This window comes from Rhinolophus sinicus, chromosome 15 (genome assembly GCF_057876585.1).
Source record: "Rhinolophus sinicus isolate RSI-liver-muscle chromosome 15, RSI-T2T, whole genome shotgun sequence".
NCBI lineage: Eukaryota > Metazoa > Chordata > Mammalia > Chiroptera > Rhinolophidae > Rhinolophus > Rhinolophus sinicus.
In genome coordinates, this window is record NC_142515.1 from 96,088,433 (window position 1) to 96,214,277 (window position 125,845).

At 40.3% G+C, this 125,845-nt stretch overlaps 5 protein-coding genes and 2 pseudogenes across 8 annotated transcripts; 4 read left to right on the forward strand and 3 right to left on the reverse strand.

The window, feature by feature from the left end:
- The first annotated feature begins 11,253 nt into the window (after nt 1–11,253).
- On the forward strand, nt 11,254–34,231 carry LOC109454374 (uncharacterized). The gene is made up of 4 exons (XM_019744961.3): nt 11,254–11,438; nt 29,561–29,687; nt 29,899–29,968; nt 30,376–34,231. Exons 1-4 carry the CDS (start codon nt 11,436–11,438, stop codon nt 32,123–32,125), a joined length of 1,950 nt encoding a protein of 649 aa, XP_019600520.3. The 5' UTR covers nt 11,254–11,435; the 3' UTR covers nt 32,126–34,231.
- Nucleotides 34,232–46,569: 12,338 nt separating this feature from the next.
- LOC148755272 (endogenous retrovirus group K member 10 Gag polyprotein-like) lies at nt 46,570–52,943 on the reverse strand. The gene has a single exon (XM_088792532.1). It carries the CDS (start codon nt 52,265–52,267, stop codon nt 50,669–50,671), a length of 1,599 nt encoding a protein of 532 aa, XP_088648658.1. The 5' UTR covers nt 52,268–52,943; the 3' UTR covers nt 46,570–50,668.
- A 1,066-nt stretch (nt 52,944–54,009) lies between these two features.
- LOC109454373 (uncharacterized) lies at nt 54,010–68,393 on the forward strand. The gene is made up of 4 exons (XM_019744960.3): nt 54,010–54,146; nt 64,190–64,316; nt 64,519–64,579; nt 64,958–68,393. Exons 1-4 carry the CDS (start codon nt 54,144–54,146, stop codon nt 66,669–66,671), a joined length of 1,905 nt encoding a protein of 634 aa, XP_019600519.3. The 5' UTR covers nt 54,010–54,143; the 3' UTR covers nt 66,672–68,393.
- Nucleotides 54,038–108,924, forward strand: LOC109454375 (uncharacterized). Of its 4 annotated transcripts, none has more exons than XM_088792534.1 (4): nt 54,038–54,146; nt 106,218–106,344; nt 106,561–106,621; nt 107,021–108,911. In XM_088792534.1, the coding sequence occupies exons 1-4, from the start codon at nt 54,144–54,146 to the stop codon at nt 108,762–108,764; spliced, it is 1,935 nt and encodes a 644-aa protein (XP_088648660.1). In that variant the 5' UTR covers nt 54,038–54,143; the 3' UTR covers nt 108,765–108,911. The 4 variants fall into 4 exon arrangements, with proteins under 4 accessions (XP_088648660.1, XP_088648659.1, XP_088648661.1 ...); XM_088792533.1 differs by lacking the exon at nt 54,038–54,146 and adding an exon at nt 88,163–88,350 and having other exon boundaries at nt 107,021–108,924; XM_088792535.1 differs by lacking the exon at nt 54,038–54,146 and adding an exon at nt 88,451–88,595.
- LOC109454318 (FACT complex subunit SSRP1 pseudogene) lies at nt 71,898–73,982 on the forward strand (annotated as a pseudogene).
- On the reverse strand, nt 91,830–92,123 carry LOC141572814 (HIG1 domain family member 1C). Its single transcript, XM_074338684.2, is given in 1 exon segment — nt 91,830–92,123. A coding segment is annotated over 1 exon segment (294 nt).
- Nucleotides 94,810–95,806, reverse strand: LOC109454377 (transcription factor BTF3 homolog 4 pseudogene; annotated as a pseudogene).
- Nucleotides 108,925–125,845: the final 16,921 nt, after the last annotated feature.

Sequence of the window (125,845 nt, forward strand, 5' to 3'; positions counted from 1 at the left end):
TATATGCAGATGACATGATACTATATTTAGAGAACACCAAAAACTCCACCAAAAACCTGTTAGAACTGATAAGCCAATTTAGTAAAGTAGCAGAATACAAAATTAATATTTAGAAATCAGTTGCATTTGTACACACCAATAATAAATTATCAGAAGAAGAAATCAAGAGATCAATCCCCTTTACAATTGCTTCAAAAACAATAAAATATTTAGAAATAAACTTAACCAAAAAAGTAAAAGACCTGTACTCAGAAAATTATAAGACACTGAAGAGAGAAATCAAAGAAGATACAAATAAATGGAAACACATACCATGTTCATGGATAGGAAGAATTAATATAGTTAAAATGTCAATACTACCAAGGCAATATATAGATTCAACACAATTCCTATCAAATTACCAATGACATTTTTCTCAGAAATAGAACATGTAATCCTAAAATGTATATGGAAGCATCAAAGACCCTGAATAGCCAGGGCAATCTTGAGAAATGAGAACAAAGTGGGAGGTATGATGCTACCTGATATCAAATCATACTACAAGGCTATAGTAATCAAAACAGTATGGTACTGGCATAAACACAGACACATAGATCAATGGAACAGAATAGAGAGCCCAGAAATTAATCCATTCACATATGGTCATTTAATCTATGACCATTCCATCTATGACAATGGAAACAAGAATTTACATTGGGGTAAAGACAGTCTATTTAATAAATGGTGCTGGGAAAATTGGACTGACACATGCAAAAAAATGAAACTGGACCACCTCTTTATGCCATATAAGAGAACAAATCAAAATGGATTAAAGACTTAAATGTAAGACCAAAAACCGTAGAACTCCTAGAAGAAAATATAGGGAGTAAATTTGCAGAAATTACCCTGAGTAATATTTTTACTGATATATTAGGCAAGAGAAGTAAAAGAAAAAATAAACATATGGGATTACATCAAACTTAAAAGTTTTTTCACAGCAAAGGAAGCCATTCATAAAACAAAAAGGCAGCCTACTGAATGGGAGAAGATATTTGTCAATGATACATCTGACAAGGGGTTAATACCCAAAATTTATAAAACACTCATTCAGCTCAACACTAAAAAAAAAAAAAAAACAAGCCACCCAATTAAAAAATGGGCAGAGGACATGAAGAGACATTTCTCTAAAGAGGACATACAGATGGCCAACAGACATATGAGAAAATACTCAACCTCACTAATCATTAGAGAAACGCAAACAAAAACCACAATGAGATACCACCTCACTCCGGTCAGAATGGCTATCATCAATAAATCAACAAACAAGTGCTAGCGAGGCTGAGGAGAAAAGGGAACCCTGGTGCACTGTTGGTGGGATTGCAGATTGGTGCAACCACTATGGAAATCAGTATGGAGGTATCTCAAAAAACTGGAAATGGAACTACCTTATGATCCAGGAATTCCACTCCTAGGTATCTATCCAGAGAAATCCAACATACTAATTAGAAAAAAAATATACTCACCCTATGTTTATTGCAGCACTGTTTACAATAGCCAAAACTTGGAAACAACTGAAATGCCCATTGGTAGACAACTGGAGTGAGAAACTGGTACATTTACACAATGGAGTATTACTCGGCTATAAAGAAGAATGAAATCTTACCATTTGCAACAATATGGATGGACCTAGAGAATACTATGCTAAGTGAAATAAGTCAGTCAGAGAAAGACAAATGCTGTATGATTTCACTTATATGTGGAATCTAAAGAACAGAATAAATGAGCAAAGTAAACAGAAATAGTCTCAGAGATATAAAGGAAAAACTGATGGCTGCTAGAAGGGAGGAGAGTGGGGATGAGGGAGAAGAAGAAGGGATTAGACAGAATAAATTGGTAACTACAATATTGCCATGGGGATATGAAAGACAGTTTGAGGAATATAATCAATAATGTAAAGATTTTGTAGAGTGTCAGAAGGACACATGTCTTATTATGGAGACCACTTCATGAACGGTGTAGATGCTTCACCACTGCACTGCACATCTGAAGCTGAAGCTGAATAATATTGTATGTCAATTATAATTTTATATATATATATATATATATATATATATATATATATATATATATATATATATTAGTCACGGGATATGGAGTATAACATAGGGAATGGAGTCAATGGAATTGTAATAGACATATACGATGTCAGAGGGGCAACAGATTGGAGAAGGGGGGTTACCACTTTGTGAGGGGTGAAATGTCTAACTATTGCATTGTTTTGTACACCTGAAACTAATAAAAAAAAAGGGTAGGACTAACATTTCTTGATTTCAAAATTATGTAATATGCAATGGTAATCATAAGACTGGGGTACTGACACAAAGACAGACCTATAGTTCTATGGAATAGATTGAGACTTGAAAAATAAACCCATACATCTACGGTCAACTGATTTTTGAAAAAAGTTCCAAGAATGTTGCAGGCATATTCTTTTCATAAATTTGTGTTGGCCCAACTGGATAGCCAATGCAAAAGCAAGAGGTTATATTTTTCATGATACCACATACAATAATTTACCAGAAAAGATAAAGACTAAATATAAGTGAACTATTACACACTTAGATAAAACATAGGAAAAAAAAAATTCCTGAACTTGGATTTGGCAAAGAATTGTTAGATAAAACACCAAAAGCAAAAACAGGAAAAATAATAGATAATTTGGATTTCATCAGATTAATGTCTGTCGTGCTTCAAAGTAATATAGGGAAGGGGCATAAGGACTATTTTTACAGAAGAAGGAACTAGGAGGTTGGATTCCAAGCCTGCTGCCTATGTGTTTCAAGACACAGAACTCAGGCAGACGTTAATCAATCACACAGAACAAGACCATCCGAAGCCTACTGGGCAAAGGGATTCCATTATGGCCATTCCCATAATTAAAACTATTACAAACTACCCACAAGCTCTATCTTACAAAAGTTAGTGGTAAACCTGACCTTATTCTTCTTGTACCTTGCCGAAGTTCCCTGTACCAAGAAATTTTCCATGGAAACAAGAAACACATATAAACCCTAGCCTGGCGGATAGAGGGTGTCTCTCTTGCACTAGAGATTAGAGACTGCCTCTCTGTAGGGTGGCCTTACTTCTCTTACTTACTGCTAAATAAACTTACTTTCCCTTGAAACTTTATATTGCCTCATGTTTGAATTCTTTCCTATGTGAAGCCAAGAATCTTCTTAGCCTAGGGCTTGAGGCTCCACTTTGGGGGATTCACCTTGCTGGCATCAAAAGGACACAATCAAGACAGTGAAAATAGCTTTCATGAAGATAGCACTGGGGGAAAGCCTGCCCCTGCCAAAGCCGAAACCAAAGCAAAGGCTTTTGAAAGCAAAGAAAGCAGTGCTGCAGGCGTCTATAGCCACGAAAAGAAAAAAAGAAAAAGAAAAGAAAAGATCTGCACGTCACCCACCCTTCCCATGGCCTGAGACACTATAGCTCCGAAGGCAGCCCAAATACCCTCAAGAGGAAAGCTTCTGGGAAACAAGCTTGACCACTCTGCCATTAGCAAAGTCCCCTGACTACTGAGTCAACCATGAAAAAGATAGAAGACACCAATACACTTGTGTTCATTGTGGATGTCAAGGCCAACAAGCACCAGATCAAACAAGCTGGGAAGAAGCTCTACGACATTGACGTGATCAAGGTCAACATCCTGATCAGTCCTGACAGAGAGAAGAAGGCATATAAGGTCTGACAATTAAGTTTGCGAACTCATCCTAGAAAAAGTGCTCCATACCTCATTGCTGAATATCAATCACTACGGTCACCTTCGAAGTACTCCCCTTGGGAAGCTATGCACTAACTGCAGCACCTAGTCCACCCTTCAAAGTAATTTTGGAATTGTTTTCCTGGAATGGCCATCAGAGCTCTCGCTGTATTACCTTGATGTCCTGAATGTCATCAAAATGTCTTCCTTTCAATATTTCCTTTATCTTTGGGTAAAGAAAGAAGTCATTGGGGGCCAGATCAGGTGAGTAGGGAGGGTGTTCCAATAGTTATTTGTTTACTTGCTAAAAAGTCCCTCACAGACAGTGCTGTGTGAGCTGGTGCATTGTCGTGATGCAAGAGCCATGAATTGTTGGCAAAAAGTTCAGGTCGTCTAACTTTTTCATGCAGCCTTTTCAGCACTTCCAAATAGTAAACTTGGTTAACTGTTTGTCCACTTGGTACAAACTCATAATGAATAATCCTTCTGATATCAAAAAAGATTAGCAACATTGTCTTGACTCTTGATTTGGACTGACGAACTATTTTGGTCGTGGCGAATTGGTTGACTTCCCTTGTGCACTTTGATGCTGTCATGCAGGGTCTCCGGTCCCGCTCCCCACACAAGAATGCAGGATATGGCGAGGCCAAAAAGGAACACCAACAGAGCCATGGATAGGGGAGTCATACCACTATATTCTCACTGGCGGCTGGGTTGGAGACACAGGAAGCAGGAGCCACACGATCTGCAATCTGCCATCCGCTTCTCTGCCACCCAACCAATCCACTTGCTAGCTGCAATCCAGGCTTGCTAGCTTAGCCACGGCAGTTATACTAGTGGCTAATGGCTATCTGGTTACAGCTGATGGCCAACTAGTCACAGCTGATGGCCATCTACTACCCGATCCAGCACCTTTCCATGTGAGGTCGAAAGCCTGGAAACTGCTCTCTGGGACTCTGTCCTCACAGACGCTTTGTTTTGAGGTTATATTGGTACACCCATGGTTCATCACCAGTGATAATATGGCCCAAAACATCATCTTGCCTCTCCAAAAGGTCTTGGCAAACTTTGACTCTCCTTTGTTTTTGTTCATTGGTGAGCTCCTTCCAGACCATTTTTGTACACACCTTTCTCATGCCAAGATTTTCAGTTAAGATTATCTTAACTGTTTCTCTATCGATGTGTACTTGGTCTTCTACGCTTCTCACACAATTCGACGAATTTTTGCAATGTTTTCATCAGTCCTGTTCGTTACTGGCCACCCTGACCTCTCTTCATCTGTGACACGGTCTCAAAAAAACATTTAACCCATTTGTACATTGCCGTTTTCTTCATGGCATTTGTGGGGACAGAGTCCCAGAGAGCAGTTTCCAGGCTCTCAGCCTCATGTGGAAAGGTAGTAGATGGCCATCAGCTGTGACTAGTTGGCCATTAGCTGTTACCAGTTAGCCATTAGCCACTGATATAACTGCTGTGGCTAAACTAGCAAGCGCGGATTGCAGTTAGTACAGCGGACTGCAGTTACCACGGCGGATTGCAGTTTGCAAGGGGTGGGTTGGTGGGCAGAGAAGCAGTTAGCAAGTCAGGTTGGTTGGCAGAGAAGTGGACAGCAGATTGCGGATCGTGTGACTCCTGCTTCCTGTGTCTCCAACCTAGCCGCCAGCGAGAGTATAGTGGTATGACTCCCCCTATCTATGGTTCCGTGGTTGTTCCTTTTTGGCCTCACCATATCCTGTGTTTTTATGTGGGGAGTGGGACCAGAGACCCCACGTGACATCACACGTGACAGCATTATCCCCATAAACTTGGACTAACATGTCCTTGATTTCACTTCCATTCTTGCCAACTTTAACAAGAAATTTAATGGTTTTCTCATTTCTAATTCAAGCTCAGACATTCTCACGACGGCACACAAAAGCACGCAACAACAATAATAAACACCACTCAGCAAGACACTGCCACACGTCGACACAAACACAGCTGTGAGACACCGATTTACCAAGGTTATGAAACCTTACCGAGCTGTTTGTACAGTGCTGCCAATGTAAGCACATGGGGACAAGTTTGCGAACTTAATTGTCAGAACTTGTATTTATTCAGTTTTAAAAAGAAAGTAAATTCTGACAGGTGCTATGGATGAATCTTAAATACATTATTTAAATGAAATCAGCCTGTCAAAAAACACCAAACACTGTATGATTCCATTTGTATGAGGTTCATAGCATAAGTAGTCAAATTCATAGAGACATGGAATGGTTATTGCTAGGAGCTGGGCTGAGGGGAAAATGAGGAGTTGTGTCTAATGGGCATAGAGTTTCAGATTTGCAAGAGGAAATTGTTCTGGGGGTTGGTTTCACAATGTCAATTTACTTCACACTATTGAACTATACAATTAAAAGTGTTGAAAATGAAAATTTTATGGCATGTGCTTATTACCGCAATTAAAAATAAAAATTTAAAACAAGAGAATGAAAATACAACCCACAGAATGGAGGAACATTTTGCAAATTATATATCTGATAAAGATTTTGGGTAGAAAATATCTAAAGACCTCATAACTTAATTATAAAAGTCAAATAAGTCAATTTTAAAATGGCAAAGGTTTGATTTTTTCCAAGGAATATATACAGTTGTCCAAAAGCACATGAAAAGATGCCAGACATCATTAGTCATCAAGGAAATGGAATTCAAAACCCCAACCAGATACCATTTCACAACCACTAGGATTGCTAGAAACAAAAAGTGAGATAATAACCATGAAAACTGACATAAGTGGAGCCATTTTTGTAAATGAAGCCAGAGTAGCCATTTCAGAGGAACTGCCTTGCACATCTTGTTCCTTGAACTTTTAGACTGGGCCAAACTGCACTGTTTTGAGAAGTCAGCCATAAACAAATATCCTGATCATAAGGGCTCATGATTATGGACTTTTATCTAGAGAGAGAAACAGTAAGCAATCATGTATAGACAAGACTAGTTTAAGCTTGTCAGCTCTAGTAGAGATTTTTCATAAACCCTAGTATGCTTTCTCTTTTTTTCTCACAAAAGTCCCTTGCTTTTACTCTGGAATCAGGACACATTTGGGGTTTCTACCTAAATCTGTGTGTCCTAAGTAGCAATTCTCTGCTATTCCCAAGTAAATGCATTTTGGTTTGCTTGCTAACCTTGCTGTTCTTTTGTTAAAAGTTAACATATGTCGTGTCAGAGACCTGGAATCTGAAGGAGATAAGCCCTGATGGTTACTTGTTGTCCCAACTGGATGAGGTACCCACACGAACCTCTTGCACTTGGCACTTGTCAGTGACTTACAGCTGTTTTCCTTCCTTCCTTCCTTCCTTCCTTCCTTCCTTCCTTCCTTCCTTCCTTCCTTCCTTCCTTCCTTCCTTCCTTCTTTCTTTTCTTAGTTTCAGGTGGCCTTACAGCTGTTTTCAACTGGTATGTCTCCTCTTGGATTCCAGCTTCACGTCCCCTTTGCGTTGAACTCTGCCTTTGTTCATGATTTGTTCTATTTTATACAGCCAATACACAGGATTTTCCCTCTGGTGAGTACTCTTCTTCTCTTTTATTATGGGATCCAGAATTTTACAAATTCTTCAGGGTGCTCCCCTTCTGGCACTCCTGCTGGTTATATGCACAAACATTTTGGTCCTTCCTCTTGTGCCTTTTTAATAAGATGAACTGGGATAACCAAAGATAATTTAGAATTATCATGGTCATATTGGGAGTACTTTGACGTCCCAAAACTTATTTGTTTGCAGGCAAAATCGGAAGACTGTGGACCTAAAATTAAGCAAACTGAATGGGACGCTTGTTTTAATTGGTATTTAGAAGCCTCTTGGAGACATCAAGATTCTAAAATTGTGTCCCTCCTCTATGTTGTACACCTGAAACTAATATAATATTGAATGTCAACTGTAATTGAAACGTTTAAAAAATGTGGGAAAAGGTGAAGGGGAATAAGAGGTTCACATTTCCACATATAAAACAAGTAAGTCATGGGGATGTAATGTACAGCATAGGGAATATAGTCAATAATATTATGATAGCATGGTAGGGTGTCAGATGGTTGCTGGACTTATGGTGATCACTTCTTTAGGTATAAAAATGTTGAATAACTATGGTGTACACCTGAAACTAATATAGTATTGTACATTTGCTATATTTTAATAAAAATCTATAAAAACATAAAATAAAATTGTATGCCTCCAGAATACTTTAACAAAATTGACTGAGGCCAATGAACAATTAAAGAAAGATAAAGCTTCTAAGATCTCACACCTTTTTGTCCTCCTCCTTGTGCTCCCCCATTCTCTATGTATGCTCCTCTTCCTATCTCTGACTGTCTCTCTAAACTTTCTTTCACGTGGCCACCAACTCCACCACTTGACCCTTTGACTCTAACTTGCCCTTTTAAAGTCAGACCAAATAAGGCCAGTATTTATTTATTTATTATTTTAAATTTTTTTTTTTTTTAAGTGAGCCCAGCCCCAAAGTCATAGCTGGACTCCTGGTCACATCCCTGGAACCCTGTCCCCACTCTATCCTTGGAGTTTTCTTCAGGGTGTTAGCTACAGTTTTTCTCACAACACAAAGAATGGCAAGTCACTGACTTGGTACAGAATTGAAATGAACACAACTTTGAGTAAGAGCAATACTAAAAGCTGCAAAAATAGGAAGGACTTTCAGAGTAACTTTGGGGCATAATAGCCTGGGTATATTGTTGCCCTTCCCAGGTAGAGGCAAACAGGTACTGACTTCCTGTTTCCACAAGTATACTAAAGAAAGCACTGCATAAATCAATAACAGTAAAATATTTACTTCCAGTTGGTATGGATGTAAGTAAAATGTGAGGATTTGGAACCATTGGATGGTAGGGAATTACTATATTGTTTATTGCTTGTAGGTCCTGGACAAATTTCTGGCCTCAACTATTGGGTTTCCTCACAGGAAACATGGAGGTATTGTAGGGACTGGTGCAGGGGATCATTAGGTCTCTTTTTCTATATTCTTCTATAATAGGTTTTATGCTTTGTAGTGCCTCCTTGTATAAGGAGTATTGATTTATTCTTGTAAAGGTTTGGATGGATCTACTTGCATCTTAATGGATGGTACAATATGAATTCTGCCAGTTGAAATATTTTGCCTGTAAGGAGATTGGTAGCTGATCTAACAAGGATAATTGATCAGCTTAAATGTTGTCAGCTTCAGTATTGTCAAAAATAAGGCAAAAAATGAGTGCTGAGGAATCATTTGAGTCATTTATTTGAGTTCTTTGAATGTCACTGCTACTGTCAAATTCTGAAATGATTTCCCCCTTTTGAGAGTGCCCCACCCTGCTTTTCTGAAGTTGGAACTGTTTCAAGGCTTCTTAAAGCTCTGCTCTTAGGATATAGTCCTCAAGCAAGGCCCTAAATAAAAATCTTCCTAATATTTTCAAAGATTCAGCTTCTTTTCATTGACAAAAGCCACAAAAAGGGAAATCTATACATAACAGAAAGTAAATTAGGGGTTGCCTAAGGCTGGGTGTTGGAGGAGGAAGATGGGAAGATTGGGAGTGATAGCTAAAGAGGAGAGAGGGTTTCTTTTTGAGGTGATGAAAATATTCAAAAATTGATTGCATGTATCTGCAAATATGCTGAGAATCATTGAATTGTACACCACTGTACATGGTCCAGTGTATAGTATGTGCATTATATTTCAATAAAGCTGTTGAAGTAAATAAATGCATTGAGAACTTTGCAATGCAAAAGAGTTTTGCAATCCAGTCTCTTAGACATATTAGAGTTTCATGTTAGTTAACACATCCATCGTTTCACATAGCTACTTTGTGTGTGTGTATGGTGAGAATGCTTAATCCACTGTTTTAGCAAATTTCAAGTATACAATATAGTGTACATACCGTGTTTCCCCGAAAAGAAGACCAGGTCTTACATTAATTTTTTTGCTCCATTAGGGCTTATTTTCAGGGAATATCTATTTTTTTCATGTATAACAACCTACATTTATTCAATTACAGTTATGTCATCTTCTTCTGGAACATCATCATAATGTACTAAATGCGTCCATCTGGCTGAGATCTTAACTGGGGCTTATTTTTGGGGTAGGTCTTATTTTTGGGGAACCATGGTATATTAAGTCATCATGTTATAATCTTTAAATATGGACAATTTTATAAATTATACCTGTTAAAGAGAAAACCAGAGGCCCAAAGGCCTTCACTTGTGGTAAAGCCCATGAACCAAACCTAGATTTTTTTTTTTTTCAAACCTAGATTTAATACCTGACCTAACTGCTGTTTCAGTCTCTCCTAGAAACATAATCTTAATCAACCAGTCTGAAATTTTCTAGTTAACACCAATGAGATAATCTGTCACATAGGCCCTCTCCATCCACAGCCCCCACATAGAAAGAAGAGGCAATTTGAATGAAAAACTCTTGCCAATCCCTTCCCCCCAAAACAAGATGTCCTGGTTTTAAAAATAATCCTCACTTTTCTTTTGTTAATAGCTCCCTTGCCTCACCCTTCCTCCTATAAAACCTTCCCTTTTGCACAAGCCCTGGAGCACCCTTCCAGTTGTTACAGTAGATGGGATACTGCCTGATTCGTTAATTGCTTACTAACGCCAATTAGATCTTCAAATTTGCTCATTTGAATTTTGTTTTTAACATACCTAAAGCTGGGGGAAAAGAAAGTTTCCGGATGTATTGTAAGTTTACATAATGATTTATTGTTTTTTTTATATCAGTCAAAATAGGAATCAATTGTCTTAAGGATATTATAGTCATTTACATTTCAAAGTTCTCTAAGGACACAGCAGACACTGATCTAAAATAAATTTCTTTACAGTGTAAAATGTACATCTGAGAATGTAGTGAACACATCTCACACCTGTGTGGAGAGACTGAGAAGAATCGCTGAGTCCAGGCAGGCTAGGGCTGCGGTTTCCAACTTCCCACCAGGGCCAAGGGGTCTGGGATTTTTTTCTCTTAAGGACCGAATGAGTGGGGTTGGGGCAGTCACTGGTGGAAGGTTCAAGGCTGGGAAGCATCAAAGAATGAAATGGAGCCAGACTCATTATTACAGATGCTGAGGTCACATTTCAGTGTCTGTGTTTCTAAACAAGAGTCACAATTTCATGAGTGTACTCCCAGCCTCACGCCCAGACCTTGACCCCTAGAAAACTTAAAACCCTCTGTTCCAGTGTAGCCTGGCGGGGGTCACCCTCATGTTCTGCACTTACTTGCTTCACTTGCAAACTCAGTCAGGACTTCCTGTGCACGCCTGTGTCCAAATGTTCACAAAAAGCTGGGCAAATACTTCAGAGTCGCCCCAGGCCAGGAAAAGGTTCTATTTGAATGCAAATGTGCTAGGCCTGGTAAGGTTTCTCCCTACAGCTCAGGCTGGTTTGGATGAGCCTAGCTTCATCCCGCTTGCTGTCACTCAGGCACTGGAGAGAGGGGCTTAGGAAACTGTCCAATCAAGGGCGCCGCTGGGGCAGGTGGGTGGGGTGACGCACCCAAGCGGCGTCTACGTTTCTTCTCGCTCTAGCGGTGTGAGGGTTCGCTGGTGCGCTGGCGTTAACCGTCTCTGGTGGTCCCGCCTCAGCCTTTGTCGCGCTGTGGTCTGCATTGTGATCTGTACTGGTCGTGGGAGTCATAGGAAGGACTCAAGGAGACCCAGGAAACAGAAATGGTGAGTGTGCGGGCCCGGTCAGGAGACCAGGAGGAAGGGCCGACCGTGGGTCGACCTGGGTCTTCCCACGGTCAAGTCCGGAGTCTGCGGACCCCAGTCCGCTCCGGCCGCCGCTAGGACCTCTGTCCCCTCCAACACACAGCGTGGGGGCAGGGCGGACAGGCTGGACCCGGGGCGTCCTGTCCCGTCACTACGCGCGGCGACTTCGGCCCCGCCCCAGGAGCCTCTTTGGGCAGCTTTGCGCTCGTAGCCTCGAGTCTTGCCTGATGCGGTGACTACGGGGGAAGGGGGAAGTGTCAAAGAGGGACAGTCGTGAGTTGGTCTCCGGGGGTTCGTACGTAGGAGCAGCTGTGGTCTGTGGGGTCCCCAGACCCTCCTTTCTCTTTAGGAGCGGGCCATTTTCTCCTGAGTTTTCCAAATGTTTGAGAGGCAAGGTCTGAAATACACAACCCTGTTGTCGCCCCAACCTAGCTTCTCCTGGGACTGGCAATCTCCGAGTTTGAAATCCCTCCCTCATTCCCAAATGCCGACTCTCCTCACCAATTCACAGCATCATTATCAACTATTTGCCCTCCTGGGTATATTTTTAAAAGACCCGATATTTAACTATCATTTATTCCCAGAGCCATGGATGGCTCATTTTTAAAGATTATATTTGTCTATGTGTATTTTACATGAGAGAAATCAGAAAATACCCACCTGGAACTACTTTGCATGAAATCCTTGTGCCTGACCTTCTAGGACCTTCCCTGGGTACAGACGTCCTATGGGAAGTTCTTTGGGTGGAGGCTCCTCTTGGGAAGCTTTCCTGGTGTTCTCTCCTGTCAGCACTGACCCGCTGTGGGTTTGTCACTTGGAAAGATTTATTTACTCATTTAAGTCTCTGTTTTCAGTAAGGGTGAAATGTATTTGGTTGATAGAGCTTCACAGACAGTTTAAAGTATGTCCAAACAGGCAAGAAAGATGTGAATTTAAGAAAATGTAAAATATTCCTGTATTACATTTTATTTATTAAGACTTCTGGTTTTCACTCTTTCACTCCCTGAGCTGTTGTGGTAAGACTCTGAGGTCTGTTCTTGCCATGGAAATAATAAACAGACATCTTTTTTTAGTTGTTTTTGTTTTTCGTGGTTTTTTTTCTTCATTTTTTTTTTTTTTTTTTTCCTGAAAGGAATAGATATATACAGTTCTCTGGTGGAACTAGTAAAAGTGCTTTATAATTTTCTTTCCTCCTTTGCACATAAATGTTGGGTTTATGTGATTTGCTGAATTGTTTAAAAAAACTGAATTTTTGTCATTTATAGTATTAATGATGTTCTAGAGCAAAGGGACTGGGATTAGAGGCCTGTGGTCAGTGACCCAGGCTAAGGCCCCTTTGAGCTGCAAAGGGAAGTACTTGAAGGCCCAGTGGTTCTTCCTGGGGAGCTTCCCCTGCAGGTGTCCTACCTGCTCACACCCACTGTGAAGGGGCCTTCACACTGAGAGAAACTGCATCCCTGGAGGGCTAGGGGTGCAGGTGCACATGGTATTAGGGGTTGGGGGAGGAGGAGTGGATACCCTTTCTGAGGTTGTGGTTTCTTAGGCCTAGACATTTTTAGATGTTATGGTTGAGTTTTGCATCCACAGCGTAGGTGCTCTCAGAGTGTAATCTGTGCACAGTGAGAAAGTCTGTGAAGATCAGGGGTTCTGTCTCGTGGACAAAGGGTTTATGATTTGAGAATTCATTTGGGTCAGAGGTTAAACTGAATCAGGCTGAGAGTTTCCTCACTTGAGAGAATGGAAGCCTGAGACTGACCCACTGTAGGGATTCTGTCTCAACTGGGAATATGTTCAACATTCTGAATGTGGGTTTGCTTCTGAACTGTAGGGTAGCAGGCTTCATATTTGTTTTGATTCCAATATTTATATTTCTTTTCTTGGATTCCTGTCTCAGTTTAATATTGCAATTTGATTCTAGTTTTCCATGAGCACTTGGGGGGTTTAAAATGTAAGTTCATTCTTGTCTACATGCATCGTCTGAAATGCCCCATCTTGGCTTTAACTAGATTTAATGACTCACATGTTTCAGAAAACTTGCACTATGGGCCCCAGGTCTAAAACCCATCCCCTGTTACACACATGCATAGGAGAGCTCTTTTCCACTCCACTCTTCCTAGAGCTCTAATGTGTACCACCCATCTCAGCTTCACCTCTCCAAGCCATAGGACTCTGCTCTGCCATAGAGTTTTCACCCAGAAAGATAGAGTGGCCCTGTCCCACCACCATCTTGTTTAAACCTTTGGTGAGTATTGGTCCCTATTGCTTCTGTAGAGGCCATTGTACCTCTGAATTCTAAAGAGACTTACTTAAAAAAAAAAAAAAAAAAGTACCGTTGACTGAGAGATACAATATAAAGCAAGATGATTGTGTAACCAAATAGAATCTTTGTTTCATTAGGCAGGAGAACCTCAAGATGTGAGATGGGTGTATTTAAGTTCTCAGGTGCTGTTTCCATTTTTAGGTCATGATTGTTTGTGCCTCTCCCTAGCCTACTGTGACATTTAAAAGTCTATATTATTCCTAATTTATTTTAACGGATGTGAAGAAAAAGCAGTTGAATTTCTATTTTTATTGAGGAAAACAATTCAAAGCTTATGTAAATCTGTGTAATTCTTAGTCCTTTTCAGGGGTTAATTGCAAACCCCTAATTATAATATGCTATTTATTTCTGAAAGTTTCCCCAGTGAAATATATAGTGGACAAACTATATGCCCTTTGTCCTTTTAGTTAGAAGGAGATTTGTAAATATTTTATGGTCTCTGGTTTTATATCCATTAGTGTTTAAAGGATTAAATCTTGGAATGGATTCCTATGTAGGAAAATTAAAATTAAATTAATTTTAAAAAGCAAAAGTGAATCAAAAATAATGATTAAGCATAGGAAAATAGGGTGAATGTAAATTTCTCTCCTTATTTTAAGTAAGCAATCTGGGAGAGGTTAAAAAAAAAATCCCTAAGATAGGAAACTAACTTCAGAAGACTACCTGCGGGCATATCCTGCTCCACTCCTGTGCTCTTATAACCCTCACCCCTCAGTTTTGTCTTTATATAAAAACAAGTCATGCACATGCGTATTTTTCTTACCCATCCATGTTTGTTCTTGTAATGAGTGTTCAGGCTTCACATATTTGATGTTTGACTCCTGAAACCTTAAACCCTACCCCTCCTTTTCTCCCTCTTCTTACCTGTCAGGCTGATGAGAAGCCTGGAGGCTCCTGCACTGGGAGCTGCTGCTCGCTGGGGAGCCCTCCTGTGAGTTGTGATGCCCTGCACTGTATCATAGACCGACCCAGCCTGGGGTCTATATACAGAGGACTCTGAATTTGACATTTTAGATAATTTCTATTCCTTTGAGAGCTCCAGGAGTATGGGAATGGGACCCTCCTTACAGTGGGTTGACTGGAACCCTATTATGTGTTCATAGTGAAGGAGTGACTGACTCTGGGATCCTGCCAACTTTAGAGGGCATCTTAGGGGAATACGAGGATGATTGTACCCTGTGAATGAGGTGAACCCATCAGATGCTCACTCCTTAAAGAGCAATTTTTTCAGAGTGGGCTGAGTACGCCCTGCCTCATACCAGAGGGTTCACTGGGACCCTTAAGTAACTGCTACTGCTGCTCCTGTCTCTATTGCAACAAAGAGCCTGACCCTCTGAGTGATGGGGGACAGCACCCATAACCTCACAGCAAAGGGATTAGTTTAAACCACTTTAAGCCCAGTATATTTAAACTCAATTATTAAGCAACTGGTGTTCATGGAGGAGGCTTGTTACCCTCATGGCAGTGATGTGAGGCTGTATAGAGGAATACATTTTATGAATACCAAGGTAGACAGGAACTTCTCCCAGCAAAAGCATACCCAGGGACCTAAGATGCAAAATAGGAAGGACAGGAGGGAGAGAAGAGAAAAAAGGTACTAAAACATAGGTCCACAATTTGACCCAATTGCAAATCCAAAATATACTAAAAGAATTTACATAACAAAAAAGAAGAAAGGTCTCTGCTTGGCCTTTGAGCCTCTACAACATAGGTTTGAATTAATATTATTGTCGCTCATGCACTAATTCACAAAACTTCACGTAATTAATCAAACTAGGTATCAACTTATGGGTATACCTGGAGATCTCATTAAATTTAAGCAATTTACCTCCTCATATTAGGGGAATTTCTGAATCTAACACAGAGGATAAACAGGTATGTTTCACTTTAACCAGCAGAATTATCGTCTTGCCTAAATTACTTATTGTCATATCATCTATTGTCCTAAAATATCCCTTGGTGAACCAGAAAGCTCTGAACTCACAATTCATAAATTAAAATAAGACTTTAGTACTTGCCTTGACCAAATGAGACCCCATAGACCTTACCCTTTAATTAAATTAGTTAATGTAGCCCAGTGTAAATTAAACAGGACTTTGAATTATTGAAAACTATTGTAAGAAACCTATTTAGGAAGAAGTGATTATCCTCAGTGCTTCTCCTTTTAGCAGCCTTGTTTGATCTGTTCTTGAATCTGGAAAGAATGAATGACACCACACAGTGGATTACTGAACTTTGAGGTTGTGGTCACAGAAAGTAAAACCTTATACCCAGCCCCCAACATTATGGAAATTACTGACTCCATCCACTTAACAGCTGTTAAATTTCCTGCTATCTCGGATTTGGCTAAGTCTGTTCTGCTCAATGCCTATTTTAATAGCCTCTCAGCTGCAGTTGGCGTTCACCTATGAAGGGACATGACACACCTTTACCTGGTTCCCATCAGGGAATCTCAGTAGCCTTGCCATCCCAGGGTGTCTGCAGGCAGGGTCTGAACTGCATCCACTTTGCTCCAGGAGCCCAGGTATGACATGACACTAATGACCTCTTCTGAAGACATTTGTTTCACATGCATTCAGAACATATAAATAGTGAAAAAAGCAGCTCACAAAAAGTGCTTGGTCCATTTGACCCACACATAATGTAAGGCGCTAATACCTTGGTTAAGTTGTTGAAAATTATTTGGTAATCAGAGGGCTGCTCCTCCCTGACCCTGAAGGAATTGCACAGTCCCTCTCAGCAACCACATCTCCTAGAATTTTTTGATGTTGGGGAGGAAACATAGTCCTTGTTTATGAATTTTACTTGAACCCAATTACACTGTTACTGGCAAATAGGCCTACCTTGATGGCACCTGTACCACATCACAATTACAACTAAATTATACAAGAACCACCCTTGAGAACCACCTGAAGACTAGCTGAACAGAACTCATAACTAAGGATATAAAGAAACCACGTTGAGATGGGTAGGAGGGGTGGAAATGCAAAACGGACTGGTCCCCCACCCACGTGTGGCAGTTAATTGGGAGGGATATCTCAGCTGCGCAGGACCCCCAGAGGAGTGAAGGGTCCCAGCCCCACACTGGGATCCCCAGCCCAGACCACCAATGCTGGGAAGAGGAGTTCTCATACCTAGCTATGAAAATCAGTGGGGATTCCTACCCAGTGAGATAGAGGGCACTCCCAGGCACTCCTCTTAAAGGGCCTGTGAACGGACTTACTCAATGAGAGACCCATTAGATTTGAGCTCCAGTGCTGCGTAGCAACTCGAAAAGTGCCTGGGATATATGGATAGGAACTGAAATGTCTGGCTGCAGGACAAGGGCTGGAGGGGCTCGTCTCTCTGCCATTTTATTCCTTTGTTGAATCCGAACCCCACAGAGCTGTGAGGTGAGTGGCATTGTTCCTTTACTGCAGGTGCAGACAGGTACCCAATTTCAGTCTCCATCAAACTCCCCCCGCCCTGGTCCAGCTCCTGCACAGACCCAACCTCTTTTAGCAGCTGATACAAGGAGCTGGCCTCAGCCGGCACTGCACATTTCCCTAAAACCTCTGCAAGGTCCACAAGCCCCAAACAAGCAGCAGCTGGCCTTGGATGCCCTGTACCTCTTGCTAAGTGGCCCCCAGTCCGGCACTATTGGGAGCCTACCTCAGTTTGCAGAATAGCCTCTCCCAGATGCCTCCAAGCCCAGCACAGGCACCTACCAACCATAGATCACTTTGTAGTGCCTACAAGGTGGCCCCAGGCTTGGGTACAGGCAGTGGCTGACCTAGGCGTGCACTGGAGCCCCTCCAAAGAGGCCCCAGAACCAACATACCTGATCACTGAATACATTAGATGGGATCAACAGCAGATTAGATGAAACAGAGGCTTAAATCAGCAATTTGGAAGACAAGGTAGCAGAAAACACCCAACCGAAACAGCGAAAAGAAAAAAGAAGTTTTAAAAAATGAGGTGTTTAAAGGATTTCTGGGACATAATCAAGCATGCCAATGTTTGCATCGTAGGGGAGCAGGAGGAGGAGAGACCAAGAAATTGAATACCTATTTGAAGCAATAATGACTGAAAACTTCCCTATCCTGACAAAGGAGACAGACATATAAGTCCAGGAAGCACCAAGAGTCCCAAACAAGACGAACCCAAAGAGGCCCACATCAAGACACATCATAATTAAAATACTAAAGTTTAAATACAAAGAATCTTAAAAGCAACAATAGAAAAGCAGTTACCTACCTATAAGGGAGCTCCCATAAGACTGTCTGCTGATTTGTCAACAGAAACTTTGCCAGAAGAGATTGGCAGGAAATACTGAAAGTGATGAAAGCAAGGACCTACAACCAAGACTACTTTACCCAGCAAGGCTATCATTTAGAATCGAAGAAGAGATAAAGAGCTTCCCAGACAAGAGAAAGCTAAAGGAGTTCATTATCACCAAACCAGTATTACAAGAAATGTTACAGAGACTTCTGTAGGAAGAAGAAGAAAAATAAAGATAAAAAATATGAATAATAAAATGGCAGTAACTACATACCTATAAAAAATTACTTTAAATATAAATGGATTAAATGCTCCAAACAAAAGCCATAGGGTGGCTGAATGGATAAGAAAACAAGACCCAAGTGCCCATTGATAGACAATTGGATAAAGATGTGGTACATATATACAATGGAATATTACTACTCAGCCATAAAAAAGAATGAAATTTTACCATTTGTGACAACATGGATGGACCTAGAGGGTATTATGCTAAGTGAAATAAGTCAGAGAAAAACAAATACCATATAATTTCACTTATATATGGAATCTATAAAACCAAATAAACAAAAGAGAAACAAGCTCATAGATACAGAGCAAACTGATTGATAGTTACCAGGCAGGAGTGGGTTTGGGGGGCTGGGTGAAAAGGTAAAGAGATTAAGAAATGTGAATTGGCAGTTACAAAATAGTCAAGGGGATGTAAAATACAGCATAGGAAATTTAGTGAATAATATTGTTATATCTATGTATGATGTCAGGGGGTACTAGACTTATTGGGGGGATCATTTGGTGAGTTATGTAAATGTCTAACCTCTGCTGTACACCTAAAACTAATATTGAATGTTAACTGTAATTTAAAAATACATACTTTTAAAAGAGTGAAGAGTTTATATTGGCATTGACTTTTGTGTTATATGATCCATAGGTTTGGGCAGATGTTTAATGACATGTATCCTTCATTTCTGTGCCATGTAGTTTCACTTCCCTAAAAATCCCTTATGCCCACCTATTGTCTTATCCTTCCATCCAACCTCAAATCCTTCACAGAGATCTTTTTATTGTCTCATAGTTTTGTCTTTTCCAGAATGTCCTATACTTAGAATCATACAGTGCATAGCCTTGTTAGGTTTAGATTGGCTTTCATTTAGCAAAGTATTTTTAACATTCATTCATGTGTTTTCATGGCTGATACCTCATTTCTTGCTATCACTGAATAGTATTTCATCATACAGATTTACCACTGATTGTTCATCCACTTGGCTCTTGAAGGACATCTTGCTTAATTCTTAACTCTTGCCAATTAGGAATAAAGCACCTACAAACTTATTCATATGTATGTTTTTCTGTAAACATAAGGTTTCAACTCATTTAGGTCAATATCAAGGAGTGTGATTGCTGGATCTTAACTATATGTAGTAAGAGTATATTTAATTTTGACAGAAAATTCCTGTCTCCATTGTAGTCATACCCAATTCCATTCCCACCAGCAATGAAGGAGTGTTACCCATAGCTTCACATCTGCACCAGTATTTGTTGTTCTGAGTGTTTTCAATTTTCAACATTTGATAAGTATATAGTGGTCTCTCTTTGTTTTATTTGTAATACCCCATGATATGTTGAGTGTGATTTCATGTTGCTTATTTGTCATCTGTATTTTTCTTTGGTAAGTTGACTATTGTATATTTTGCTTATTTTTATTTAGGTTGTTTGTCTTCGTATTCTTGGGCTTTAAGAGCTATATATATATATATAGATGTGTGTATATATATATATATACACATATATATGTACATATATATATATTTGGATACCAAATATATAGTTAAGATATATATATACGTACATACATGTATACATACATACATATATATATACACACACACACACACATATATATATATATATACATATATATGTGTGTGTGTGTGTGTGTGTGTGTAATTTGGATACCATTTATCAGATAAGTGTTTTACAGAAGATATTCTCCTAGCCTGTGACTTGTCTTTTCATTCTCTTTTTTTTTTTTTTTTTTTTAATTAAATTTATTGGGGTGACAATTGTTAGTAAAATTACATAGATTTCAGGTGTACAATTCTGTATTACATCATCTATAAATCCCATTGTATGTTCATCACCCAGAGTCAGTTCTTCCATCACCATATATTCGATCCCCCTTACCCTCACCTCCCCCCCCACCCCCCCCCCTTACCCTCTGGCAACCACTAAACTATTGTCCGTGTCTATGAGTTTCTGTTTCTCATTTGTTTGTCTTGTTCTTTTGTTGTTTTTGGTTTATATACCACATATCAGTGAAATCACATGGTTCTCTGCTTTTTCTGTCTGACTTGTTTCGCTCAGCATTACTCTCTCAAGATCCATCCATGTTGTCACAAATGTTCCTATATCATCTTTTCTCACTGCCGAATAGTATTCCATTGTGTATATGTACCACAACTTCTTTATCCATTCATCTATCGAAGGACATTTTGGTTGTTTCCATGTCTTGGCCACCGTAAACAAAGCTGCAATGAACATTGGAGCACACGTGTCTTTATCTCTAAATGTTTTCAGATTTTTTGGGTAGATACCCAGGAGAGGGATTGCTGGGTCATACGGCAATTCTATTCATAATTCTTTGAGGAACCTCCACACTGCCTTCCATAACGGCTGCACCAGTCTGCATTCCCACCAACAGTGTATGAGGGTTCCTTTTTCTCCACAACCTCTCCAACATTTGTTACTATTTGTCTTGTTGATGATAGCCATTCTGACTGGGGTGAGGTGATATCTCATTGTGGTTTTGATTTGCATTTCTCTGATGATTAGTGATGTTGAGCATTTTTTCATATGTTTATTTGCCATTTGTATGTCCTCTTTGGAGAAATGTCTCTTCAAGTCCTCTGCCCATTTTTCAATTGGGTTGTTTGTTTTTTTGTTGTTGAGTTGCATGAGTTCCTTGTATATTCTGGATACTAGCCCCTTATCGGAGGCACTGTTAGCAAAAATCTTCTCCCATTCAGTTGGTGGCCTCTTTATTTTGTCAATGGTTTCTTTTGCTGTGCAGAAGCTTTTAAGTTTCATATAGTCCCATTCGTTTATTTTAGCTTTTACTTCCATTGCCTTTGGAGTCAAGTTCATAAAATGCTCTTTGAACCCAAGGTCCATAAGTTTAGTACCTATGTTTTCTTCTATGCAGTTTATTGTGTCAGGTCTTATGCTTAAGTCTTTGATCCATTTTGAATTGACTTTGGTACATGGTGACAAATAGCAGTCCAGTTTCATTCTTTTGCACGTGGCTATCCAATTCTCCCAGCACCATTTATTGAAGAGGCTGTCTTTGCTCCATTGTATGTTTTTAGCTTCTTTGTCAAAAATTATCTGTCCATATTTATGTGGTTTTATTTCTGGGTTCTCAATTCTATTCCATTGGTCTATGTGTCTGTTTTTCTGCCAATACCATGCTGTTTTGATTATTGTGGCCCTGTAGTACAGGCCAAAGTCAGGAAGTGTGATACCTCCATTATAGTTCTTTTTTCTTAAGATTGCTTTGGCTATTCGGGGTCTTTTGTGGTTCCAAACAAATCTGATGATTTTTTGTTCTATTTCTTTAAAATATGCCATTGGGATTTTGATGGGGATTGCATTGAATCTGTATATTGCTTTGGGTAATATGGCCATTTTAACTATGTTGATTCTTCCAATCCATGAGCATGGAATGTCTTTCCATTTCTTTGTGTCTTCTTCAATTTCTTTCAAAAATGTCTTATAGTTTTCAGCATATAGGTCTTTCACATCCTTGGTTAAGTTTATTCCTAGGTATTTTATTCTTTTTGCTGCAATTGCAAAAGGAATTGTTTTTTGTATTTCATTTTCTGAGATTTCATTGTTAGTATATAGGAAGGCAATGGACTTTTGTGCGTTGATTTTGTAGCCGGCAACTTTACTGTATTCGTTGATTGTTTCTAGTAGCTTTTTGGTGGAGTCTTTAGGGTTTTCTATATATAGCATCATGTCATCTGCAAAGAGTGATAATTTAACTTCTTCATTCCCAATTTGGATGCCTTTTATTTCTTTCTCTTGCCTGATTGCTCTGGCAAGGACTTCCAACACTATGTTGAAAAGCAGAGGTGATAGGGGACATCCCTGTCGTGTTCCTGAACGTAGAGCAAAGGGCTTCAGCTTTTCTCCATTAATTATGAGATTAGCAGAGGGCTTGTCATATATGGCCTTTATTATGTTAAGGTATTTTCCTTCTATACCCATTTTATTAAGTGTTTTAATCATAAATGGATGTTGTATCTTGTCAAATGCTTTTTCTGCATCAATTGATATAATCATATGATTTTTGTCCTTTATTTTGTTTATGTGATGTATCACATTGATGGATTTGCGGATGTTGAACCATCCTTGTGCCCCGGGGATGAACCCCACTTGGTCGTGATGAATAATCTTTTTAATGCATTGTTGTATTCGATTTGCTAGAATTTTATTTAGGATTTTTGCATCGGTATTCATTAGAGATATTGGTCTGTAGTTTTCTTTTTTTGTGCTGTCCTTACCAGGTTTTGGTATCAGAGTAATGTTGGCCTCATAAAATGAGTTAGGGAGTACTGTCTCTTCTTCAATTTTTTGGAAGAGTTTGTGCAGAATTGGTATTAGATCCTCTTTGAAGGTTTGGTAGAATTCACTAGTGAAGCCATCTGGTCCCGGACTTTTGCTTTTGGGAAGGTTTTGGATGACTGATTCAATTTCGTTACTGGTGATCGGTCTGTTTAGATTTTCCAGTTCTTCATGGTTCAGCCTTGGAAGGCTATATGTTTCTAAGAACTTGTCCATTTCTTCTAGGTTGTTGAATTTGGTGGCATATAGTCCTTCATAGTATTCTTGGATGATCCTTTGTATTTCTGTGGTGTCCGTGATAACTTCCCCTTTTACGTTTCTGATTTTGTTAATCAGTGTCTTCTCTCTTTTTATCTTAGTAAGTCTAGCCAAGGGTTTGTCAATTTTGTTAATCTTCTCAAAGAACCAGCTCTTTGTCACATTAATTTTTTCTATTGTTTTTCTGTTCTCTATTTCATTTATTTCTGCTCTAATTTTTGTTATTTCCTTTCTTCTGCTGACCTTGGGTTTTACTTGTTCTTCTTTTTCTAGTTCTTTAAGGTGCAACATGAGGTTATTTATTTGGGAGTTTTCTTGTTTCTTGAGATAGGCCTGTAATGAGATAAATTTCCCTCTTAAAACTGCTTTCGCTGCATCCCAGAAATTTTGGTAGGATGTATTTTCATTGTCATTTGTTTCTATGTATCTTTTGATCTCTCCTCTAATTTCTTCTTTGACCCAGTCCTTCTTTAAAAGTATGTTGTTTAATCTCCATGTATTTGTGTTTTTTCCCGCTTTCTTTTTACAGTTGATATCCAATTTCAAAGCCTTGTGATCAGAGAATATGCATGGTATGATTTCAATCTTCTTAAATTTGTTGAGACTGATTTTATGTCCCAATATATGGTCTATCCTTGAGAATGTTCCGTGTACACCAGAAAAGAATGTATAGTCTGATGTTTTAGGATGAAGTGCTCTATAAATGTCAATTATGTCCATTTCATCTAATGTGTCATTTAGGGCTACTATTTCGTTATTTATTTTCTGTTTGGATGATCTATCCATAGCTGTCAATGATGTATTTAAGTCCCCTAGTATAATTGTGTTTTGGTCAATTTCTCCCTTTAGTTCTGTTAGTAGTTGCTTGGTGTATTTCGGTGCTCCCTGATTGGGGGCATAAATATTGATGACTGTTATGTCTTCTTGTTGTACAGTCCCCTTCACCATTATGAAATGTCCATCTTTATCTCTTGTTATCTTTTTCACCTTGAAGTCTGTTTCATCTGATATCATTATGGCTACACCTGATTTTCTCTGGGTACCATTTGCTTGGAGTGTCAATTTCCACCCTTTCACTTTGAGTCTGTGCTTGTCCTTGTAGCTGAGATGTGTCTCTTGGAGACAGCATATGGTTGGGTTTAGTTTTTTGATCCAATCTGCTACTCTGTGCCTTTTTATTGGTGAGTTCAGTCCATTTACATTTAGGGTGATTATTGATATGTGAGGATTTCCTGTCATTCTATCTTTAGTTTTCTGGTAAGGCTGTGTCTCCATTGTTTCTTTGCCTTTTTGTTGTTGTCTGTTATTTCTGTGTGGTGGTATTCTATGATGTTTCCCTCTGTTTCTTCTCTTATTTCAGTATATATTTCAGTTCTGGATTTTTTTTGAGTGGTTACCCTTAAGTTTATGTAAAAGAAAGTTTGATATTTAGAGTATTCCATTATCTTCAGCACGCTTACTCTCTCCATTCCCATATTCCGGTTCAGGCCTTTACTCTCCCCCTTTTTGAGTTTTGGTTGCCACAAATTGTCCCTGTTGATGGTGGTCGAATAGCCTCCTTTAGTATTTCTTGTAGTGCAGGTCGTGTATTAGAAAATTCCCTCAGCTTCTGTATGTCTGGAAAGGTCTTTATTCCTCCTTCATATCTAAAGGATATCTTTGCTGGATATATTATTCTTGGCTCATGATTTCTCTCTTTCAATAGTTTGAATATTTGGTTCCACTCCCTCCTGGCTTGTAGAGTTTCTGCTGAAAAATCTGATGATAATCTAATGGGCTTTCCTTTGTAAGTTACCGTCTTCTTTTCCCTGGCTGCCTTGAGGATTCTTTCTTTGTCGTTGATTTTTGACAGCTTCAATACAATGTGCCTTGGAGAGGGTCTGTTGGGATTGAGGTAACTAGGTGTTCTATTTGCTTCTTGGATTCGAGGGTCCAGTTCTGTCCACAAATTTGGGAAGTTCTCATCGACAATTTGTTTGAATATATTCTCTGTTGCCTTCTCTCTTTCTTCTCCTTCTGGTATGCCCATTATTCTTATATTGCTCTTTCTGATGGAGTCAGAAAGTTCTTGTAGAGTTCTTTCATTTCTTTTAAGTCTCAAGTCTCTTTCTTCTTCTCTCTGTGTCATTTCCAGGTTTCTATCTTCGATGTCACTGACTCTTTCCTCCATCTGGTCAACTCTACTACCTAAGCTGGTTATTTCATTCTTAATTTCTTCTATTGAGTTCTTAATCTCCAGAAATTCTATTTGGTTCTTTTTTAAGATTTCAATCTCTTTCGTAAAATGCTCATGCTGTTCTTTGATTGAGTTTCTGAGTTCCTTTAACTGCCTATCTGTGTTTTCTTGTATCTCGTTGAGTTTTTTCAGAACTGCAATTTTGAATTCTCTGTCATTTAAGTCACATATTTCTGTATCTTTAAGTGCCTTCTCTGGAGATTTTTCACTTTCTTTCTGAGTTATCTTGTTGCCTTGGTTATTCATGGCGATTACTGGTTTACTATTTCTCTTCCTAGACATCTACAGGAGTGGCTTCTGCAACAGGTTGATAGAAAGCGGTCTTTCTTTTGTTTGCCAGTACTTGTTGGTAGAATGTTTTATTATTTCTCCAACTGCAACTTATTTTCCTTCTCCCACACAGTAGTGCTATGTTTTCTCTGCACTATTCCAACTTCTCACACAATGGGGGGATTCCCTGGGAGACGGGCTTCTCCTCTGTTAATAGTTCGTCTAGGTCACAGGGCGCAGTGTCCCGGTGGGTATGCGGAGAGCTTTTGATGTTCCAAAGCTCTTCCAGCTGCTGATTCAGAGCCCGTATATTTCAGCAGTTCTGTTTACTCCTGCAGGGATCCGCCCAGATAGGTGGGGTCAGAGGCGGGGTGAGTTGTGAGAGGTGGCCCAGAGCAATGGCGGCAACCACCACCACAGCCCGTCCTGCTTCCACAGCTCTCTCCCCTTTGCTGGAACTAGTTGGGCTGTGAAATTGTGTTTGCAGTCCACAGTTCTCAAAACAGCAAATTTTCTGTTGTTTTGATCTGACACTGCTACTGTTTCGCTTTTAGCACCGAGCAGGTGGGGGCGGGGCGAGCTCTGGGAGGGGAGGGAGGGGGCGGCTAGTCTCAGTGCCTAAGGCTCCGTTCTCTGCTCGGCAGTGCGGGCTTAAACCACCGTTTTCAGCCTTTTTCCCTCAGTCTTTTCTCCGAGGTCTCTGCCGTGAGCGTTGGGTTCAGCCGTGTTATATGCTGTCCCCTCAGCCCTGTGGAGCCCTGGCGGAGCCCTAGCAGTCCGAGTTCTTCCCTCTCCCGCAGCTGCGGTAGTTCCGGGAAGCAGCGAGCTCGGCGCACTGAGCTAGGTCTGCGTCTCCGCCCGCGCGTCTCCGTCTCCGCGCACTTCTCCCTTTCCTCCTCCCTCCACTCGCACGAATCTCCCACCTGTAGGTGATTTCAGTCGGTAGTGGGCCTCTTCGTGTTGCCTGTGTGCCGTGCAGGGAGTCCTTTGTGGAGTTTTTGTTGTTCGATTCGTTGTAAATTCCAGGGGAGCTTTACAGAGGCTCACCTCACGCCGCCATTTTTCCGGAAGTCTCTTTTCATTCTCTTAACACTTTCCCAGAGCAGGTGTTTTTCATTTTAATGAAATAAAACATCATTTTTTTTCTGTAATGGATTATTTTTGGGTGTGGTCTCTAAAAACGAAAATCATCTCTGAAGACAAGGTCACATAGATGTTCTCTTGTGTTATCTTTTAAGAGTTCTTTTAAACTTTTGCATATCGCATTTAGATATATGACCTATTTTGAGTTAATTTTTTGTAAAAGTTAAAAAAGTCTAAGGTCTATATCTACCGTGTGTGTGTGTGTGTGTGTGTGTCTGTGAGATTTGTCAATATCCATTTTATCCAGCACTATTTGTTTAAATGACTTTCATTTTTCCATTGACTATCAGTTCACTATATCATTTGACTATTTTTGTGGGGGTCTATAGGACTCCCTCAACCTGGCGATACTCTTATTAACTCCAGGCATCATCTCTGTTGTGGGTTCTTTCAGAATATTTACATAGACAGTCATGTCTGTGTAGATCGACATGGAACAAAATTTTATGTCTTGCTTCCCAATTTGTGTACCGTTTATTTCCTATCCTTATTGCATGGCTAGGGATTCTACTGCAATGTTGAATGTTACTGGTGACAGGAAACCTCCTTGCCTTGTTCCTAATCTTACCAGAAAAGCATCTAGTTTCTCACCATGAAGTATAATGTTAGCTACAGGTGTTGTGTATTCTTTCTCAAGAATAGGCAGATCTCCTTTATTACTGCTTTGTTATTATAAATGGATGTTAGGTGGTATTAAATCCTTTTTCATGTTCCTTTTCCCCTCCTATTCTGATATTAGTAATTTCCGTCTCCCCTCTTTTCTTAGGTATCTTGATTAGATGTTAATCAGTTTTATTAACTTAATTTTTTTCAAAGGACCAGCTTTTGGTTTTGGAAACAAGGATAATTATTTTTTCTTTTAAAACTTTAACTATTTTACTCTGTTCTCTTCTTGCTTTCATGTTTCTGGAAAAAGAGTATGATTTAATTCTAACATTTTTTCTATAACTAATATTTGCTTCCCCCTCTGCCTTTTTTTCCAATACATTTACTTTGTCTTTCATTTTTCTCTAGTTTGATATGATATACTTGGTGTGCATTTTAGCTGTTTTTCGTGTTCTCTGAGCTTCTTGGATCTGCAATTTGCCATCTATAATTAATTTTCAGAAAATCTCAGTGATTATTATTATTTAAGTTATATTTTCTGTTTCTTTTCTTTCTTTTCCTTCAGGTATTCCCATTATGTGTATTCAACCTTCTGTCATTGCTCTACAGTCTATGGAGATTATGTTAGTTCTTTTTGTCCTTGCATTAGCCTCTGGTGAAATATTGTTTTCTAGTACAGATCTTGTTAAGGACATAAAATTTGGGACATATTTTAAAATGCCATTTTTATATTTTGTTTCTTAGTTTTGTAGAGAGTGGTTTGTTTGTGGTCTCAATGCTCTGATGGATATAAGAAAAGTTGTTCATTTCAAGTTTTTTTTTTTCTTTTTTCTGAGGTTGAGAATGATGGCTTTCATGTCCCTTAAATACCAGACTAGAAACTGGAATTCTCTCCCTCAGTTGTTGATGATTGACAGCTGACATTTTACACTCTCATCTCTCCTCATTCCTCTTTGACCTACATCCATACAAAGTGATAAGAGCACCTTGGTGCTCCTTCCAGTGCAGTGGCAAGAGATTCAGTCCTTTTAAAATCTTGTTCTTGCCTTTGAGCTCTCACACTAACCCACCTCTAACCTCAATTTAAAAAAACAGTCCCCGCATATTTCCTTGCTCTCTCAAGCCATTTCATGTCTGCTGGAGAGGCCTGCCGTGCTTTCCCCACAGACCTCAATTATGAATTAATAATCCTTCATGCACTCTTGGCCATGTGTGGTGTCATCAGCTAAGGGATCCGTATCCTTAGGGCTTGAGGTATCACGCTCCATTACTCCACGGGGGAGTTTGGGAATTAGAGAAGTTGGGAGTGCAGCCTCAAGGTGGCTGGTGGGGAAACAATTTCTCCTGCAACTTGAAGGTGGAGGTTTTATGGTGGAAGGAAGGTTTCTTGGAGGAAGGCACTGCTGAGTCCTTCATGTGTGTTGTACTCAAGGGCAAATGCACCATCAAACTATTATGATTTTCATGAATGAAATCCAGTCGGCAACTCCCAGCCTCTTCCCTCAGGGTCAGCAAGGTGCAGGGTAGTGTCCCGTTACTGCCATAAAGAGCTCTTCTGGCATATTTGTCACTGTGTCTGCCTATGTATACTAAAATTTGGCTCCAAGCACCCCTGAGACACTTGAGTATAGGGATTTTGTAGTCTAAGTTTTCATGTGATTTTTTTGTTTTGTTTTGTTTTATCATCTGAAGTCTATGTTTCAGTTAACTTTCTAGCTTATCAAATCATACAGAGAGGCAGGAAAATATTAATGTGATATTAATGTGATAAGTATTAAGTTAAAAGCAATAGTTTTCGATAAAAATATTTTCAATCCACCAGCGGCTTCTGACTACTTCTGAAGGCCTGGAGTACTTTAGGGACAATATAGCCATATGGACCTTATTAAAAGTTGGATTTCCGCAGCTTTCCTGGACTCTTGTGTGATGATGGGAATGGGGAAAAAAAATTCTTTTAGTTCTTCACTCTGTTTTTTATTGATTAAACATTATATAGATTTGACACTCTGCCTTATGGAAGGCTGTTTATGGTGGGTAATAAGGAAGGAGATGAAAGTTTTTCTCACAACCTGTTGATGATCTGAAGTGATACTTGTTTCATTTGTGTAGCATGTCTGTCATTTCCCAACATGCTATTGACCCTGCCATGAGAGAGAAATAAGATGTAATGTGATCACAGTAAAAGTATGTAAATTATTTCTGTACATTCATGATGCTGTTAAATTTATGAGTAAGTGTGGACAGGGATTAAGTTTATGATGATCAGTCATAGAATAAATATTTGGAGATGACAGAATTATGACGTTCATATAAATGCAGTGTAGATAGCCAGTGCTGTCAATCTCATACATCCTTCTGTGCACATATTAGGACTCAGTGGCCATTGAGGATGTGGCTGTAACCTTCACCCTGGAGGAGTGGGCCTTACTGGATCCTTCACAGAAGAAACTCTACAGAGATGTGATGAGGGAAACCTTCAGGAACCTGGCCTCAGTAGGTAAGGATGACAAGTTACATCCACTTCGTCAATTAGAGAACAAGTGTTTCTTACTTATTGACATTTTTCCAAGATTTGGATTGTGGAAAGGTAGGCCATTGGTAAATAAACTAAGCATGATCACAGAATCCTATAATAATTGATGTAGAATCTTCATAATTTTTCTGTAATTTCTAATATTTTGGAATATTTTTGGGGGTTTGCATTTTAGGAAAAAAATGGGAAATTCATGGAATTGAAGATTTGTATAAAAACCAAGGGAGAAAACTAAGAAAATTAAGGTAAGTGATATTCGCAGTAGAAAGTAGTGATTTGAGAATCCTGTTATGTTAGGAAATTTAAAAAGAAGGAAACAAAACAAATACCCCTGCTTCAAATTTAGTTATTAGAAATTTTTCACCAAAAATACTTTCTTTATACCTGTATGGCATAAAATGTTCAGTGTTTGCAAAATAACTCACTTCAAAATAGTATTATTAAATTTTATATATGAATATTACTGTTTTGATAATATTTTGATGAAGTCCTCTTATAGACCATGTCTTATATTCAACTTTAAACAATTCAGACAAAACTGAAAATCTGCACTTTTGATATAAATCGTAAAAATGTGTTTCAAATGCCCTACTAATAAATAAAAACCTGTTAATAAAGAAGTTATTAATACTGTACTTCTCATTTTTTACAGAAGTCATATGGTAGAGAAACTTTGTGAAAGTAAAGAGGGTAGTGAATGTGGAGAAAACTTTAGCCTTATTCCAAATATGAACAAGAAAACCACTGGAGTAAAACCACATGAGTGCAGTACATGTGGAAAAGTCTTTATGCATCATTCATTCCTTAATATGCACATCAAATGTCACACTGAACATAAACCATATGAGTATCAGAAATATGGAGAGAAGCCATATAAATTTAAGAAATGTGATAAAGCTTATAATTATCTCCAATTTTTTGATAAACAGGAAAAAAGTAATAATGGAGAGAAAAAATATAAATGTAAGGAATGTGGGAAAACATTTTGTGTTCGTACATCCCTTCAAATACATAAAAGGATTCACACAGGAGAAAAACCGTACAAATGTAAGGAATGTGGGAAAGCCTTCATGTGGCATACAGCATTTCAAAGACACATGATAATGCATACTAGAGATTCTCCTTATAAATGTAAGGAATGTGGGAAAGCCTTTAATTGTTCCACTTCATTGCAAATACATGAAAGAACTCACACTGGCGAGAAACCCTATCAATGTAAACAGTGTGGAAAAGTTTTTAGATATCAAAATACTTTTCAAATACACAAAAGGACTCACACAGGAGAGAAACCATATGATTGTAAGCAATGTGGTAAAGCGTTCAGTTGTCCCAGTTCTCGTCGAAAACATCAAAGAACTCACACCGGAGAGAAACCTTATGAATGTAAGGAGTGTGGAAAAGCCTTTGGTGAACTCTCAGGCCTTCGAGTACACATGATCACTCATACTGGAGAAGGACCTTATAAGTGTAAAGAATGTGAGAAAGCATTCCTTTCTCCCAGTTCATTTCGAATACATGAAAGGATTCATACTGGAGAGAAACCCTATGAATGTAAAGAATGTGGTAAAGCCTTCAGTTATTACTCTTCCTTTCAATCTCATGAAAGAATTCATACTGGAGAGAAACCCTATGAATGCAAGGAATGTGGGAAAGCCTTCTCTCGTCATCAAACTTTAAAAATACACATGAGAGTGCACACTGGAGAGAAACCCTATAAATGTAAAGAATGTGAGAAAGCCTACAGATGTTACCTTTCCTTCCAAATACATAAAAGAAGTCATACTGAAGAGAAACCCTATGAATGCAAACAATGTGGTAAAGCGTACAAACATTGCAGTTCCTTAGAAGCACACAAAAGAATTCATACTGGAGAGAAACCCTATGAATGCAAGGAATGTGGGAAAGCCTTCTTCCATAACCAAACCTTAAAAATACACATGAGACTGCATACTGGAGAGAAGCCCTATGAATGTAAACAATGTGGTAAAGCCTTCAGGTATTACTTTCCCTTCCAAAAACATGAAAGAAGTCATTTTGTAGAGAAATCCTATGAATGTAAGCAATGTGGTAAAGCCTACAGAGATTACAGTTCCTTACGAACACACAAAAGAACTCATACTGTAGAGAAACCCTATGAATGTAAACAATGTGGTAAAGCCTTTACATATTCCTTTTCCTTCCAGAGACATGAAAGAAGTCATACTGGAGGGAAACCTCATGAATGTAAGGAATGTGGAAAAGCCTTCTCTCGTCACTATACCTTAAAAATACACATGAGACTACACACTGGAGAGAAGCCCTATGAATGTAAACAATGTGGTAAAGCCTTTAGATATTCCTCTTCCTTCAGAATTCATGAAAGAAGTCATGAAAGAAATCCTGTGAATGTAAGCAGAACGTAAGCTCTACAGAGCTTACGGTTCCTTAGAAACACAAATGCATTTTTATACGAGAGAAGCTTTATGAATGTGAGAAAGTTGGAAAAGCCTCAGGTGTTATCAAAGTTTTTGATGACATGAAAGAAATCACACAGGAGAGAAACCCTATAAATGTAAATAATGTGGTAAAGCCTACAGATATTAGATTTCCTTACAAACACACGAAAAGACACACACAGGAGAGAAACACTGAATGTAAGCAATGTGTTAGAGCTTTCATTTCTCCTCTAAATTCGTTTCTAAATACATGAACTCACGCTAAAGAGAAATTCTATGAATGTAAATGTGGTAAGGACACAGCTATTTGAAGATATGTGAGAGTGCACATTTGAGAGACATCATATAAATGTAAAGAATGTGGAAAGACTTTAATAATCTCAGTTTTTACCAAAGGCATGAAAGGACTCACTGGGTAAAACTTCTTGAATGTAAGCTGTGGGAAGCACTTCCATTGGCCCACAGCCTTACATGTGGAAAATCCCACCAAACAGAAATAAAAAACATAACATGAGAAATTGATGGAAATTAATCCATGTGTAGTGTTCTAGAAAACTTTAAACATGAAAGAGTTAATAATAAGTTGTAAATATATTGTGTTTTTCAAACCTCTCAATGTGAATCACTGAAATGTGGGTTTCTAGTAATTGTTTTCAGAAATGGATGTTGAAGAGAGAGAATTCTGTGAGTCATCTTCAGTAATAGTACGTAAAATTAATAGGTAGTGCTTTTGTCTTAAATCAGTTAATATTTTCTTTTGAAGCCTGTTGGGTTGATGGGTGAGTTGAAGTGTATTTCTAATATATAATTAGTTTTAATTTTTTATAATGTTTTATTTGTTTTGTGGTAACAGGCCATTGAAATTTGACAGGGTGGTATTTTGGGGGAATTTTCATACTGGCCTTGTGGCAGTTGCTGTAAATCCTCAGTTTATCATACCGTTTCCCCGAAAACTGATTGTCCCTAGCTGAGCTGATTGTTTCCCCTAACTGATTCTCCAGCTAGGTCTTATATAAGACCAGGTCTTATTTTACTATAAGACCTTATAAAAAATAAGACCTTATAAAAAAATACTTATTTTACTATATTAATTTTTGCTCCAAAAGACACATAAGAGCTGATTGTCTAGCTAGGTCTTATTTTTGGGGAAACATGGTATATATTCTACCTTTCTTACTGACAAAGTTTCTTTTTTGGATGACAAGTATAAGAGCCTTTCTCCATTTTCCATACCTATAAACTGTTGGAATAATTGTTTTGTATGGAAGTTTAAGAAATAATGTAGTTTCATGTAAATTATTATTTTCATATTTGGACTTGTGCATTTTGCCCTTCTTTCTGACTATTTGCTGAATAGACTTTGATTTAAGAAGAGAAACCTGTGATAGGACAAAAATCTAGAGCTGGAGATATTCCCCTGTGGGTAATATTACTAACAAGGTTGGTTTTCCAGAATCTATTCTCTGTATGGTTCCACCTTAGAATTCACCAATAACCTCACTGACATGAGATTTTGGAGCCACCATTCAGGAAGAGAGAGAGATACATAGGAATTTCAAAGACACCATTCTAGCCCATTTTCTGGATTTTTTGTACTTCTAATTAAGGGTATCTTCAACGATCACCAGCTGTTTCACATCAATTTTCTAAGAGGCATAGATTTCCACTCATACTTTCAGAAGATCCACATCAAAGATCCATCAGAGTTTGGAGTTTTCTGTAAGCTTTCTTGTATCCACCAGGAAACTGATTCAGACTTTTGTGCTTGGGAATATTGTCTGATTCCCCTTTTCTCTAGATTATAGTGTCTATAATTTGTATAGGACACAACTTAAGTTGTTAACAGTGTTACTGAGTATGTTTTATTGATTCACCATGACATCTACAATGGTGCCATCGAAAAGAACAACATGGGAGTTTGTTTCTCTACTGCACTGTACACTGGCTGCCTTGACCCACTCCTTCCATGTGAGAAGAAGCACCTTTCTCCTATGTGGAAGACCTTGGGTGTTTGTTACTTGGAGCTGAATATATTCTTTCAATATGTTTACAATTACATTTGATGATACATGATTAGAAGTATGTGTAGTTTTTTCTCAAAGGAATGCTTCTCTTGTGGTTCCATTCCAGAAATATTTTATTACTGTTTTCTAAGTTGTCAAATGCTAACAAATATGACAGAGATGCACCACTTAACAATGGGGATACATTCTGAGAACAGCATTGTCAGGTGATTTCATCATTGAGCAAACATCATAAAGTGGTTACACAAACCTAGATGGTAGCCTACTGCACACATAAACCCATATGGTACAGCCTATTGCTCCTAGGCTATAAGTCTATACAGCATGTTACTATAGTGAATACTGGAGGCAATTATCACACAATGGAATTTGTGTATATAAACATATCTAAACATGGAAAAGGCATACTAAAAATGTGGTATAAAGAATAAAAAGTGGTACAGCTGTATAGGGCACTTACCAGGAATGGAGCTTGCAGGACTGGAAGTTGCTCTGGGTGAGTTGGTGAGTGAGTGAGTGGTGAGTGACTGTGAAGGCCTAGAACATACTGTACACAGCTGTAGACTATAAACACTGGACACTTAGGCTCCACTAAATTTATAAAAAATATTTTTCTTCAACAATAAGTTAACCTTGGTTTACTGTAACTTCTACTTTATAAACTTAAATTTCTAAATGTTCAACTTTTGTAATAACACTTAGTTTAAAACAAACACATTGTACAGCTGTACAAAAATATATTCTTTATATTTTCATTCTGTAAGTTTGTTAAAAACTAAGACATACCCACATTAGCCTAGGCCCACACAAGGTCAAGATCATCCATATCATTGTCTTTTACCTTCACATCCTGTCCCACTAGAAGGTCCTAAGGGACAATGACACTGATAGAGCTGTCATCTCCTATGATAATGCCTTCTGGAACACCTCCTGAAGGACCTCCCTGAGGCTCTTTTTTGAGGAGGTGCCACTTTTTTTTCAGACATATGTCCACGGTGGTTTGCTTTTTCATCACAGATTTGCTTGTAAGCAGATAATGAACCATGAACATTTAATGAAAATCTTTCAGTGTTGGGGTCCATGTTTTCCAACTTTAAGGAGCATGTTGAAGTTTGTAAAAGCTGATTTTTCTTGGGGGTTCTTTATCTTCAGTTTCCTCTTGCCTCTTTCATCTGTGTGTTCCTGTTCTAATTACAACAACCCCTCATAGTTCCTCAGGAACCCCTCTCGGAGCCCCTCAGTGTCACCACCATCGACACTCAACGTTAAAGTTATTTGCCATCTCAGCCACAGCCTTGTGGATTTTTACAGCCTCATCCTTGGCAAATCCTTTGAAGTCATGGACAAACCTCTTGAGTGTCTTCTTCCAGATGCCATTTATACACTCCTTGGTGACATCACCCCAAGCCCAAGCAAGGCTCTTGATGCAGTCATAGGTGCGGTAATCCTCCCAGAATTGCATCAGTGTCTTCTCAGTGTCTTCCTCGGTTGCAGCAATGGCCTGGGCAGAGGTCCTCAGGTAGTAGTCCGTCCAAGCTGCTATAACTTCTCAATCCATTGTTTGGATCACAGAGATGGTGTTTGGTGGGAGAAACACCACTTTGCTAATGGGAAGAAGGTCTCCATTAAAAGGAATATGTCCAGGAGCATTATCAACAATAAGTAAACTCTTGAAAGGTATGTTATCCTCCAAACAGAACTTCTCCATTTTGCTGCCATAGTAATTCAGGAGGGCATCTTGGGAGGGGAGCTGGGTCATCCATGACGTCTTATTCCTGGGGTTTACGGGCACTGTGTGCCTACTGATATGCTTGAAGGCCCTGGGCTTCTCACTGCCAGCTTCCAAAGGGTTTCAATTGGTAGCCGGCAACATTGCCCCAGGTTAGATCAATACCCTGTCCTTAAAAGCTTTGAAACCTGGCATTGACATGGCCTCCTTAGGAATGGAAGTCCTTTCAGGCATCCATTTCCAGAATAGGGAGGTTTCATCCATACGGACTATTTGCTCTGGCAAGTAATTTTACTGTAAAACGTACTAGAGTTTCCAAATAATTCTTCAGCTGCCTTAGCATCAGCACTCACAGACTCACCACTCCCTTCCATTTCATGTAATGAACACTAATTCTTGAATTGTTTCAAGCATCCAGAGCTAACAATAAGTATAACATTGCAAATAAACTTTGTGTTCTGGCTATAATCATCACTGTGCAGAGAGGGCTAATGCTTCTGTGTCTGGTCTTCAGGTCATTAGAAGTTCCTCCAGGTCTGATACAGGTCCTTCTCAAATTTTTGTTACTTGCTGCCTTCAATGAAAAGACCAAAGTTGGAGGCACCACAATTCCTAATCTCAAAACTTACTACAAAGCTACCATAATTAAAACTATGGTACTGGCATGGCATATATACCAGTGGAACAAAATTTTGAGCCCAGGAACAAACCCTCACATACGTGATCAAGTGATTTTCAAGAATGGGGAAAGTGGAAAACTGAAGGTAATGTTGGAGTATTTCCTTCCATGTGTGTAGAGGCCAAGGCAGAGTCCTTGAGAGGGCACCATTCCCCGGGGTGGTCAGCGCTGGGTGGCAGGGCTAATTTGGACTAATCTGGCCATAGAAAAGCAGTGTTTTGTTCCCTCTGAAATAAATATTTACTCTGGACACAGATTTGCCTTCCCTGCATGCAGTGCTTCTGTGAAAACTGCCCCGCATGGACTCAAAGATGTCTCATGCACTGTCATGGTGTTCCCCACCGCATTGCTTCTGATGAAGGAACTCACTGACAGGCAATGAAGTGTGACAATGAGCAAACACTCACTCCTCCTTTCATGTTCCCACCGTCCTGAAGCAGCTGCCTGGCAGCAGTAGAAGGGGCTTTGGAAGACAGTCTGTCCACGGGGTGGTAATACCATGCAGGACAGGGGCCATGCTCTCCAGGAGACTGTGTGTGCTCTAAATCAGCATCCATTACATGGCACTGATTTTCCCATAGCCAGAGTTCACGGGTCCAGGAATGGAGGGTGGAAATGGGAGTGACACCACTTGTATTACCACTATTACTCCTAGTGACCCACCATCAGAATTGTGGCTGCATGTCCCTGTGACTTTATGCTCTGCTGGTCCAGAGTTTTTCATTCCTAAGGGAGTTGGGCTTCGACCAGGAGACATTTTGATTCCAATGAACTGGAAGTTAAGAGTGCCCCCGGTTTATTTGGTCCCCTCAGGCCTCTGCACCAACAGGCAAAGAATAGACTGTGTGTGCTGGCTGGGGTGACTGGTCCTGTTACCAAGTGGAATTGGTCTGCTTCTCCACAATGGAGGGAGGGAAGCCCGTGTCTGCAATTCAGAAGATTCCTTAGGGTACATCTTGATATTGCCACTATGCCCTGTGATGAATGTCAATGGCAAACTACAAGAAACCAATCCAGGCAGGACGACTAATGGCCCAGACCCTTCTGATTTTGGAAGTTAGGGTTTTGAAGGTTAGCATCATTCAACTAGGCAAAGAACCACGACCAGCTGAGGTGCTTGCTGAGGACAAGGGTGAATATGAAATGGCTAATGGAAGAAGGTAGTTATAAATACCAACTATGAAAAGGGACCAGATGCAAACACGTGGATTTGTTATGAGCATTCTGTTTCGTATAAGTTTGAGGGCAATACATAAAATGTACATCAATGTGGAAAAAAAGATGGGTGACTATAGGCACTTGCTGCAAATGTGGGTCTCTTCTTGCTGATGATCAGTGCACTCTTTCTGTCAGAAGACCAAAGTTGCAACACATCGTCCCTCCTTTGCCATAGTTGTACCCACAAGACATTAAATGTTGCTACATGCTGAGTCTGCTCTCGGAGTCCTCACAGTCCTGCAGGAGGAACGCTTCAGACACCAGGGCCTTCCTCCCTGCCCTGGACGAGCCGTGGGACCTGGCACTGTCTTTCTCTTTGGAGGGAAAGTGCAGCCTTACCTGTCTATCCTTTAGCAACTCACTTTCCTGGAGAGCTATGCCCTGTCCAAAAGGGTCTTGCTACCAGGAACCAGGAACTGACTATACTGAAAAGGTCTCCCTGGCAGAGCCCAGCCTGCTGTGTGTGTGGGTGATGTGCAGCTGTCAGGAGGGAGATAACCCAGAATGCCAAGCAACTCATCTGGCCCTTGCTTTTACAGGGTGTTTCCAGGGGTGAGGTTCCACATGCCAGGTGGTAACCCTTTAGCTCCTGATCATGGGGTGGGGACTCAGGGTGAGCTCAGAGCAGTGACTGTTTACCAACCAGATGGGAAGCATTTCAGTATTTTGGTAAGCCTGTGTTCATGAATGCCTGTGACTCATCAGTTTAGTGGCACTCCCCTGCTGGACCCCTGCCCTTCTCATGCCTTATCTTTCAAAGTTCCCAGTGCACCCGAAAGTCCCAGCTGTGTCCCCGCACCTGATGCAAGGGCCCCATTTGAGCTGGTCTCAGGAATGTCATCTGCCACAGGAAGTGCTCATTACCATCACCTTCACCCAGGAGGAAACCGAGCCCTGAAAGGTGAGGTCAGTGACCTCATCACAGGCCTGCTTGGTAGTGGAGCTGGGATCCCAGCACCGGCTCTCCAACTCCCCAGGCCCACGCCCAGCCCAAAGCTCTGCTGAACCCCTGGATCCAGCCAATGCTGGCCACTCACTCAGCCATAGTCCTGATGATGGCCAGGCCTTCTTGGCCTTGAAAAGCATTCTCATCTTGCTGGCCCAATGGTTTGGGGGCTCCAGCTGGCAGGACAGGTGGTAGCTATGGGATCGGGGGGCACCTGTGAGATCCCAGGAGGGGATCACCTCAGGCATCCCTGCCAGCACCTGCTGGAGTCCCGGTGCTCCAGGGGTCACCATACAACAAGGTCTGGGACTGACCAGGAAGCCACGTCTGCAGGTTCTCTGGAGCTGCCCATCAGAGTGAGTGGGTTCTGCCTTCACCTGGCTCCTCACACCTTACCTCCATCCTCACTGAGCAGCTCCTTGGCCTGGAACCAGGCTCCAAATTGTACCAGGCTCCAGGTTGTATTGATGTGGACATCTCCCTAATTACTTTGGTTTTCTGAAACAGGGAAGGACAGGAAGGCCTGGGTTGGGGACACCTCGGGATTTGAGAGTAAGGAGTGGGCCAGGGGGCCGGTTCTGGGACTTTGCTCACATGGGAAACTTCCTTCCCTCCAATTCCATCCAGGCCCTGTCTGTTCTAACAGCTGGGTGTAAATAACGCCTCGTCCAGGAAGTTCCTCACCCATCCATTCCATGGGTTTCCCCGCTCTGTGTATCAATATCGCCCATTAAATGTAAGACCTAAGGGATAGGGCCAGAGAGGTCCTACCCAGGGGGGCTCTCTTATTTCCAAACCCTCCCCTCCAGTAAGGAGGCCATAGCTGCTCACATCACTCCTTTTCTGGAAGGCTGACAGCCAAAGTTAATCAGAAACAGCCCCCTTCCCCAATCACTAGCCCCCATTTCTTCTTCTCATATTGCACTACCGCCAGGGCCCACCAGGGGGCAGGCGCTCCCAGTAACAGGACTTGGACGTGGGCGGGCTCTGGGTTCCACAGAAGTGGGGACAAACGTCTCTGATGACAGACGGGCAGACTGAAGCTGAGGTGTGCCCAGTATTGAGAGTTCAGCGCTCAGTGTGGGGCTCTCTCCTCCCAAATCTCAGGATCCTGCTCCTTCTTCCAAACTCCAGGTTCACTCACCTCCAGATGATTCTCCGTCAGTGCCCAGCAGCTGCAGGTAAGTGAGGAAAGTTCTGAGGAAGGGGATGACATCCAGTGTCGTCAGGGTGAGGGTGGTGATGAGTTCGACTCTCAAGTACCTCCATAGCCCCTCTCCCCCGCCCCCCCCGCCCTGAAGCCTCTCAACCTCAGCGTCCTGCCCCACCCCCAACTCCACCCCAGGGCTCTCACATGGAGTCCCTAGGACCCTTAGCAGCCTCCCCTCTCTTCCAAGACACCAGAGCCCCTCCAGTCACCCCCCCCAGAGCTGGCTTTGGGCAAATCCTAGGTTAAGTGGTCCCTGTCCCTCCCCCCTCAAAACCATCCTTCTCCCAGCTTTTCCAGGCCACCACCTGGTCATGTCCAATGGAGGCATTCCAGGCTGTGTGACACCAGGAGCAGGGCTTGAGGAGGAAAACCCCATCTCTGGTGGAGGCCTCCAGCTGGGAGGGAAGAGCCCCCTCTCCTCTGACTCCTGGGCCCCTCCCCCACAGGCACCATCACCTGCTGCTACCTCTCCTGGGCTCTGTGGGGGTCCATCTCCAGGGTGGTCAAAGTGGAGGTCACCTCCTGCAGGATCAAGGACAAATCAGTGAGGCCATACTCCCACATGTCTCCCCAGGAGAGACGTCAAATCCTGGACATCTCGTCCTAGTCACCTGGTAGCTGAGTAGTTCCCAAGTCCAGCATGCTCTGATTCCAGGTTAATCCCAGCTCTACCACTCACTGGTGTGTGTGACCTTGGCCTCCCTGAGCCTCTTTTTTTCATCTGGAAAGTGTGAGAACTCCCCTGCCTGCCAGGGTCTCCTGAGAACACTGTCATCTGACTGTCATTACTGCTCTCCCCTCACCCTGCGGGAGGAGCCGGCCCAAAGCTCAGCACGTGCCTCTCCTCACTTGAACCTCATCACCTCGCAAGAACTGAGCTCAGAATCATCTCCCTCCACTTCTCGGGTGAGGAGACCGAGGCCCAGAGGGGCAGGGAGTGGCCCAGGGGCCACAGAGGAGGGGCCGCCCTCCCTCCCAGCCAGAGTCCCTGTCCCCACTGCCGTCACCCACCCCCAGCCCCACCACTGACCAGGGTCATGTCCTCTGGGCTCTTGGTGGGTATCCAGCATGCTGAACCATGGAGGGAGAGGGACAGGGTGACTCAGGGGGCCTGGCCAAGTGGCTCCCGCCTGACCCAGCCCCAGTGAGTCTCTTCCCCAGGCTGGGCCCAGGGCCATGGCAGAGACTGCATCTCCCTGGAACTCTCAGAGGTCCCCCTGCACACAGCTCTTCCTTCATTCACTCAGGAAGGGGACCCTCTGAGTGTCATCTCTGACTGACAGGTAGGGCACTAGGTGGTAACATCTGCTTCCTCTTTTATGTGTAAACTTCAGTCAGGAAGGATCTATTAGACATCCCGCAGGTCCCCAGAAACTTCTCATCACCATCAGGGCCTTATGTCATTGTCCACTGGGAACCGAGTGCGAATCCCACCGGGACTGATTAGCAGTGACCGCAATAGGGCCAGAGTGGGGAGTCACAGAGAGCACAGTTCTCTGTCCCAGGCTCACATTTTGGATCCCTGGCGGGGCAGCCCTTGTGTCCCCCTGGCCAGTGGGATCCCGCAGTGCCCATCTCTGGAGCAGGCAGGGTGCCTTCCCCTGGGAGGTGCAGTGAAGACACAAGGAGCAGTGGGGACCTGGCGTCCTGAGGGCAGACTCGGCGGGTTTAGGAAGAAAGGACGCCCACCCACCCCACCCACCACCAGCCTGGAGGAACCTGAGCGCCAGCTGATGGACCAGCACGGAACAGAGACCTGCTGATTCTCCAGCTCCTCAGCGTCCTGGGACAGTCCCGCCATCACCACTGTATCCCATGACCGGGTTTCCTGTCCCCAGACTGCCACCACCTGCCCACACACCACCCACATCCCTCTTGCTCTCAATCAGGACAAGGCAGACAGATTTTTCAGAGACCTCTAAGTGATAAACCAACTGAACAACGTCCTGCCTGTCCCGTCTCACCTCTCCCCTGTCCCTCCTTCCAGCTCTCCAGCCTCCACGTTACTTCCATGAGCACATTACAGCTCATCCATACACAGAGAATTATACACCGTGACCCAATTGGGATTTATTCCAGGGTTAACATTTCAAAATCCATTAATATAATAAATGAGATCAGTAAAGAGCAAAAATGGCAAGATCCTCTCAACAGACTCAAAGAAACAAATTCACAAAATCCAATACCTTTTCATGATTAAAACACTCAGCATCCCCAGAATAGGAGGAAATTTCCAAACCTTATTGTGAGCATCTGTGGAAAAGCCACAGCTAATATTATGTTTAATCTTGAAAGACGAAATACTTTTCCCTGAAGACAAAGAATAAAGGACATCTACTCTTGTCACTATATTCAACAGTTTACTGGAGATTTTAGCTAGAACCATTAGGCAAGAAAAGAAATAAAATGCATGCAGATTGGATAGGAAGATGCAAAATTATCTTTACTTCCAGATGAGGTATCTTGTATATAGAAAAGACTTAAAAAAAAGAAAAAAGAAAATAAAACTTTTGGAGACAATAATTGAATTCAGCAAGGTTGTAGGATTCAAGATTAATATAAAAGTCAAGCGTATTTCTATACACTTGCAATGAACAATCTGATAATGAAATTAAGAAAAGAAATGCATTTACAATATAATCAAAAGGAATAAATACTTAAGTAAATTTAACAAAAAAGGTACAAAACCAATATTCTGAAAACTGCAAAACATGGTCAAAAGAAATTAATAGGGCCAGCCTGGTGGCTCAGGGGTTAGAGCTCTATGCTCCTAACTCCAAAGGCTGCCGGTTTGATTCCCACATGGGCCAGTGGGCTCTCAACCACAAGGTTGCCAGTTCAATTCCTCGAGTCCTGCCAGGGATGGTGGGCAGCGTCCCCTGCAACAAAGATTGAACACAGCACCTTGAGCTGAGCTGCCGTTGAACTTCCGGATGGTTCAGTTGGTTGGAGTGCGTCCTCTCAACCACAGGGTTGCTGGTTCGATTTCCGCAAGGGATGGTGGGCTGTGCCCCCTGCAACTAGAAATGGCAACTGGACCTGGAGCTGAGCTGCGCCCTCCACAAGTAAGACTGAAAGGACAACAACTTGAAGCTGAACGGCACCCTCCACAACTAAGATTGAAAGGACAGCAACTTGACTTGGAAAAAAGGCCTGGAAGTACACACTGTTCCCCAATAAAGTCCTGTTAAAAAAAAAAAAAGAAATTAATAAATGTACAAATAAATGGGGAAAAATCCCAGTATCATGGATCAGAAGACTTAACATTGTTGAAATGGCATGACTGTATGAAATGTTCTAGACATTGAGCACAATACCTATCATGATCCCAGCTGTAATCTTTATAGAAATTGGCAAGCTGTTTCATAAATGTATATGGAATTACAAATGAACCAGAATTATCAAACTGTTGTTGAAAAAGAAAACAGAACAGTAGGACTAACATTCATCGATTCCAAACATTGTACAAACCCAAGGAAATCAAGATCGTGTGGAACTGATACACGAATAGACAGATCTATGGAAGATATTCAGATTTGAGAAATAACCCCCTATAGCTACAGTCCACTGATATTTGAAAAAGGTACGAAGAATGGGAAAAGAATAAATTGGTTGTGGGTCAGCTGAATAATCACATGCAAAAATAACAGGCTGTACTGTTACTTGACACCACATACTATAATTTACCAAAAAGAATCACAGAACTAAAATTAAGACTAAACTACAACAAAGTTAGATAAAATATAGAAAAAAATTCCTGACCTTGGATTTGGCAAAATATTGTTAGATATGACACAAAAAGTAATAATGGACAAAACAGGTAATTTAGACTTCATCAAAATAATGACTTTTGTGCTTCGAAAGACACCATCCAGAAAGTGAATACACCCATTAAAACCCTCATGTGCTATTGCTGAGAATATAAAATTGTGTTGCTGGTATGGAAAACAGCATGGTGATTCATCAAAATAGTAAGAATTGAGTTACCATCTGATCTAGCAATTCTCTTTCTGGGTAAATACCCAAAAGAATTGAAAACCAGGACCCAAATAGATATATGTCTACTCCTGTTCATATCACCATTATTTACAATAGCCAAAAGGTGGAAGTAACCCAAGTGTTCATCAACAGATGAGTGGATCAAAAAGAATTGGCATGTCCACACAACAGAATATCATTCAGCTTTAAAAAGAAAGCAAATCCTAACATATGGAAGAATTTTAAGGACATTGTGTTAAGTGAAATCAGCCTGTCAAAAAGGCCAAACACTGTATAATTTCATTTGTATGGGGGAGTGAAATTCATAGAGACAAAATGTAGAGTTTCTGTTGCCAAGAGATGGGAAGAAGGGCGAATGAGGAATTGGTGTCTAATAGGTTCAGAGTTTCAGATTGGCAGGATGAAAGTAGTTCTGGAGATTGGTTTTATAATGTCAATGTCCTTTTCTGGACTGAAGGACACACTTTAAAAATGCTGAAAATGTAAATTTTATGGTATACACATATTACCACAATTTAAAGTAAAAATTTTAAAGCAAGAGAGTAGAAAAACAACCCACAAATGTACGAATTTTGAAATACGAGGTGTGATCAAACAATACAGTGCATGTTTAAGTAAAAAAAAAATTATTACAGGGGGAAAGTGTTATCACTTTGTGAGGGGTGAAATGTCTATTACATTGTTTTGTACACCTGAAATTGATAAAAATTAATTTAAAAATGTATTACAATAAAAGACGTATTGCCATTAATCTCCCTCAAAATACTCCCCCTGGCTTTGAACACACTTATCCCATTGTTCTTGCCACTCTCTGAAGCAGTTCTGGAAGTCCTCTTTCAGAGTGTCTTTAGTTGTGCTGTCATAACTGCCTCGATGTCCTGAAACATTTTGACTTTGGGGAAGAGACTGAAGTCTCACGGTACCAGATCCAGTGAATAAAGTAGATGAGGACACACTGTAATGTGTATATTGGACAGAAACTGATGTACCAGAAGTGATGTGTAACACAGAGCATTGTCATGATGGAGGATGATTTACAACACATTTTAAAACACACCTTCTCTCAACTGTAGCTCACACCTGACTGACTGCACCGAACAAGTTGAAACTTGTCACACACTGTTACTAAAGTTCCACGCACCGCTTCCCATATTGAAGATCCCTGCCTTTCCATTGGATGGCACTCGGCAGCAGCATTCACTGTATTTTATGATGGCAATGGAAAGATTCCATGTCACATATCACTTCTGGTACAGCAATTTCTGTCAAATAAAAACATTACACTGTATCCTCATCCACCTTATTCACTGGATCTGGCACTGTGAGACTTCTGGCTCTTCCCCAAAGTCAAAATGACCCTGAAAGGTAAATGTTTTGAATTGATTTAGGACATCCGAGGCCACGACAGTGCAATTAAAGACACTCACAAAATAAGACTTCCAGAACTGCTTCAGAAAGTGGCAAGAACGATGGGATAAGTGTGTTTGAAGTGAGGGTGAATATTTTGAGGGGGATTAATGGCAATGTGTCTTTTACTGTAATAACTTTTTTAAAATTTAAATATTCACCGAATTGTTTGATCACACCTCATATTATATATCTGATAAGGAACTTGTATTGAAAATATCTGAAGACCTCTTATAACTTAATTATAGAAAATCAAACAACTCAATTTAAAAATGGCAAAGTATTAAATACACCTTCTAAAAGGAAGATACACAAATGGTCAAGAGCATGTGAAGAAATTCTGGACATTATTACCCACAAAATGCTAAAATGAACACTAAAGTGAAATGCATCATTAATCAAAACCCCAATGAGATGCCACTTCACAACAACGAGGATGGCTAGAATCAAAAAGTGAGACAGTATCGAATGTTGTCAAGGACATGTGGAGATATTTGAACTGTCATACATGGGTGGTGTGATATAAAATGGTGCAGCCACTATGGAACACATCTGGAATTTTCTCAAAAGTTAAACTTAGAAATATCATATGATTCCTCAATTCCTCTCACAGTTATATGCCCAAGAAAAATGAAAACACATCTTTAAACAAAAACTTGTACATGAAGTTTATAGCAATGTTATTTATAGTAGTCAAAAAGTGGAAATTAACCAAATGTACATTAACAGATGAATAAATAACTTGTGCTTTATCCATCCCATGGAGTATTATTTGGCCATAAAAGCAAATGAAGTATTGGTCCAGCTATAACATGGATGACTTTGAAAAAAATTATGCTGTGTCAATGAAGTCAATCTCAAAGACCATAGATAATAGCATTTCTGTCCTATGAAAGCCCCAAATAGGGAAATCTCTAGAGACAGGAAGTAAATAAGAGGTTGCCGAGGCCTGGGAATTGGAAGAGGAAGATGGGAAGATTGGGGGTTACAGCGAAAGGGTAGAGGGGTTTTAAAAAATTTGTTTTTGAGGTGATGATAATATTTAAAAATAGACAGTTGTGATTAATGCACATAAGCATATATGAATATACTGAAAAACTTTGAATTGTACACTTCAATGAGGTGCAGTGCATAGTATGTGGATTATATCTCAGTAAAAGTTGTTCATATAAATAAACAAATAAACAAACAAACTGTGACGGGCCAGCCGTCACGAGTCGGTGGGTTCCCGAATGGGGGAGTGGGAATGAATAAAAGACACTCTCACATATGATGGCGATCGCGGAACTTCAGTGATCCTGAAGACTCTAAGTTTATTTTACTGCTCCCATATAAGCAGTTTGAGCACGTGCAAGTATGTATTAACATAACAAATGTAAATTCTTTAGCTTTCACATAGAGGATACAAAATTCACCGAAACTCACAAGTAATTATTCTATCAATTGCCCTGATAGGCATCAGCCTTCTGTGTCCCGGAACTGGCCGCTCCCACCAAATTCCTCAGCAGCTTACAAGCTCAAGATCCCCTCAGGTGCAGGCAGAGACAATTGCCTCAGCGGGAGGAAACAGGTAGCATAAACCGAGCCATTCTGCAAAGCTCAGAGTTTCCTGTAACCATGGCTCCCCACATCTCCCCCTTTTTTATTTTATATGAACAAAATCCATCCAGTCAGGATGGTGAGGTGACGGCGCCTGTCTTAGGCATCCCAGGACGCCTGCCTCAACTTACCCGTCATTGGTACTCATATTTTATTAATACAAGCCCTGTCTTAGGTGTTGAAGCGGCTCCCAAGTATTTGCCCGTCATTGACTAACCCGTCCCTCATAAATGTACAGGGGTGAGAGTCTTAAGACTTGCCTTAAGCTCAAGCTGATGGATGTCAGCTCGTAAGTCTAACATCCTGCTGATGAAACATCTAATGAGGATGGGGAGTAGGCACAGAACCAAACAGACACAGAAGCCCAATAAACCGCTTTGGCCTACTCAAAGCATACTCAATTTCTTTAAAAACCTGCAAACTTCTTTCAGCATACCAAGGTCCAGAAATATTAACAGGAAGCATAACAAAAGATGGTTGTTTAAGTATCATAACATGAGTTCCTAATGGTACCCAAGAAATACAATTTGCTAAAGAACAATTACTACAGGATATACTAAATTGATTTCCTATAAAGTGTACATTAACATTTCCAATCAACAGTGCATAAGGAGAAGGAACACAAGCAGATATATTAACAGTCTTAGCAACAGTAGTCCAATCTCTAGTCCCATCTTTCAAGACACTCACATGACTGCAGGGAGTGCCTGATTTACAGAACTCAACTATTTGAACAACTTCACCTATTACTCCCATAAGTCTCCATAATGAATTTTGCTGATACTGTGTATCAGAATTCCAAAGTCCAGAAGTCAGTTCTCGGGCCCATCCTGACTGGTTACTTCTTGACCAGTTAATGATGTATCTGCCTGTTCCAGGAATGTCATAACGAACAGGATCATTGCCAGGATAGTCTCTCCATGGGACAGTCTCAATATTTAATTTTAATCTTTTATTGCAAGATGGATGTGATGGAGGGATGGGCAGATTTATTCTGCGTCCTCCTGACCAATCACCTAGCATATTAAGACGAACAGTCCATCCAACTAAAGAGTCATTAATGTGCATAGTGACAGGAGAACTACGCAAGCACCAAGATGTTGACCTATTATTTGCAATACAAATAGGCAAACCTGTTCCTGTACCATTATAAGTAAAATTCTTTTCTAGTTGTTGTTTTATGTGTCCATCAGAGGGCAATCCTAAACGCCTGAGTATCATTAACATAGACTGGAATCTCAGGACCGTCCCACACAGCGGGGTGGAGGATTGGTGGATCAGGTACATAGGCCCAATACGTCTGGTCAGGTTCCGCTTGGCAAAGCATCAGTAGCATCATCAATGGGCTGAGGGTCCACATGTCGCACCAATCTTTCTGGCAGCCACCGAGGGCCTTCTGCATCCTGTGGAAAAACACATACATGTCCTCGTCCCCATATGAGGACTGGATCTGGGCCTTGCCAAGAGCCCGTAAGTGGGTCTTTCCATTTGACCAAAGCCTGTGGGGCAGTAGAAGGATGCCAAAAGCGCTCTGCAGCACTCTTGCCATGGGCATCCAAGGTCAAAATATTTTGAATAAAGAGAGAATGAGACAAATAATTATGAGGCGTCAGGGGATATAACTCCCCCTTTTTTATTTTTTGTAAATTAACTTTTAATGTACCATGAGTACGCTCAACAATCCCTTGTCCTTGGGGATTGTAAGGAATGCCAGTAACATGATTGATCGAAAATTGCTGGCAAAATAGAGCAAATTTTTTGCTGGTATAACCTGAGCCATTATCTGTTTTAAGTTTTTTAGGAGTTCCAATCATGGCAAATGCAGCAAGACAATGTCTAATTACGTGTGACGTTGCTTCTCCTGTCTGAACAGAAGCCACAACGAATCCGGAGAATGTATCGATGGAGACATGAACATATTTTAATTTTCCAAATTCAGGTATATGAGTCACATCCATTTGCCATAAGTCATTAGGACGTAAGCCTCGGGGGTTGACTCCATAATGAGGCACAGGCAGAAGATGTGAACAGTCCGGACATTGTTTTACTATCTGACGTGCTGCTTCTCTGGTTATATTATACTGCAATCTCAAGCTCTGGCTATTTTGATGGTGGAGGCTATGAGCCTTTTGTGCCTTTTCTATTTGAGTCAAGGCAACGAGCTGAGTGGCAGAGTCTGCAATTTGATTTTCTGAGGCCAAAGGGCCTGGAAGATTAGAATGAGCTCTAATATGGCCAATATAAAATTTTTCACAGCGCAGCTGAATGGCCCGCTGTATCTGAAGAAACAGATCCTGAATAACAGGATTGCTGGTACTAATAAAAGGTACTGTTTTTAAACTTTGGATAGCACGAACTACATAATGGCTATCAGAAAATAAATTAAAAGACTGGGAAGCAAAATCAAGCAAAACCATATGAACTGCTCGAAGCTCAACTATTTGAGCTGAGGCTGGAGGTGTCTGCACTCTTTTAATGACCTTATCATTGAGTGCATAGACAGCTGCACCATTACTAGATCCATCAGTAAATATATTAAGTACAGCAGGAAGAGGAGCGTGTGACACAACTGAAGGAAAAATAGGAGCATGATGCTGAAAAAATTGAAGCAATTTATGCTTAGGATAATGATTATCTAAAGTTCCCACAAAATGAGCCAATGCAACAGGAAAACTGTTAGTAAACTGCATCAGGCCTTGAATCTGTGCTTTTGTAAAAGGAATAACAATAGAATCTGGCTCCTTTCCATAAAATTTTCGAGCTTCTAAGCGGCTCTCCTGAATTAAACTGGCCACAAATTTATAATAAGGTGTAAGATTTTTTTGTGCAGCCACATGGAGGTGTATCCATCTAAGTGGCCCTTCTTGTCACAACACTGCTGTGGGTGTATGCTTGGTGTCTAAAACATACACATATAGAGGTTTAGAATAATCTAAAAAAGAAACATGTTGTTGCTGAATGGCTTCCTCAACCTTAGAAAGAGCCTTCCGTGCAGGCTCAGTAAGAGACCTGGGCGAGGTTGGATCAGAATCTCCTTTTAAAATTTCAAACAGTGGTTTAAGATCTCCAGTAGTTAGTCCCAAAGAAGGGCGCAGCCAATTAATATCTCCCAACAGTTTCTGAAAATCATTAAGAGATTTAAGATGATCTTTTCTAAGCTCTATTTTTTGTGGAGTGAAATACTGAGCCAACAACTGAAATCCCAAGTAAGAATAAGGCTCACTTTTCTGTACTTTCTCAGGTGCAATAATAAGACCTGAGGCTAGAAGGTTCTTTTTTATATCTGCAAAGCAAGCTAACAACATTCTTCTTTCTTACAAGCCAATAAGATGTCATCCATATAATGAATGATATACACAGATGGAAACTGTTTTCTGGTGTTATCAATTGCTTCACTAACAAACTTCTGACATAAAGTGGGGCTGTTTGCCATACCTTGGGGGAGGACTCGCCATTGATATCTTTTTATAGGTTCCTGGAAATTTGGACTAGGAATACTAAAGGCAAATCTCTTACAATCTTGCGGATGAAGGGGAATAGTATAAAAACAATCCTTCAAATCCAAGACTATTTTATAAGTGTCTTTTGGTATGGCAGAGGGATGAGGTAATCCTGGTTGCAAAGCCCCCATAACTTCCATAGTTTCATTCACTTTTCTCAAATCCTGTAACAATCTCCATTTCCCTGATTTTTTCTTAATTACAAAAATGGGTGAATTCCAGGGCGACTCCCTGAATTGAGTCTTGCCTGTTGATACAATACTTCTTTCATAGGCTTTCCCTGTATAGCTGCCGCTATGGCTATGCCTTGAGTAAAAGAGGGGCCCACATCAGTACACAGGCGAAGGTATTCAGATAAATCTCCTTTCTTCCTAATTGGCCTGATAACGGCTTGACATGCCGAATTGGCATTTTCATAGGCAAGCTGCGTTATAAAGGACTGGGTAGCCATTGACGCCCCAAAAATCCGTCCAGCCGCAGTGGTAAGGCGGGACACAAAATCTTGGAACGGCTCATCCGCTCCCTGTCTTATCTGAGATACATGTTCCTCTTTGCGGGAAGTTTCTGGTAGCATACGCCAGGCTTCCTTTGCAGCGGCAGAAGTCTGAGCATAAGCTCCTGCCGCAAAGCCCATTTGGTTTCTTATTTCAGCATAAATGCCTTCACCGGCCAACATCTCAAAAGTAATGGGAACTCGCCTCAAATTGTTCTGATTAGCTTTCTTTTTGCAGTTTTCATAAAACTCAGATCTCCATAAGAGATGATCGCCTCCCGAAAGGCAAGCATGAGCAATAAGCTTCCAATCCTCTGGAGGGGTGGCTTCAGTAGACAGAATATCCAAAATTGCCAGGGTAAAAGGGGCAATAGGCCCATACTGCACACAAGCCTCTTTCAATTCTTTTATCTGCTTCCACTGGAAAGGCCTCCAATCCCTAACCCTACGTCCTGCCTGATCATATCTTTCAAAAATAGGATATACGCCAAACTGCTCTGTAGATTCCCCTTGCTTGTGAGCCTCTTCACAAGCTATTTGAAGAGGGGATAGTACAACAGAGTCCGATCCTGGCTTAACATAACTTGGCGAAGGCTCTGCAGGCATGTCCCAAACCGGGGACTGCGGCGGAGGTCTCCACCTACAGGACTCCTCAGGAGGTGGTGCAGAGGGATCAACTATGGGGGGATCTTTACTCCGAGGACAATTTCCTCCGTCTACAGCAACTTTAAGTTCTATCAACTGTCCCTGAATCTTTTTTATTTGATCTGCAAGAGAAAGTGCAGTATCTGCAAGTTGCTCGTCCTCCCGAGCCACAGCCACTAAAGGAGGGTTTTTGTCCCTATCATATTTGACTCCCTCATCTTCTAATTTTTCCTGATCCTGAGGTTTTAAATCTTCCCGGTGCTCGACCGGAGTTTTCTGATAAACAGGCTCTTTATTAACCTTAAGAACTCCCTCTAACAACTTTGCGCTCTCTCCCTCCTCATCACCGGCTTGTTTCACTTTCTCTAATTTGCATTTCTCATGTTTAAGGTTCAAACAGTCTCGGATCAAAGTCCACAGTCCAAATGTTTCAATCGGAACCTGCTGAGGTCCGTGGTCAGTGTAAAAATCCTTTAATTGTTTTCCCACTTTCTGCCAGGTTCCCAGACTGACCGTTCCTTCTTCAGGAAACCACGGACAAACTTCTTTTACAAATTCTAAAAACTTATCTAACTGTTCTCTGCTCACCCGACTGCCATGGGCGGCAAGCAATTTCTTAAGTCCTCTAACATACAGGTCCTTGCTGCTAGCGTGACCCATTCTTTTCCCTAACTCGGTCCTTCTTTCAAACAAAGAAACAATCAGGTGCCCTTCTGGATTGGGGCCCAATCAAGCTCCGTGACAAAAAGTCGTGGAACTATCAATCATTCACACATTCATTCGACCGAGGGGATCGTGTCTCACTCACCGTGCATCCATTGATTCAGCTCTTATAAGCCGGGGCCCTTTCCACGCGGTGTTCCTCACTGTTACCCCCGTATTCGAGCCCCACGTTGGGCGCCAAGTGTGACGGGCCAGCCGTCACGAGTCGGTGGGTTCCCGAATGGGGGAGTGGGAATGAATAAAAGACACTCTCACATATGATGGCGATCGCGGAACTTCAGTGATCCTGAAGACTCTAAGTTTATTTTACTGCTCCCATATAAGCAGTTTGAGCACGTGCAAGTATGTATTAACATAACAAATGTAAATTCTTTAGCTTTCACATAGAGGATACAAAATTCACCGAAACTCACAAGTAATTATTCTATCAATTGCCCTGATAGGCATCAGCCTTCTGTGTCCCGGAACTGGCCGCTCCCACCAAATTCCTCAGCAGCTTACAAGCTCAAGATCCCCTCAGGTGCAGGCAGAGACAATTGCCTCAGCGGGAGGAAACAGGTAGCATAAACCGAGCCATTCTGCAAAGCTCAGAGTTTCCTGTAACCATGGCTCCCCACAACAAACAAACAAATAAATGCATTAAGAGTTTTGCAATGCAAAAGTTCCACAATCCAATCTCTCGGGAACAGTAGTTTATGTAAATTAACCCCTCCATCACCTCACATAGTTGTTTTGCATGTGTGGTGAGATCACTTAATTCACTCTCTTAGGAAATTTCAAGTATATTGTACAGTATACATATATCAAATCATCATGTTATAATCTTTAAATGTAGATGATTTTATTAGTCAATTATACCTCAGTAAAGCTGGGGGGAAGTTTCCAGGTACATCCCACATTTATATAACCATTTATTGTTTTTCTTACATTACTAAAAGTAGGAATCAATTGTCTTAAGGATATTTCAGTCATTTGTATTTCAAAGTTCCCTAGGGACTGATGCAAAAAGTGAACTAATTAAACTTCCTTCCAGTGTCAAATGTACACCTGAGAATGTAATGAATACATCTCACACCCTATAATTAGACAGAAGAATCTCTGAGCCCAGGCTAGGGCTGCCAGGATTCCAACTTCCCACCAGAGCCAAGTGCTCTGGAATTCTTTCTCTTAGGACCAAATGAGTTGGGGTGGGGATGGGATCATGGAGCCAGAATCTATTAAAGATGGTGTGGTCACATTGCAATGTCTGTGTTTGTAAACAAGGGTCACAGCTCTATGAGTTGACTCAGCCTTACAGCCCAACCCTGGTCCCTAGAGACCGTAAGACACTCCTATTCCAATGTGGCCTGAGCTACCTTCTTGTCTGTACTTACTTGCTCCATCTGGAAACTAAATCAGGAATTCCCAGTGCACACCTGTGCCCTGGCTTTCACAAAGAGCTGGGGGAAAACACAGACAGTCCCAGGACTACAAAAAATTCTGTTTATGCAAATATACCAGGCTAGGTCTGGTACCGTTCATAGGCGGAAACGGTTTCAGCAGAGCCAGAGTTCTCCCACCAGCTGTCACTCAGGTACGAGGGGGCGAGGCCTTAGGAACTATCCAATCAAGAGCGCCGCTGGGCAAGGTGGGTGAGGCTATGTCCCGCACAGGCGTGGACCTTTCAACTCCCTCGGGTCCCTCACAGGATCCAGTGTCTCGGGCCCTTAACGGTCCCTGCTGACTTTGTCACAACCTCTGTCGCTCTGTGATCTACACTGGTGGGAATCGTAGCAGGGACTCAGGGAGACCCAGGAAACCTAGAAACCTAGAAATGGTGAGTGTTCTGCTCTAGGGTGAGGAGACTGGGACGAGAGGCTGGTTAGAATCGGCCATGGCGGAACTCGGCCTCCCCGCTGTCAAGTCGGAGTCCGCCACCCGATTGCGCCTCCGCCGGGGGTGCCGCTGGGACCTCAGTCCCCTCCGGCTCGCAGCGTGGGGCCTGGACCGGCAGCCGGACCCCGGGCGTCCTGTCCCGTCACTGCGCGCGGCGATTTGGGCCCCGGAGCCTCTCTGGGCAGCTCTGCCCGAACCCCCGCCTCTTCCCAGATGGTGCGGTGACCACGGGGAGGATTATTGGGGAACAGTCGTGACTGGGGCTCGGGGGTTCATGCGTGGGAGGAGCTGTAGTCCGTGGGGTCCCCAGTCTCTTCTTTCTCCCCAGACGGGACCCGGTTTCTCCTGAGTTTTCCAAACGTTTGAGAAGCAGGGTCTCTAATCCACGAGCCTCTCCTGCCCCACCCCCCACCTGTCTCCACATGGGGCTGGCAGTAAGTCCCTAAATTTCCAGTTTCCTGCCGGCATTCCCTAAGCCGACTTCCCTTCCCCGATTCATAGCAAATGTTCGTTCTCGTGGTTTATTTCAGCGTTCCAATACGTATTTTAATTCTTTATCTTTTCCCCCCAGCGTTTTGCAATGCTCTTTTTTAAAGATTTATATTTGTCTATGGATATTTTGAGTGAGAAGAAAGACGACGATAACCACCTGGAAGACGTTTTATAAAATCCCCGTTCCTCTCCCCCAAGACGTTCCCTGGGCACAGACGTCCTATGGGAAGTCCTTTGGGTGGAGGCTCCTCTTTGGAAACTTTCCTGGGTGAGCTGTCCTGTCAGCACTGCTCCTCCCTGGGTTTGTGACTTGAAAACGTTTATTGACGTATTTAAATCTCATTTTTTCAATAGGGTTAAAATGTATTTAATCAGTAGAGCTTGAAAGACAATATAAAACACTTCTAAACAGTCACAAAAGAGGTGAATTTAGAAAAAAAGTATTGCAGTACTACATTGCATTTGTATAGAATTCTTTCAGTCTTTCTTCCTGAGCATGTTTCTGAGGTTTGTTTTATTTGGGGTGTTTTAAAATACAATTCCTGGGCTTAGCCTTGCAGAGCAAAATTGTTCAAGAAGATTAATTATTTACAAATTACTTTCTTTCCCTGAAAATATAGTTAACTGATCTTTTTTTTTTTTAAGTAGATATTTAGGGTTTTCTAATTGAGCTAGTAAAAGATTTTTACAATATTCTTTGTTTCCACATAAATACTGGATTTAAGTGATTTGGGTGGATTCTTCAAACACTGGGTTTGTATCATTTAAAGTATCAACGATGTGGCAAAGCAGCTCTAGTGGGAAGCAGAGGCCTGTGGTCAGTGATTCAAGCCAGGGCTCCTTTGAGCCTATAAAGTGCTAACCTAGGAAACGAAACAACAACAAAACCCTTTCCAAGTGAGAGGCAACAAGCATCTATTGGAGATCACTAAGAATAGCTGTTTGGGAAGGGTTGATTCAGGCAGAAGCCCAAATAATGTTTCAAGTAGGAGATAAAATCAAGAGGTATTATGAGAAAACGGGAGCAATTATATCAGTGGAAGGAAAGCATTTTTACTGATGCAGGTGACATAGCATAGTGATGCTAATTCTTTTTTTTTTTTTTTTTTTTTTTTAGTGATGCTAATTCTAAGCAATGTTTTTAATTTGCACTTTGTCATCAGTCCTGTGGAGATAATAACTGCTTTATTGTTGTCCTTGCAAATAGTTCTTTGGAACAGTGTTGCTTTAGGCCTGGTCCAAATGTTTTTTTGCCCTGTTTTCATTTTCCAAGGTTTGAGTCGTAACTCCGTACAAGGCAGTTTTTCTGAGATGGCAGCTCTGGCTCCATTTTAATGTGGCTCCATTTATTATTTTTTTACAAAAGGGAAGTACTTGAAGGTCTAGTGGTTCTTCCTGGGGAGCCTCCCCTGCAGGTATCCTACCTGTTCACACCCTCCATGGAGGGGCCTTTACACTGAGAGAAACTGCAGCCATGGAGAGCTGGGGTGCAGGTGCATGTGTGTGAGGGGTGGTGACGTCCTTTCTGAGGTTGTGGTTTCTTAGGCCTTGACATTTTGTTTGAGTTTTGCATCCATGGTGTAGGTGCACTCAGAGTGTAAGCTGTGCACATTGAGAAAACCTGTGGTCAGGTGTTCCGTCTCATGGACAAAGGCTTTATGAATTGGGGAGTTCATTTCGGTCAGAACTTAAATTCAATCAGGTTGAGAGTTTCCTCACTGTAAGAATGGAAGCCGGGGGGAGGGAGCGCTTCCATATTTACAAAAGTGGGGGGACTGTGTGTGGAGCTCCCAGAGTCCATTCCTAGGGCTGCTCGGGTGTCCCTCACTCCTTTCCCAGGGACTGATGCACTCCAGGGGATCTGTCTCAAGCTGGGGTGTCTAAGCCCTAAACTTGGGAATGTGTTTAACTTTCTGAATGTGGGTTTTTCTTAGCCTATGGCTAAGCAGTTTGCTTATCTGTTTTGATTCCAATGTTTGTATTTCTTTTCATTGGATTCCTTTAACCACTGTCTGTTGCAGCCCTTTCCTTCTTGTTTCATTATTACCTAGGCTTTTAATATATAACTTGATTGAGGGAAATGATGTGAATAAGGGAAGAGTGATTGTGGAAATAAACATAATTTTGGTCCATTCAGGCAAGACAACCTGAAGATGTGAGGTGGGTGTTTTTAAGTTCTCAGGTGCATTTTCCATTTTTAGCTCAGTTTTGTATGTGCCCTTCCCTAGAGAACTTTTTGACATGTAAAAGGCTATACTATTCCTAAGGTAAGTGAACTATTTTAATAGAAGTGAGGAAAAAGCACAATTGAATATTTATGTTAAATGGTAAGAGGAAACACATTAAAACTTGTGTAAGTATTTGAAATTCCTAATCCATTTCAGAGCTTAATTGCAAACCTCTAATGCATTGTATCTTATTCATTCCTGAAACTATCCTTATTGTGAAATACAGTAGAGAGAAAACTGTCATAATGCTTTTTGTCCTTTTAGTTAGAGAGAGATTTATAAATTTGTTATGGTCTCCATTTTTATATCATTTAGTGTTTAAAGGATTAAATTGTGGAGTGGTTTCTTATGTAGAAAAGGTAAGTTATTTTTAAAAAGCAAAAGTTAATTGAAAATAACGATAGCAAATTTATTAATGATAGGAAATTGTGGTATATATATAAATACCGCTTTTTATTTGAACTAAACCTGCATGGGAAGGTTAACATTTTTTCTAAGGTAAGAGGCTAACTTCAGACTCCCTGCCCGCATATCCTCCCTCCTGTGCTCTTACTCCATCCACCCTCAAATAAGCAGGTTTGATCACCTCCGGATCATCCTGTTAGTGTGTCTCTATGTAAAAACAAGCCAGTGCCCATGCCTGTTTTTCTTACCCGTGTATGCTGTTGTCTTGAGTAGTCGGGGGTCCACACTTTTGATGTTTGACTCTTGACACCTTAAGCCCCGCACCTCTCTTGCCCCCTCCTGCTTCTTACCTGTCAGGCTGATGAGAAGCCTGGAGGCTCCTGCACTGGGAGCTGCTGGGAGCTGGGGAGCCCTCCTGTGAGCTGTGCTGCCCTGCGCTGTATTGTGCACCCACCCAGCCTGGGGTCTGTATACAGAGGACTCTGAGTGGGTAGTTTTGGTAATTCCTTTTCCTTTGAGAGCATGAATATGGGAATAGAGCCCTCCTTACTGTGGACCCAGGTTCATATCTTGGCTGGAACCCTACTGTGTATTTAGCTTGAAGGTGTGACTTAGGCTGGGTTTGCTTAGACATTAGGGGCAGATCTTGGGGTACAAGGATTATTATGCCCTGTGAATGAGGTGAGCCTATCGCATGGTCACTCTTTCAGGAGCAGTTATTTCACACAGAGAAGAGACGGGTACAGATGGTAGGGAGGGAAATTCCAGAGGGCCCAGCAGGACCCCTAAGTAACGCTGCTGCTGCTGCTGCTGCCGCTGCCGCTGCCGCTGCCGCTGCCGCCGCCGCCGCCGCCGCTGCCACCTCTGCACCTGTTGCAACAAAGACCCCGACCCCCTGGGTTACAGCAGCCAGCACCATAGTTTCAGTTTGGCGCAGCAAAGGGATTAGTTCAAACCCTACTTAAGCCCAAGGTATTTGGACTCCATACGGCAACCGGTTGTCGTGGAGGAGGCCTCTAACCCTGTTGGCCGCGATGGGAGCCTCCTGGAGGAGGACCTTGAGTTGTCCATAGGCTTCTGATTAAGGGCCTGTCCTGGGCCCCACACTGTGTGCCATCAGGGCTGCAGTTACCACCAAGTACTGGGCCCTCTTGAAGATAGAGGCTCCATAAGCACTGAGCATGGGACCCTCTACCAAGGTGCCGGTTATGCCTTTGGCCCTGGAAACAGCTCACACCTGCACCTGCTGCTGACACCTGCTTGTGATACGATGGAGCCATCCTTTTCCCTCAGGCTCATGCCCTGCAGAAGGGATGACCTCCTAACTCCCATGCCTTGAAAGAAGCCGTGGTGCTGGAGGAGGTCACCCGTCTGCCACACTCCTTGGTTCCCTGGGCTGTTCCCTGGGATTCACTGAATGCACAGCGTGGGCAGCGCAGGCTTTCGGGAGGACAGTGTACATTCGTACATGATGGAGCTCCATGGAGAGTTGCTGCTCTTCATCCCTGAATTGGGACGTTTCTGATGAAAGCCCAAGCCCAAGGGCCACACAGCTCACCCAGCATCAGGCAGTCATCGTGCTGCCGGCCCACAGTTGTCCCCGCCTGCATATGTTCACAGGCTCTTAGACTGTTGTCTAAGAGTTGCCGCTTTGTGGTAAAAGAACTCTGGGAATCTCTTGACTCAGATCCTCAGAATATAAATGTAGGTGACACTTGTCTGTCCATTACTAAGTCTACATATCAGGACTCACCAGGACATACCTCATCCACTTGGAGTTCCAGACACTGACAGTGACCATGACACTTCTCAGAATATAGATGGCATGCTCTCCAACTTGGCGTTCCATGGAAGTTTCTCCTCCTTCCTGCTCTCAGGCTCCTAGAGCACCAGGCTGGCTTATTGACGGAAGGTCAGATCGGGTGAATGACACATGGCCTGTTTCACCCATCAGTCAGTCATCGGGGTGAATTGTGTGAGTCTGCCTTCATCTTTTTTGGTTTTTGGTAGACTTCAGTTTTTTAAAAGCTGTTTTAGGTTTACAGAAAAAACTGGGTTTCAGAGAGTACAGAGTTCCCACATAACCCCTGTGCAGCCACACAGTTTGCACTATTTTTTACATCTTGTATGACTGTGGTACATTTATTACAATTGCTGAGCCAATATTGCTGCATTAAAGTGCACAGTTTACATTAGCGTTGGCTTTGTGTCAGAGGATCTGTGGGTTTGGGCAAATGTATGATAATGTGTATCCATCATTTTTTATAAGTCGTACTGTGGTTTTACTTCTCAGAGGTCTTCTGTGCTCCACCTATTCATTCATTTCTCCCTCCAACCCCTAAATCCTTCAAACCCCAAGTTCTTTTTATTGGCTCATGGTTTTGTCTGTTGCAAGTGGTCATTACTTGGAATCATACAGTGCGTAGCCTTGTCAGATTGGCTTCTTTCTCTTAGCAATGTACTTATGTGTTCCTCCGTGTGTTTTCATGACTTAATCCCTCATGTCTTTTTATCACTGCACAGTATTTTGCCCCAATGGATTTACCGATTGTTGTTTGGATTTACCACTGTTTGTCTGTTTGCCTCTTGAAGAACATCTTGCTTAACTGTAATTCTTGCCAATTATGAATAAAGTGCCTAAAAACGTTCATGTACAGGTTTTTGTGTGAACATAAGGTTTCAGTTCATTAGGTCTATACCAAGGAGTGTGGTTGCTGGATCCTACTATATGTAGTAAGAGTATGTTTTGTGTTGAAATAAAGTTCTGGTCTCCAGTGTGGGCGTGCCCGATTCCATTCCCACAGCAATGAATGAGGATTTCCTGCAGCTTCACATCTGCACCAGTATTTAGTGTTTGAGTGTTCTGAGTTTTATCCATTTAATATGTGCGTAGTGATGCCTTGTTTCATTTGCATCTAAATTTCCTGGTATGTTATCTTGGAGGAGTTGATTCATTTTGCATTTTACTTGTAGATCTATGATGTGTTTTGAGTTAAATTTTGCGAAAGGTGTAAGACCTTGCCAGTCATTTTGTGTGTGTATGCATATATTTGCATGTGGATATTTATTATTTGGAGTACTATTTGTTTAAAAGACTTCCTTTTTGTACGGAATTGCCTTTCCTCCTTTTCAAAAATCAGTTGAGTATATTTGTGGGGGTCTGTGGGAAAGCAATTGACTTTTGTATCCTTGATCGTTGCTTTGCTTTCTTATTGATTCCAGGAGTTATCTCTGTTGTGGGTTTTCTGGTGTTTCACAGACATTCATGTCATGAGGAACAAATGTGATGAATTTAGTTACAGGTTTTGTGAAGATGTTCTTTTGCTAGAAGTGGTAGTTCCACTCTATTACTTCTTTGTTATCATAAGCGGATATTCAATTTTATCAAATCCTGTTTTTCATTCCCCCCGCTTTTTCCTTTCAGATAGTAGTAATTTCTCTCTCTTTTCTTAGTTATCTTGTCTAGATGTTTACCGGTTTTATTAATCTTGTCAAGGAAGCAGCTTTAAAATTTTTTTCTCCATTGGTTTTCCATAATAATATTGACATATTTTCTAACTTTTATTATTTCTTTTATTCTGCTTACTTTCAGTTTAATATGTTCTTTTTAAATTGTTTCTGAAGATAGTTGCTTACATTATTGAGTATAGTTTTTTTTAAATGTATTTGTTCACTGTCAAATTTCCCTTTGCATTTGCTGCATCCCACAAACTTTGATATGTTGTGTGTTCATTTTATTCAAAATAATTTGTCATTTGAGACATCTTTGATTCCATGTGTTTTTAAATCTCCACGTATTTGGGGGGGTGTTTCCAACTATCTTCCTGTTCCTGATTTCTAGATCAATTTCTGTGTGGTCAAAGAGCATATTTTGTATGATTTTTGTTCTTTTAAATTTTTTAGGTATATTTTATGTCTCAGAATAGTTCTGTCTTGATGAATATTCTATGTGAACATATTGAGAAGAATGTGTATTCTGTTGTTGTGTGAAGTATGTCACAGATTACAGTTAAATCCAGTTATTTCATAGTGCTGTTCAGTTTTATCGGAATTTATATTTCATGATAAGGGGGTGTTGAATTCTCCAGCCACAGTAGTGGATTCATCCCTTTCTCCTTGCAGTCTATCAGTTCTTAACTTATATATTTTGCCCCTGTGTTGCTATGCACATACACCGGAAGGATTGCTAGGTCTTTTTGGAGGATGGACCGCTTTATCATTCTGCCACACCCTTGTTTATCTCTGAGTTTTCCTTGGTTTAAAATCTTCATAAGTCATACACCTATGCCAGCTTTCCTTTGATTACTGTTGGCGTGGTACCTTTTCCTCCATACCTTTACTTTTCCTCTCTCTATGTCTTTAAAGTGGGTTTCTTCTAGACAACATATAAAAGTGTGATTTTTTAAAAAACCTGATACTATTGTATCTCTTAGTTGTATTGATGATTAAAGTGGTTATTGATACTGATAGATTAATACTTACCAAACCTTTCTACTATTTTCAATTTTTTGCCCTTGTTGTTACTTTTTGTCTTAAACCTTTTTTTTCTGCCTTTTTGGCTTTAGTTCAGCATTTCACTTGATTTTTTATTTCTCTCTTAGCATATCAGTCATACATTTTAATAAAGAACTTTTTTATTTGTTGCCCTTGAGTTTGAGTGTACATTTACAACTAACCCACATCCTCTGACAAATAGCACTATATCACTTCACTGATTGTGCAAGTGCCTTATGCCACACTATTCTCAATCTCCCCCCACTGTCCTTGTCACATTGCTGTCATTTATTTGAATTACCCGTAAGCATTCTTGCTAATATTACTATTACATCATTGCTAATATTATTTTAAACAAAGTGTCATGTGTTTTATAAGAAGTACAAAAGATGTTTTACCTTTATTGCTTTTCTGATTCTCTACTTTTATCATTTATATTCTTTCTAATGAATTTTTGAACATTTCAAAGTCGGTGTTCTAGTGACAAATTGCCTCTATTTTTGTCTCAGAAAGTCCTTATTTTGCCTTTATTTTTAAAGGATAATTTTTTCTGGCACAATTCTATGAGAGTGTTGCTTTAATTTCAAAACATTCAATATTTCACTCCACTCTGTTCTTGCTTGCATGTTTTTTTCTGAAACGAAGTTTGATTTAACTCAAATCTTTGTTTCTCTATACCTAACATCTGTTTTGCCCTCTGGCCTCTTTCAATAAATTCTCTTTGTCTTTGATTTTTGTCTAACTTGAATATGATACACAATTTTGGTATTTTTCATATTTTGTGTTTTTGAGCTTTCTGGATCTACAGTATGCCATCTATTACTAATATTAGGACATTTTTATGATCATTCCTTCACTTATCACTCCTGTTTCTTTCTGTCCTTTTTGCCCCAGGTATTTCCATTATGTGTATTTCAAACCTCGAGTTAAAGAGGGTTGCCCTAGGGTTCATGGATATTGTGTTCTGTCTTTTGTTCTTCATCACCTTTGCGTTGGACTCTGGTAAAATTGATTTTTTTTTTTTTTTTTTTGAGTGCAGACCTTGTGAAGAATAGAATATGTAGGGCATATTTCAAAGTACTGTCTTATTTTTCCTTTTTTTTTTTTTCTATTTTGGAAGTGCTGGTTTTCCCTGTGACCTCAAGGCTCTCACGGATCTAAGAAGAGTTGTTCATTTCAAGTTTTTTTCAGTTTTATTTTTGTTTGTTTTGTTGGACTTTGGGGGGTGGGGTTGTGTTTTTGTGTGTGTGTGTGTTTTAATATTATTATTATTTGTGAAAATGAGAATGACAGCTCCTAAATTTTCTAAGTGCCACACCAGCAGTTAGCAAGGTCCTCTAGAGTGACTTGTTGGTAAACACTTCTTCCTGAAATCTGAGAATGGAAATTTTGTGTTCTTTTAGAGGAAAGTACTGTTGAAAACTTTACGTATTCTATACTCGGGGGAAACTCAGCATTAACCCATGTGGACTTCAGTGAACTCCCTTGCAAGCTGCAGCTCTTAACCTGTTGTTCCTCAAGAGCACTGAGGCCCAGGGTATCCTGTTATGATTTTACCAGAAAGGGCTCTTCTGGCATATTCTCTCACTATGTGTTCTAACATTTGACTGGAAGCAGCCCTGAGCACATGAGTGAGTGCAGAGATCTTGTGGTCTCACTTGTCTTCTTCCTCGTATCTTAGGTCTAATTTCCAAATAACTTTCTATCTTCTTTAAGTTGGACAGAGAGAGAAAGGAAGAACTCAGTCTGTGATCAATATTACGTTTCTCCACAAGCATATTTTCATTCAGCCAGCTGTACCTGATCACTGACTGATAGAGGCCTGGAGGACTTAAGGACGACATGGTCAGCTGGCTTTGTTGAAAGTTTGATTTCGACAGGCCTCCTGGACTCTTATATGTTTGGTGATGGGAATAGAAGGAAAAGCTTCCATGTTTTTACTAATTTTATTCATTGAAACTTTATGTAGATTTTACCCTCTGCCTTCTGGAGTGCTATAAATGGTGGGTAATAAGGGAGAAGACAAAAGAATTGTTTTTCACAGGGAATTGATGGTCTTAAAATGATAATATATGTTTCATCCTTAAAGCATTTTTGTTATTTCTCTACAAGTTCAAGATCCTAACACAAGAGATAAATAAGATATAAAGTGATAACAGTAAAAGTTTGTAATTTCCATGTATTAATGATGGTATTAGATTTATGAGAAAGTAAGTGTGGACAGAGAATAAGTTTTTGATGATCAAGTCATAGATGAGATGTTTGGAGATGAGAGAATCATACGTGACCGTCCTATAAATGGAGTCTAGATGCCCAGTGCTGTCAGTCTCTCACATCCTACTCTACATATATTGGGATGTTTTAGGACTCTGTGGCCTTTGAGGATGTGGCTGTGACCTTCACCCTGGAGGAGTGGGCCTTACTGGTTCCTTCACAGAAGAAACTCTACAAAGATGTGATGAGGGAGACCTTCAGGAACCTGGCCTCAGTAGGTAAGGATGACAACATCCTTCAATTGTCAATTAGAGAACTAGTGTTTATTGCTCATCGACATTGTTCCAAGATGTGTGATGTGGAAAGGGAAGATGCAGGTAAATAAACTAGGCATGGTCACAACTAATCATGGATCCAGAAGCTAGTAATTTTTCTATAATTCTAACGCTTTGGAATCATTTTTCTGATTCTGCATTTTAGGAAAAAACTGGGAAGATCCTGACATTGAAGATCAGTACAAAAACCAGGGGAGAAAACTAAGGTGAGTCGCACAATAGAAAGCAGTATATTGTGTGAGAATCCTAGTTATGAAATTTTGAAAAGAAGCAAACAAAATTAATAAACCCTGGTTAAAATATCTTTCTTAGAAAATTAAAAAAATAATTTCTTAAATGTAACGTACATGCTCAGTTTTTGCAAAATTATTCACTTGTAAACAGTATTAATAAACCCTATATATGAATATCACAGTTTGATAGGAGCAAGGGTGAAGTCTTCTTAGAGAGCATTCAGTATATTTAATTTCAGACAATAATTTAGATAAGACAAAATACCTATACTTTTCCTAAAAATCATATTAAAAATAATATAAAATTATTAATGAAGACATCATTAATAATGTGCTGCTCATTTTTTAAAGAAATCATATGGTGGAGAGACTCTGTGAAAGCAAAGAGAATAGTCAATGTGAAGAAAACTTCAACCTTATTTCAAATTTCAATCTGAAGAAGAAAACTACTGGAGTAAAACCTTGTGAGCGCAGTTCATGTGGAAAAGCCTTTGTGTATCATTCATCCCTTGATAGAGTCATCAAATGTCACACTGGATACAAGTCCTCTGAGGATCTAAACCATGGAGAGAAGCCATATAAATGTAACATATGTGGGATCACCTTTAGTGATCTCTACTATTTTGAACAACATGAAAGGACTCACAATGGAGAGAAAACCTATATGTGTAAGGAATGTGGGAAAGTCTTCATGTGCCTCAAAACCCTTAAAAAACACATGGTAACATACACTACAGATTCTCCTTACAAATGTAAGGAGTGTGGGAAAGTCTTCAGTTGTAGAAGTTCACTTCGATTACATGAAAAAAGGCACACTGGAGAGAAACCCTATGAATGTAAAAAGTGTGGTAAAGCCTTCAGTATTCCTAATTCTCTTCGAATGCATGAAATAACTCACAGTGGCGAGAAACCCTATGAACTTAAGAAATGTAGAAAAGCCTTCAGATACTATCAAAGTTTTCAAACACATGAAAAAAATCACACTGGAGAGAAACCCTATGAATGTAAAAAATGTAGTAAAGCATTTCGTTGTCTCAGTTATCTTCAAAAACATGAAAGAACTCACATTGTAGAAAAACCCTATGTATGTAAAATATGTCATAAAGCATTCAGGTATCCCAGTTATCTTCAAATTCATGAAGGAACTCACACTGCAGAGAAACCCTATGAATGTAAAATATGTAGTAAAGCATTTAGTTGTCTCAATTATCTTCGAAAACATAAAAGAACTCATACTGGAGAGAAACCCTATGGATGTAAGGAATGTGGAAAAGCCTTCAGATGTTATCAAAGTCTTCAAACACATGAAAGAAGTCACACTGGAGAGAAACCCTATGAATGCCAAATATGTAGTAAAGCATTTAGGTGTCTCAGTGATCTTCGAAGACATGAAAGAATTCACATTGCAGAGAAACCCTATAAATGTAAAATATGTCATAAAACATTTAGGTGTCCCAGTTATCTTCAAATACATGAAAGAAATCATACAGGAGAGAAACCTTATGGATGTAAAATATGTAGTAAAACGTTTAGATGTCCGAGTTATCTTCAAACACACGAAAGAACTCACACTGGAGAAAAACCCTATGAATGTAAAATATGCATTAAAGCATTTAGATGTTTGAGTTATCTTAGAAGACATGAAAGAACTCACAGTGCAGAGAAACCCTATGAATGTAAAATATGTAGTAAAGCATTTGGGTGTCCTAGTTATCTTCAAATACATGAAAGAAATCACACAGGAGAGAAACCCTATGAATGTAAAATATGTAATAAAGCCTTCAGGTATCCCAGTTATCTTCGAACACATGAAAGAACTCACATTACAGAGAAACCCTATGAATGTAAAATATGTTATAAAGCATTTAGATGTCTGAGTTATCTTCAAACACATGAAAGAACTCACACTGGAGAGAAACCCTATGTGTGTAAAATATGTAGTAAAGCATTTAGGTATCTCAGGTTTCTTCAAATACATGAAAGAACTCATACTGGTGAGAAACCTATGAATGTAAGAAATGTGGAAAAGCCTTCATTTATCACACAAACTTTCAAAAACACCTGAGAGTGCACACTGGAGAGAAACCATGTAAATGTGCAGAATGTGGGAAAGGCTTCAGTTATCCCAGCTCTTTTTGAAGGCTTGAAAGTACTCACTGGATAAAACCTCTTGAATGTAAACAGCATGGGGAAGACTTGCATTGGCCCACATCCTTACATGTGAAACTTCCCATGGGAAAGAAAGAAAAATGTTACATGAGAAAGCTTGATGGAAATTAATCCATGTATAATGGGCCAGAAAACTTTCAATATGCAACAGTTCTTGTTAAAGTTATAAATACATTGTGTTTGTTAAACTTTTTTCTTAAAGTGCATTATTGGACCTTGGATTTCTACTAATTATTTTCAGAAATGAATGTCCAGGTGCGATAATTCTGAGACTTGTCTTTCAACAATAGTATATACGATTAATATTGCTTTTTCCTTAAAATGTTTAATAATATTTCTTCCCATTTTGAAGTGTATTTCTTATATGCAGTTAGGTTAAAATATTTTATAATGTTTTATTTGTTCTGTGTTAAGAGGCCATTTAAAAAGGACAGTTTTGTAGTTGGATTTTCCTAGCATCACTGTGGCAATCTTTTATAACCCTAGATTAGTATATATATCCTACCTTTCCCTCTGATGAATCTCTTTTTTGGGGGTGATGGGTATAGTCTTTTTCCATTTTTGATACTGATAAATAGTGTGAATAAATTTTATCTATGGCAATTTTATGAAAGAATATAGTTTTGTGTGAATATTATTTTTATATTTGTGCCTTTGCTTTTGTTCCTTTTTTCTGACCTGTATTTGGTGAATTGACTTTGATTTAAGAAGAGGGACCTGTAATAGGGCAAGAAAATGTACAGTTGGAAATATCCCCGCTGTGGGTAATGTTAGGAACTTGATTTTCCAGAATCCATCCTATTTATGGTTCCATGTTGGAATTCATTAATAGCCTCACTTGCATTATATTTGGAAGGCAAAAACAAAGAAAGCATTAGTCAGATTTTGGAGCCACCATTTGGATAGACAGATAGATAGGAGCTTCAAGGGCACCATCTTCCAGTCCATTTTTTCAATCTGTTGATTTTCCAATCAAGATTATCCTCACAAGCTCCATGAACTGTCTGATATCCATTTCTGAGAGGTGCAGCTTTCCACTGGTGTCTTCACAAGATCCACAGTAAAGATCCACCAGAGTTTGGAGTTTTCTGTCAGCCCTCTTGTGTCCACAGGAAACTGATTTAGACTTTCCTACTTATGTCTGACTTCCCTCATCTCTAGATTGTATCTGTATAAGGTCTAATTTGTATAGGAAACACCTTAAGCTGTCAAGTGCTAGTGACTGTTTTCCTGATTCACCATGACATGGTGCTGCCGAAAACAAGGACATGGGTATTGGTTTCTCTGCTGCATGTGCAGTGGCTGCTGTGACCCGGTGCTTCCATGTCAGAATAAGCCCCTTCCTCCTGTCAGGAAGCCTGTGGGTGATTCCTGTTACTTGTAGCTAAATGTAATCCTTCAGTATGTTTTCAATTATGTTTGATTGTATGAGATTAAAAGTATGTGCATTTTTTTGTCAAATGAACACTTCTGCATGTTTTTCATAGAAATATTGTTTCTTAAGCCATGTGGTAACGAATATTATGTTTTTCAGTTCTTAAGAGGATATGTTAAAATACCTCATTATAATTACAGATTTTCAAATAAACTTTGTGATTCTTTTCCTTTAATCATTATATATTTTGAGTCAGTTTTAATATGTGCATTCAAGTTCAGGCAATTTTTCTAAGACTTATTTTGTTGTTTTACAGTTATAGTTTTTGTCATGACATTAATATTCATTCACTCTTAATCCCAAAAACTTAAGTCATGGTTTTCTTCACTGCCTCTTGTCAGTGACCTGCAGAATCACGCCTGTAGTCAGAGAGGGGTGTAATGAATTCTAATAAGAAGAATGACCACAAAGTACACATGACTTGGTTATAACATAAAAGGGTGCTCAGGACTCTGATAGGATTTGGCTTGTGTTAGATGATTTGATGGCTATGCAAGGCAGCAGGACATTTTTGTATATTGAATCCTATGAGGAGGGAAACTTATTATGTTTTTGGTAGTTATAAACATTGTATTCTAGCAGGTAAAAACGTTGTAGTAAAGCTAAACTTAATTTGTAGGAATCCCCCAGTCAGTCATATTAGTAAGAAGAGGGCGATAGTCATTAGTTTTGTGATTTGGGATGGTCATGTTTACCATTTTTAGAAACATAGTTACAAAATATATTTTGTCTTGGTCCATCATAGGCACCAAGTACCTTTGAAGAAGGAGGTATGTGACATCTTTCTCTTCAATAGGATAAGACTTGGCTTTACAAAGATTGCAGGCCAGCTCCCAGTCCTCTGAAAGGGCTTATGCCTGTAGTATTTATTATCTGAACACTGATGTAGTTCCTACTGTGTATTCAACACCATTTACAATAAGTACCTCCGTTAAAATGTATAAATTCACTTCTTAGTATACTACATAATATTTTTAATATTACTTTTATGACTCAGTACCTGAGGGCTATAAGTTTAAGTAAATTGTGAGTGAATACAAACCTAGCAAGGGAGAAAGACAGGACCACAGGTCTAATCAAGCATTGCTTGCTCAGAGACTGTGCTCCTGATGCTAATGTTGCAATATCCCTCATTGCCAGGCACTTCAGAGTCATCAAAACCAATTTAGCAGAAATAATCAAGGCACTGCAGGATTTGGATGTAGTAACATGAGACAAACTTGTTTTTGCAGTTCTGGTGTTTGTATTATTGTATGAAAAGAGATGGTTAACAGATGGTAAAGCTTTAGTTAATAGGCTAGAAATAAGGGATTTGAAAGAAAGTAAAATGATATAACATAATGGGGGGCTGGGTGTGTATATTTCTTTTCTATGAGGATAGAAGCCTCAGTGAGTGAAGATGTCATTATTGATCACTTGTATTTCAACCATGTAATGCGTTTTTAACACTGTTTCTGGAACTGCTTGGTTAGGTAGACAAATAATGGGTGACAATATAGGATGTTCTGCTTTCATTGATTAACAATAAGAGACAAAGATATAGATGTGGTTGATCTTCATTTATACAATTTTTACAAATTTTATGTATAGAATATTTGGTCATGAGTTTAGACATCATTTTATGGAATTTGAGACTTCGTATTGATTGTGGCCATAGATGTTTGTGGTGTCTTTCAGTGTTTAACATCATTTGAGAGGATTTATCAGTTGCCTTTAAATATATAAAATGATGCAGTATTTGGCATTTTCACATTGCTGCTGTGCACACTGAGTGACACAATATATACCCCATGACACCATGGAGCCCTCCCAGTTGGAGAAAGAGTTACGTTCATGTGCACCGTTCTAGCCCATCCCGAGTTTACTTTATGCGTAAGGTGATATCTCTGAAGGTCCATTGCTATTCCCCAGTGGAACCACCACAAAGAGATATGGGTGTGTAAGGAAATCATCCAAGGAATAACTGGAGTGAGCTGCAGAGAGGGGTATCATTTCGAGTAATATCCTAACTGGGTGTAACAGGAGAGGTGGGAAATTTTTAACATCTTTTTCTTACCTGAGTGGCTGGAAGCCTTTTGTTTCAATGAACCACACAGCCCCCACTGCCTGTTTTGCTCTTCACAGGATTCATTTCCATCCTCAATGCTTAGAGTTCTAGCACATTTTCTGGAATACTGTAAAATACAGGTAGTAGCTTCAAGTTTTATTAAAGAGCAAAGAAAATTAAATCTTTTTCATGTTTTTTAGTGTTAAGTAACATTATTGAGGGGTTTCATTCAAATGGGCACCATAAGAGTGTTCTCTTGGGTGATGGCATGTATTCCATCTTTTGATGGCAGTATACTATACATTTGTGAAAACTCACATGTACGCTTATACACACACAATGGCTTATGTGTGTGTGTGTGTATATATATTTTTTATTATAAGACCCGGTCTTGTATAATATAAGACCGTGTCTTATATTAATTTTTGCTCCAAAAGATGCATTAAAGCTTGTCCAGCTAGGTCTTATTTTTGGGGAAATGGGGTACTTGTGGTTTTCCTTGTCAAACTTGAAAAATGCCTCATAGTTTTCTTCCTTCTGTTACACGTAAACATTGGGTTTCTGTGATTTTACTGCATTCTTCAAACACTGGGTTTGTGTCATTTAAAATATCCACGTGATCCAAAGCAGTGTGACTGGGAGCAGAGGCCTGTGGTCAGTGACCCAGGATAAGGCCCTTGCGCTGCAAAGGGAAGTACTTGAAGGCCCAGTGGTTCTTCCTGGGGAGCCTCCCCTGCAGGTGTCCTACCTGCTCACACCCACCGTGGAGGGGCCTTTACACTGAGAGAAGCTGCAGGCCTGGAGAGCTGGGGGTGCAGGTACATGTGGAAGAGGGGAGTTGATACATACTCCTTCTGAGGTTTTAGTTGTGGTTCCTCGGGGCCTGTTTCTAGACATAGGTAGGAGTTTTGCGTCCACAGTGCAGGTGCGCTCAGAGTATAATTTGTGCACATTGAGAAAGTCGGTGAAAGGAGTTCTCTGTCCTAGGTTAGGGTTCAAGAATTGGGAGTTCATTTGGGTCAGAACCTTACAGTGAATCCAGCTGAGAGTTTCCTCACTGTGAGATGAAGCCTGAGAGAGGGAGCATTTCCATTATTCCCCGGGGAGAGGAGGGTATGGGTGCTCCCAGAGTTCATTCCTGGGGCTGCTCAGGTGTCCCTCCCTCCTTCCCCAGGGACTGACCCACTCCAGGGGTTCTATCTCAACCTGGAGAGTCCGGAATGTGGAACCTTGTGAAAGTGGCGTTCCTTCTGTCCTGTGGGAAGCAGGCTGCTCATCTGAGCTGATTCCAGTACTTGTGTTTTTTCTTTTGGATCCTTTATTTACTGAAAAATGCAGCCCTTTGGCTCTGGTTTCCCTAAACACTGTGTAATTTTATTCCCTGTGAGAGAAATAACATTTTTAGTTGCTTCGGCTTAAAAATGTAAGTTGAGGGTGGGACCCCGGGGCACGCATGCGGGAAAACTTCCCCAGTGTCCCCGCCATCCCGTGTCCCTGTCCTCCCTCCTGCCCATCTCCCAGCGTGTCTACAGCCCTCATGAGGCTGCTGCTTGAGGAGATTCCCAACCTGCTGAGTGTCTGCACACCCATCCAGGAATTGGGGCCCAGCTCCTAGTTGAGATCAAAAGGGACAGGTCTGCATGGCAGAAATACTGGAGTTCATCGACATCTATCAGGAGGGTGAAAGGCTCCATGAATGAGTGTCGGCTGAGATTGAGCCGTCAGGGAATCCGTCTTTAGGAACAGTAAGATGGGCAAAGTGGACACCGTCCAGGCAGGGAGTTGACGGAAGGCACCAGGCGCCGCGTGGCTCTGGGCCCTGGCCTTAAACTGCTTTCAAAGAATTGCCATGTCTGCAGGGCTACGAGGGCTTCCGAGAATCGGAGTTTGAGAAACTCTCTAATTTCCTCAAAACTCACTATTGCCTTGAGTAAATGGAGAAGAACCTATGTGTGAAGGGCTGGAACTGGGAAACGAGGATGTTTGGTGGGCAGCGGCTTTCGTTTGACATTGGGGACCAGCCGGTCTTCGAGATACCCCTCAGCAACGTGTCTCAGTGCACCACAGGCAAAAATGAGGTGACATTGGAGTTCCACCAGGATGATGATGCAGAGGTATCTCATGGAGGTGCACTTCTGTGTGCCTCCTACCCAGGAGGGTGGCGCAGACCCCACGGAGGCCTTTGCCCAGAACGTTCCGTCTTAGGTGGACGTGATCCAGGCCACTGGGGACACCATCTGTGTCTTCTGGGAGCTGCAGTATCTGACTCCCTGAGGCCAATATGACACTCGGATCTACCCCACCTTCTGGTCCCTGCACGGCGAGACCTCTGACTACAAGGGACCCTACACCTCGGTGCTGTGTCTCTTTTTGCTGCCGCCCAAGGACCAGCGCCAGATGTTCTTTGTGATCAACCTGGACCCGCCCATAAGCAGGGCAGACCCATTACCACTTCCTGATCCTCCTCTTCTCCAAGGATGACTGAATGAGACAGAAGTGGGGAAGCTCTTTGAGGGGCGGCTCACCACGAACATGTCAGGATCCCTCTACGAGATGGTCAGCTGGGTCATGAAGACGCTGGTGAACTGCAAGACACGGTCCGGGGCAACTTTTCAGGGCACTCCGGGGCCCACTGCATCACCTGCTCCCACAAGGCGAGCTCGGGAATGCTGTGGCCGCTGAGCAGGGCTTCATCTGTGTCCACCCGTGCACATCAGCTTCGATGAGATCTCCTTTGTCAGCTTTGCCTGTGGCAACACCAGCACACGTTCCTTTGATTTTGAAATCGAGACCAGGCAGGGCACTCAGGACACCTTCAGCAGCATTGAGAGGGACGAGAGTATGGGAGGCTGTTTGATTTTCTCAAGGCAAAAAAACTCAACATCCAAAACTGAGGATTGAAAGAGGGCATGAACCCAAGCTACGAGGAATTATCCGACTCGGACGAACATCTGCAGGATGCCTACTTGGAGCAGGTGAACGAGGAGGGCAAGGTCCGGAAGATCCAGCGAAAGCAGTGATGACTCAGGAGAAGAAACTGATGAGTCATTCAACCTAGGTGAAGACTTGGCAGAGGACTTTGACAGCAGTGCCTCTGGCAACCCCTCCAGTAATGAGGGTGACTGACAGTGACTGGGAGGAGAAGAAATGGAAACAGCTTAAAAAGACCAAGATGGCCAAGGATCACAAGAGCACAGAAGCCTATGGAGGTAAAGAAGGGCAAAGACCCCAGTGCCCCCAAGAGGCCCATGTCTGCCTACCTGCTGTGGCTCATCACCAGCCGAGAGAAGATCAAGTCAGACCATCCCGGCATCAGTTGCACGGATCTTTCCAAGAAGACAGGCGAGATCTGGAAAGGAATGTCCAAAGAGCAGGAGGAGGAGTGGGATTGCAGGCTGAGGATGCCAGGAGGGAATATGCAAAAGCCATGAGAGAATAGGAAGGGGGTGGGGTAAATCTTCCAAGAGGGACAAGTCAAAGAAGAAGAATAAAGTAAAGGTAAAGATGGAGAAGAAGCCAGTGCCCTCTTGGGGCTCGTCATCCAAGTTGTCGTCAAGACAGCTAAATGAGAGCTTCCAGAGCAAAGAGTTTGTGTCCAGTGATAAGAGCTCTTCAGTAGAGAACAAGAGCAAAATGAAGAGAAGGCAGAGCAGGGACTCTGAAGAAGAGGAACTGGCCAGTACTCCCCCAGCTCAGAAGACTCCGCGTCAGGATCGGATGAGTAGAGCAGGAAAACTCTCTCTCTTTGGACTTGTCCTGTCACACTGTCACACCCCAATCTTCCCACCCATGTGTTGGAACCAGTTTCTCATATGAAATGTAGTCTTTGGATTCTGTGTCATCTGAACAAGCTTTCCTAAAGAACAGTTATTTAAATAAGGAAAGAAAGGAGAGAGGGGAAAAGGCAGCCAATAAGTGGCAGGTTGATCCACATCGTACCAGAGGGCTCCCCAGGACCCCTCAGTGCCTCTGCTGCTGCTGCCCTGCCTCTACTGCAGCCCAGATCCCGACCCTCAGTGTTAAGGGGACAACACCCATTGCCTCACTGGGGCACAGCGAAGGGATTGCTTTAAACTGGACTTCAGCTGAGGTCCTTAAACCCTATAAAGCAAGCAGTTATCCTGGGGGAAGCTCCTAACTCTTGGGCCAAAAATATTTATAAACACCCAGATAAGTAGGCATGTTTTACCTTAACCACTAGAACTATGATGTTACCTAAATGCCCCATGGTCAATAGCATCAATTGTCCTAAAGTATCATATAGTCAATCCCTTTTTGTGACGCTCCAAACCAATGATTCATAGACTAAACTTATATTAAGTCTTTGCCATTTCCTAATTGGCTTCACAAAAAGGGACCCCAGAGATTTTAGCCCTCAGTTAAAATACTTACAATGGTCCAGTGTAAAGTAAACAGGGCCTGGAAGGATTGAAAACTCTTACAAGAAACCTATTTAAAAAGAAGGGATTATTTATAGTGCTTCTCCTTTAATGCTCCAGTTTGTCCTGATCTTAAACATGGAAAGAATGAGGGACACCTCACAGTGGATTACTGCAACCTCAGGGCTGTGGTCGCACCAAATAAGCCCCTATTTCCAATCCCCGGCATTAGGGAAATTACTGCCTCCATCCACTCAGCTATTGGTAAATATTTTGCTCCCAGAGATTTGGGTAAGTCTAGTCTGCTCAGTGCCTATGTCAACAGCCTCTCAGCTGCAGTTGACCTTCACCTCTGAAGGGACATGATACCTTTACCTGGTTCCCCCTCAGGGAACCTCAGCACCATTACCACTGCACACAGTCTCTGCAGGCAGGATATGAATTGTAGCCACCTTGCTCCAGGATAACAGGTATGATGTTACACTAATGACATTCTCTGAGGACATTTATTTGATATTCATTCAGAACATGCACATATTGAACAAAAGGAGCCCACAAAGCACATGGCTCATATGCTTGTGGGGCTGTACAGATATTCTGTTTTCATGAGTCAGTCTTGGTTGGTTGTATATTTATCAGACTTTATCTGGTTCTTCTAGGTTATTAAATTTGTTGGCATATAGTTGTTCATAATAGTCTACTATGATGTTTTGTATTTCTGTGGTATTGATTATAATTGCTCCTCTTTTATTTCTGTTTTTAGTAATTTATTTTCTTTGTTTTCTTAGTTTAGTTAAACATTTGTTAATTTGGTTTATGTCTTTAAAAATTCAACTCTTAGTTTCTTTGACCAGTTTTATACTTTTGTATGTTTTCAGGTTACTAATTAGCAGCCCTTAAACCTAATAAATCAATAAATCTTTTTGCAGACAACATGATTCTTTACATGGAAAACCTTAAAGACACCACAAAAAACTACTGGAAACAGTAAACAAATATAGTAATGTTGCAGGATGTAAAATCAATGTACAAAAATCCTTGCCTTCCTATATACTAACAATGAAATTTTAGAAAAAGAAATGATAAAAACAATTCCTTTTGCAGTTGCAACAAAAAGAATAAAATACCTAGGAATAAAATTAACAAAGGACATGAAGGACCTCCACACTGGAAACTACAAGACATTAAAAGAAATTAAAGAAGACATAAAGAAATGGAAAGATATTTCATGTTCATGGATTGGAAAAATCAACATAGTTAAAACATGTTAACTCAAGGCAACATACAGATTTAATGCAGTCCCCATCAAAATCCAAATGGCTTCTTTAAAAAAGAAATAGAACAACAGCAAAAAATCATCAGATGTATGGAATCACAAAAGACGCCAAATAGCCAAATCAATCCTGAGAAGAAAGAACAAAGCTTGAGTTATCGCACTTCCTAACTTTAAATTATACTACAAAGCGTCATAATCATAAAAGCATGGTATTGGCAGAAAAACAGACACACAGACCAATGGGACAGAATTGAGAGTCCAGAAATAAACCCAAGTTTACATTGGCAAGTAATTTTCAACAAAAGAGCCAAAAGGATACAATGGAAAAAAGAAAGCCTCTTCAATAAATGGTGCTGGGAAAATTGACAGCCACGTGCAAGAATGAAACTAGACTGCAATTTGTCTCCATACACAAAAATAAACTCAAAATGAATCAAAGACCTAAACATACGACCTGAAACAATAAATTGCATAGAAGAAAGAATTGGGACTAACTTACGGACCTTGACCTTAGAGAGGATTTTAGGAGTTTGACCTCAAACGCAAGGGAAGTAAAAGCAAAAATAAATGAATGGGACCGTATAAAACTAAAAAGCTTACGCACAGCAAAGAAACCATCAAAACCATCAACAAAACAATGAGGTAACCAAGAAAATGTGATAAGGTATTTGTAGACAACACCTCTGATAAGGATCTAATATCTAAAATATGAAAAGAACTCATACAACTCAACAACAACAAAAAAATCCAATTAAAAAATGGGCAGAGGACCTGAACAGACACTTCTCCCAAGAAGACATACAAACAGCCAACAGATATATGAAAAGATGCTCAACTTCACTAGCTATTAGAGAAATTCAAATCAAAACCACAGTGAGATACCACCTCACACCTGTTAGAATGGCTATTATCAACAAGACAATAACAAGTGTTGGAGAGGCTGTGGAGGAAAAGGAACCCTCATACTCGTACAGTGCTAGAGGGCATGTAAATTGGTGCACCACTGTGGAAAACAGTATGGAGGTGCCTCAAAAAATTAAGAATAGAAATACATACGACCCAGCATTCCCTCTTCTGGGTAATAAGTGTCCCCCAAAATTTCAAAACGCTTTTTCATAAAGATATATGTACCCTTATGATCATTGCAGCGTTATTCACAGTAGCCAAGACATGGAAACAACTAAATTGTCCTTCAATAGATAATTGGATAAAGATGTGATACATACATACAATGGAATATTATTCAGCCATAAGAAAAGATGAAATACTTTCATTTGTGACAACCTGAATGGATCTTGAAAATATCACGTTAAGTAAAATAAGGCAGACAAAAAAATCAAGACTATATGATTTCATTCATATGTGGGACATAAAACTGAAAGCAACAAAGGAACAAGAGAAACAAAGAAACAAAACTCATAGACACAGACAACAGTTTAGTGGTTGCCAGAGGGAAAAGAGGGTCAAATATATGGTGATGGAAAGAGACTTGACTTTGGGTGGTGAACACACAATGCAATATGTAGACGATGTACACTTGAATCATAATTTTATTGTTACCCCCAAAAATTGAATTTTAAAAAGTGCACTTAATTTGTTTTTATTTTTTAAATATGTTATTCAAAAATATGAAAACCCTGATGGTGTATTATTGTTTCTGTTGGACTTGGCTGGACAAGGCATAGGATAGCTAAGCCTGCAAGAATGCACAGGAATGAATTCCCAAGGGAAAGGGAGCTCTGCCACCTTCCAAGAAGGTGCAATTTACCCGACCCTGACAAAACACACACACACACACACACACACACACACACACACACACACACAGCCCTCATACTGTGAGTTGATAGATGTGTTAACTAATCTTATTGTGATTATCATTTTTTGATATATACGTACATCAAATCATCACAATGTATACCTTAAACTTACACAATGTTATATGTCAATTATATTTCAATATATCTGGGGCGGGGGAGGATTTATCTGGAGTTTCATAGGAGCCATATTTGTATTCATCTTTGTAGGTTTGTTGTAGTATGTGTAGGTGGTATGTGTGTGTAGAGTATGTGTATGTACTATACCACTTTAACTGAAGATCAAATAGGTGCTATTTTAACATATTCGTTTCCTTTAAGATAGCAGATGTTTGAGCATACTTCAGTGCTGAGGAATAGAGGAAGATACCCATTGTCTCCAACACCTAGAATATTACAGGTGCTTAATAAATATTTGTTGCAAAAATGTATTAATTAATTTAGAAAAAGAACGTTATGAATACAATAAAGTAAATATGATTTGGAAGAGAGTTCATGACACCCTTAAGTTTTTTTCAATCTTTTCAACCCAGGTCAGCGAGTCTTCTCAGCACTTCTGGACCAAAACCCACCTGAGGGGCAGGACTCACTGAACCGGCAGAGGCCAGGGGCCCAGTCTGCGTACATGGAGGGGCATGACCTCACCCCCAGTCATGACCTCCCTCCATTGCTCATGGGAGCCCTGTTTCCTGCCCTGGGGCTTCAGCTCTTCCCTCAGGTGAGACTGAAGCTGCTGTTGGCTCCCAGCTTGGGACACAGCCAACCCCTCCTCCAAGATTTCCACACATCATGGTACGTGGTGGCCATTCTGCTCCCCTTACTGCCTCACCCACCCCCCCAACACACACTTTTGGCCATGTCTGGAGACACTTGCTTGTCACAAATTGGGAGGAGGGCGAACTACTGGCATCTAGAGGGTGGTGACCAGGGATGCTGCTCAGTGTCCTACAATGCAAAGGACAGTCCCTATCACAAAGAATTATCCCGCCCCAAATGTCAGTAGTGCAGAGGTTGGAAAACCCTGCTCTAGAGTTCTAGGGGTTTAAAATCTTTGGAGTCCTGAATTAACTGGGGAAATTCTTTACAATTCAGCCGAGTCACTTATGGACCTCTAAGTGACAGGCTGCATTTAAAGTGTCTGCAGTTACCATAAAAATCTCTACCCAGCCAAGTGAGTTCAGTAAGTCAAATGCACACAGCATGAAGGTGTTTTCTGCCATTTAGAGCGCAGTTGGCTGGATGGAAATCAGGAAAATCCAGCCATGGCTAACAGGGTGGACCTTTATTACATCAGGTTCCAGCAGCTTTCTCTATGCTAGTGGGCTTTCCTGTGCTAAGCCTGTAAACACAAGGAGACACTAAGACTTTGGGGTTAAAATTAAATTATTTGGTTTTCTTATAAAGTATTCTAACATTTAAACTTTTGATTGATCTTTTTTCATTTGGTTGTAAACTAAAATGTATAATGTGTTTGCCATTAACAGCACAAAGGACATGGTTGTGAGCAAAGCTGTACTGGGCTGAGGAAATGACTAAAGATGGTAAAGAAGTGTAACTATATTTTTCATTTATATTATTAACAGATATAACCTGCATAAGAATAATACCACAAAAATGGCAAAGGGGAATAGAGTGATATAGGAGTAATGTTTCCATGTATCACTGGAATTAAGCTAATATAAACCCGAAGCTCATTCTTACAAATTAAGAAGTGTATGTTAAACAGTAGAGCAACCCTCCCAAAAATACTTCAAAAAATGTAGTGAAGTCATTTAAAAATTAAAATGCTACATTTGGAAAAATTAATGCAAAAAAATGCTACAAAGGCAAAGGAAGAGTAGAGAAACTAAAAACAATATGAGAACTGTAGAAAGCAAAGACTAAAATAGGAGGTGTACTTGCAACTATATCAATAATATTAAATGTGAATGAATTACATAATCAAAACAAGAAGAGATTGTCACCACAAATTTTAAAAAAATCTAAATATATGCTATGTACAGGAAACACACTTTAGATTCAAAGATAAAAGTAGATTGAAAGTAAAAGCATGAGAAAAGGCACATCTGCAAACAGCACCAACATGAAAGCTGTAGAGATCATACAAATATCAGGCAAAAGGTGCATGAAAAGTGAAAAATACCACCAGAGATGTTGAGAGAAATTATAGCATGCCAAAAGGGTCCAAGCTTGTGTTCTGCATCTAAAACAGATCATATGTAGGAATTTATAGTCACTTTTGCTAACATTAACAAAGAAAAAAATCAAATCAATAATTTAAGCTTCTAGCTTAACAGACTTGAAAAAATGTGGTACCAAACCTAAAGAAGGAGAAAGGAAATAATGAAAAGTAGTGCAGAAATAAATGAAATAGAAAAAAAAAATCATACAGAAAATCAATAAAACCAAAAGTGGTTCTATGGAAATAGTAACAAAATATTTTATTTTGTTCTACGGAAATAGTAACAAAATAAAACAATCTTTAGCCTGATTGATCTAGAGAAAAGGGGGGGAAGATTCAGACTCAAAGAATCAGGATGAAAGGGGAACTTACTAATGTCATTACAGAAATAAGAAGGATTATAAAGGAATTCAATGAATATACCAAAAACTAGATAACTGAGATGAAATGGACAAAGACATAGAAAGTCACAAACAACTGAAAAAACTCAACCATAAATGGAAAATCTGAACAACTATGTATCGTGTCAGGTGGGTACTAGACTAATTGGGGGGATCATTTCAAAAATTGTATAAATGTCTAACCACTCTGGTGTACACCTGAAACTAATATAAAACAATATTGAATGTCAACTATAATTTTAAAAACATAGTCACAGAAATTAAAGTACAGCATAGGGAACATAGTCAATAATATTGTAATAACTATGTACAGTGTTAGGTGGTAACAGATTTATTGGGGTTATCACTTTGTGAGATATATAAATATCTAATCACTATGTTGTTCTGTATACCTGAAACAAAAAAGAGGTAAGTAACAAAAAAATGAATAATTGGGAAATCTGAATAGAAATATAACAAGTGAAGTGGTTGAATTAATAAATAAAACCCACCTACAAAGTAAGCGTAGGCCCAGGTGACTTCAAAACAATTCTCCATAACTTACAAAGATTAGTATGGAATCTTCACAAACTCTTCAACAAATAGAATGGAGACAACCGTTCATACACATTTGCTGAGGCATACCTATTTCTTTTGTGAATGTTGATGCAAAAACCCTCAACAAATACTAGCAAACACAATCCAGCAAAATATACAAAGACTTACACACCAAGAGGGATTTATTCCATGGTTGAAAGTTTGGGTTAACATCTCAAAATCTATTAATGTAATAAATGAGACCAATAGAGTAAAAAGCAAAAATGGCAAGATTATCTCAATAGACTCAAAGAAAATAACTGACAAAATCCAGTACCCTTTCATAATTATAACACTCAGCATACCCAGAATAACAGAAAATTTCCGAACCTCGTTGTGAACATCTGTGGAAAACCCACAGCAAATATCATATTTGATCATGAAAGACTGAATGCTTTTCCCTGAAGACAGGGAATAAAGGACGTCTACTCTTGTCACTTCTACTCACCAGTTTACTGTAGATTTTAGCCAGAACCATTAGGTAAGAAAAGAAAATGTGTGCAGATTTTAGTTAGGAAGATGTAAAACTATCTTTACTTCTATATGAGGTATCTTGTATATAGAAATCTCTAAAGAACCCACTAAAAAAGCTTATTGGAACTAGTAATTGAGTTCAGCAAGGTGGTAGGATTCAAGATCAAAATATAAAAATCAATTGTGTATCTGTACACTTGCAATGAACAATCTGATAATGAAATTAAGAAAAGAAATACATTTACAATAGAATCAAAAGGAATAAAATAAATAAATCTAACAAAATAGGTACAAGCACATACTATGAAAACTACCGAACATGGTCAAAAGAAATTAATAAATGTATAAATTGTAAAGATTCCAGTTTTGTAGATCAGAAGATGTAACATGGGTGAAATGCCACTGCTCCACAAAATGATCTAGAGATTCAGTGCAATACCTGTCCTGATCCCAGCTGTAATTTTTATAGACACTGGCAAGCTGTTTCATAAATTTATGTGGAACTGCAAATGAACCAGAATTACCAAGCCATTATTAGAAAAGAAAGCAAAGTAGTAGGACTAACATGTCTTGATTTCAAACTTTTGAATCAAGATAGTGTGGTACTGACCCAAGGATAGACCATACAGGTCTGTGGAATAGGTTGAGATTTGAAAAATAAACCCCAATATCTATGGTCATCTGATACTTGAAAAAGGTACCCAGAATGGGGAAATAATTTTTTTGTCCTATATATTTTTCATAAATTGGTGCTGAGCCAACTGGACAATGGCATGCAAAACAAACAAGTTGCACTGTTATGTCGCACCACATACTAGAGTTTACCAAAAAGGTTCAAAGATCAGACAAAACTACAAAAAACTTAGATAAAGCACAGGAAAAAATTCCTGACCTTGGATTTGGCAAAATATTGTTAGATATGACACAAAGGGCAATAACGAAAAAATATTGGTAGTTGAGACTTCATCAAATTAATGACTTTGGTGCTTCAAAGGACACCATCCAGAAAGTGAGAACACCCTTCGGAATCCTCCTGCACCATTGCTAGGAATATAAAACTGTGTTGCCAGTTTGAAAAACAACATGGCAGTTCATCAAAAAATTAAGAACTGAGTTCTTAATCAGGACTCAAGCAGATGTATGTTTACTCGTGTTCATATTAGCATTATTCACAACAGTTGAAAGGTGGAAGTAACCCAAGTATTCAACAACAGATGAATGGAGCAAAAAAAAGTTGGCACATCCATACAACAAAATATCATTTAGCTTTAAAAAAAGAGCAAATTCTGACACATGCTACAACATGGATGAAAGTGAAATCAGCTTGTCATAAAACACCAAACAGTATATGATTTTATTTATATGAGATACCGAGAATAGTCAAATTCATAGAGATAAAAGGTAGAATGGTTGTTGCCAGGAGCTGGGATGAGGAGAGATTAATGAGTTGTGTCTAAAAGGTTCAGAGTTCCTGTTTTGCAAGCTGAAAGTATTCCTGGAGATTGGTTTTACAATGTCAGTGTCCTCCTTACTGAACGATATACTTACAAAGTGTAAATTTTGTAGCATTTACATATCACCACAATTACAAGTAAATTTTTGAAATAATTTTTTTTATTTTCAATTACAGTTGACATACTCGGACAATATATTACTTTCAAGTGTACAACATAGTGATTAGACATTTACATAACTTATGAAGTGATCACCCTGATAAATCTAGCAACTATCTAACATCATACATAGTTATTACAATATTATTGACTGTATTCCTTATGCTATACTTTCTATCCCCCAAAAAACTGATTATTTTATTTTTGGGGTTTTTGTTTTTGTTTTTCCTATTTATAGCCATATATTTTTAAGTTTTGTGTTTTTCCCTTTACATACATTTTAAAAAAGATTTTTATTAAAATGTGGCTAACATATAATATTATATTAGTTTCAGGTGTACACCATAGTTTATATACCTAAAGAAGTGATCACCATGATAAGTCCAGTAACCATCTGACACCGTACCACGCTATCACAATATTATTGACTATATTCCCTACGCTGTACATTACATCCCCATAGCTTACTTGTTTTATACCTGGAAATTTGATCCTCTTATTCCCCTTTACCTTTTCCCCCTTAAAAATTTTTAGTGACAGTTGACATTCAATATTATTTTATACAAGTAATTCTTTTAGGCAAGAGAGTGAAAATACAACCCATAGAATGCATAATTTTGCAAATATATCTGATAAGATACTTGTATCTAAAGACCTTATAACTTAATTATAGAAAATCAAACAACTCAATTAAATACACCTTTTTCCAAGGCAGGTAGACAAATGGTCAACAGCATGTAAAAAATGCTGGACATCATTACCCACGAAATGCTAAAGTGAAATGAAGTCATTAATCAAAACCCCACTGAGATAACTACTTCACAACCACCAGGATGGCTAGAATCAAAGAGTGAGACAATGACTAACGTTGTCAAGGACACACGGAGATATTTGAACCCTCATGGGTAGTGTGATATAAAATGGTGCAGCCACTGTGAAAAACCATCCGGAAGTTTCTCAAATATTAAACTTTAAAATTACCATATGATTCCTCAATTCCTCTCACAGGTATATGCCCCCCAAAATGAAAACACAGTTTGAACAAAGACTTGTACATGAAGTTTATAACAACATTATTTACAGTAGCCAAAAAGTGAAAACAAACCAAATGTACATTAATGGATGAATAGATAACACGTGTTTTATCCATCCAATGGAATATTATTCAGCCATAAAAATAAATGAAGTATTGAAACATGTTACAACATGATGTCTTTGAAAAAATTATGCTGTATCAATGAACTCAATCACAAAGATCATAGATAATAGAATTCCTTTCGTATGAAAGCCCTGGATAGAGAAACCTGTAGACAGAAAGTAAACTTGTGATTGCCTGGGGCTGGGGATTAGAGAGAAAAATTAGAAGTTTGGGAATTATAGCTAAAGGGGAGAGGGTTTTTATTTTTGATATGATAAAAATGTTCATAAATTGGGGTGATGCACACATATACAAACATGAAAATCTTTGAATTGTACACTTTAACGAGGTGCACAGTATATGCATTATATCAATAAAAGTTGTTCGTGTGTAATGAGCAGGGAAAAGAAAAGGCAGGGACATGCTAGAGAGCGGCTAATTAATTTATTTAGCAATATCTAATCCATTTATTTAGCAGTATGCAATAGCAAAAGGCAGGCACTTAAAAGAATGTGCTGGGGTCGGCCCAGTGGCTCAGGCGGTTAGAGCTCCATGCTCCTAACTCCGAAGGCTGCCGGTTCCCCAGTGGGCTCTCAACCACAAGCTTGCCAGTTCAATTCCTTGAGTCCGGCAAGGGATTGTGGGCAGTGCCCCCTGCAACTAAGATTGCACACGGCACCTTGAGCTGAGCTGCCGCTGAGCTCCCGGATGGCTCAGTTGGTTGGAGCGCGTCCTCTCAACCACAAGGTTGCCGGTTCGACTCCCCCAAGGGATAGTGGGCAGCGCCCCCTGCAACTAGCAACGGGCAACTGAACCTGGAGCTGAGCTGCGCCCTCCACAACTAAGACTGAAAGGACAGCTTGAAGCTGAACAGCACCCTCCACAACTAAGATGGAAAGGACAACAACTTAACTTGGAAAAAAGTCCTGGAAGTACATACTGTTCCCCAGTAAAGTCCTGTTCCCCTTCCCCAATAAAATCTTTAAAAAAAAAAAAAAGGAAAAAAAAAAGAATGTGCTAATGACAGAAGTAAAGGTGGTTAAGACTAAACTATATATGTTGGTAACAATGTTGTGTCAAAGGAGTAAACACACATACAAGTTTAAGAGATCTCAATATATGTTTACAATTGATCAAAAATCACTTGACTAAATACACAAATAAAATCAATAAGAAGTATCTAAAAGCAGTAATAAACTCTAGAGGTTAGCAACTATTACAATAGATGCCAAAAGCTCACCAAACCGTAGGAAAAACAACAGTGGAAAGGTCAAGAATCAAAATCTTGCCAGGTCTGCAGCTGGGAAAGCTGAGGCGTCTCCCACTGCTGCTTGCTAGGTCCCAAGAATGTTGCTGCTGTTGCCGTTGCTGTTGTTGTTGCTAGAAGTTAGGGCATCTCCTGATGTTACAAGCTTCAAGCTGCATACAAGTTTCCTAAATGCTAACCAGTTCTCAAGAAGGCTAACCATGGAGAACAACACTGAAGAGATTGGGAACCAGCCATACCTCGCCAGGTCTGTGGCTGGAAGTCAGGGTGTCTCCTGGTGTTGTAAGCTGTGTGTTGTATATGAGTTCCCAAAATGTTAACATGATGAAGAATCACCAATGACAAATGACAAAATGACGAAATGCACACTGCCAACTGAAGTCTGTCGTATATTTTTTCAGATGTACCTTAGAGCCAAGCTCCTTGTTCCTGCCTCCCCCTCAGGGAAAGGCCAGTTCTGGGAGGGTCCAGTAGTTACGGTGATAAAAAAATATTGTTTGTCTGGCTGAAGAGCCAGTTCATTTGGACAAACAATATTTACTGTTTTCGCCTGGGATCATTGGCCCAAGGCCTTCCAAAGCCTGGCAACATGCCTGTTACGTCATTCTGATATAACTTAGTTACTTTTTCTACCTCATCTGCTGATGTGGGCAAAACAGACAGAAAGCAATATCATCCTATATCTCTCCTGCCAGGAAAAAGATGAGGGAGAAATTCTCTTAACCCTAAGCTAATGGATACCTCATGTGCAGTCTCTCATGGGAGGGAACAAAAAGCTGACAGACGAAAGCTAACTATTACCTCACATGCAGTCCTCCACATGTGAGGGGACAAACAGACAAACCTCACATGCAGTCCTCCACATGCAAGGGAACAAAAAGCTACGTCACATGCAGTCTCTCATCTGGGGGACAAAGGTACAAAAAACTAACAGACAAAACCTCACATCAGCCAATGAAGGCAAATTTTCCTAACATCTTTCCCACATCATATAAATAAATAAATGCATTAAGAGTTTTACAGTCCAGTCTCTGAGGCATGTTAGTATTTCCAGGTTAATGAACACATCCATCATCTCACATAGTTACATTTTTGTCTGTGTTGTGAGAACGCTTAAGTCACTATTTTAGCAAATTTCAAGTATTCTATACAGTATATGCATATCAAATCACGTAATCTTTAAATATAGACAATTTTATTAGTCAATTACACCTCAATAAATCTGGAAGGAAAAAGTTTCCAGGTTATCCCATATTTACATAACCATTTATTGTTATTTTTATATAACTAAAAATAGAAATCAATTGTCTTACAGATATTCCAGTTGTTTGCATTTCAAAGTTCTCTAGGGACTGATGCAAAAACTGATCTAAATTAAATTTTCTTCAGTGTAAAATGTACAGCTGAGAATGTAATGAACACATCTCACACCCTATGGTTAGACTGAGAAGAGTTCTAGTCCCCAGGCTGGGGCTGCAGGTGTCAACTTCCCACCAGAGCCAAGTGCTCTGCGACTCTTTCCCTTAAGGACCAAATGAGTGGAGGTGGGAGGAAATGGGTGGAAGGCTCAGTGCTGTGAAGGATCAAAGACTAAAATGGAGCCAGACTCTATTACAGATGGTGAAGTCACATTTAAGTGTCTGCATTTCTAAACAAGGGTCTCAGTTCCATGAGTGGAGGAACAGCCTTACTGCCAAGCCCTTGACTCCTGGAGGACATAGGACCCTCTTGTTCCGGTGTAGCCTGGCCTGGCCTCTCTCATGTTTTGCTCTTACGTCCTCCACCTGGAACGGAATCAGGATTCCCCGTGCACACCTGTGCCCACCGGTTCACAAAGAGCTGGGGGGAAACAACAAAGGCAGAACTGAAACTTGAACCTTCCATGCCTCTAAGAGGCTGAGAATGGGAGAGTTTCAGATAATACTGAAGTTTGCCTGCAAGTAGAGAATTGAGAGTGTGTGCAAAGCTTATTTTCTTTTATCTGGACAAAAGTTAAAACACGTTCCTTGGAAGAGAGCTGTTGCTGCCTGTTTTATGAAAAAACTTTTCTTTCTGAGGGCTGTAGTGAATGGGTGAATGTACATCCATTCCCACATGCCTGCATCCGTGGTGCAGGATTATACCTGCACCTTTTAAACTCTTTTAAAAATATATAAAACACAAAATTAAAGTTGCTGTCAGTCTTAGTATTGTACATTATTTGCAAAAACAACTGTTACCGTTTTATTGCTCTGAGTAACTGACAAAGCAGAAACAACTCAGTTTTTGTAGTAAAGGCATCACACGCAAACAAAATCAATGAAAAAGTCAAATGGTTTGTCTCATTTTCTAAGAGGCACAACTCCAGCTGAAATACAAAAGTGATTTAACACTGTATCCTAGGCAATCATATTTTTCCTTCTCCTGTTTTTTTATTTATTTTATTTTATTTATAGTCTGATTTAAAACAATCAGATTTAGTTGGTTAATTTTACCAATGTAATAACTTGACATGATGGAGGAAAACAACCTTTAAAGGGATTGTGTCTGGTTTGATTCACTTAGAAATTTAATTTTCTTAGAACTTAAGTGCAATAAAGTGTGTGTTTTCGTGTTAAAAAAAACAAAACAAAAAACAAAACAAAACTACACAGGCAGCCCCAGGATTACAAAAATTCTGTTTATGCAAATATCCCAGGCTGGGTCGTGTTCCTGCCCACCAGGGTAAGCTGTTTCAGCGGCGCCGGAGTTCTCTAGCTGGCTGTCACTCAGCCTTGGGACCTGTCCAATCAGGAGCATCCCTGGGACAAGTAGGTGGGGCAACGCACCTCAATGGCATGTACATCCCTACTGGCTCCAGAGGCACTTAGGCTCGAGTGTGGGCTTCCCTTCACGGTCCCTAGTGGGTCGGCTGCGGCGTCTGTCGCGCTGTGATCTGTACTGGTCGTGGGAGTCGTAGGAAGGATTCAGGGAGATCGGGAAACAGAAATGGTGAGTGTGCTGTGCGGATGCAGGGATGGGAGGAGGGGCGGGTAGGAACCGGTTGAAACCGGCTATGGCGGGACCGGCCTCTCTATGGTCACCTGGGAAGTCTCAGGACCTGAGTCCATTGGGGGCGCTGCTGGGACCTCAGTCCCCTCCCGCATGCAGCGTGGGGGTTGGTTCGGCATTTGCTCCCTCCAGTCCTGTCCTTTCACAGTGCACGGTGACTTTGGCCCCGGCCCGGAGCCTCTCAGGTCAGCCCTGCGCCCTCAGCCCCGCGTCTCCCCAGATGGTGCAGTGATCACGGGGAGGGTCATGAAAGGACAGTCCTGACGCGGTCTTTGGGGTTCGTGGGTAAGAGGAGCTGTGGTTTGTGGGGTCCCCAGTGTGGATGAAAAAGGAGTACTGTAATCTAACCGAAAGTAACCTCACAGGGTGATCTGATCGTAAATTCCTAACTGGGAAGGTCATGGTGGGTAGTGACGCCCAGGCACGTAACTCTTTTAGTAAAAGGTTTATCTTTGCCTTAAGCAAGCTCTGTCCATTGTTCTTGTCCATTTAGGTTAACACACCTTTGAAATGCCTCTTTCTCCAGAAGTCTTAAAAATAACCACCCTCCAGAGAGCACATAATCTTGTTAATTGTCCTGTAATCCAATCCCAGCCTTACTGTCTCCCACGGTCAGGTAATTCCAAATGCATAAAAGAACTGCAAACTGTCATTGTAAGAAGCATTTTTCTCAGTCTGTTGAGATTTTGCTTCCAGGCTTATTCTCTGTTTGGATATAATAAATACACAAAATTTTTCTATAGGTTGGACATTCATTAATTGGACACCAGTCCTACCTGTGCCCCAGAGGGACCCGTTTTCTCCTGAATTTTTCAAATGTTTGTGCTTCTGGGTCTCAAATCCACACCTCTGTGCCCCTAGCCTAACTCTTCCTAAGACCAATCTCTAAATTTTTAAAGAGTTATTTTTTTCTCTGCGGATATTTTACATGAGAGGAAAGCCGAGAGTAACCAACTGAAAAACTTGAAATCCCCGTTCCTCTCCTCCAGGACCTTCCCTGGGCACAGACGTCCTAGTCCCGGGAAGTCCTTCGGATGGAGATTCCTCTTGGGAAACTTTCCTGGGTGTTTTCTCCTGTCAGCACTGCCACTCCGTCGGTTTGTCACCTTGAAAAGATTTATTGAGTTACTTAAGTCTCTGTTTTTTAAATAGGGGTATAATATGTTTAATTAATAGAGCATGAAAACAGTATACAATAGTTCCAAACAGGTAAGAAAGAGGTGAATTTCAGAAAAATAAAATATTCCAGTATTGCATTTCATTTGTGTAGAATGCTTTCATCCATCTTCCCCTGAGCATGTGTAGTAAATTTGTGAGGTCTGTTTTTGGGTATTTTCAAATCAAATTGCAGGGTTTAGACTTAAAGAGCAGAAGTGCTCAAGTGTAATTATTTACAAATCAGTTATTTTCCCTGGAAATATAATTAACTGACATCTTTTTCTGAAAAGAATAGATATTAGTAGTTTTCTGATTAAGCTAGTGAAAGACCCTTACAATTTTCTTCCTTCCTTTCTATATAAAAGCCTGATGTAAGTGATGGTGGTCCCAAGCATCTAGAGTGGGGAGAGGCCTGTGGTCAGTGACCCAGGCTAAGGTCCTGGAGCTTCAAGGAAGTACTTGAAGGCTCAGTGGTTCTTCCTGGGGAGCCTCCCCTGCAGGTGTCCTACCTGCTCACACCTACCGTGGAGGGGCCTTTACCCTGAGAGAAGCTGCAGCCCTGGAGAGCTGGGGTGCATGTGTAGAAGGAGGGAGGAGAGTGATGATGTATGTGCATTCAGAGGTTGTGGTTGTAGTTTTTTTGTCCTTGACATTTTTAGATCTTACGGTTGAGTTTTGTATCCACAGTGTAGGCACAGAGAGTAATTTTTGCACATTGAGAACTCTGGAAAGATCAGTCCTGTCTCATGGACAGAGGGTTTATGAATTGGGGATTCATTTGGGTCAGAACCTTAAACTGAATCAGGCTGAGAGTTTCCTCGCTGTGAGAATGGAAGCCTGGGGGAGGGAGCGCTTCCATGCTTACAGGGAGGGGGTGTGTGTGGAGCTCCCAGAGTTCATTCCTGGGGCTGCTCAAGTGTCCCTCCCTTCTTCCCCAGGGACTGACCCAGTCCAGGGGTTCTGTCTCAACCTGGTGTATCTAGACCCCAAACTTGGGGATGTGTTTAACTTTCTGAACATTGGTTTTTCTTAACTGTGGGTAAGCAGGCTGCTTACCTGTTTTGATTCCAATGTTTGTGATTCTTTTCATTGGATTCCTTTAACCATTGACTGTTGCAGCCCTTTCATTTTCGTTTCCATTAGCAGCTGGGCTTTTAACATATAACTAGACTGAAGGAAACAATGTGAATGAGGCAAGATTGATTGTGGCAATAAATATAATTTTGGTTCTATATAGGCAAGAAGACGTGAGGTGGGTGTTTTTAAGTTCTCAGGTGCATTTTCCATTTTTAGGTCAGTTTTGTATGTGTTCTTCCCTAGAGAACTTTGACATGTAAAAGACTATACTATTCTTTTTTTTTTTTTTTTTTTTTTTTTTACAGTGCATTTTCAATTTTATTTTAGTGAATCTTTTTTTTTCTTTCCTAGGCTTGGATGCTAAGGGAGCAAATCTGAGTCAGGACATTTATGACTTCAACAAGGCTAAATTTTTTTAGAACCCTAGGGCAGGTACAGAGGAATTTGAAGCCACAGGCACACTTAACATTTTATGTCTACTTTGGTTTCTTGTGTTTTCTACAGTGGCATACTAGATTAGCAATAGCACATCTGGACTAAATCTTTTCATCCCCACAATATTGCCATCTGGGAGAAAAGGGATTTTTTTTTTTCTTTTCGTAATTTACCTTTGTACTTACAAGAAATGTACAAATGAATACACAGATATTTAAATGTTAAACATTTATGTTTGTGGTAAAATAGTCAAGTTTCTATATAATAGTAAGGTGCACAGTGGTGAACCAAATTTAAATAACATGACCATTCTCCTACTGTAATCATGCCCATTCTAAAAAGGAGTTTATGAAAGCCTTAATTACCTTGCCCTATTTGAAGGGAATCAAGCAACAAATAGACTGTCGTATTTAATATGGATAAAGAAAATTTTTCTGTAGCCACTATATAACTAATTCCTAATTTTCAGATTTATTTGACATAATATAGATTATTTTCTGCTACAAACTACAAAATAAAAATGTTAAAAGTTAAAAAATCATGTCATAAGTTCTGAAAGACATCAACAAAGATATTTTTGAGTTGACTATGATTGTTGGTTTGGAAATCAACTTCTTAAAACATCAAAACTTACTATACAAGGCTATGAGAATTCTGTTTAAGACTTCTGCAGTATAATTTGCTACATATTGAAAACTCATTCTTCATAATAGTTTTCAGAAGCCTTCTTGTCTTTTCTGTATGTAGTTTCATTTTTTGGACACATTGAAGAATCAAGTTCTGATGAAATCCTTATACATAAAATAGAGAACACCTAGAGTCACAGCTCCCACAATAAACCCTTGGGCAGCAACTCTCATATGAATAAGATGAATGGATATTTTCTGATCTCTTCTGTACTTTAACTTGTAAAGACCGTAGGACATCCCAGTCATAAAGCCTGCTATCCCTATGGGAACAAAGGGGGAGTCTCTAGATTTCCTGATCAGTCGGGATAGTTGGCCTTCGTCCTCATCTGCTGACCACTGGGTATCTGAAGACATTTTTTCCACTGGTAACAGTAGGGGATAATGTGGTTTCTTTGGCGTACCCCACCACCTGATGTCTGTCTCCTGGTATTCCTTGAGCAGGCAGCAGTAGATCAGAACAGGCTTTGTAAAGCTGAGACACATTTACACTCAATTTCCAGCTAATTGATAGATAATGGAAGAGCCCTGAAACACCCCTCCTCCAGGGGGAGTAGCCAGCTGGTATTGGCCAAGGTTTCCGCAGCCCCTGCTGGAAACAGCAGCACCTGGACCACAAACATTAGTCTTCTAAAGACAACATTAAAGGGGGTGGCCAGATGGCTCAGTTGTTTAGAGCAGGAGCTCTGAACAACAGGGTTGCCGGTTCGATTCCCACATGTGCCAGTGAGCTGTGCCCTCCACAACCAGATTGAAGTGAAGGACAATGACTTGACTTGAAGCTGATGGGTCTTGGAAAAACACACTGTTCCCCAATATTTCCCGCTATGGGGACAAAGTTCCAGAGAGCAGTTTCCGGGCTCTCGGCCTCACGTGGAAGGGTGCTGACTTGGGTAGTAGATGGCTGGGAGCTGTGGCTGGTTGGCCATCAGCTATAGCCGGTTGGCCAGTTGACCGCTGATATAACTGCCGCGGCTGCGTTGGTTGGTTGGTTGGTTGGCAGGCAGAGAAGTGGACGACAGCAGGTTGCTGGTCGTGTGGATCCAGCTTCCAATGAGACTATAGTGCTGCCAGTGAGACTCTCGTGGTATGACTCCCCTATCTATGGCTCCGTGAGTGTTACTTTTTGGCCTCACCATATCCTGCATTCTTATGTGGGGAGTGGGACCAGAGATCCCGCATGACAGTGGTTTGGTGGTTGCTACTTCGCTTCTGTTGTGACTGGGCACCTTCGAGCACCCTGAGGCTTCGAAGTCCTGGCCTACTGCCTCCTTCCAATCGCAGCTGCAAAGACCGCAGGATGAGGGCAGAAGACCAGGTAGTGTACGTGGTTTTTTCCTTATAACTGTTCATTTTCAAATAATTTCAGTCTTACAGAAAAGTTTCTTGAATGGTACAAAGAACGATGTCTGGCACCCAGATTCTCCTTTGTTAACATTTAGCCACATTTGCTTTATCATTTTTCTCTAGAGATGATTCCTTCCTTCCTTCCAGTTATTTTGTAGAATGTCTCTCAATTTGTTTTTTTTCTGATGCTTTCTCAACGTTAGATTGAGGTTATGCATTTTGGGCAGAATACCATCAAAGTGATGTTGTGTCCTTCTTTGTGTGTAATATCAGGAGGTACATAGAGTCAGCTTGTCTGGTAGTAGTAACTTTGATCCAGTATTATGCTGATAAATGTCTAAACTGGTCTCCAGGGGGAAAAAGCCTTGATTTGTAACACTTGCTGAGTTCCATGGTGCAAATACTCCCACCATGGTCAGTTTCAAGCTACTGTCATATCATCAGTGAATACAAACTTGGGAAGAGATGTGCCTCTTCTGAGTTGGTGAGTCAGGTCTCGCACACCACTGCTTTGGTCTGTTGGATTAAGGTGATGTCTCGCAGACCCTGGGAGGGGACCTCAGCCTTAGGTCAGGAGAGGGGACCTGGGAAGTTCTTCAATTTCTGTTCCCAGTCAATGGCTCTCAGTCAAGTTTTTTTCTTTCTCCTGTGTGGAACGAGTAGTGATGTCACCTAAGGCGTCCACAGAAGGGTAGACGAAGGCGGCTCCCCGTACAGGCCACCAAATTGTTAGGTACTTCCAGAGGACTGAGTCGCAGGAGACCAAAAGTAGTCTATTTGAATTTATTTGGCATGTTTGAGCTGTGGGAGATCAGGTTAGAAAAGACCATAACCTCCCTGAGTAAGAGGGGTATGGGGCTATACTATTCTTAAGGTAAATGAACTCCTGTTTTAATAGATATGAGGGGAAAAAATTGAATTTTTATTTTCATTGGTATGAGGAAACATATCAAAGCTTATGTAAATCTGTGAAATTTCTAGTATAGGGCTAAATTGCAAACCCCTAATCCATTTAATATTCTATTTGCTCTTGAAAATATCCACAGTGTGAAATATAATGGATGGAAAAGTATTATAATGCCCCTTAGGTTTTTTTTTTAGTTAGAAAAGGATTTGTAAATTTTTTATACTCTGTAGTTTTATATCATTTACTATTTAAAGGATCAAATCTTGGAGTAAATGGTTTCCTATGTAGAAAAGTTGAAGTTCAATTAATTTTAAAAAACAGTTAATAATGATGATTAATCATGGGAAATGTGGTATATATAAACTTCTTTCCTTTTAAATAATGAATGGGAACGTTTTTAAAAATGCCTTACAAAGCTCACTTAGAAGGTCACTGCCCACGTGTCCTGCTCCTCTGCTCTGCTTACTCCATCCACCCTCCCAGTAACCAGGCTTGATCAGTTGTCTTCTTAGTGTTTCTTTATATAAAACAAGACAGTGCGAATGCCTGTTTTTCATGTGTGAAAAAAAGAACTTTTCATGTGTGAAAGAAAGAACTTTTTTTTTTTTTTTTTTTTTTACAAATGTAAAGATTTGTTTTATTTCTATTGGGGGAAGGAAGAGGATAAATAGAACTGTTTTCCAGTTTGTCTCCACTGTATACACACATACCTGCATGCATAGATAAACATATGTACACCAAAAATACCCCAAACAAAAAAATGAAAGAAAAAGCCAAGAATCAAAAATCAAAACACCCTCAAACTGCATCAGTACTTCGTATTTTGACCAAAGAACAGATCCTGGGAGGAAGTGCAAAATGCAAAATCAAATGACAAAAAAAATGCTGAACAAACATCATTATTAATATACAAAATATTTATATTACTGAACTAGTAACAGTGGATGTTCTCCGTGTCTGTAAAACTTTGGAACCACAAGCTGATCTGTTAAATCTAGTCCATGCCAGCTTCCAACAACCAGAAGAGATTTTAGTTAGCTTCATTTTTTGATGCCTCATCAAAATTTTCTATAAGATCTGGAACGTCATCATCCTCCTCGTCAGTATCTTCTGGTTTTGGTGCTTTGCTATCCAACGCTTGCTGAGGGAACTGTTCAGCTAACTTCCTAAGACTTGTTAAGCTGTCGGCACCAAGTTGACTTAATATTCCAGGTAGCATCTCTGTGATTGGTTTGGCTTCTGCATGACTAGTAATTGCAAAGGTATTAGCAGAAAGGGAAGCTTGGACTTTGGGATTGTTGAAATGAGTAACTGTCCCATTAACTTTAATCATGTTTATCTCTTCAATATCAGCTATATTATTCACAGCCAGTATTTTTAGAGAACTCTGAAGTTTTTGGTCATCAGCTGTAGCTGTTCTGTGTACCACCTTCTTCTTTCTGCGAGCTGCCCCCTATCCGAACCTGAGCCTGAAGTTTGGCTAATTTTTCTCGATTCATGATGTTGGTAAATCTGAAACAGGGAGGGGTTCTCCAACACCAGCACGTGGCAAGAGCCTTATGTTTGTTCTTATAATGAATAGTACAGGTTCACCTATTTGATATTTGACTCCTGAAAACTTAAGCCCCACCCCTCCCTTTCCCCCTCCTGCTTCTTACCTGTCAGGCTGATGAGAAGCCTGGAGGCCCCTGCACTGGGAGCTGCTGCTCGCTGGGGAGCCCTTCTGTGGGCTGTGCTGCCCTGCGCTGTATCGTGGACCCACCCAGCCTGGGGTCTGTATACAGAGGTCTCTGAGTTGATAATATGCTGTCCTTTGGGAGCAGTAGTGTGGGAGTGGGGTTCTCCTTACAGTGGTTTTGGGTAGATGTCTTGGCTGGAACCTCTCTGCGTCTTTCGCATGAAAATGTGACTAGGCTGAGTTCTTCCCCACAGTAGGATGGGCCTACAGGAGAAGGAGGATGATTGTACCCCCTGAAGGAGGTGAACTCATCAGGTGCTCACTCCTTAAAGAACAGGTATTTCAGAGAAAAAGAAAGAGAAGAGACAGGGAAGGCAGCCAGAGCTGGTGGGCTTTGTCCACTCTCCTGATACCAGAGGGCTCCCTGGGTTCCTTCGGTGCCTCTGCTGCTGCTGCCCCTGACTCTACTGCAGCCCAGATCTTGACCCTCCGGGCTATTGGGGACAACACCCATGGCCTCACTGGGGCACAGTGAAGGGGTTAGTTAAAACAGGACTTAAGCCCAGGGTCCTTAAATCTTATACAGCAGCCATTTCCATGGGGGAGGCCTGTAATCCTGATGGTGCTGATTTGGGGCCCTCTAGAGGAAGAAAATTATTACTACCAGGTTAGAGAGGACACACACTTCCCTGAAGCTTACCCAGTGACTTAACATACAAAATAGGAAAGGACACGAGGAGAGGGAACAAGAGGAAAAGGGTATTGAAGAAGGTCCACAGTTTGTCCCAACTGTAAATCCAAAATATACGAAAAGAATTTACATAACAAAAAAAATATTTTGGCTTTTGAGCCTCTAAAACATAGGTTTTGAATGAATGTTGCCACTTCCTGTAATGCAGTAATTGACAAACCCTCACACAATTACTCAGTGCTAGGTCTCAAATTACAGTTACACCTGGGATCTCAGTAAATTGAAGCAAGGTTGTCCCCCATAGTCTTAGGGAAATTACTGAATATAATATAGATGACACAGTGGTGTACTTCACCTTAAACATCAGAAATCTTTGCCTTTTTTCACACAGTACCTATTCTCATGAAATACCCCATAGTAAGCAGGACAGCTGTGAACGAATAGATCACGAATTTCAATTAAGTCTTCACCACTTCTTCTTGACTTCACAAAATGGGACTCCATGGTCCCGACCCCTGACTTAAATTGGTTAATATGGCCCAGTGTAAATTGAACAGGGCCTTCAAGGATTGAAAACTCTTAGGAGAAACCTTTTAGGAAAAAGTGATTCTCCCCAGTACTTCTCCTTTCAACAGTTGAATTGAATCTGTTCTTAAACCTGGATAGAACCAATGACGCCTCACACTGGATTATCGCAACCTTGAGTCTTGAGAAGAAATAACTATAGTCCCTCCCAGTACCTACAACGCTGTCTAAATTCTTTTGTGTTTGGGAGGCAACATATTCCTTGTTTACTAATTTTATTGGAGCCCATTTATTTTGTTCCTTACAATCTGCCCCACCTAAGAATGGGTACCCATACCATAAAAGGCGCTAAACTGTTTCAGTTGCCTTATGACAGGCACACCCAGTAGTGTCCTCAGAGATTCCTTCACTATAAGGCTTCAGAGGCCACCTCTCACACCTGCTGTAGTTACTACAGCTTTACTTGTAATGTCTGTCTCCCTTAGTTATGTTGACTACATGTTTATCAATTTTATTACTCTTGTCAAAAAACAGCTTTTTTTGTTTTCTCTCCATTGATTTCTCACAATTATATTGCTTTCTTTTCTAATTTTTATTGTTTCTTTTATTCTGCTTACTTTGGTTTTTTTTTCTCTTTTTATTGTTTTCTAAGGTAGATGCTTAATTATTAATTATAGATCTTTTTTCTAGTACATATGTTCAATGGCATAAGTTATTTTGTAGGCATTGCTTTTGATGCATCCCATAACCTTTGTTAAGTTGTATTTTCATTTAATTTAGTTCAAATAATTTTTTATTTTTCTTGATGTGTTTTTGGATCCCATGTATTATTTGGAAGTGTGTTGTTCAATCTCCACGTATTTGGAGGTTTTCCAACTATTGTCCTATTACTCATTTCTAGGTTCATGCCTGTGGCATATTTTGTATGATTTCTGTTCTTTCAAATTTTTTAAGGTGTGTTTTATGTCTCAGAATGAATTGTGTCTTGGTGAAGGTTCCACGTGAACTTGAGAAGAACGTGTATTCTGCTCTTTCTGCATGAAATATTCCAGTGATTTAAATTTTTAAGTCATAGATGATAAATCATAGGTTAAATCACAGATTACAACTTTACAATTAAATTTTGTTGTTACATGGCAGTGTTCAGTTCAACTCTGTCCTTTGTGATGTTTTTGCTGTTGGAATTTATAATTTGTGATAAGAGGGTATTGAAATCCACAGCTATAGTAGTGGATTCATCTATTTCTCCTTGCTTTCTGTCAGCTCTTGCCCCATGTGTTTTTCCTGTGTTGTTATGCAGATACACCTACAGGAATGCTAGGTCTTTGTGGAGAATGGACCCCTTCATCATCATGTAATATCCCTCTCTATCTCAGTTCTTTTCTTTTTTTATGTCAGTTCTTGTTGGTCTGACATCTGCATGGTCTGAAATTCATACACCTGTGCTAGCTTTCCTGTGATTACTGTTGGCAGTGTACATTTTCTCCATCCCTTTAGCTTTCATCTATCTGTGCTTTATATATTTTTAAAGATTTTTATTAAAAAATATAGATAACTTACAATGTTATATCAGTTTCAGGTGTACATCATAGTTCAACATTTATATACCTAAAGAAGTGGTCATCGTAAGTCCAGCAACCGTCTGACACCATATAACGCTATCACAATATTATTGACTACATTCCCCATGCTGTATGTTACATCCCCATGACTTATTTGAACCTCTGATTCCCCTTCACCTTTCCTCCCTTTTTAAAATTTTCAATTATAGTTAACATTCGATATTATTTTGTATTAATTTCAGGTATACAGCATAGTGTTTAGCTATTTGTATAATTTAGGAAGTGATCCCCCTGACTAATCTATACATAGTTATTACCATATTACTGACTATATTCTCTATGCTTTACATCCCCATGACTATTTTGTAACTACCAATTTGTACTTCTTCATCCTTTCACCTGTTTCACCCTGTCCCCCAACTCCCTCCCATCTATCACCCCGATAAATCTAGTACCCATCTGACATCGTAGTTATTACAATATTATTGATTATGTTCCTTCTGTTATACCCTACATCCCCATGACTACTTTGCAACAACCAATTTATAATTCTTAATCCCTCCCCATTTTTCATTCTCCCCCTTAATCCCCCTCCCATCTGGCAACTATCAAAATGTTCTTTGTATCTATGAGTGTGTTTCTCTTTTGTTTATTTTATTCTTTAGATTCCACATACAAGTGAAATCACGTTGCATCTGTCTTTCTCTGTCAGACATACTCCACTCAGCACAATAACCTCCAGGTCCATCCATACCGCCGCAAATGACAAGAACCCTTTCCCATCCCTGGCCAAGCAGTATTCCATTGTATAGATGTACCACCTCTTTGTCTGTTCTTCCATCGACAGATACCCAGGCTGCCTCCACATCTTGGCTGCAAATAATGCTGCAACGAACATACGGATGCACACATCCCCTCTAAATGGCATTTTGGGTTTTTTCAGATAAATACCCAGAAGTGGGATTACTGGGTACTTCTTTGTCTCTTGTTATAACCTTTGTTTTAAAGTCTATTTTGTCTGGTAAAAGTATTGCTACCCCAGTTTTTTTTGTTTTTTTCTATGTCCATTTTCATGAAATATCTTTTCCATCCCTTTACTTTCAGTCTGTGTGTCTTTTGATCTGAAGTGAGTCTCTTATAGACAGCATATGTAAGGGTTTTGTTTTCTTATCCATTCAGCGACCCTATGTTTTTGATCAAAGCATTTAATCCATTTACATTGAAAGTAATTGTTAGATATGTAACTGTTGCCACTTTATTATTCATAATTTTGACCTTTTGTTTTGTTTTATTTTCATCTCAAAGAAGTCCCTCTAACATTCCTTGTAATACTGGTTTGGTGGTGATGGACTCCTTTAGCTTTTTCTTGTCTGGGAAGCTCTTTATCAGGCCTTCGATTTTAAATGATAGCCGTCTGGGTAGAATAGTCTTGGTTGTAGATCCTTGCTTTGCATCCCTGTGAGTATTTCCTGCCAATCACTTCTGGCCTGCAAAGTTTCTGTTGAGAAATCAGCTGGCAATCTTATGGGAGTTCCCTTGTAAGTTACTAGTTGCCTTTCTCTTGCTGCTTTTAGGGTTCTCTCTTTGTCTTTAACCTTTGCCATTTTAATTATAATGTTTCTTGGTGTGGGCCTGTTTGAGTTCATCCTGTTTGTGTGTCTATTTCCACTGCCAGGTTAGGAAAGTTTTCAATCATTATTTCTTCAAATAGGTTCTTGTTCCTTTCTTTCTCTCTTTTCCTTCTGGTACCCCTATAATGTGAATGTTCTTATGTTTCATGTTGTCCCAGAGGTCTCTTAAACAATTGTCATTTTTAAAAAATTCTTTTTTCCTTTTGCTGTTCTGATTGGGTGTATTATACTACCTTGTGTTCCAAATTGTTGATTCGGTCCTCTGCTTCATCTAGTCTGCTGGTGATTCCTACTAGTGCATTCTTCATTTCTGTTATTGTATTCCTCATGGCTGACTAGTTCTTTTTATAGTTTCTATGACTTTTTTTAATGCTTGCTATCTCTTTGTTGAAGTTGTCACTATGTTCCTTGAGCATCCTTATAACCAGTGAACTCTTACCTCTGGTAAGTTGCTTGCCTCCATTTTGTTTAGTTCTTTTTCTGGAGTTTTCTCCTGTTCTTTTATTTGAGACATATTTCTTTGTTTCTTCATTTTGGTTGCATCTCTATTTGTTTCTATGTATTAGGTAGATCTACTACATCTCTTGCTGGGTGGCCTTATATAATAGGTACCTTGTGGTGCCCTGGCACAGTCTCCCTGGTCACCTTAGCTGGGTGCTCCAGGAGTGTCCCGTGTGTGGGTTGTGTGTACCTTCCTGTTATGTTTGAGCCTTGATTGTTTTTGGGTGGGTAGGATTGATTTTCAGGCTGACTGGCTGTGGGGTTTGGCCATGTAGCTTTTGGGCTGCTGTGCTGGGGGGCTTGTCATACAGAGTGGTATTTGCCCCAGCAGGCTCTGGTGCTTGTTGAGACTGACCTTTGGGTGTGCCACTTGGGGGGCTAACTGGGTAATGCTCTGATGTGGTCTGAAACCAACCTCCAAGTATGTTGGGTGTGGGGCCTCTTGGGAGGGGCTCCAGTGCAGGCCCACGTCAGCCACTGCATGTGACCGGTGGAGGACTACCTGGTAGGAGATGCAAAGTGATGCATGATTGGTCACTGCCTGTGCTGGATCTGGAGGCGTGTCAGAGAAGCCACACTGCAAACTAAGGCTGGCTGCCACTAGTACCAGGCCTGGGGTAGCTCCACAAAAAGCCAAGACACACCGAGGCCTACTGCTGCCTTTTGTTGCCTGCTTCCGGTCGCCTACTCGGGCTCCAGTAAGATTTAGCTGCAGATAAAGCCTCCTGCAGTATGGAGTTGGGTGGGGCACGGTCTCAGTGAGTCAGCAGGGCGGAGCTTCGGCGTTCATCAAGCCAGTCAGATTCCGATTTGGCCATAAGTGTAGAGGGAGGGCTCAATGCAGGAAAGATACTGGTCACTTGCCGGCTGCATGGGAGCAGGGCCCCACACAGGGAAATTGCCGATTGTCCTCCAGACTGCTCATTGAGGTCACAACTCAGTCTGCCCCCCGTATGCCTCTGACACCCCCCAAGTCACCATCTCTCCCCTCGGAGCCCAGAGTAAGGGCTTGCGGGTGAGTGAGTCTGTGTGTGGGCCCTTTAAGAGGATGTCTGGATTTACCACTACCTTCCATTAGGTAAGGTCAGACTCCCCACTGTTTTTCACAGCCAGATGGGGGGGCTCTTTTCCAGGCACCAGTACTCCTGGATGGGGAGCCTGATGTGAGGTTGGGGTCCCTTGCTCCTCTGTGGGGAACCTCCGTCGTCGAGATATCCCTCCCACTTTTCATCTGCCACATGGATGTTTGGGCCCAGCTCATTTCGCGTCTCTGCCCCTCCTACCAGTTTCAGTGCAGCTTCTTCTTTACATCCTTAGTTATAAAACTTCTGTTTAGCTAGACTTCAGATGGTTCTCCAGGTTGATTGTTCTATAATTTAGTTGTAATTTTGATGTGTTCACGGGATGAGGCAAGCACAGCGTGTGTCTACTCCATCATCTTGGATTGTTTTCCTGTGTCTTCATATTTAAAATGGGTTTCTTATGGGCAACATATAATTAAGTGTGATTTTAAAAATCTGACATTACAGTACTTTATTTGTCTTTCAGTTGTAGTTAAGACTATGATGGTTAAAGTGGTGATTGATACAGCTGGATTAATGTCTACCACTACTTGTCTGTTTTCTATTTGTTGCCCTTGTCCTTTTCTTTATGTCTTCAGCCTTTTTGTTTTTTGCTTTCTCTGGCTTTAATTGAGCATTTTCCCTGATTCTTTTTCTTCTCCTCTCTTATATCAATTATTCATATTTTTGAAAAATTTTTTAGTGCTTGCCCTTGAGTTTTCAGTATACATTTACAACTAATCCACGGCCTCTGTCAAGTCACACTGTACTGCTTTGCTGTTGTACAAGTACCTCATAACCCACTATTCCCAATTCCTCCCTCACTGTACCTTGTCACGTTGATGTCATTTATTTTAATTGCCCATAGCTATAATTACAAGTACATTATAAACAAAATGTCGTGTGTTATATGATAACAAATACAAACAATATTTTACCTTCACTTATTTTTTCTAATTCTCCATGTTTATCATATATGTTATTTCTGATGAATTTTTGAACATTTTATTCAAAGTAGTTTGACTGGTGACAAATTTCCTCAATTTTTTTCTCTGAAAGTACATATTTATTTTTGAAGGAAAAGTTTGCCTGACACAATTTTAGATGATGTCTTTCTTCTTTTAAAACTTTAATATTTTACCCTTTCTTCTTGCTTGCATGGTTTCTAAAAAGAAGTTTGATTTAATTCTAATCTTTGTGTCTCTATAACTAAGGTGTTTTCCCCTCTGGCTTCTTTCAATATATTCTCTTTGTCTTTGATTTTTGTTTAGTGTGAACATGAGATACTTGGGTGTGAACTTTTGTTGTTTACCATGTTTCATGTTCTCTGACTGTCCTGGACTAACAGTTTGCCATCTATCAATTTTAGGAAAATTAGGTGATTGTTACTTCACTGGTTTCTTCTGTTCCTTTCTGTTTGTCTTTCTCTTGAGGTATTCCCATATTGTGTATGGAACCTTCTGTGTAAAGCAGGTTGTCTTAGGGTTCATGGCTATTGTGTTCTGTTTTTCTTTGTTGTTGTTTTTTTTTGTCTCTTAGACTTTACTGAAACAAATTTTTTTGAGTACAGGCGACGTTAAGAACAGAGTATTTGGGCATATTTCAAAATATCATGTTTATTATCTCTTTCCCAATTTTGGAGACACTGGGTTGCCCTATGACCAAATTCTCTGATAAATTCAAGAAGAGAAGTTCATTTCATGTTTTCTTTTTTATTTTTTTCTCTGTGAATTTGGGAATGACAGCTTCTGAGTTACTTAAATGCCAGACCAGAAACTGGCAATTGCCTGCTCTTGTTTTATTTATTTATTTATGCTTTTTGTTTGTTTTAGTTTCATGTGTACAAAACAACACAGTGATTAGACATTTACACCCCTCACAAAGTGATAACCCTAACAAGACTACCCATCTGACACTGTATGTAGCTATTAAAATACTATAATAATGGTATAATCCCTATGCTGTACTTTACGTCCCATGATTACACTTTTTAAATTTATAGTTGACATCCAATATTATTTTATATTAGTTTTAGGTGCACAGAATAGTGGTTAGGCATTTATATAATTTATGAAGTGATCCCCCTGATAAGCCCAATACCCATCTGACACCCTACATACTCTTTACAACATTATTGATTATATTCCACATACTGTATGTCACATCCCCATGACTATTTTGTAATTACCAATTTGTACTGTCTAATCCTTTCAGCTTTCTCACCTGCCTCCCTTCCCCAACCCAATCCCCCTCCCATCTAGCAACCATCAGTTTGTTCTTTGTATCTGTGAGTCTATTTCTGTTTCGTTTGTTCATTTATTCTGTTCTTTAGATTCCACGTATATATAAGTGAGGTCATACGGTATTTGTCTTTCTCAGTCTGACTTATTTCACTTTCCTGCTCTAGTTCTTGATGATTGATGGCTTTAGAGCCTCATCCCTCTTCCTTCCCCTATGCCCCACATCTATACAAGGTGATAAGAAACCTTGGTGCTCCCTCCTTTGTGGTAGCAAGTGATTGAATCCACACAAGCTCCCGCCCTTGTGTGTGAACTCTCACCCTAGTCCACACCCTAACCTCAATAATAAAAAAAAACCAAATCTGTACACCTTTCCTTCCTCTCACAGGCTATTTCATGCGTGCTTGAGAGGCCTGCCTTACTCTCCCCAGAGACCTCAATTATAGAAGCAATAATCTCTTTCATACCCTAGTGGCCTAGTGTGGTGTCATCATCTGCCCTCCCATGCTCAGAGGCTGAGCTCTCATGTTCCTTTACTCCACAGGGGAGCTTGGACATGACAGAAGAAGGGCGGGCAGCCTGTATGGTGCTTGGTCAGGAAAACTTCCTCTTGACTGGGGAGTGGAGATGTTATGTTCTGTTGGAGGAAAGCACTGCTGACACCTGTACGTATTTTATAATCATGAGCAAGTTCACCATCACACCATTGTGGATGTCAGTGCACTCCCTTGCAGTTGTTACCATGGACCCAAAGGGCCCACTTGCCTGCATGCACTCAAGCCAAATACCATATGAGCAGGAGATTGTGGCAAAGAAAGTAAAGGTTTATTGAAGGAGTTGGTGCCAAGTCTGGAGACACAGGTGGGCCTGTGCTCTCAAAAACATGGCTCCCCTGTCTCCTCTAGTGGCTGGATTATAGCAGGGCAAAGTCATTAATCAGGGTTACTATGGGAGCTGGGGTCATGAGCTCTACCGATTGGTCAGGAATAAGGCGGGGAGCATTTGGTCATGGCTTCAGGTCCTGGTGTCAATCATTGCCTTGTTCAGTCTCGTTTCCAGCGGATGTGGACTGTGGGCCCGTTCAGCTTTCGTAAGTCCAGATTTGAAACATAAGTGAGGCCAAGCTGTTACTTTTGTTTTATTAAAACCTTATTCTAGTTAGAGGTTTGGCTATTATATCATCGTCATGGTTGATGGACATGAAGTTTTACTCGTAAATGAATATGGTGTTGACCAGAACTTAATGTGCTGTGGGTTTAATGATTAAAAGGGATGGACATACAATATATGTACAGGCAGGAGGATCTGGGGAAAGAATGCAAGTGAGTAATGGTTCTATCAGAATAAGCAAAGCTAGCTTGGATTAAAGCAAAATGCATGTTAAAGAACTGAAGTTCATGCATGATTACAGTCTAACGCTCTTAACCATATCCTCAATGTCAGCAGGACCCAGGGTAGACTATTATGGTTGTACTGGAAAGAGAACTTCTGGCTTAGTATTATCTCAGTGTATGTGTCTATGTGTGCCAAAAATTGACTGGAAGCAGCCCTGAACACATGAGTACAGGGATTTGGTGGCCTAACTTGTCATGCCTTCTTCCTTGTCTGAGCTCTAAGTTTGAAATAACTTTCTAGACAATCAAATTAGACAGAGGGAGAAAGGGAGAACTGAATCTGTGATAAACATTACACAAGGTAAAAGCAATCCTGCATAAGAATGTTTCCATTCAGCCCCGTGCATATGGTTACTTCTAATGTCCTGGAAGAATTTAGGATATCATGGTGAGCTGGGCTTTGTTAACAGTTGTATTTCCACAGGCCTCCTGGATTCTCATGTTTGGTGATGGGAATAGAACAAAAACCTTGTAGCTCTTCACTATGTTTTTATTTGTTAAAACTTTATGTGGATGTTAACATCTGCCTCGTGGAGTGCCATAAATGGTGGACAGTAATGAAAGAAATGAAAGAATTTTTCTCTCAAGGAATTGATGACCTTAAAATGATAATAGTTGATTCACTTGAACAGCATTTCTATTTTTTTCCCAACATTCTCTGAACCCTGCCATTAGAAAAAAATAAGATGTAATGTGATCACAGTAAGAATGTGTAAATAATTTCAATGTGTTCATAATGCTGTTAAATTTATGAGGAAGTAATTGTGTTCAGAGATTAAATTTCTGATGATCTAGTCATAGAATCAATATTTGGAGACAACAGAATCATACATAACCTTCCTGTAAATGAAGGCTAGGTGTCTAATGCTGTCAGTCTCACACATCCTACTGTACACATATTTGGGGTGTTTTAGGACTCAGTGACCTTTGAGGATGTGGCTGTGACCTTCACCTTGGAGGAGTGGGCCTTACTGGATCCTTCACAGAAGAAGCTCTACAGAGATGTGATGCGGGAAACCTTCAGGAACCTGGCCTCAGTAGGTAAGGATGACAAGTTATCTTCACTTTGTCAGAGGACAAGAGTTTCTTATCCATCAACATGGTAAGATGTTTAATTTCTAAGATGTGTAATGTGGGAAGGGAGGACATTGCTAAATAAACTCGGCATGGTCACAGCTCATCATAGAACTAGAATCTAATAATTTTTCTATAAATTCTAATACTTTGGAATCATTTTTTTGGGGGTCTGCATTTTAGGAAAGAAATGGGAAGATCATGATATTGAAGATCAGTACAAAAACCAGGGGAGAAAAAGAAGGTGAGTCATACAATAGAAAGTAGTGTCTCAGGTGAGAAACTCATTATGCTGTGAAATTTTAAAAAGAAGCAACCAAAACAACTCCATCTTCAAATTTATTCTCAGAAAAATTTCACAAAATTACTGTCTTGTATGTGACATAGATGTTCAGTGTTTGAAAAGTAGTTCAAATGGAAAACGGCATTAATAAACCCTATATATGCATATCACACTTTTGATAATAGCAACACTGAAGTCTTCTTGCCAAACATTCAGTACATATATTGAATTTCAAATCATTCAGTCAAGGGGAAAACCTACAATTTTGCTATAAATCATGAAAATATAGTTCAAATATTCTAATGATTATAAAATCATTAATGAAGAATTCACTAGTAATGTGCTTCTCAATTTTTACAGAAGTCCAATGTTAGAGAGAGTCTGTGAAGGTGAAAAGAGTAGTCAACGTGGAGAAAATTTCAGCCTTATTCCAAATCTCAGTCTAAAGAAGAAAACTGTTTCTGAAGTAAAACTATGGGAGCATAGTATGTGTGGAAAAGTCTTTGTGCATCATTCATCCCATAACATGCACATCAGATATCACATTGGACACAAGCCATATGAGTATCAAAATTATGGAGACAAGTTATATAATTATGACATATGTGGCAGAGCCTTCAGCTATCTCCAGTGTTTTGACAAACATGAAAGAAATCAAAATGGAGAAAAAACCTATAAATGTAAGGAATGTGGGAAAACCTTTAGTTCTTCAACTTCACTTCAAATACATGAAAGATCCCACACTGGAGAAAAACCCTATGAATGTAAACAATGTAGTAAAGCTTTCAGTTGTCTCAGTTCTCTTCGACGTCATGAAAAAATTCACACTGGAGAGAAACCCTATGAATGTAAGGACTGTGGAAAAGCCTTCAGATATTATCAAAATTATCGAAGACATGAAAGTAAATTCATTGGAGAGAAGCCTTATGAATGTAAGGAATGTGGAAAAACTTTCATATGTTATCAAAGTTTTCGAAGACATGAAAGAAATCATGGTGGAGTGAAACCATATATATGTAAGGAATGTGGCAAAACATTTAGTTGTCTCCGTTATCTTCGAAAACATGAAAGAAATCACACTGGAAAGAAACCCTATGAATGTAAAAAATGTAGTAAAGCATTTAGGTATCCCAGTGATCTTCAAAAACATGAAAGAAATCACACTGGAGAGAAACCCTTTGAATGTATGGAATGTGGTAAAGCCTACAGAGATTACAGTTCCTTACAAACACATGAGAAAACTCATACTGGAGAGAAACCCTTTGAGTGTAGGGAATGTGGTAAAGCTTTCAGTTCTCATCAATGTGTTCAAATCCATGAAAGAAATCACACTGGAGAGAAACCCTATGAATGTAAAATATGTAGCAAAACATTTGGTTATCCCAGTTCTCTTCGATATCATAAAAGAACACATACTGGAGAGAAATCTTATGAATGTAAGGAATGTGGTAAAGCCTATAGATACCTCAGTTCCTTACGAATACACCAACGAATTCATACTGGAGAGAAACCTTATGAATGTAAGGAGTGTGGGAAAGCCTACAGATGTTATCAAAGTTTCCAAACACATGAAAGTAATCACACTGGAGAGAAACCATATGTATGTAAAAAATGTAGTAAAGCATTTAGTTGTCTCCATTATCTTCGAAAACATGAAATAAATCACACTGGAAAGAAACCCTATAAATGTAAAAAATGTAATAAAGCATTCAGGTATCCCAGTGATCTTCAAAAACATGAAAAAAATCACACTGAAGAGAAACCCTTTGAATGTAAGGAATGTGGTAAAGCCTACAGAGATAGCTCTTCCTTACAGACACATGAAAAAACTCATACCGGAGAGAAACCCTTTGAGTGTAAGGAATGTGGAAAAGCCTTCAGATGTTATCAAAGTTTTCAAACACATGTAAGAAATCACACTGGAGAGAAACCATATGTATGTAAAAAATGTAGTAAAGCATTTACTTGTCTCCGTTATCTTCGGAAACATGAAAGAACTCATACTGGAGAGAACCCGATGAATGTAAGCAATGTAGAAAAGTCTTCATTTATCACACAACCTTTTGAAAATGTGAAAATGTACACTGGAGAAAAACCTTATTAATGTGCAGAATGTGGGAAAGGCTTCAGTTATCCCAATTTCCTTCAAAAGCATAAAAGGACTCACTGCATAAAAACTCTTGAGTGTAAACAGCATGGGAAAGACTTGAATTGGTCCATATTCTTACAAGTGAAAATTCCCCCACCAAAAAAAAAAAAAAAAATGTAAGTAATGTGAGAAAGCTTGATAGACATTAATCCATATATAATGTGCCAGAAAGTTGTCAACATGAAAGAGTTCTCATTGATGTTGTAAATATAGTGTTTATTGAACCTTTTATTACAATGCATCATTGGACTGTGGATTTCTACTAATGACTTTCAGAAATGAATATTCACAAGATAGTGAGAGTTGTTTTTCAATAATAGTACATAATATTAATAGCTAGTGCTTTTTCCTTAAAGCATTTAATAATACTTTCTCTCCATTCTGATGCCTGTTAGATACATGGGAAAATTGCAGTGTACTTTTTATATGCAGTTAGGTTAAATATTTTTTATAATGGTTTTTTTTGTTGTTCTGTTTTAGGGGACCATTGAAAAATGACAGTTAGGTATCTGGGTTTTCCTAGTGGCTTGTGGCCATTCTTTATATCCTTAGTTCATTATGTATATTCTATCTATCCCTCTGACAAAGCTCCTTTGTTGTGGTGATGAATATAGGCACCTTTTTCCAAAAAATTGAAATAAATTTTATGTATGGAAACTTTAGGAAAAAATATAGTTGTGTGAATTATTTTCATATATGGCCTTTTGCTTTTTGTCCTTCTTTTGGGTTAATATTTTGTGAGTAGACTTTGAAAGAAGACGAGGGATCTGTGATAGGGCAACAAAATCTAGAGCTGGAGATTTTCCCGCCCATTGGGTAATAGTAGGAGCTTGATTTTCAGAATCCATCTCCTTTAGGGTCCTTGTTAGTATTTATTAATGGCCTCATTTGCACGAGATTTGGAAGGCAAAAACAAAGAAGACTTTAGTCAGATTTTGAAGCCCCATTCACACTGACAGATACGAGTTGTGATCAAACAATGCAGTGAATGTTTAAATAAAAAAAATTATCACAGTAAAAGACACATTGCCATTAATCCCTCTCAGAATTCTCCCCCTTGTTTTGAACACACTTATCCCATCGTTCTTGCCACTTTCTGAAGCAGTTCTGGAAGTCCTCTTTCGTGAGTGTCTTTAGTTGTGCTGTTGTGGCTGCCTCGATGTCCTGAATCATTCTGACTTTGAGGAAGAGCCAGAAGTTGCACGGTGCAAGATCTGGTCAATAAGATGGTTGAGGAAACACCATAATGCTTTTATTTGACAGAAATTGCCGTATAATGTTTTTATTTGATAGACGTGATATGGGACACGGAGCATTGTCATGATGGATGATGATTTATGGCACACTTTAAAACACACCTTCTCTCAACCATAGCTCACACCTGACCGACTGCATCAAACAAGTTGAAACTAATCAAACACTGTTACTAAGGTCAAGGCAATGCTTCCCATATTGAAGATCCCTGCCTGCCCGTTGGATGGCACTTGGTAGCAGCAGTCACCATATTTCTTGATCACAGTGGAAAGCCTCCATTTCCCACTTTGCTTGTGATATGGCAAATTCTGTCAAATAAAAACATTACAAATTTGTTATTTGCCTTATTCAATTGATCTGGCACTGTGAGACTTCTGGCTCTTCCCAAAGTCAAAATGACCATTAAAGGTAAATGTTTTGAATCAATTCAGGACTTCAAGGTAGTCACGACAGCGCAATTACAGACACTCATGAAAGAGGACTTCCAGAAATGTTCCAGAAAGTGGCAAGAACAATGGGATAAATGTGTTCAAAGCAAGGGGGAGTATTTTGAGGGGGCTTAATGGCAATGTCTCTTTTACTGTAATTTTTCTAAAAATTTAAACATTCTCCATATTTTTTATCATACCTTTGTACATAGGCGCTTTCGTGACACCATCTTCCAGCCCATTACTTGGATTCTTTGCCTTCCAATCAAGACTACTCTCAGAACCACCACCAACTGTCTGATACTTATTTTCTGAGAGGTGTAGGTTTCCACAGATGTTTTCACAATTTCACATCAAAGATCCATCAGAATTAGGACTTTTCTGTCAGCCCTCTGTGTCCACCAGGAAACTGATTCAGACTTTCATGCCTATGTCTGATTTCCCTCTTCTCTAGATTTTATCCGTATTATGTATGAATTGTATAGGAAACTATGCTGTTAACAGTGCTAGTATGCTTTCCTGATTCACCATGACACCTGCAATGGTGCTAGTGAAAAAGGACACCTGTCAGGAAGACTGTGGATGTTTTCCTTTTACTTGTTGCTGAATATAATCCCTCAGTATGCTTTCAATCATGTTAGATTGTATGTGATTAAAAGTACATGTATTTTCTTGTCAAATGAACACTTCTGTAGGTATTTCATAAAAATATTAACTGTTTTCTGATTTCTTGTATGCTAACAAATACTGTGTTTTCCATTTCCTGAGAAAATATTTTAAAATGTTCCATTATAGTTAAGGATTTTCAAATAAACTTTGTAATTTTCTTCATTAATCATTTTCCTGTATGGGTTAATTTTATGTGCATTCAAGTTTGGGCAATTTTTCTTCAGGCATATTTTTCTTTTATAGTTACAATACTTGGCGTGTTTAATTGTCATTCCCTCTTAATACAAAAATCATGGTTTTCTCAGTACCCTATTGTCTGTGACCTGTAGGATCACGATTGTAGTCAGACAGAGGAGGGTAGAATTCTAATAAGAATGACCACAAAATGCACATGATGGTGGGGTGTAACATAAAAGGGTGCTCAGGAGTTTTATAGGATTTGGCCTGTGTTAGATGATTTGATTGCTATTCAAGGCACCACGACATTTTTGTATATGGAATGCTATGAGGAGATAAACTTATGTTGTTGCTAATTATAAACCTTGTTCTCTAGAAGTTAAACAAAATGTAGTAGTGCAGCTAAACTTCATTCGTATGACTCTCCAGTGAGTCATATTAGTAAAAAGGGGGTGATAGTGGTTACTTTTATGACTTGAAACTGACACTTTTTACCATTTTGTGAGACATGGTTACAAAATATGTTTTTGTCTTGGTTCCTCATGATCACTGAGTACTTTTGATGAAGGAGGTGTGACATCTTTTTCTTTAACAAGACTTGACCTTAGAAAGATTGCAGGCCAGCTCCCTGTCCTCTGAAATGGCTTATGTCATTAGTACTGATGTATTTCCTACATTGCGTTATATTACTTACATAAAGTACCTCAGTTAAAGTATATAATTTATTGGTATACTGTATAATGTTTTTAATATCACCTTTCTGGCTCAACTGTAAGTTTAGGTAAATTGTGGGAGAACTCAAGCCTAGCAAGAAAGAAAGACAGGACCACTGGTTCAATCAAGCATTTCTTGCTCAGAAACTACACTCTTGATGCTAATTCAACATCCCTCATTACCAGACACTTTAGAGTCATCTAACACAATTTAGCAGAAGTATTAAGGCACTGCAGTATTTGGATGTAGCAACATGAGACAAACTTGTTCTTGTAGTCCTGGTGCTTGTATTTTTGTGGGAAAAGAGATGGTTAACAGATGGTAAAGCTTTGGTTGATAGGATGGAAATAGGGCTTTGAAGGAAAGTAAAATGATGTGCCATAATAGGGACGCTGGGTGTGTGTATTTCTTTTCTATGAAGATAGAAGCCCCAGTGAGTGAGGATGTCATTATTGATCACTTGTATTTCAACCATGTAATATGTCTTTAACACTGTTTCTGGAACTGCTTGGTTATGGAAATAAATAATGAGTGACAATATAGAATGTCCTGGTTTCATTGATTAACAGTAAAGATTCACCGTAGAGATATAGACATGGTCCATCTTCAGTTATGCAATTATTGTAAATTTTATGTGTATAACATGTCGTCATGAGTTTGATACAATTTTATGGAACTTGAGACTTCCTCTTGATTTTGGCCACGGATATTTGTGGTGTCTTTCTGTGTTTAACGTCATTTGAGAGGCTTTATCACTTACCTTTAAATATATAAAATGTTACAGTATTTAGCATTTTCACATTTCTGTTGTACACACTGAGTGACACAGTGTATACCCCATTACACCACGGATCCCTCCCAGTTGGGTAGAACCTTCATCGTTCTAGCCCATCCTGAGTTTACTTTATGCATAGGGTTATATCCAGGTCCACTGCTATTCCTCAGTGGAAACACCACAAAGAGGTATGGATTTGTAAGGAAATCATCCAAGGAATAACTGAGGTGAGCTGCAGAAGGAGGATATTTCAAGTAATGTCCTAATTGTGTGTAACAGGAGAGATGGGAAATTTTTAATGTCTTTTTCTTACATGAGTGTTTGGAAACCTGTTGTTTCAATGAACCACACAGCCCCACTGTCCATTTTGCTGTTCACAGGATTCATTTCCGTATTTCAGACATCCAGCACATTTTCTGGAAGCCTGGAAAATACAGGTAGTAGCTTCACGTTTTATTAAAGAACAAAGGAAATTCAATCTTTTTCATGTTTTTTAGTGTTAAGTAATATTTTGAAGGGTGTTTATTCAAATGGGCATCACAAGAGTGTTCTCTTGGGGAGATGGCATGTTTTCCATCTTTTGATGGCAGTATTTCTACACATTTCTGAAAACTCACAAGTGGACTTAATGTTACATATATGTGCTTATATGTGTGTATGTTTTATATCTATATATATATACATATATATGTGTATATATGTATGTATGTGTGTATATACCACACATATATATATAACACGTATGTATTTAATAGAAGTGAATAACACACTTGCTTTCATATGCTGGGAGAATGCTAAGCTCTCCTGAACCTTGGTTTTTATGTTTAGCACTTCTTTCCACAACTTCAGGATCTTTCTTGGGATGAATTGAAGGTCTGTGAGAAAGAATTCAGTTCTCATCAGGAAAACTTTTGAAACCCACATGATCCCTAGCAGTAAAATCAATAAGTGAAAATGGTTTAGATCACAAGGAAAAATGCAGAGCAACAGAAGCGAATGGATGGTTTCCTTTTTGATATGTAAAGAGCTCTACATGATCATTATCACCTTCACAACAAGAAAAACACTGAAAACCTGAAAAACAACATCTCTTCGTAGATTACATGGTAAAGCAAAGTGTTCAGAACCAGAGACAGGCGAATATAGGGAAATACCACTGACCTGGAGGAGAAACAAGGGGAGCCAGCAACCTCTGGGAACACATGCAAGTAAACTGTTGATGACTAATTAGTGGAGACACTGTGTGGACTAGCTTGAGCACTTAAATTTTTAGGGGGTCCAGGCTTAGGATAACCCCCAAATTCATTAATTTTTCCTAGAGGAGCTTACACGGGTTCTCATTGTGAAGACTAGAAAAAAGTACCTCATGCTCCATGTAGCAGCAAATGGGGTTGGGAGATATTTTGATACATACTCAAATCATTCTCTTGTCTGTAATTTAGGCCATCGCTCCAAGAAAACTAATTCTCCAAAACCTGATCTTATTGTGGAAAGAGTTGTCAGACAACTCGCAGACCCTTCAGGTTTATAGTAAAATAAAACCTGGCCTTATATTAATTTTTGCTCCAAAAGACGCATTAGAGCTGATTGTCTGGCTAGGTCTTAGTTTTGGGGAAACACTGTAACAAAAGAACAAACTAAACAAGTTAGTTAAAGTGGGGAAATAATAAAGATTAGAGCAGAGATAAGTTAGGATATAGGATTATTATACAATAGAAAAATATCAAAACTGTTGGTCTTTTGAAGTAATAAAATTGACAAACCTTTAGCTGACTATCAGAAGAAGAGAGAAGACTCAAGTTCATAAAATCGGAAATGAAAGAGGACATTTGCAATGAATGCCTAAAAAAAAAAGGATCAGTATGCACTATTATGAACATTTTTAGGAAAACCAATTGGATAACCTAGAAGAAATGGACAAATTCCTGGTAACATACAACCTGCCAAGAAGAAACCTACCCAATTTAGGCTCTCTAGGCTGTGGGTCTACAGGCATTAAAGGAGTTCTTGCACTCAGGTGCTTCTGTTTTTGCGAGTAAGTAGAGATGATTAAATGAGAAAGGTTTGGTTTCTAAGAAGAAAATAAAGATGTTGAAGGAAAGGACACTGATAGGTGAGATAGTAATAGGAAACGGGTGGATTATACTTTTTCTCTGTGGAGGGTAGGAGCCTCAGCGTCATCATTGACCATTTTCTCCCCACCATCTTCTAGGTTGGTGCAAAAGCAATTGCGGTTTAAAATGTTAAAAATAATTGCAACAACCACAGTTACTTTTGCACCAACCTAATAGTATATCTTAGACACTTTGAGGATCTGCACAGGTGTGGATGTAAAGTATAGACAGCCATACCGAACGTCCTGCATTCCTGGCGTTAACAGCAATGATTCCCCATGAAGATAAAGGCATAGACATAGACATGGTTCATGTTTGTCATTATAGCCATAGTTATAAGTTTTAGAGTGTATGCTATTTGATTATGAGTATGGACATGGGTGTGAGAATGCCCATGGCAGTGTCCAAAGATAACGGCTGCCTCGGGTAGTAAGGAGAAAAACACTGGCGGGGTGGGGGAGGTTGCCGAGGCAGAGACCAGAGTCTGAGAGTGGACAGCTGCACCTAACTTCAGGTTAGCTTTTTCTTATGTAGGAAAGGGAGTCGGTCAGGCAAGTTTGAGGACTGACATCCTTCCTGGGGTCTGGTCTGTTTGAAGATGATGTTGACTCTGGACTCTGGACTTGGACTCGGCCATCGAGGTCTGGGACTTTAATGCATCACTGGAAAAAACTGCAAGAAGTTGTAAATTGGATCCTAGTGTCCAGTGTCCCGGTGCCTGAGGATTAAGAAATTGCTCTTTCCCAGGTTAGGATGTTGTGGAATCAGAGCCAGGAATGCAGTTTCCAGGCTCTCGGCCTCATGTGGAAAGGTGCTGGCTCAGGTAGTAAATGGCCATCAACTGTGATTGGATGGCCATCAGCTGTGGCTAGTTGGCCGTCAGCTGTAACCAGTGAGCCATTGGCCACTAATATAACTGCTGTGGCTATGCTAGCAGAAAATGGGGGGCTAGCAAGAAGATGGTGGCTGAGCGAGCAAGAGCGGATTGCAGTTAGCACGGCGGATTGCAGTTAGCAGGGCGGATTGCAGCTAGCAAGTGGGGTTGGTTGATTCACAGAAGCGGACAGCAGGTTGCAGATTGTGTGACTGCTTCTTATGTCTCCAACCCAGCCGCCAGTGAGAATATACTGGTATGACTCCCCTATCTATGGCTCCGTGGGTGTTCCTTTTTGGCCTCACCATGTCCTGCATTCTTGTGTGGGGAGCAGGACCGGAGACCCCGCATGACACCCTGCATGACAGATGTTGTTAATTAACAAGGTATGTGTAGCCTTGAGAAAGGGAACAGAGTTCTTCAGTTAACCAGTGAGGGGAGAAACAAAGAGAAAAATTAATATCAGGATGGATCAAACTGCAAACAGTCTAATTACAGGTGGCTAGATAGCGAGCTATGAGGTGAGTTGAACTGCAAACTAGCTAAGACTGATTGCGTTACTGATTCCCTGAATTTCACCCCTCTGTCACACTCTGTTATTAGACTGAGAAGAGAGCCCTGGGCCCAGGCTGGGCCTGGGGTCTTCCAAATTCCCACCAAAACCAAGTGCTCTGGAATTCTTTCTCTTACTAGAGATCAAAAAGTACGGGTGGGGCAGGGATGGGTGGAATGCTCAGTGCTTGCTAGGTTCAAAGATTAAAATGGAGCCAGACTCTGTCGCAGATGGTGAGATCACATTTAAGTGTCTGCATTCCTAAACATGGTTCTCAGTTCCATGAGTGGACTAAACAGCCTTACAGCCAGGCCCTTCACACCTAGAGGACATAAAACTTTATTCCAGTGTCGCCCATCCTGGGCCACCTTCTTGTCTGTACTTGCTCCGTTCGGAAACTGAATCAAGAATTCCCAGTGCACACCTGTGCCCTCTGGTTCGGGAAAACTCCAAAGGCCGCCCCAGGACTAGAAAAGATTCTATTAATACAGGTGTTCCAGGCTAGGTCCGGTGCCCGCCCACCTGAGGAAAATGTTTCCTTGGAGTCAGAGTCCTCCCGCCTACCGTCACTCAGGAACAGAGGACGCAGCCTTGGAAACTGCCCTGTTGGGCGCCGCCGAGGCAGGTGAGTGGGGCGATGCTCAGGGAAGTCTAGGACTTCCCTAGTAGGTCTGGCTGTACTGGGGCCCGTGTGTTGCTTTCCTTTCGTGATTCCTGGTGGTTCTGTCCCAGCCTGTGTTCCACTGTGATCTGTATCGGTTGTGAGAGTCGTAGGCTGGATTCCGGGAGACCCAGGAAATCTACACAACGGTGAGTGTGCTGGGAGGGGGCGGGACCCAACCTTCCTGGGGTCAAGTTTGAAATCTGAGGATCCGGGTCCACCTGGGGCGGTGCTCAGAGCTCAGTCCCCTCCCACACGCAGCGTGGGTGCTGGGCTGGCAGCGCCGACTCCGGGCGTCTTGTCACTGCGCGTGGTGCCTTCGGCCCTGGCCCCACACCCGTCTGGGCAGCTCTGCCCCGGCAGCCCCGCGTTTCCCCAGACGGTGCGGTGACCACGGAGAGGGTCATGAGGGGACAATAGTGACTCATCTGCTGGTATGTTGGAGAAGCTGTGGTCTGGGGTCACCTTCTTTATCTCTAGGGAGCACCCATTGTCTCCTGAGTTTTCCAAATGTTTGGGAGAGCTAGGTCTCTGATCCATGACCCTGTCCTCCCAGCCTACCTTTTCCAGGTATTGGCAATAAATCTCTAAATTTCCAGATCCCTTCTTGCATTCCCAAACACCAGCTTCCCCTCTGCGATTCACAGCAGCATTATCAACTATGTTTATCATTTTCCCCACAGAGCCATGGATGGCTTTTTTAAAGATTTATTTTTTTCCCTGTGGATATTTTACATGAGAGGAGAGCTGAGAATAATCACCTGGAAAACTTTAAATCCTTGAAATCAAGCAGCTTGAAATCCCGGTTCCTCTTCCCCAGGACCTTCCCTGGGCACAGACGACCTGTGGGAAATCCTTTGGGGGGAGGTTCCTCTTTGGAACCTTGCTGGGTGTTCTCTCCCGTCAGCAGTGCTACTCTCTGAGTTTGTCACCTTTAAACATTTATTCACTTTATTTTAGTCTCAGTTCTTCAATGAATAAAAATTTATTTAATCACCACAACCTGAAACAGTATAAAATATTTCCAAAGTGTTAGGTATGGCTAGAAGAATGAGTTGCAGGAGAGCAAAATTGATCTATTATAATTTATTTGGTGTGTTTGAGTTGCAGGAGGTCAGGTTAGAAAATACCATAACCTCCCTGAGCAAAAGGGGTATGGAGTTTTATAGGGGGAGGTAAACAAGGGTGTTCTTCAGTGTTTCAGGGGCTTTTTGTTGCATCGTTCATCACAACTGAGGGTTTCGGGGTGTGGCCATGTCCTCTTGTTCCATATGCTGGTTCCCATGCTGTTGTCGGGGAATGTTCAGGTCCGTTGATCATGGGCTCCTGTGAAAAAAATACAGGCCAGCAGGTACAAGCAAGCAGGGAGCAAGACAAGATGGCTTCTAAGATAAGATGGTTTCTAGTCAATACAGTTTCTATTCAGTACATTCTGGGGGGTGGGGATGGGGGGTTCTCCAGACCTACCGTGGTTTCTGCTCCTGGCCTAACCCAAAGATGCAAGACAGAGGTGAATTTCAGAAAAAATAAAATATTCTGAGATTATATTCCATTTGTGTAGAATTCTTTCACCCTTTCTTTCTCTGAGCATGTATAGTAAATTTCTGAGGTCTGTTTTTTATTTTGGGTGTTTTCAAATACAATTTCAGGTTTAGACTTGTGTAATGATGAGCAGGGAAAAGAAAGGAGAGGAACACATGCTAGAGTGGGACTAATGAATTTATTTAGCAATATCTAATCAATTTATTTAGCAATATACAATGGCAAAAGATAAAGGCCATTAATAGAATATGCTAATGGCAGAAAGTAAAGATGGTTAAGACTAAACTATATACATTGATGACAATGTCATGTCAAAGGAGTATACATACATACAGGTTTAAGGGATCCCAGCATATGTTTACAATTGATCAAAATGGCTAAATACATAAATAACATTATAAGGAGTATCCAAAAGCAGTAATAAACTCTATAGGATAGCAACTATTACAGTAGATGTCAAAAACTCACCAAACCATAGGAACAACAGTAAATTAAAACCTTGTCAGGTCTGTAGCTGAGAGAAACTCAGGTGTCTTCCACACTGCTGCTTGTTACTTCCCAAGAATGCTGCTATGGTTGCCGTTGCTGCTGCTGTTGTCGTTGCCAGAAGTTGGGGCATCTTCTGATGTTGCAAGCTGCAAGCTGCATACAAGCTTCTAAATGAAATGTTAACAAGTTTTCAAGAAGGCTAACCGTGGGGAACCAACCAGACCTCACCAAGTCTGCGGGCTGGAAGTCAGGGAGTCTCGGGGTGTTGTAAGCTGTATGTTGCTGGAAGTTTTCAAAATGTTAGAATGATGAAGAATCACCAGACAAATGACTAAATGATGAAAATTACAGCCCACTAAGGACTGTCATATATTTTCTCAGATGTACCTTAGAGCCAAGCTTCTTGTTCTTGCCTTCCCCTCTGGGAATGGCCAGTTCTGCGATCGTCCAGCAGTCAATGATAAAAAAGTATTGCTTATACGACTAAAGGGCTAGTTCATCGGGACAAGCAACATCTACTGTTCCTGCTTGGAGCCATCGGCCCAAGGCCTTCCAAAGCCTGGCAATGTGCCGGTCACATCACCCTGATATAATAACTTAGCTACTTCTTCACTTCATCTGTTGATGCAGGCGAAACAGAAAGCAACATCATCTCATATCTCCCCTGTTCGGGAAAGTGAGACCAAAGGGGAAATTTAATCAACCCCTAATCACAGCACAGAATTCTTTTAACCCCAAGCTAACCATCACCTCACATGCAGTAACATTCAAAAGCTAATAGACAAAAGTTCACATCAACCAATAAAGGCAAATTTTCTTCAACATCTTCCCTACAACTTGCAGAGCAGAAGTGTTCAAGTATGAATAATTATTTACAAACCAGTTACTTTCCCTGAAAATATAATTAACTGACATAGTTTTCTGAAAAGAATAGATATTAGGGATTTTCTTATTGAACTAGTAGAACATCCTTACAATTTTCTTCCTCCCTTTCCCCATAACACTGGGTATATGTGAATATTGTGTATTGTTCAAACACTTGAGTATTTATCATTTAAAATACCAGTGGTGGTCCAAAGCACCTCCAGTGAGAAAAGAGACCTGAAGGCAGCGTATCTAAGCTAAGGCCCCTTGAGCTGCAAAGGGAAGTACTTGAAAGCCCAGTGGTTCTTCCTGGGGAGCCTCCCCTGCAGGTGTCCTACCTGCTCACACCCACCGTGGAAGGGTCTTTACACGGAGAGAACCTACGGGACCCTGGAGAGCTGAGGGTGCATGTGCACAAGGATGGGGCTGACACCCCTTTTGAGGTTGTACTTTCTTAGGCCTAGACATTTTCAGGTGTTGTTTTAGTTTTGCATCCACAGTGTTGGTGCACTCAGAGTGTGATTTGTGCACATTAAGAAGTCTGTGAAGATCAGGTGTTCTGTCTCATGGACAAAGGGTTTATGAATTGGGAATTTCATTTGGGTTAGAACCTTAAAATGAATCAGATGGAGAGTTTCCTCACTGTGAGAATGGAAGCCTGGGGGAGGGAGCGCTTCCATGCTTACAGGAGGGGGTTTGTGTGTGTGTGTGTGTGTGTGTGTGTGTGTGTAGCTCCCAGAGTTCATTCCTGGGGCTGCTCAGGTGTCCCCCCTCTCTTCCATGGATTGACCCACTCTAGGGGTTCTATCTCAACTTGGATGTCTAGACCCCAAGTTTGTGATTACGTTCATCTTTCTGAATGTGGGTTTCCTTCTGAACTGTCTGCTTATCTGTTTTGAGTCCAATAGTTGGTGCTTATTTTCATTGGATTCCTTTAACCATTGACTATATTGCAGTCATTTCATTCTCATTTCCATTAGCACCTGGGCTTTTAAAATATAACTTGATTGAGGGAAACAATGTGAATAAGGGAAGAGTGATTGTGGAAATAAATAGAATTTTGGTTTCATTCAGACAGGAAAACATGAAAATGTGAGATGGGGGTTTTAAGTTCTCAGAGGCATTTTCCATTTTTATGTCGGTTTCATATGTGCCTGTCCCTAGAGAACTTTGACAAGTATGTAAAAGGCTATACTGTTCCTAAGATAAATCAACTGTTTTAATGAATATGAGGGGAAAAAAAATGAATTTTTTATTTTCATTGATGTGAGGAAACACATCAAAGCTTATGTAAATTTTTGAACTTTCTAGTATAGGGCTAAATTTCAAACCCCTAATACATTTAATATGCTATTCATTCTTAAAAATACCTAGCAGAGAACCATATGATTTCACTGATATGTGGTATATAAACCCAAAACAACAGAAGAACAAGACAAACAAATGAGAAAGAAAAACTCATAGATACAGACAATAGTTTAGTGGTTATCAGAGGGTAAGGGGGAGGAGGGTGGTAGATGAGGGTAAAGGGGATCAAATATATGGTGACAGAAGGAGACCTGACTCTGCGTGGTGAATGCACAATGTGATTTATAGATATGTAATACAGAATTGTACACCTGAAATCTATGTAACTTTACTAACAATTGTCTCCCCAATAAACTTTAATTAAAAAAAAAAAAAGATGTCGCTTTGGGTGGTGAGCACACAATGCAATATACAGATGATGTATCATAGAATTGTACACTTGAAACCTACTGTGTTTCCCTGAGGGTGGGACCTGGCCGGACCATCAGCTCTGTTGCATCTTTTGGAGTGAAAATTGATATGGGACCTGGTCTTATTTTACTATAATATAATAAATATAAATAATAAAATACGGTCTTATATAAGACCCGGTATTGTATTATGTTATATTATACCCGGTATTATATGATATGATGTCATGTGGTATGATATGATATATGATATGATATGATATGAGACCCTGTCTTGTAGTAAGACGGGACCAGGTCTTATGTTGGTTTTTGCTCTGGGGGACGCATTGGAGCTGATGGTCTGGCTGGGTCTTGTTTTTGGGAAAACATGGTATATAATTTTATTAATCAATGTCACCCCAATAAATTTAATAAAATTTAAAAAAAGTTAAAAAAAGGAAAATATCTACAGTGTGAAATATACTGGATGGAAAAGTTTTAGTATGTCCAGGTCTTTAGAGAGCTTTAGGCTATGTTATTCCTAAGTGTAATACACACAGAATCAGGGAGAAGCTCCAAAACTGAAAATCTATTTCTGAAAATGGACAGCAGGGAAAGAACTAAGAAAGAGGCTGCCACTCTAGGCTGGTGATGGATAGATTTTTTTTTTTAACCATGCGAAGCATGTCTTGGGTGGCTGCAAGGCATAATGGATTCCCACGCTGCTTGGCAGGCACCAAAGAATTATATACGGTGAAGGTGAGAAAATAGTACCTGAATGCTATCAGCTATGGAAAATTACATGCTTGGGCAGGTCAGGACAACAACCTGTACCAGGAACCAGCACATAGCAGGAGGCAAGGGAGGGTGTTGATTTTTGTCAGAATGAACACCAATTAGGATCCAGCCTCTAAGGGGTGGAGGGGTTGCAGAAAGCAACCTCAGTTCTGGTCAGGGTCCAACTTGTGGGACACATAGTGATCACGTCATGGAACAGTCTCTCCACATTATGGCAAATGAATTCCTGTTTTAATGGATCTGAGGGAAAAGCAACGGCATATGTATTTTCATTGCTAGGAGGAAAAACACCTCAAAGCTTATGTAAGTCTTTGGAATTCATAGTCTATTTCAGGGCTTAATTATGAAGGCCTAGTGTGTTATGCTATGCTAGTCAATCCTGAAAATATCACCAGTGTGAAATATCATGGCTAGAAAATGTATTATAATGTCTCTGTTTTTTTTTTAGTTAGAAAGGAATGTATAAATTTTTTTATGGTCTGGTGTTTTGTAGCACTTAGTGTTTAAAGGATTAAATGTTAGAGTGGTTTCCTATGTAGAAAAGTTAAATTTTAATTCACTTTAAAAAGGAAAGTTAATTAATAATGATGATTAATCATAGGAAAATATGGTGGATATAAATTTCTAACCTTGTTTTTTTTTTACATAAATAATGAATGGGAAAGTTATTTTTAAAAATGCTTAAAAGAGGAAGCTAACTTAAGGTCAGTGCTGGCATGTCCTGCTCCCCTCCTCTGCTTACTCCAGCCGCCCTCCAGTAACCAGATTTGATCACTTCTTGATCATCCTTCTAGTGTTTCTTTATATAAAAACAATACAGTGTAAATGCCTATTTTTCTTATCCATGTTTGTTCTTGTATTGAGTGGTTGGGGTCCACATATTTGATGTTTGACTCCTAAAACCTTAAGCCCCACCCCTCCCTTTCCCCCTGGTGCTTCTTAGCTGTCAGGCTGATGAGAAGCCTGGAGGCTCCTGCACTGAGAGGGGCTGCTCGCTGGGGAGCCCTCCTGTGAGCTGTGCTGCCCTGCACTGTATCGTGGACCCACCCAGCCTGGGGTCTGTATACAGAGGACTCTGAGTTGACAGTTTAGGTAATTCCTTGTCCATTGGCACAGGAGTATGGCAACGGCGTACTTAGGAAAGTGTCCCTGGGTGGATGTCTTGCCTGGAACCCTAGTGTGTTTAGCTGGAAGGTGTGACTGAGGCTGGGATCACCCCAACATTAAGGTGGGTCTAAGAAGGGTATGAGAATGATTATACCTTGTGAATGAGGTGAGCCCATCAGATGCTCACTCCTTAAAGAGCAGATATTTCAGAGAGAAAGAGAAGGGAGGCATCCCAGAACTGGAGGGCTGAGTTCACTGCTGATCCCAGAGGGCTCCCCAGGTTCCTTCACTGCCTCTGCTGCTGCTGCCCCTGCCTCTACTGCAACCCAGATCCTGACCCTCCAGGCTATTGGGGACAACACCATGGCCTCACTGGGGCACAGCGAAGGGGTTAGTTCAAACAGGACTTAAGCCCAGGGTCCTTAAATCTTACACAGCAGCCATTTCCATGGGGGAGGCCTGTAACCCAGATAGTGCTGATTTGGGGCCCTCTCGAGGAAAAAAAAAAGATAAATACCAGGGTAGAGCAGACACCCACTTCCCGGAAGTTTACCCAGTGAACTAAAATACAAATCAGGGAAGGAAACGAGAAAGAACAAGAGAAAAAAAGGGTATTGGAAAAGGTCCACAATTTGACCCAATGGGAAATCCAAAATATACTAAAAGATTATACATAACAGAAAAGATAAAAGGGCATTCCTTGGCTTTTGAGCCTCTAAAACATGCGTTTTGAATTAATATTACAACTCGTATAATGCAGTGTTTCAGAAATGTTCATGTGATTACTCAATGCTACGTTAAATTACATTTATACCTGGGATCTCAGTAATTTACGCAAGGTCCCTCATGATCTTAGGGGAATTACTGAATATAATATAGGGGTCAAATTTTATACTTCACCTTAACCATCAGAAATCTTTGCCTTTTTTCACAGTCATAGCACCCATTGTCCTAAAATATCCTGTAGTGAGCAGGACAGCTCTGAACCAATAATTCATGAATTTAAATTAAATATTCACCACTTCCTCTTGACTTCACAAAATGTGACTCTAGGGTCCCTACTCCTTACTTAGATTAGTTAATATGACTGGTGTAAATTAAACAGGGCCTTTAAGCATTGAAAACTTTTATGAGAAACATTTTAGGAAGAAGTGATTGTCCTCAGTTATACTTTCAACAAGGAAATATGGCCAGTTCCTAATTCTGGAAAGAATGAATAACACCTCACACTGGATTAGTGAAACCTTGAGGTTGTGGTTGCACCAAATCAGCTCGTATTCCCAGTCCTCAACATTATGGAACTTACTGCCTCCATCCACTCAGCAAAGAGTACACATTCTGCTCTCATAGATTTAGGTAAGTCTGGTCTGCTCAGTGCCTATTGTCAACAGCCTCTCAGCCACAGTTGGCTTCACCTCTGAAGGGACATGACACGCCTTTACCTGGTTCCCCTCAGGGAACCTCAGCACCATTACCACCACACACAGTCTCTGCAGGCAGGAGCTGAGCTGTGTTTACCTTGCTCCAGGAGAACAGGTATGACGTGACATTCATGACATTCTCCTTTGTGGACGTTCATGACATTCATGATCTCATTTGATATTCAGGACATACATGTGTTGAAAATAAAGGGGCTCACAAAAAATCAATCTGTCATTACCCCAGACGTATTAGGAGTCTCTCAGACCTTGGTTACATTTTTAAAAATTATTTAATGAACAGAAGGACACTCTGCGAAACCGTGAAGAAATAGTTCTAGTCCCTCACTGCACCCACAACATTGTCTGTAGATCCTTTTGTGTTCAGAAGGCAACATATTCTTTGTTTATAAATTTGACTTGAGCCCATTTATGCTGTTACTTGCAAACTGGCCTACCTTGAACAGCCACCCCTACCATATTTGGAAGGCTCTAAACTATTTAAATTGCTATGCAATAGGTACGCCTGATAGTGTCTTCAGAGACCCCTTCACTATAGAGTTTTCACTATAGAGTTACCCAGGATGGCCTTACATTGTAATTTCTGTCTCCCTCTTTTCTTAGTCATGTTGACTAGATGTTTATCAATTTTATTAATCTTATCAAAGAAAAAACAGCTATTTTGTTTTTTCTCCATTGATTTCCCAGATTTACATTTATTTCTTTTCTTATTTTTATTATTTCTTTAATTCTGCTTACTTTGAGTTTAATGAGTTCTTTTTTGTTGTTGTTTCCTAAGATAGATGCTTACATTATTGGTGTTTCTTTTTCTCGTGTATTCATTTGATGGCATAAATTTTCCTCTAGGTATTGCTTTTGCTGCATCCCACGTTTGATGAGTT

Coding starts and splice junctions, on each gene's coding strand:
- LOC109454373 (XM_019744960.3), top strand. Junction 64,317..64,518: donor CAGGAACCTGGCCTCAGTAG/GTAAGGATGACA, acceptor TCTGCATTTTAG/GAAAAAACTGGGAAGATCCT. Junction 64,580..64,957: donor AACCAGGGGAGAAAACTAAG/GTGAGTCGCACA, acceptor CATTTTTTAAAG/AAATCATATGGTGGAGAGAC.
- LOC109454375 (XM_074338122.2), top strand. CDS start 104,542: ATGTTCTGTTGGAGGAAAGCACTGCTGACACCT. Junction 104,575..106,217: donor GGAAAGCACTGCTGACACCT/GTACGTATTTTA, acceptor GGGGTGTTTTAG/GACTCAGTGACCTTTGAGGA. Junction 106,622..107,020: donor AACCAGGGGAGAAAAAGAAG/GTGAGTCATACA, acceptor CAATTTTTACAG/AAGTCCAATGTTAGAGAGAG.
- LOC148755272 (XM_088792532.1), bottom strand. CDS start 52,267: ATGGGTCACGCTAGCAGCAAGGACCTGTATGTTAGAGGACTTAAGAAA.
- LOC109454374 (XM_019744961.3), top strand. Junction 29,688..29,898: donor CAGGAACCTGGCCTCAGTAG/GTAAGGATGACA, acceptor TTTGCATTTTAG/GAAAAAAATGGGAAATTCAT. Junction 29,969..30,375: donor AGAAAACTAAGAAAATTAAG/GTAAGTGATATT, acceptor CATTTTTTACAG/AAGTCATATGGTAGAGAAAC.